This window comes from Aricia agestis, chromosome Z, assembly GCF_905147365.1.
Source record: "Aricia agestis chromosome Z, ilAriAges1.1, whole genome shotgun sequence".
Taxonomy (NCBI): Eukaryota; Metazoa; Arthropoda; class Insecta; order Lepidoptera; family Lycaenidae; genus Aricia; species Aricia agestis.
The window spans coordinates 6,525,650-6,669,828 of record NC_056428.1 but is presented as its reverse complement, the minus strand read 5'-3'; the positions used below and the strand labels follow the sequence as shown (position 1 = coordinate 6,669,828).

General features: G+C 36.8%; 7 protein-coding genes and 1 long non-coding RNA gene across 16 annotated transcripts; 6 read left to right on the top strand and 2 right to left on the bottom strand.

Moving 5' to 3' along the window:
- The first annotated feature begins 839 nt into the window (after positions 1-839).
- LOC121738829 lies at positions 840-20,990 on the top strand. Its single transcript, XR_006037342.1, has 3 exons — positions 840-1,484; positions 5,831-5,892; positions 20,878-20,990. It is a non-coding gene; the product is annotated as an uncharacterized LOC121738829 (long non-coding RNA).
- Positions 20,991-40,254: 19,264 nt separating this feature from the next.
- Positions 40,255-43,232, top strand: LOC121739310 (ribonucleases P/MRP protein subunit POP1). The gene is made up of 4 exons (XM_042131695.1): positions 40,255-41,783; positions 41,900-42,261; positions 42,404-42,682; positions 42,930-43,232. Exons 1-4 carry the CDS (start codon positions 40,400-40,402, stop codon positions 43,227-43,229), a joined length of 2,325 nt encoding a protein of 774 aa, XP_041987629.1. The 5' UTR covers positions 40,255-40,399; the 3' UTR covers positions 43,230-43,232.
- A 445-nt stretch (positions 43,233-43,677) lies between these two features.
- On the bottom strand, positions 43,678-60,847 carry LOC121739309 (zinc finger CCCH domain-containing protein 18-like). Of its 6 annotated transcripts, none has more exons than XM_042131688.1 (16): positions 60,447-60,847; positions 59,311-60,048; positions 59,060-59,208; positions 58,686-58,805; positions 56,102-56,237; positions 55,783-55,933; positions 52,103-52,244; positions 51,656-51,834; positions 51,076-51,229; positions 50,325-50,506; positions 49,212-49,292; positions 45,765-45,924; positions 45,412-45,499; positions 44,893-45,013; positions 44,685-44,755; positions 43,678-44,211 (listed from the first exon to the last, which is right to left on the bottom strand). In XM_042131688.1, exons 2-16 carry the CDS (start codon positions 60,044-60,046, stop codon positions 44,072-44,074), a joined length of 2,610 nt encoding a protein of 869 aa, XP_041987622.1. In that variant the 5' UTR covers positions 60,047-60,048; positions 60,447-60,847; the 3' UTR covers positions 43,678-44,071. The 6 variants fall into 6 exon arrangements, with proteins under 6 accessions (XP_041987622.1, XP_041987621.1, XP_041987626.1 ...); XM_042131687.1 differs by having other exon boundaries at positions 60,718-60,847; XM_042131692.1 differs by having other exon boundaries at positions 49,212-49,277; positions 60,718-60,847.
- A 2,335-nt stretch (positions 60,848-63,182) lies between these two features.
- LOC121739315 (meiotic recombination protein DMC1/LIM15 homolog) lies at positions 63,183-74,984 on the top strand. Its single transcript, XM_042131702.1, has 5 exons — positions 63,183-63,505; positions 63,894-64,061; positions 65,816-65,918; positions 66,655-66,822; positions 74,727-74,984. The coding sequence occupies exons 1-5, from the start codon at positions 63,183-63,185 to the stop codon at positions 74,982-74,984; spliced, it is 1,020 nt and encodes a 339-aa protein (XP_041987636.1).
- A 2,304-nt stretch (positions 74,985-77,288) lies between these two features.
- On the top strand, positions 77,289-79,476 carry LOC121739314 (acyl-CoA Delta-9 desaturase-like). Of its 2 annotated transcripts, XM_042131700.1 has the most exons (7): positions 77,289-77,386; positions 77,792-77,901; positions 78,016-78,178; positions 78,269-78,442; positions 78,585-78,770; positions 78,905-79,065; positions 79,238-79,476. In XM_042131700.1, the coding sequence occupies exons 1-7, from the start codon at positions 77,295-77,297 to the stop codon at positions 79,432-79,434; spliced, it is 1,083 nt and encodes a 360-aa protein (XP_041987634.1). In that variant the 5' UTR covers positions 77,289-77,294; the 3' UTR covers positions 79,435-79,476. The 2 variants fall into 2 exon arrangements, with proteins under 2 accessions (XP_041987634.1, XP_041987635.1); XM_042131701.1 differs by lacking the exon at positions 78,585-78,770.
- A 7,170-nt stretch (positions 79,477-86,646) lies between these two features.
- Positions 86,647-113,297, top strand: LOC121739312 (ethanolamine-phosphate cytidylyltransferase). Of its 2 annotated transcripts, none has more exons than XM_042131699.1 (8): positions 86,647-86,909; positions 87,310-87,560; positions 92,190-92,256; positions 99,871-99,948; positions 101,688-101,844; positions 108,739-108,927; positions 110,358-110,516; positions 112,564-113,297. In XM_042131699.1, the coding sequence occupies exons 1-8, from the start codon at positions 86,848-86,850 to the stop codon at positions 112,744-112,746; spliced, it is 1,146 nt and encodes a 381-aa protein (XP_041987633.1). In that variant the 5' UTR covers positions 86,647-86,847; the 3' UTR covers positions 112,747-113,297. The 2 variants fall into 2 exon arrangements, with proteins under 2 accessions (XP_041987633.1, XP_041987632.1); XM_042131698.1 differs by having other exon boundaries at positions 86,648-86,909; positions 101,685-101,844.
- Positions 113,298-116,423: 3,126 nt separating this feature from the next.
- Positions 116,424-118,103, top strand: LOC121739493 (E3 SUMO-protein ligase ZBED1-like). Its single transcript, XM_042131980.1, has 2 exons — positions 116,424-116,526; positions 116,920-118,103. Exon 2 carries the CDS (start codon positions 116,925-116,927, stop codon positions 118,101-118,103), a length of 1,179 nt encoding a protein of 392 aa, XP_041987914.1. The 5' UTR covers positions 116,424-116,526; positions 116,920-116,924.
- A 2,016-nt stretch (positions 118,104-120,119) lies between these two features.
- LOC121739311 (zinc finger protein 567-like) lies at positions 120,120-128,464 on the bottom strand. Of its 2 annotated transcripts, XM_042131696.1 has the most exons (8): positions 128,291-128,464; positions 127,816-127,920; positions 127,595-127,694; positions 126,830-127,378; positions 126,063-126,198; positions 122,990-123,142; positions 121,510-121,855; positions 120,120-120,450 (listed from the first exon to the last, which is right to left on the bottom strand). In XM_042131696.1, exons 1-8 carry the CDS (start codon positions 128,393-128,395, stop codon positions 120,235-120,237), a joined length of 1,710 nt encoding a protein of 569 aa, XP_041987630.1. In that variant the 5' UTR covers positions 128,396-128,464; the 3' UTR covers positions 120,120-120,234. The 2 variants fall into 2 exon arrangements, with proteins under 2 accessions (XP_041987630.1, XP_041987631.1); XM_042131697.1 differs by lacking the exon at positions 127,816-127,920.
- Positions 128,465-144,179: the final 15,715 nt, after the last annotated feature.

Below are 144,179 nucleotides of genomic sequence, written 5' to 3'. Positions count from 1 at the left end.
TAATTACATGGATGGAATTTTCTAGAGCGGTGCATGAGCTGTTCGTTGGCGCCAGAAATATGAACTTGCTAGCACTGCGTAAGCATAATATTGTGTTTTAGGTTTACGGTTTATTATTTTATTTAAGTACATTTTAAATCATTTTGATCATATTACACATTAGGTAGGTAATAATTGATTTTATTACTTAGTTGTTCGTAGTGTTGAGGTACTTATCAATGTTGTAATTTGTGAACAGTACCAATGCAGATAATGATGAAACAAACGAAAACTTTGTGACTTTTTACTCCTCCTCCTCCTTTTCCTTTACATTAAAGGACGAAGACAAAATATTCAACGGTTTTTTTCCAAAAAAAAATCAAATATTCAAAAGTGGCCTAAATTCAATGACATGGCTAAATTGCTCTATTGGTATCATATTTTACTTTACATAAATTGTGATTTTTTGTAGTGGAAGCTGGAAGTCGGGGTAATAGAAGGGGAGCAGCCACGTGGCGTGGGCGCGACTCGTCCACGACGACGCTGCATGTCAGTTTTCTGGAAAAAATGTCAAAAGTAGCACGACGGCGGCGGCGCTGCGACGAGCGAGCAATTTGCGAGGCGCACGCGCATGTGTGCGCGCGTCCGCACGGGGCGCGCGCGTGTGCGTGCACGTAAAGTGAAGGTCGAATATTTTGTCCCTACTCCTCGGTCTATTGGTGTTCACGAGTCGGCGCTGTGATAATGAAGTATCGTGGTCCCGCTCGGGCGCGCGGGCCGCCGCCGCCCCGGAGAGGGACGGCGGGAGGTGCTCGCGTGCGCCGGAGTCTCCGCCGGCGCCGGCGCGGCCTGCCCTCATCAGTCTCCCCGCGGCGGGGAAGCGGATCGCGTGTGTGCCCGACCGTCCTCACGGCGCTGCAAACGAATATTTTTAGATAACACTCGGGGAGTGCAAATAGTATATTCGCGAGTATAGTGAAAGCGCGCACTTTCGCGAGCGGCGGCGACCGGCCCGGGAGCCGCGTGTTTTTCGCGTTCATATTCGAACGGCGGCCGTCGCGCCGCCAGCTGAGACGTCCCGATAGGTAAGCTGCGCACTTCCTGCTCGCGCCGCCATGTTCGCTGGGGACGTCACTTCCGCCGGCGCCGGAACCGGCGGCCGGCCGCGCGGACCCCGCTGCGCCCGCGCCGGCTCGTCGCCGCTCCGTTCAGGTCAATGAGCGACGGCTCTCGATTCATAAAATGTCGGTCGTTCCATTCACGCCGCGCGCGGCTCCGTCGCCGCTCACTCGTGACCCTCGCGTCTCGGAATATCCATGTCTCCGGCGCGCCCCGGCTGGCCGCGCCGGATGCGCGGGGCCGGACGAGGCCGGCCGGGAGCGCGAGTGCCGCCTGCCGCGCCGCGCACCCTGTGGACGAACTGTGAATGTGTACTAAAGTGAATCGACAATGTGATTATCAGTTGCTAATCATGGAATTTCTCATCTAGGACCGTAAGATTTGAGGTTTACTTTTATATTTTTACACGCACAAAACATTCAGCACTATCTCAAAACTGCCGCATGTATTTTTTTTAACTACAGCTGTCACTATTAAAAATCTTAGTACGGGCACGACTAGAGTCTAGACGTTCGCCAAAAATAAATGCACGGATGACTTCATGCGACTGGTGCTAACTGCTAGACGAGTCTACGATCGTCTTTACGTTTTAAAACTGCGCAAATAGGTATTTTGTGGCCTTCGTACCTTTCGATCGACATTTTAGTGCCTAAAATTTTGCCTATCGAGGGGCCTATCTGGCGGCTATCAGATAAATTCGGACCAATGATAGATTGTGCGGTGATAGTGTATGTAGGTGGGTAGTAGCCAGTAGGTACACACTACCGAAGGCTGTCCGCGGTACGTCACGGCCGGGGCCGTCTGTGACGTTCCGCCACATTCGCTGCGCCTGCGCATCACCGACGTCTTGACAATATTTTATTTACCTAGTTAAGTCAATATTTGCACTATAAAATTGAAACTAATTTAAATTGCTAAGTATTTTAATTGCTAGAAAAATCCAGTTAATAATTGCTTAATTTAATGTACGTAATATGTACCTTAGTATATTAAAAAATTGAATAATAATAATCTTAGAACATTATTATATGGATACTAAGAAAATAAACTGTTTTTCCACCTTTGTTTACTTCAACATTACTATTTTTATAAAAATTCCATTAAAGGTGAACGCACACTTATCGGAGCCGAAAGAATGGAACGAGCCGAAAAAAACGAATTTTATAGAATTCTTTATGAAATCCTATGAAACTTCGCACATTTGCCCGCGTCGAGTCGGTCGAATCTGGCAGGACTCCAGTAAGGCCTTCTGGGAATTCAATTCGTTCGGTTCGTTCAGTTCGGCTAAGTGTGCGTTCACCTTAATACATAGATCGACTTATCATAATTGACGTGTTACATTAACATAAATTCCTAGCAAATGTATTTATGTACTTAGTTAATGAAGTTAAAATTAAAAGTACTTACGATTACATTATCTTTATCGATCATTTCATTCATAATTCGTCGTGTCGTTCCAATAATTAATAATAACTTTATTATATTCATTTGAGTTAATTATTTATATTACTTAATTATTTTAATTTTTTCACAAAAATTAAAATAATTAAGTGATCAATATACACTTATGGGAGATTATACATTTCGTTTAAATATGGACGCGCAATAAATTCCAATTTTTTAATATTATGAGTTACGACTTATGGTTATGAGTGGCAGATCTTTTACTTTTGTCACAATTTAGATGCAATTTAAAATAAAAGTTTTTATTTTAGTATTAGCACATGTGACATGAATCTCTAAGAATAAGTACCTAAATATAAACTGCCACAGAAATATTAGGCACCTGTACAAAAAAGTATAAAAAGGGGACAAAAAGTCTTAAAAAGGTACAAATAAATTAAAAAAATCGGCGAAGTGCGAGTCGGACTCGCGCACAAAGGGCTACCGTTATAGAGCAAGTTTTTTTGTATAGGAACCTTTTTTAACCTTATAAAAAAGTTTTTGGTAACTTACTATTATAGGTACCTGCCGAATCTGACTAGCAGGCAATTTTAAGTATGTTTTTTTTTAATAATTCATATAATTACTCACCAAAAAACTGCACATTTTTAATTAAGTACATAATAATATTACTCTGCGCAAAATGAAGTGTTGAAAACAAAATATATTCTCAGTCAGATTAATGAATGTCAATTTTCATAATTTTTTGTTGCAATATACCAGACCCACCATCTTCTCGAAAAGGGTATGCTGCACATTTTTAATTGTTCACAAATGATAAGTCATTTTTATGTCACTTGAAGTGGAATTTTTGTTAACAGATAAGATACCTAATAGCTAATTGCTAATTAGTTTCTTCATTTTATCATTTAACCTATCAAAATACGATTTATTAATTATTTCAAGCGATGCTAATATTTTGAAAATTTAGATTTTTGTTTCTTTCGTTTTTTTTTTGGCACAATATGAAAAGAGTAAAAAAATTAAAAGTAGATTTTAAATATTTTACTGTTTCATCCAAATGAATCTCAATTAACTTTTCCACGGGTCAGGCAGCAGGCTCATGTCAGGTCATTGTTTTCCAAAATGGTGTGAGTCAGATTGTCAAAATACTTCAGCCCTAGTGAAATAATTGAGAGGAGTGAGTCAGCTGGAGTGACGTCACACGCACGTGGGCTGACTCACATCTGACGTACTCCGCCCTTCGCGAACCACTAACCTTCGCTCTCGTTATCTGTTACTACACATCCTGAATCGCGCCAACGTTGTGCAACACCGGGGTATCATATCCTTAGGGATACTCCCAGGATGCCATGAAAAAGGGAACTACTCAAAATACTCCAATGATTAACTTAACCGAGCATCCATATGCACACACAAAATATTTTTCTACCGACCCATACCCGCATAATCTCCTTTCGGTTTTACCCACACAGTCGATTAGTCCCAACCGTTGCTCATCGGCCGCGATTTTGTCCTCTGACGTGGGAATTGGAATCCAATCCGAAAGGGTGTCGCTTTCGTCATCCATTCATAAAGGGACATAGTATTCCGCCTACGAACGAAACATCGCCTCCGCTTCCTCTGGCGCGGCGTAGGCGCCGCTCTCATTGACGTTTCCTACGTCCTCCCACAGACACATCCTCTGCGATACGGGCCGACCACCTGTTATAGTCCGGCGGAGGACGGATACCCAAAACGGTCCATTCGACCTCAGCGAGTTTCTCACGCTGCCCGAGCTCGTCGCTGCCACGATACCAGAAGCTATAAATATAATAGGAGCCACCGTAATTCTGTAATCGTATTGGAAACGTTGTGTCGTTTCCGTTCACGCATCTGTGATTGTCGATTTCCGTCGATCACCGCAGACGCTGGCGTACCGCAAGGTACTGTTGGATTGGGAACTGCAGCGATCCGAGGAAGCAGAAAAAATGTATCGCATTTTGGAATCTTCCACTCGAATTTGGGAACACAAATCTAATGATCACTTCTGGAAATTCAGACGACACCACAATCCCATGTCTGTTAGATAGCACAAATCGAAGGGACGCTGGGAAGCGATCGCTTCACACGTCACTCGCCCTACGATAAGCCAATAAGGGTCGCACAAAAAGCGATCATTATAAAGGTTGTAAAGACTGCACCGGCGGCGCCGAGCCTTCTCGGAACCGTGGCCATTCTTATTTCGCGCTCCCGCCTTATTCATGGGGGTTTTTTTGTTCGGTTTCGGTCATTTTTTTTCACAGGAGCGGTACTCTTGTGAGGGTTTCAAGGAAACGGCTTATTGGGTTTTTGAATGTGCTATCTCGGGCGAGATCGGCGACCGAGGCTGGGAATGCGGCGGGGACCGTTACGCCACATTCCGCCTGCGCCTCCGCCGCGCTGTAATCGCGCGCTGACGTCACACCTCATAGATAACTCGCGTACACGACATTATTTTCACCCAAAACGTGACGACCATTTTTACTACAAAATGATGTTTTTTTTTTAATTTTGAGAATCTTAAAATTTCCAAAAACATCGTTTTAGTCATTTTTGTGCTTAGGAAAGACCGATAGGTGCACTGCAATTGAGAATTCAAAATAAGCTTTTATCATCTCATAAAAATATAAATGGAACTCCTCCAACTTTTTGGCTAAAGTATTTTTCTATAAGTAAGTAATAGGTACCTAATTGTTAGTTTTATTCATTCCAATTTTTTATTAAAATTAAATCTCAAGTCACTAAATAAGTAAATATATATTTTCGATAAATATATTTTTCAAAAACTTGTAACAAAAACATTTTTTGTACATTTTCATTTGCTCTCAGAAAATGTGTTTAGTGAAGATATAATTTCCAGAAATCTTATCTCAGGACTCGTAACAGTTATTATAAAAACTCCATCAATACCAATATCCTGTCGAATTCTCGGTAAAGAAAAAAACTTTGTATGTGGACCTCTGCCGCGCGTTTTTATACATTTTTGAGAATTGGTCCTAACCAATTCTCAAAAATGTATAAAAACTCTTAGTAAATATTATGTTATAAATAATTGTAAAAGACTGCCATGATATTTATATAAAAGCACTTAAATATTTATGTAAGTTTGGTTTATTAATACTTTTGTCGGGAGTTGCATTAAGCCATACAAAAAAAATCTAAATATGAAAAATTTTATTTTAATTTTTTACTAAGTAGGTAAATGAAGCCACATTTACCTACTTAGTAAAAAATTAAAATAAAATCTAATGAATAAATTTCATAATAAATTATGATTAAAACTAAACTTTGAATAAAAAAATTTCAGGGCTGCAAAGAACTACTGCTGTGAAACATCATTCAAGACTAGCTAAAACAGCAAAAAATGAGGTAAGTTTTTTTATTTTTATTTTTTTGTTCCAAAAGTAAAAAATCACTTTTTAATCTTTTTATCTGCGTGCGAAATGTGTGTTGTGTTAAATGTTATGCGAAGGTCTTGGTACTTACTACTATAGGTACATCGAAAATATTTGTATTTGCCTTGTTTAGAAATAGGTGCAGGTCACGGGCCCTTATTGAGGGCAAAAGGAAGTAATAAATCTGTCGGCGGGAACAATGCAGCGATAGTGCGCACCTTGCGTCGACGGTGGCGCCACCTACTGGCATCACCGATATTTAACCTTTTTTTCTTCAAAATTGACCCTTGACTAGACGAAATAAAAGCCAGGTTAGAAGTAAAATAAGTCTGAATAATAGAAAATTAATTAATTTAGTAACGTTTTGTGAAATTTTATGTTGCTATAAAAAGTTTTTTTATGAAGGTTTTGAGATTCTTTTTTGCAAATTATGTACACTATAAAATTTCTGCCTATTAAAGTAGTAAAAGTAAGACTAGAAATTAATAGCAGCTTAGCAACTTCATAAATAAAATAATGTTTAAAATGTTTAGCGGGTATAAAAATAAAATAAGACATTATTTTTTATTGCTAAAAACTATAAAAAGTATTTGAAAATTATATAAGAAAAGAGAAAGAAAAGATGTTGCCTAATGCCTTATTTTTTATGTTTTAATAATAGATCACGAGAAAAAGCATAAAAAAAGTCTGAAATAAAAAATTTAATAAGTGGAAAAAAATCATCAACACAAAACATCTTAGTTTCCATAGTAGGTAAAGGTTATTCTACAATGGTTTTATTCGAGTTGATTGCCTAATTATTTTATTGGAAACCTAAAAAAGTGAATATTAGGTAATATTTTATATCGAGATAAGCCGCGTGTGATAAGGCGCGAGGGAAGGAGGTCGCGCGGACCTTATCGGTCATTGACCTTCGCACCTAAACTGAGCCCCACATCTCGCGCGCCGCTACACTGTACATGTACACTATATATTTAGAACCCACGAAAATATAAGCGCGAATGAAAATCTTTCGTTACAGTTTTTTAAATTGTAGAATTTTTGTTGTTTTTTTTGCAGCGATGAAAAAGATAATATTAAGTAAGTTAAGGTGTTTATTTAAAAAATTAGGTAGCAAGATATTATGAGTTTATTGCGATTTTTTTGTTATATTTCTTGCTTGAATATTATATTCTCATCGTATTTTACGAGTCTTGTACTTAAACCTGATTTACATATTATTTCGGAATTATTTTAATTTTCTAAAACAAAGGTCAGCATGAATGAAAAGGATAGGTATATCATTCATAAAAAAAAAAAAGTTTTGGAAACTCATAGAATACTAAGCCGGCATAAATATTCAAGACCGTTACCCGAAAGTAGGTGAGAACGAAATTAAAAAGATTCCTAGAGATTACTTTATATGAAGTTTTACGCAACTTGAAATGTATAGCGCAAAGTTATATCGTGGACTTGGCCCACCTAGACTGTACAAGCTAATCTCGGATACCGCTATAAACTGCTCTTTATGCGATCTACGATATCGATACGGGTACATCGACGTGCAACTCTACGTCGGTGTTCTTTGCGCGAAATTTCGAGGCCGCGACGATAAAAAAAAACGTATTCGGAACTCATTTAAAAACGGAGTCAATTGAAAATCGAACAGTGGGTTTTGTTTGTAAACGATTTGGGCGGTGACGTCACGCGAGTGTTTGCGCCTTGATCTACATTCGAGCGCGGCGGAGTGATAACTGGACGTCAGGTAGGCGCCGGGGGGACCTTCACCTCTTTACCGCATACGACACCTCCGCCGCCCGCGCCTAGGGCTGACACAAGCACAAAAAGGTCTACTACTTAGTTATTTAAATTTATTAGAGGAATTTACTAACCAATAACAAGATACGCGGAATAGAATTTGCTGCTGAAATATAGAAACGTGCGTCACCCGCGCCTGTGGCTGACGCAACCGTAAAAATTTATTAACCTGTTACTAAATTGTAAAAAAAGGCTTTCACATACGAACTTACATACAAGATACACGCAAAAATTACGATTTACTTCTAAAAAATATGGAATTCAAGACAGGATGGATTCAGTTACAGTTACAAAAGAAGTTGGATTTAGTAGCAATATTCAGGACCCAAATAGACTTTGAAATTTTGATGTAAGTACCTACTTTTGAATTCTCTTTTTTTGGTTCAGGTTTCAATACAATAATATTGTATTGGAACCTCAACGTAGGTAGGTACATTACGTACTTATACGTACGTAGTGTACCTATCTAAGTATTATATAGCCTACGTTTTACCTGGATTTCTAATATTACTACTAGACTACTGATTGCGTAACTACTAACTAGTTAACTACCCTCGCGACAGCCCTACGGCCTACCGAAACTGCTCCTCATCCAATACAGAACCGAAACAGATTAGCCGATATCTGCTAACCGTGCCACGCGAAACTCGGTCATGCGTCTATATAATAGACGTCCACATTAGCATGCGGCGCCGGGGGTATGTAGGTCCTAGACGCGACCTCTGCCGCCGCGCCGGCCTCAAAACTAACGATGTCATACGCAATTTATTCCGAACATTTTAAAAACAAACACTTTTTGTTCATAGAGCAGCTAACAGAAAGTACATTTGATACGTTTAATAATAGCGTTGATAGGATTGGGACTAAAGTACCTACCTGATAAAAGACCAAAAGGAAATACACTTCAACAACTAATACCGGATTTTATGGGATTGGGACTAAAAGTGATTGAGAGCAAAATATTTTGTTAGCTTCTATCAAATCAAAAAATCTAAGTCTTGAAATGTATACTTTAGTTGGTACTACTAATATATTATATTCTGTGACTTTAGCTAAATAACGCCCGCAACTCCGTTGCGCCAAAATTCGTTTATCGCGCGAGAACCGTACATTTTTCCGGGATAAAAAGTATCCTATATCCTTTCTCGGGTCTCAAAGTATCCCCATACTAAATTTCAGCAATATCGGCTCAGCGGTTTGGGCTTGAAGAGGTAACAGACAGACAGACGGGCGGACGGATTATAAGTATATTATATGTACTTTATACACATTACACGTGTAACATGTATAAGTGTATACTCGTGTATAGTACACACATATAACGGATACTGTTGTCACCGGAGTCGCCGCGTGACGACGCCCGCGCCACTTCCACGAACCAGCATTCTTCAACACATTCCAAACACGATAGTGTTCAACAACGACAGGGTGCTGAGACAAAATGCATTCGCCAGTGCCGTAAGCGAAGTTAGCTTAAATGACCTTCGCTTTCGAAACTGGCGCATGCTTTTTGTCTAGCACTCAGCTATGTGTTCGGTACGTTTATCGGAAAAGTATGAAACTTTTTAAGCTTTAAAACGACCCTTTGTTCTACCCTTTATTTACTAACCCAACAGTTTTATAGCTTTCGCGTTAAGTTTGCTGTGAAATATAGGTGCAAATGTTATAAATTCAAATTCATTTATTTTTGCGTTTGTGTGTTACAATAATTTAGGTCTTATATTTGATATTAGGCCTCTGTGGACAAAATTAACAATAGAAAATTATTACAGTCTAAAACAGGTCATAAAATAATTATACAGTCAACAACAATAATTAATATAATGTAGTAATATTAATTCATTAATATTATTCTAAATTATTATGTATAAAACCTCTAAAATTCTCGCCTGTAAGTTTTGAAGATATAAGAAGATATAATAGACTTGCAAAACTTAGACTTCAGCAGATGTATGCATGCAGCAAAGACGATTTAACTAACGTAATATTACAAATCTGCAAAATTCACGAATGTAAAGAGACTGCCAAATTCTTACTTTTGAGGAAAACACAATAAAAGCGAGAAAAATGACTAATAAATAATAAAATATACTACGGACTTTGGACTTTGAACCTAATATCACAGTTCTATTTTCTTCGAGTAGCCAGGACTCAGACAGGCTTAAAAACCAAATCAATAATAATTAAAATTTGTAATCATAAACAAAAATTCATAAACTCATGCGGGAAATAATTAAATCATGGCTCCGTAGCACCTCGTAGCACTTTCGTAGCGGTCTCGTAGCGGCGCTACGCTCGTAGCTAATGGTAGTTTTCCGATAAAAAATCCAATAAAGTGCCTCTTTATGAAGCAGTCTATAAGCATGTGCGTACTCTGATATATTGAAACAAAAAATCATGAAAATTGATTTTTATTAATCTGACTGCAAAGATATTTTGTTTCCAACACCATTTTGCGCAGAGTAGGTAACACGTTTTTAATTCCCACTTGCCATGAAAATTGACGTTTATTTTATCTTCTAACTGCCCCTACCTAGGTACTCCCATATTTATAAGTTATATTTTTCTCTACGCCTCTACAAAGAAAGAAAATGAAACCCATAGTCTAGTAACTAGTTCGTAAAGTGGCATTTTAATTGAATTTTTGTCGGTCGCAGTACAGTAGTACAGTTAACTACTTACTATAACTAGCGGTTAACTTTTGATAACGATCAGCATTCATTTGTGAATGAAGTTTATATAATGAGTTCTAAACTATAATACTCGTAACTATGTATAATTATTGTTTGAAGTTCAAAATAGACAGAAGTTATTTGTATATTTATTTAGATTATTCGTAGTTATTGTATAAAAATGAATAAAGAACTTCAATAGAGATTTAAAGTACATACTTTTTTTTGATATGCTAAAAACTACATATTTATATTTTTTGGATAAATATAGGATATTTATAAAAATAAAAACAGTGCTATGGAATATTTTTAGTCGCAATAAAAATGACATAAAATGCGAAATTCTAACACTCTAGTTCAGTGACCTTTTTATTTTGCATAGACATAATGACAAATAGATATTATCAGATTTAATAGTACATATACATTCCGAAACAGCTACTTCTCAGAAAAACACTATCTATACGCCGCGATTCAATGAATTTACATTTTGTTTGTCCGTTGTTTGTTACTATTTTAGTACTTTATTTTAGTGTTTCCTTTACCTTATGTGCCTAAATATGTGCGTCTATTATATCCTTATGGCAAATTTGGAACCGTTTTTTTTTGTGACATTTAATTTGAAAATTAAAGGAGATGTGCAGAGATCAGAATATTTTGTACTAGCGTTCTACGTTATGAGGGCGTCTAACCCAAAAAATCAAACATCGTCCTTCTCTCTTCACCCTCACGCCCGTCTTTCATATGCCAGGTGAAAAAGGACGACGCGGAATCTTCGCCAAGTTAGTTTTTTCTTAATATCTGCCAGGTCAGTGTCTCAATGATAGAATTTTATACAATATGTTAAAATATGAACTTAGTTTCATGCACGGTTATGGCAATATTATATAAAAATTAGTGAAAATTAGATGCATCTTTGTGATTTTTTTCTATTAAGAAAATTTTAAGATTTACATGTTTTCACTCAGATCAAATTCTTGGAAATATAATGTAGCATCTATGTTTAGAAAATGAAACAGTTCGGGGCTTATTTTCAAGTATAAAAATTAATTATAAAATCGTAAATTTTTGGTTAGTCGCCCCTTTAATATAAGTTCTATGAGCTAACGTTCTCTCTCTACTGGCCTAAGAGCCAGATGTAGTCAGCCCTTGTTATGTTGTCTCTGTAAGGGGTAAGCACCGAAAAGAACTCAGTTTTTATAAAATGACGAAGATCTGCCTGTCTCTAGCTCTTTGACTCTATTTATAATTCGACGCTCCTACTTGCCAACTGCTTATCAAGATATAAGCAGTTGGCCCTTACGCACCGAGTAATTCTTTCCCTTGCCGCGTACTTATCTTGGTCCGTACTCTGTAATGAGCCCCGTGCTTACCACCGTGACGGTAACTACCGCTACTGACTACTCTGACAACTCTACGATAACTCATTTTAATAATGTTTTTAACCGTTAACTTTTAAATTTGATATTGTATAGTGACAGTTCTGTATTATTTTAATTATATTATGTATAAAATAATTGTAGAATTTGCTCAGAAATCGCACGTTGTGCTCGCATCGCATCGCATGCTCAAATCGCATGCTCTTTTACGGGTCTGTCACCAGGCTGTATCTCAAGAACCGCTTTGGCCTATTTTTGTTCTTTAACGGTACGGAACCCTTCGTGTGCGAGTCCGACTCGCACTTGGCCGATTTTTTTAACTCCTTTTGTCCTGTGATCTGTCCATTGAGCTGGATTTTATGTAATTTTGTTCTTGGCGTGTATGGAACATTTCCAATGATAATATGACCATTTTTTTAGTAGAGCTCTGTTAAAGCATGTCTTGAGGGGCTCGTCTTTTGAACCTTTTCAAGGTTCCACTTGGTTCTTCGCTCATTAGATTCTTAGTCAGGTTGTTGGGATGATTTTCAATTCTTTTATTTTTGTAGGGAGTTTTTTATTTCCTCGTTTAAAGCCCTGGTTCAGTAGTCTAAGCGTGAATATGTAACAGACAGACAGATAATGTTGTTTTCAACATGGGTAAGAAAATGCGACTTCTTTAGGTGTCAATTCGACAATACAATCCCTAATATTGGTTTTCTTCAAGTGTAACAAACCGTCTCTTGAAAAAGTTCGTAACATCTTTTACCTTATGTCAACCACATAAAATTCATTCCGGAACGTCAATCTTCAACCACGTGCATACCATATAGATCGCTGAACGCCAACCAATTATGGTAATGATTCGAATAACAGTCATTGTACTGCGGACTGTACTTCATAAGAGGAACCTTATGTGGACTACATAAGGTTACGTATACTTTTATACAGTTGGTTAACTGTGATAGCTGCTAATATAGCCCTTATGCGAACCACATAAGGTTCATTGTCGTGGTCGGAGTGTAAAGGCGACGTCAGTGGCCGTCGCGGCTCATCGCGCGATACGTCTCAGCGGAGACGCTCTAACACTAATTGACGCAGATGTCGGTAGAATCTCTGGTCAGAATCTTATAATCCTGAAACAAGCTAAACTCTGACCGAATTATGTGGAGTAGTGGAATTACTCGTCTTCTGAAAATTTCGTCTTATTGGGGCGAGTCGATACACACGAAAATTTAAGGCAATTTGCAGAATTTTAGATGAAAGCAGTTTTAGGGCTCGAGCCTCGAAATCACTTGAGACACGACAGTCTAAACTTTAAAGTTTAAGGCAGTCTGAAACACAGCGCGCAGAAGCACACTCGAAAGAAATATTGCAGTAACAGCCTGTCTTATGGATTTCAGTGAGCTCGCTTCAAGCTTTTAAAGAAGTTCGTCGATTACGGATTTCCAATTTTCCCAGTCACTATATCCGGCGCACGAATAGAGCAGTCCCTTGAGACATTTATATAATAATATCTTGTATTGCATTAATCATTGCGTCTTAAGAAGCGTCTCAACTCTCAAGTGAGTTCTAACCATTAGAAGTTTTTGACGAAATTCGTCAATCACAAAATTTCCTACATTTCTCCACTACCGGTACATCCGGCGCGAGTCCCTTAAGGCGGCGCTTCCGGGCTGGAAGCGCGCTTCCGGGCGCGGTCGTTGACGCGGCATTCCCCGCCGTCGCCTTAAATAGGGCTCGTCTGGGCGCATGACTGCGCAAAGTGCAGCGCCCGCCGCGTCACGGGCTATTTGCGAAGCGCCAGCGCTCCCGCTGCCAATTCCATCGAGGAAAGTCACTTGATATGCTTAGATAATGTTTTCGTTGTCGTCTCTAGCGTTTCTAAAGTTCCTTTCTTTAAAGTTTCGACAATTTCAAAGAAAGGAACTATAGAAACGATTAAAGTTTCGATCGTAAAATTCGTTAATTTCCGATCGGGTGTCATTTTTCGTTTCTTTCGATCGGAGAGTCTATTGCGTTACGTAAATCGGAACGTCAACATAATTTCATGATCGAAAAAACTGAAAAATAATAGAAGACGAAATGTAATGAGTAATGACCAATGTCTATTATTTATATCACCAATTTTTTGCTCGAATAGAGCATTACGTTACGTAAACTTTGTGATCGGAATGTTTTCGTAAACTTTTCGACAAGACTTTGTCACATACTTCCAGAAATTAAACAAAACTGGCTGGCAAGTTCTGCCAACTATTCTCATCATTCGTAATTTGTAGTTAACGGTTGACGGAAATATACGATGACGTACCGTTGTCTGTATGTTGGTGTTGAATGTGTAACGCGGTCTAAATGTGGACGTGAATCATGGGGCTTGCATCACAATGACGTCGGCGATGACGATGACGTCCTTCCATACTAATGCGAAAGTGTGTCTGTCTGTTTTCATATATTGCGGACCCGATTTTGCTAAGTTATGGAGATTTTTCCAAGTTTTTACATATTACATATATTTAGTTTAACACCAATTTATTCACTTCGTAGAAAGTGTTGTCAGGAAGCGTCATTCTGTGATTAAGTGAAGTATCAAGACTCGTTAATGGTAGGTTCGGTTGACAGGTGTCGTCACGACTCAAGAAACGGGGGGCGGCTGCTTTTGTTTTGCTGACGTCAGCATTTTTGCGCGTAATGTAGAAAGTATAATGTAGAGTCTGGCCGCCATATTGAAAAAGGTAGCTAGGAGTGGACGTATTTCAGTTCCGCTGTCTTTATCTGTCATGCGCTCTTTCCAATACGTTAGACAAAGACAAGCAGAGCTTGTATTGTAATTAGCTCTACAAAATATTATGTTTGTTGGTAATAGTTTACTTTAAAAATATTTGATAGTTATTACGTCAAAGTGGACGTTGATTTATTTTGACTGGAAGGCCAACTGTAAGGGCCTGTTTCACCACTTTCTGATAAAGTGCCGAATAGGCTATTCACTGCTTTTTTGACAGATTCTCCATACTTGTCTGTCAAGTTAATTGGTGGATAGACTATTGGGCACTTATTAGGGAGTGGTGAAACAGGCAATAAATATCTTAACTAGACGTTAGAAAGCCAATTACAGATTCTTACAATTAGTGCATCAAAAAGAAATATTTTTTAAGTTTAAGACTTAAGTTATTTTTAAGTTTTCTCAAAATCGCCAACCCTAGCCTTTCATCTGTCAGACGTCTAGACGCCGTGTGCGTGTCTACATTTTTTTAAAACTCAATTCTGATAACGTAATGTTTGTTGTTTTTGTTTTTAATAACATATCGACTGATCGTACCGTTAGTGTGCCGTTAGTCGAGTTTGTTTTCTGTCTTAGATGACATCTCTCGAATCTCCCGTATAATCTCGTATCGTACTCTTTACTTTTTTGTAGTTGACCAAAACTTTCTTTATCGCTCTTAGAGCTCGTTAACTCTTCAAATATGCGTAAAGACAATACGTACTTAAAACTGCAAATGCTTATTAGGGGTCTCATCATCTCATAAGCCTTAAAATTAAGATTTAAGATGTTCTAACTTCTAACATACATATTTTTTTAAGTGTGAGTTCTTTTAGAAACAAGTGTCTACGCGTGAATACCGAATCGTAGCTATGTAAGTCGTACGTAACTCGTGTCTAACGGTGCTACGATTCGGAGAAATTCCAAGAAAAACGAAAAACTACAATAAAAAGCTCCATCGGGCGATTCGTTCCACTTTAATATCGTATTTAATCGGCGTTTCACGAGTTCCGTATTCGGTTATTAATTCATAATGCCGGCGGTAATCGTACGTACATCCTCGATGTTATTATTTTTTATGCGCGCTTAGATCGGAGCGCGGCCGGGTCGCGGGCCGCGGCTGAATAAATTCGGAGGGAGGCGCGCTGGAATGCGGGAGGCGGCGCGGCGCGGGCGGGGGGCGCCGTGCGACTGGCGCGCGCGCCGCTGTCCCACGGTCGCGCGCGCCCCCCGCGCCCCGCGCCGCCCTCAACCCGCCCGCGCCCCCCCTTCACCCCCGCGCACTTTCTTTCGCGCCATAAAGGTCGTTTCAAATATTTCGGAATGTCGTTCGGTGACATTTCTCCGGCGGGGCGCGGGGGGCGGCGCGGAATGCAGCCTCCGGGCCGGAGCTGCACGTCCGCTCCCGCACCGCCGCCGCCGCTCTATTTTCCGCCGCGCGCCGAGAACCGCTAGTCGCGGGCGAGCGCGATACGCGCCTATCGGATATCGGGAAACCCCCGTGTGAATTTCACACGCCGAGCGCCGAGCGCATCCTCGCTCCGGCGGCGCGTCGCGTCGAGTCTATTCTATTAGCCGATCGCCGAGTCGCCTCCCTATGGGATGTGCGCGAGTCGGCCGGCCGAAATTCGCAGACGAACTCCCTCGGTCCACTTTCCACGCTCATGTGTGAACCGAGTTTCTCCAATTAATAGATTCGTTCCAATAGCGGCCGGCGGAGAAAGCCGCGCCGGGTCAACGTCCGGCGGAATCCGACCGCCGTGAACTTTACGAGGAAACGTGGCGTAACACTCTAAAATTTCAAAAAGCGCGCTCGTTTAGCCCATTCCGGGAAGGCGAGGCGGGCGCGGGCCGGAGTCGCACGCCGCTATGAATGGAATGCGGCGCGGAGGTTGCGCAAGCGGCGCGGCGCGGAATGCGGCGGGGGGCGGTGCGGGGGGGCGGGCGGCGGGGGCGCTGCAGCCTGCGCGCTGCATCTCCGGCCATTCACGTCCGCCGCTCGCGAAATAACTCACCGTTACGGCCGCGGAATGCCTGCTCTATCTCTATACCCGCGCGCCGCGCCGGGCCACCTACTGGCTACCTACGACCTACCTCCACGAGTGTTCATTAATATTACCATTTTCCTGCTTCTACTTTGACTTGAGTTTTTTGCAGTGATAAATTTTAGAAGGCAGAACTGAACGAAATGCACGTTACAAAACTACATTTTCAATTAAAAAGGCAATAAAAACTGTGGTCTGTGTACCATTAATTACTAAAATATTAACAAATCTTTACAAATCTTCAGTTTTTTTTAAAAAAAAAATGTACTATCAGAGAAGTTGATTTCTAGGCAGATGGCACACCCAAGTAAGTTGGTCGCGTTAAGTTAAACCCATTCGACCGATCACAGCTAACATTGAATTGACATAAGCCGACCACATGACGTAGGTCCGTCAACTGCATAGGAATCAATTTCCTCGATGGTACATAAAATTAATGCGATATTTAGCTCTACGATTTACGATCAGTGCAGGTAGTACACAGTTACACACTACACAGGTGCACACTTTAGTTCAGTCACAAAATATAATATTATAGTTGGTTCAGTCGCTGAAATAAACTTTCTACGGGCGAATGGCAAGAAAGTTCACACATGGGCAATAGATTTACGGATGAATTATTATCCTAATGAGATGTGCAGTGCTTTCACCGCGACAACGAGTGCGGGCCGTGCACTCTCTACGATAGGGCTGCCACGCGGGATGTAACTGTAGTAACTGTATTATGTCAAATATATGCCAATTTCTTCTACTACTGCTACTACTACGCTAAAGCTACTTTCTAAAATATTATGTAATTATAAATAGATTCGCTAAAAAGAATAATAACAAACGAAAGGTTTACGAGTAAGCACATCTGTAAGAGACTTAGATATTTTTAATGATTCCTGTAAGAGTTTAAAAACCAAATTAACCAATTATAATACTCAAACTTCTGCTTTCGAAAATTAAAACTCATATCAAGTAATCATTATTACATTTAAGAAATAATATATCTACTGTTCTAATGAATGCCGTACACGCCTATAATTGGCTTACACATAAGTGCATGTTTTAGTTTAAGTTTTAAGTCTAAATGTATTTCTGTGTTTTGCTGTTGGCGAGTCTAATAAAGAAATAAATAAATAAATAAGCACTAAGCTCTACATACACGGCAGTAGCGAACCTTTTGCAGTGTCGCGTGTATATGATAAGGGTTTTAACTTTTAAGGCTGCAAGCTTACATGCTGAGCATAGCTATTATAATATGAAAGCTTCCATAGTAGAATAAATAATGTGACGGACTGTCAGTTTTACATGTTTTGTCCCTAAAATCTTACACTGCTGCTTTGCATGTCTTATGTTCATTTACCTACATTTGTTGCTTCGTTTTAGTTTTGTTCCGACTATTTCAGCGTTCCCATTATTTATTTTGTCTTCATTTTGTTCCGTTATTTCGTTTTCGGCAGCCCTATCCTGGCTGGGCGCTATCTATAGTCGGCGCGTCACCCGTCCTACATACTTGTCGCCAATTTACAGCTAGCGGTTTCATCATGCATACAACTTTTTATGGCGGTTTTTATGTAATTTGTTTATGTAACGGAGTGACACTTTTTACCGGATGTAGAGGAGCATGTGACATTATGATTAGCATAATATTAACGTCTTTATCACTCCCGTGTGAGCTTTCTAGCTGACAATTTTAGATGCACCATAGTTCGTCTCATGTCGTAGGCCGTAGTTTAATGTAGACAGAAAAAATGTCTTAGATATTTTCCTAGTCCGTATTTAATTTCCTTTTCCTTACATTCCTATAACATACGTATATACAGTAAGTTATACTTTTAGAAAAGTAAGGAAAAGGAAAAATAATCTTCGAAAATAAATAATTTAAGTATTCTCCTTCCCGAAAGCTATCGATCAACTGGATCCTGATCTACTAACACACATTTACTATCACGAGTAAACACACGATAAAGAACACATTTTCGCTATTTCCCATAGTTGTGGGCTATTAGAGCTGTGCGTAGGGATTGCAATCCGGAAAACCGGATCCGGTAATCCGGCGTCACTTTACAGTTACCGGATCCGGTCCCAATATACCGGATCCAGTAATTTGTGGCAAACTGTGGTGATGTTGATGCATGAATAAGGTACTTTAAATGCGTTTGCGTGGTGTTTGAGCTTTTTCTTGCTTTTTTTAAATATGATATCTTCCTGAATTATGTAGTACTTTCACTAGAAGCTGAAAGATTCTTTCGGCGATAAGCAGCTTTATTAGATGTCATTTGCCAGGTTACTCTTTGGAGTTTGGTGGTAGCACATTGGTTGCCTAATGCTTTTACATGATGAGTATCAAATCGTTAATATAAATATTCACTCGTTTTTAACTCCAGCCAAGTCTTAATTATTTTCTCGATTATTCTTTGCATTAATTTGGGTTGGGGGGCTAGAGGGGACTTAGCTAACCACTTTATCGCTCCTTCATAGAATCGCCGATTATTAATGCATTAAATTGACAGAAGCGTTCGGCAAAATAGCGACACGTCATGTCATGTCAATTCTATACGGCGATTCTATAAAAATAATGAAAACTTGTTGGTTAAACCCCCTGAGGGTATTGTGGGTGCCAGTGGGGTGTTGTGGGGGCTAGGGGGGGATGCGTGACACGTGTGGCCCACATAGTGAGCCCATTGAGCGCGGGCCCGGATGTGACGTCACAGCGCACCTGCGAGCCGCAAACGCCTTGTACAATTCGGCTTACTTTATTCGCGTTAAGTTGGTAGTGAATATTGGTTTAAATGTCAATATGGCTTACTTAATTATAAAACGTTTAGGGTTACTTAAAAATATAATTGACGAGGTAGCATCAACAAAGAGTATTAAAATCCATTCTTCTACAGAGTATTATTTATGTTTGTACTAATAAAGCAACTGGTAGAGTAGAGAGTACCTACATAGCTATCTCATATTTCAGTGTCCAAACAGTACTTGTATGTTCTTACGGATGACGTATCAGTTATCCGCCTTTATAAATTGAGACCCACGTGGTCGAACAAAACATTATAAATGTACTCGTAGGTATTATATCTGTATTTTCTTACTTCCTGCCCTTCAGAGCTTATAACTACACCCATTTCCACGCAATTTATTAAGAAACAATATTGTAGAGTCTGTAAAGACAGATACTTGCAGCAATTTTAATATTTTATAGAACACCCCAATTATTAATTTCCAAAACGCGAAGACTGAAGAGCGATATTTTTTTCTTAATTTTAGTAATCACTGTATGCTAAAATGAAGAGTTCGAACACAATAAATTTTAAATCACACGTTCAAAAATGTTTTTCTTTGTTTACACCAGTTTCCGAATCTTACAAGTGTAGGCGCCTGCAGCGGCGGCCTTACCATTTCTGGTGCTGTCTAGTCTTACCTAATTAGCGTGGTTGTGGCCGTTGTGGGTGAACCCACGGTGGGACAAAAACATGGAAGTATACCGAACTGTGAGCTATTTGTTTCATAAATCAGTGGCAATTGACAACAGAGAGCTGTCTTTGCTTGCTGGATTTTTTAAGGTTGTCTCAGTTTGGAGTCCAAGATTATACTATTGCCAGAAATTTGGAAATTAATCTATGATGCAGTAAAATCGTATTTGCAACGTAACTCGTATACTTAGACGTTTAAGTTTTAGCTAATCTCTATGCTTAAGTGCTCAGTCCTTACTCTAAGTAAGATTGGACTCCGAGCAATAACAGAGGACACAACAACCTATTAGAAATTAGACTTTACAGCTCTCTCTATGCTAGTCGTTACTCGAGATGTGGGTGACTCCCCGCTCTTGGTCCGCCTCTCACTTCTATATTAGTGTTGTTGTTGTCTTTTCGCGCATTTTATTGATGACGTCACGATGTTATGTCTGTATGTTGTAGATAAATTGATAGAGTTTCCAAAACTTTTTTTTGTACATTTTTGTATTAAGGCTGACAAATACTTTTTTTTGTTTGTTTGGTTTGCTCATTTCTAATTATTCATTAGCAATACTTTTCGCAATATACCTAACATATTAGGCTCTAGCACAAAATATTAAGCGCTGCAGTTTTTTAACGACGACTACCTCCGAGATCGCCACAGTATTTCATAGAAAAACTGTTTTCATAAAGTTACGAATACGTTGCTGTGCAGTAGATTTAGTCACCCTCTCAGCAAAGATTTATGAATAGGTCAAAACGACGCACAAAATTTAATTTTTACACATTCTACAAGAAATTATTTGCCTCGTGTCGTCGTTTCAACTGTACTAGCCCACACATGACACATGACATGTAGTAAGTAATGTGTATCGTGTTACAGGGGAATGATGTCATGTCGGGAGCGCCGACGTACCCGGGCCATTCATAAACGAGTCTACGCTGTATGTACTCGGGGCGAACGGAAGGGACTGGTTGGATAGCGCACTTGGTCCATCAATGGTATGTATTTTGGACGAATTATAGTTACATACAATATGAGGGAGTTCGAACTATTGAGAACGTACAGTAAAATTACATTTTCTAATTCATTGGACCAGTGGCGGGGCAAGACCTAAATTAGATGTGGGCAAGATAGATTTTGAGAGGCCCCCTGATAGATGACGCAAGAGGATGGATTTTGTTGAGAAAAAGATTTTTTTGCAATCAAATTAATTCTATTTATAAAAAGTTTTGATACTCAAATGTTTGTTGATTAAAAATATCAAAACTATATCAAATATTAAATACATCAAATATAAAATATTAAAACTATCAAAGCTTGTGAATCCTACAAAAACCCTTGTGGTCCATGGGGTGCGAGACCCCTTGGACCGCGAGGCGGTGGGCGGTCGCCCACATCGCCCACCACCTTATGCCGCCTCTAGATTGGACCTAATTTGCTAAGAAAACTGCGAAAATATTATATCTGCCTATAACTTTTTTTTTAACGTATTATGATGAAGTTTGGCCTGAAAATATTTTAATATAGGGAAAGGACAAAAGGATAGTCTGATTACACAAACGACGATTTGCCAGTATAAGAAAAAATGCTATTCCCAAGAGTTTTTAACGTCCTGGCTGATGACCTACTGCAAATTCTATCTATAGTAAGTATATAGACAGTCCTATAGACACTTAGAGACACTACATTTTTTGTCTAAGAGAGATCTCAATGATGATTCTTGTAAATAGTAACTTGGGTATGCTATCCCTTATATTTTCAACTACTTAGGTGCAAATGAAATTGCATTTTTGCTAACTTTTGTTTTTTCTCATTTTCAGATGGTGACCAACCCTGGAGTCAGAACTTTTTCAAATCAAGAGTCCTGTAAAGTCTAGACTCTAGGTAGGTACTAGCAGTTTCTTCGCAAATGAATCAATGAAGACATGAAAACTTCAGATTCAGGCACGGAATAGAAGAAAGAAGAAACAAAGAAGAGAAAGGAATTACGAAACTGGTTTTCATAATGATTTGACAGATTGTTCAGTATTCTGAGATCATTGTGAAAGCTAATTTTGTTCCTATACGTCGTACGAAGTTGGAGAAAGAAGCAACTTATTTGGACGAAGCTCACTTGAGACACGAAAGTCTTAAGAATTAATATTTATTGCAGATTTCGCTGTAAAAAAGCGGTGCTGAATGAATTAACTTTTATATCCTATGTTTTTATTGAAAACGCCCCAACATCAAGAAATTGCTCATACAAAATTGTTTTAAGAAAGTTACTTCTCAAATCTCAGCGCTACTTTTATATTGAACTCTACACAAGTGACATGTATTTACTATTTACCTATGCTAAGTACTCACATACGGTTTTGCTCGATAGTTTTACTCCAAATCGAGTAATAATTACTGTTTTGATCGCAGATTCCAGGAAATGCTATTGTATTCTATTGTTGTCGCGATCACCGGTGCTCTTATGGGGCTTGAAGAATTACTGTGTGGACTTGTGTGGACCGCAAAACACAGCTCGAATGCTCGCATTGAGCCAGCTCGAAGGCTCGCATCGAGCCGGCTCGATGGAATTAAATATATCGATTTCGAATCGAGCAATGCTGAATGTGTGGACGAAAGCCCGAGCCGCGGGTTTTGCTCGACGTTATTGCTCGATCGAGCAAAACCGTATATGAGTACTTAGCATTACACTCCTAAAAATATTATCATTATATCTAGTCATCATCAAATTACTTCAAATTATTTCAAAATATTATGTAAATATAGCGAATGATGAACACCAAAATGAAATAGGAGAATCGAGAACGGTTTTCCGGGGTTTTCGTTAATTTGCTTTTATACCTATGTGAAGTGGTCAGGTCAAAAATTATACTTAAGTACATAATTTATAGCGTACCTAATAATATGTAGCTAGGTATATGTGTAATTTTATTTTTAGTAAATTAATTTTTAATTAATTATTTGTTTTAGCCCAAATAAGAAATATTCAAGCAACGTGGGAGTCATGCTTCGGCACGAATGGACCGGCTCGACCGGAGAAATACCACGCTCTCACAGAAAACCGGCGTGAAACAGCGCTTGCGCTGTGTTTCGCCATGTGAGTGAGTTTACCGGAGGCCCAATTTCCTTCCCTATCATCCCCTATTCCCTTCCCTTCCCATCCCTACCCTCCCCTATTACCCTATTCCCTCTTAAAAGGCCGGCAACGCACCTGCAGCTCTTCTATTGCTGCGAGTGTCCATGGGCGACGGAAGTTGCTTTCCATCAGGTGACCCGTTTGCTCGTTTGACCCCTTCTTTCAATAAAAAAAAATTAATTAACGGTGTTAATACTAGTGAGTTGCGTGGTTAATAAGCTGATTATTTTATATATTTATTTATACTTTTTGTACAATGTTGGTACATAGGAGGCCATAGAAGGTAAGATGCGAAAATGGACCTCACTGGGGGGTGGACTTAGGAGTCCACCCTACGCGCCTAAAGGCTATTTTCAGTGACGGATTAACCCTTAATCAAATTAAGCAATTGCCTAGGGCAATCACGTCTGAGAGGTCACCAAAAGAGCACAAAAAAATTCGTAATAAGGTATAATCACGCCTCACTCTCACGTCACCAAAAACCACACCAAAAAGGTTTCTACTAATACTACTACGATGGCTCAGCGAGCCAAGGTGGATCTTGGCCTCCGACACGAGTTTGCGCCACTTGTCGCGGTCTTGCGCAGTTTCTTGCCACTCTGTGACGTGAAGATCGCGCAGGTCCGACTCCACGACATCTAGCCACCGGTACCGTGGACGGCCGACAGGTCGTCGCCCGATCGGACGCCCAAAAAACGCATTTTTAGTGGCACGATCCTCTCCCATTCTTGCAACATGACCGAGCCATCGGAGTCGCTGGCCTTTTGTTACGTCAATAATATTGGGCTCAGCCATAAGGTCTTCAACTTCGGCGTTGGTTCGGATTCTAGTTCGTCTCCTGTATGCACCGGGCCCAAGATCTTGCGGAGGATTTTTCTCTTAATACACTACGCCGAAGGTACGCGGCGAAAATTCCGCATGATTGCGCCCGCAATGTATTTGAAAATATTACCATAGTAAAAGGAGGGAAAGTAAGTTATCTTCATACAAAGGCACCGCGCGCGGCTTGTATGTGAACGCCATAGTATCAATGCGTCGCCACCATAAACTTATAATATACTGCATTATAAGTTTATGGTCGCCACGTACGGCACACAACAAAATCTCGGCCAGTTTTATAAGGCTAGTACCCCCGAGATTTTGTTGTGTGCCGTACGTGGCGACGCACTGATGTCTGATACTATGGCGCACACATACAAGCCGCGCGCGGTGTCATTGTATGAAGATAACTTACTTCCCTTCCTTTTACTATGATATTACCGATGACACACTATTCCGTCGCGTTCCGTCCGTATATTGTATGCGTTTGACATTGCGGGCGTAATCATGCGGAATTTACGGCGCGTAACTTCGGCCTAGTGTGTTTAGACATTGCCGCTCCATGAAGTGCCGCGCTGCATCGTAAGGTGTTTTGGATGCGGGTGTTTATTTCCTCCTGTCTCGTGTTGGTGTCGGCAATGGTGCAGCCTAAGTATTTAAATTTGTCCGTCCCTTTATAAGAAGTCTCTCTCAGATTCAGGTCTTCTCGTTTTGTGCGCTTGTTTTTATAGCGTTTAATGTGGAGGTATTCTGTTTTCTCGCGGTTTATACTTGCCTACCTTAAGCGCTTCATTTTCTAAGACTTCACCAGCGCTGGCCACTGCCTCTGGAGTTTCACCCAGTAATGCCAGGTCGTCGGCATAACCTATCAACCTATGCTTCCCATTCAGTTGTAGCTCTACGTCTAGACTCTAGTGCAATCACTTCTTTGAGGACATATTCCAGAACAAAATTGAAAAGCACAGGTGACAGCCCAAGTAGCATTTTACTCCATTTAAGAGTTCACATTTAGCTTACGCGTGTACTTTTAGCATTAATGCAGTGTTATTGTAGACTATCCGTGACGTTTATGCTATATTATTGCGATAAATTCACCTAAACCTGTCTAAAGGCCTTATATAAATGTAAATTTGATACATATATACTACTATTGGAAATATAATACGCTTCAAATACTCCATTAGTCAGCTGGCAGATTAAGAGCATTATAGGGGGGGTAGTTATACGGTAATTGATTTTTAGCGTTCCATTTGTTCTAGCATATAGAGCTAGCAGTTTAACTAGACACGAGTGGCCATTTGTAAAGCCAAAAGATATAATGTTTACTTGCTGTAGATAGAAATACAGGTAATGTCTATGATAAGTCCTTTTAAACAGTTTTTTCTGCTAATTAATGTCAATTTGCAGTGCATTAAATTAATATATTTTAATGGCGTGTAAAATTAATTTTGTCCTTTACGTATAGTTATTTCAATTTACGGTCTGTGTTAATTGTGAAAATGGATGATCTTGCTGGAAATTGAGAGCGAGATCCGGTGGAATAAGAAGAAAAATTGCAAAAGAATATTTGAAGATCGTAAAACAAAACAGTGAAGAATAGAGTTCAAAAACTTTTATGGTTCAAGCCTTTGGTTCAGGCTATGTCACAAGCAACATTCCCAACTTACAACACTTAGCTGATGAAGTTGAAATGTTTGGGCATCTGATTACGTTTAACGTATATCCTTTTGAAAATATGCTATTTAAGGTCAAGCATAATATGCTGAGATCAGGAAAGAAACCAAACACACACACAGCCAAACGAATGGTTAAAAAAATAATTGGCCAAGTGCGAGTCGGACTCACGCACGAAGGGTTCCGTACCGTCATAGAGGAAAAATAGGCCAAAATTGATATTTTTTTTTATGAGAGCCCCCCTTAATGTTTTATTTTATTTAAATATTATTATTATTTATTAAAGAAGATATAAAACTAAGGCTTTTATGTAAATTTCAAGTGCCTAGCTCTTGCCATTACTGATTACAAGCAAAAAGGCAAAAAAAAACGTTTGTTGTATGGGAGCCCCCCTTAAATATATTTTGTTATAGCGGCATCGGTAATACACAATCTGTGACAATTTCAGAAGTCTAGCTATAGCGATTATTGAGTTACAGCCTGGAGACAGACAGACAGACGGACAGACATCTAAGTCTCAGTAATAGGCATAGCTGGGCATTAACTCGTTAATCCGTTAATCGTTAATTAACGAAGTGAACATTTTGATTAACGGATTAACTTTCAAGTTAACTTTTAAAAATATTAATGGACTCGTTAACTTCTGTTAATATGCAGAAGTCCGTTAATCGTTAATCCAATGCCTACTATTTACCGCACGGCACCACGGCGCGGCGTGAAAACAGGTTCAGACAGTTAGTATGAAACGACAAGTGCCGGGCGGGCGGGCAGCGCGGCGCCGCGGCACGGCAGCAGCAAAACAAAAACAATACTAGATACATTTTCAGTTAACTTCCAAAACCTTAAAGGTAAACCAACAGGTTTTGTATGTACACTAACGCAATGATATAAGTTACAACAGGGCCATATTACACATATTAACGGATTAACGATTAACGAAGTTAACTATCTGATTAACGGTGCCCAGCTATGGTAATAGGGTCCCATTTTTACCCTTTGGGTACGGAAACCTAAAAACAAATGTGCATTAATTTTCAAATGCATAAAGTCAAAAAAATATCCATTCATAAGCACAATTAAGAATGATAATATATTGAATTTTGAAGATATCAAGCTTTCCATTAAATAAAAAGACAGTTGCTTACAAGAATCAATGAGGTTGTGAAAATTAATCACATAGAATTAGTCAAACACTGTATGCATAATGCTTATAATTAAAGGTAGTTTTACCAACACAGAAGACGTTTATGAATATCCGAATAAATTGTCGTCTTGCAATATTTAAATCAAGATGTCAGTATAATGGTACCCATACTTTAATCACCTTAAAACCCGAAGATATCAAATGTAAATAAGTATGTATTAAGCGTAAAGAATTTCACTACTTTATAGTTTATAGCTTTGTTACACACATTATAAAGAAAATACTGTTTTTTAATTTTTCAAGTTTACTTTATTTCCACAATCTTTGAACCTGTTTATCTGTATGATGTATCACTTTAAATAGTACTAAACATTTTTTCCTACTGCTAAGTTTTTATATCAAAGTATATTTATTATAATATATTATTATATTCTGAATCAAAGCATGCATAAAAAAATACATCATATTTATATAAGGTAAACAACAAAAACAATTTTAGATCCTAGGACTGAATCGCCATACTTAGTTTAAGCAGGGCTATCCGAAACCCTGTACATTAATGCAACAACAAAAATTTATAAATTACTGTTAACAATGTAAAGTTATTTACTAATTGTACTGAAACAACACACTTAGAGCTATAGCCACATCCTATAGGCATAGCTGGGCACCCTTAATGAAATAGTTAACTTCGTTAATCGTTAATCCGTTAAAAAAATGTTAGCTTCGTTAAACGTTAAAGCGTTACATTTCGGACGAATTAACGCAAGTTAACGTTAATCGTTAATCCGTTAATATGTAATAATATGGCCTTGTTGTAACTTTTTTTTTATGAAATAAGGGGGCAAACGAGCAAACGGATCACCTGATGAAAAGCAACTTCCGTCGCCCATCTACACCCGCAGCATCAGAAGAGCTGCAGGTGCGTTGCTGGCCTTTTAGAGGGAATAGGGTAATAGGGGAGGGTAGGACAGGGAATAGGGTAGGGGATTGGGTCTCCGGTAAACTCACTCACTCGGCGAAACACAGCTCAAGCGCTGTTTCACGCCGGTTTTCTGTGAGAACGTGGTATTTCTCCGGTCGAGCCGGCCCATTCGTGCCGAAGCATTTGCGTTAGTGTACATACAAAACCTGTTGATTCAAGGTTTTGGAAGTTAAAATGTTAGGGACAAAACAAAATACTTCTATAATTATTGTATTCTACCTAACTAAATTATACTGCACTCGCCTTTATCAACATGCAAAATATGATTTATAATAACAATAAATAAATCACTCTCTCTATAAGCACCAGCGCTGAGCAATGAAATGATAAAACGAAACAAATCTCTTCTCACTCGCACGCGCTTTAAAATGTATCTAGTATTGTTTTTGTTTCACCTGTCTGAACATGTTGTCTGAACCGCGCCGCGGTGCCGTGCAGCAAAAATAGTAGGCATTGGATTAACGATTAACGGACATCTGCATATTAACGGAAGTTAACGAGTCCGTTAATAGTTTTAAAAGTTAACTTAAAAGTTAATCCGTTAATCAAAATGTTAACTTCGTTAATTAACGATTAACGGATTAACGAGTTAATGCCCAGCTATGCCTATAGGCTGTATATGTTACGCTCAAAGACCAAAATCGCTCAATGAGCGAAAAAATGGCTCACAACGCGTTGTGAGCCATTTTTTCGCTCATTGAGAGATTTCGGTCTTTGAGCGTAACATATACATAAAATATAATAAATCAAAATACTTAAATACTATTTTCTTCTAACTATTATGCTAAAACCTATTTTATCAGTTTTGATATTATTACACATCCTCTAAAGTGTATAAATATGCAATAAGTAAATAATAAAATACAAAAAGGTATTAATTTCTTTGGACTAAAAGAAAATGTCAGCCGGTGGCTACGTTTAATAAAAACTAAGAAAACATAACTCCCATACTTCAACCGGTTTGAATTTGGTTCCTGGCAATAGCAACGACACACTAACACTCAAATTTACGGAATAAAGCCAGTGACATTGATTGTCACTTCTATATTCGCACTGTTTACTGAATACATACATAAAGTATGCACATATTCGGGTCACATTTTGTAGACTCTTGGACAAATTTTTTGACACAGTTACTCTATCTTAGTTTTTATTATTTGTAGGCTGCGCTGCTAATTGCTATTGCAGGAGTGCGCTTAGTTCGACTGCTGTTTCACTGTCAGTGTCTGTATTATTTTCCATCCAATGCATTTCTTCCTCCACTTCACTATAATATGTTCCAAATTCCAATATTATTTATTTCCTTTTAATGTGCACTGAAGAATGTCCTTGGGAACCAATTTTCTTCTCGAATAAGTCGACTTGGAGGCCAAAATAATCTTCCATCGTCCTCCCAAACCAATGGTACAATACTTAGCCTGGGCAGTCCTTTTTCGACAGTTTGGACTATTTTTAAGTGGCATTGTCTGAAAAAAGAACAAGGTCAAAAAAATGCTACATTGAGGTATGTTTTGACATCATTTCAAAATAATGCATGAAAATCGTAGACTACTAAAGGGAAAAAGTACCTAGCGGTTTAATCAACTAATTTGTAATATTAGTAAATACACACTACGTATTTACTAATATTACAAATTAGTTGCTTGAATATAAACGTTAATAAACCATTGAAATGTGCCTATATTGGCCTTTAATGACAGATCACAGATCTCACATATGACCTATGACCTATGTTGCCAACCCCAAAAAACAAAAAAACAGCAATCGTACATACCTTTATTTTCAAAATGGTAGCCAGATATCGTTTTTTTAACGATATCTAGTAACTTAACGTTTAAATATAAGAAGATATTTATAGTTTAGCAAGGTAATATAGTTTAGCAAGGAACCCTTATAGTTTCAGTCTGTAGGTCCGTCTGTCTATCCGCGGTTTTGGTCGGAGACTTTAGGGCCTACAAAGCCCTTATTTGGCATGAATGCACATTATTAGTGACATCTACAACTGAATGTGCAACCTCCTCCTTTTTGGAAGTCGGTTAAAAAGCAAAATAGATACTTCGATTTATACTATTTTTTTTCTTCTTCTGACACTACTTCGTGACAACACTATTTTCGTGATATCTTGGAAACTATAAGTGTACTGTGTATGATTCCCGTGTATAGAGTTTACTGTAAAAGTAGTAGCGCTGAAAGAGAACATAATAATTTTTTAATTTACTTTTGTATGGGGGAAACTTGTTACGCTGGGCCCTGGGGCGTCTGCCCATATAAAAGTGAAAAAAACATTTTGTCACACAAAAAAAATGTCTTTCAGCGCTGCTCCTTTCACAGTGAACTCTATACAACTCTGCACTTATTATTATATTATACTCTAACTAAAGTATTATCACTTAGTTTTGTAACAACCAGTGGGGCTAAAACGGTAACATTTAGCAATTCCTCTCAATCAGTTCAGCAAATGAATTGTCAAAACTGTAAAACTGACAAATGTCAAATTAGTTCGAAATACTAGACATGAATTGCAAGCAGACTTGCATTTTGCGATTTAAGAAAAAATGAATCATATTATGATTCAATATATGATTCTCCAAAGCGACCATTTTAGCCCCGCTGTAGATATAGATACAAGTACAATTCATTTCATCGTTTATTTTTATTTTTAGTTTTCGTACATTTTAGAAGAATGACCTGGGCCTCTATCATGAGCTCTTAAATCCATTCACTTTACGTCCTTATACTTACTGTATAAGGACGTAAAGTGAATGGATTTAAGAGCTCATGATAGAGGCCCTGGAAGAAATCGCTTTTAGCGATTAGACCGCCTTTGCCCACATATTTTTGATAATTGTTTTAATTTGAGCTTGTGTTACGTTTGTGATTTCTTGTAATTGTGAGCAATAAAGTGTTTTATTATTATTATTAACCAACATACAACAGACAGCAGCTACGCGCCGTAATTTAATAAGTTTTTTAACTATATAGATAATATTTATTTTTCATTTGCAAAAAAAAAATGCAAATCCATTTTTTTTTTATTTCTTGAAGAAGGCCGTTTTGATTTGTTTATATTTTTTGTGTAAGTAAATATTTAATATTCTATAAAACATTCCTGCAGCTGTACTTCTATTATAATGAGCCGGGAAGTAGATTAAAAGCTAGACTGAAAATTCTGACGAAAGGTGGCGTCCGGCGTCATAACTCATGCTGCACTATGGCCAAAATTCGCTAATAGTGAAAATAATCGACATTATATTATGGAAACAACACCCTAGAGTCATTTTACCTACAAGTCATAACACATAAATACACAAAAACAATAATTATAATTGCCTAATATTGCATCCGGTCCTTTGAAAACCACTGTCTAATGAAATATAGTCTCAAGTCTGGCTATATTTTAGTCGGACGAGAGTTAAACCCTGTGTGAAAATATGTAAGTATGAAAAATTATATTTGACGCGGACGAAGTCGTGGGTAATGTCTAGTGAGAAATATATATCCAACAGATATATATTTCTCACTAGACATATACCCTTTCTACACCTGTTTGTTAAGGCTAGCTCCATAACGTAACGTTAATTACTATTTATTTTGTGAACATAAGGCGCAACAATAAATATACTAAAATAATCGCAGCTCAGCTCCGATATTACTTAGAACAATTTTTATTACTAATATATGTTTCTCTAATGTAGTGCTACAAAATAATATTGGTTTTATCCCTGGCCGCTGGAAAAAATTATGACGCCACAGGTCCATACAAAGTTACTCAATGCCCTTTAAAAAAGTGATAAAATGTTTTAAAAGGTTCGGTATCGTTCTTTAACTTTGTATAATACATTTTACAAAAAAAAAATACCTTAGGCATCTACAAGGTTGGTCTAACAACCTTGTAGATGCTCTTTTGAGAAGAAAGTCCCTCAATCCCCCAGGATCTCATGAAATTAATTTTCTGCAGATGCAAAGGAAACTGTAAAAGCATGTGTGGCTGCATAAAAGCAGGCCTTAAATGCTTTACAGTATGCCTACTATTATGTAAAGCATTTCAGGCCGTGCTTTTCTGCAGCCACAGTCTACAGTGATGCCTACTATACTATAAAATATATTATAATATACATATATATTACAAAATATATAATATATATGCATACTATATTATAGTATGCCTACTATACTAGTCTGCACATCTGCATAATATGTCTACTATAATACTGTAAAGCATTAATTCAGGTCTGCTTTTCTGCAGCCACACATGGTTCCACAGTTTCCTTTGTATCTGCAGAAAGTTAATTTCATGAGATGGGGGGGAGATCGCGGGCATCTTTTTCTCAAAAGATCATCTACAAGGTTGGTCTGAGGATATTTTTTGTAAAATGTATTAAACAAATATAAAGAGCGATAATTAACCTTTTAAAAAATTTTATCACTTTTTTGCTTATAACTTTTTAAATGATTAATTTAGGGTAAAAATTATAGGAACATATTTGTAGGCAAAATAATTTTCAACAAATTATGTTTTTACAATTTTTTGTAAGACTTATAGTTTCCGAGATATCATGAAAATAGTCATCGATTTTTTCAAGATGGCGGCCGGGGGACAAGAGTGACAGCGGCGACCACACAAACTTGAGGCTAAGCTTCTATTGACCCCCCAAACCCCCCAAAATAACAAAAAACTAAAATTACGTCCTCTTTGCAAAGCAAATGTAACTAAACTTTAATTAAACTATTAATTATTAATTTCAACTTTTAACGTTATTTGTGATGGAAGTGATGATGATGATGATAACAAATGTAATTTACATTGTAGCATATACTTTCAGTTCTTAAAACAACGCCGGAAGCTTCAAAATTGTATCTATAAGGAATCCGGAGTTCTCTTAGTATCTTCGGAACCATAGCATACCTTGGTGCAAACTCTTACTTTTTGACAGCATATAATATGTTTAGGATACTTAAATATCTCTTTAAATCAAAATCACCACATATAAATTTTGAGGAGTTACCTCAATCCATACTAATATTATAAATGCGAAAGTATCTCTGTCTGTCTGTCTCGCTTTCACGCCAAAACTACTGAACCGATTGCAATGAAATTTTGTACACAGTTATTCTAGAGTCTGAGAAAGGACATGGGCTACATTTTGATCTGGGAAAATATCTTATTTCCATGAAAATATCGATGAAAATTAATTCGCATTGCGCGTAGCCAGCGCTCATCTCGGGGGTCCTGGGTTCGAGTCCCGCAGGCGGAACAAAAAGTTTTCAATGTTCCTGGGTCTTGGATGTGTATTAAAATAATATTTCAAAAATCTTAAATATATTTTATGTATAATATTATAAAAAATCCAGAAATATATCGATGCAATGAACATTTTAGTTCTAATACGATTCAACAGATTTAGCCTATGTCCTTTCTCAGGCTTTAGACTATCTGTATACAAAATTTCATTACAATCGGTTCGGTAGTTTTGGCGTTTGGCGTGAAAGCGAGACTGACAGACAGACAGACGGACAGAGAGACTTTCGCATTTATAATATTAGTATAGATTATGTTCACACTGCACAGCTGTTTTTGGGTATTTTGATTAATTAAGGGCCGCGCTACACCGGAATGGCAGTTCTAAAAAGTTTTTAAATTTGACACCAATTTTGTTGACATCGCGCGCTATAAACTGAAGTCCACGCGGAAGAAGTTGCGGGCAACAGCTAGTTACTCATGAATCTCATCACCACTTTTGTGAACATTGCGAAAACCCCCCCTAAATCAAATGACACTCGAAAACCGTTTGTGTAGTGTAGTTTTTAACTTTGTTCTTATAATATCTTGAAATATAACTCCGTGACATCGTTTTGTTTAGAGGAAAATTTTAAGGAGGGGGGGGGCGAGGTTGGGGTGGGCGCAGCCCCCACCCAAGAAACGACTGGTGCCGAAGCTCGCTGCGTATAAATCAAACGACACTCGAAATCTGTATAGATAAGAGAGATAACAGCTCATAGCAAGGCAAGGAGTAGAGATAAATACAAAGTGTAAAGGAAAAATTTGTAGGAAATTTTATGAGCTTTCATTGTATGCCGTTTTTTTCTCTACAACGCACCGTTTAAGCGATTTGAGCAAAAAAACTAAAAATAATGAAACTTGAGCACCTCCCCCCACCCTAGGCGATATCGCAATATAATATAGCGTATGTGGTGACCCTACTTCTGAGTAATATCCGTGCAAAATTTGAAGTTAATCCATCCAGGACATACATACAGACAAACAAACAGACAATCAGACAAACAGACAAAAATTCTAAAAACTATATTTTTGGCTTCCATATCGATTGTAGATCACGTCGCAAGTATTATTTTTCAAAAATATTCAATGTACAGAATTGACTTTCCTACGATTTTATTATATGTATAGATCCAAGACCCAGAAACATTGAAAACGTTTTATTCCGTCGGCGGGTTTCGAACCCGGGACCCCCGGGATGAGCGCTGACTACGCGCTTCGCCAACTGAGCTACGGAGCCATCGCCAAAAACCGCCATCTGTTGTCACATATTAGAACTCCAATGCGAATTTATATTCATCGTTTTTTTTCATGGAAATAAGTTATTTTCCCTTATCAAAATGTATCAGGTTTATTTTCTCTGTACGAATTAATAATAATTTGAATCCCGCGTTGGAAACATGTTATTTCCAAGTTTGGTTAGGACAATGCAGGCTGATCGCCTGATTGTCTGACAAGTAAGATGATCCATGCGTCGGATGGGCATGTAAAAAGTCGGTCCTGCGCCTGATCTCTCGCCGGTTGTGTCGGTCTTCCGTTCCACTGGGTTATGAGAGTAAAGGAATAGAGAGTGCTCTTGTGTACTGCGCACACACTTGGGCACTATAAAATTACTCCTGCGTCCCTGGCCTGGATTCAATGAAACCGGCCACCGTCACCGAAACCGGTGTGGGGAGTATTATTATTATTATTATAATATCTATGGACACTTCACACCACGTCAGGCTGGCTCCGTGCTAAGTGCCTACAGGACAGTTGCAGGTACCAGATAACGGAAATATACATTTTAATACTTTTATATTATACATAATATATTATTTACGATACATGATAATAATATGATACATAATATAATATTTAATACACATCCAAAACCCAGAAACATTGAAAACGTTTTGTTCCTTCGGCGGGATTCGAACCCGGGACCCCCGGGGTGAGCGCTGACCACGCGGAGCTACGGAGCCATCGCCCAATAAACGCCATCTGTTGTTACATATTAGAACTACAATGCGAATTTATTTTCATCGATATTTTCATAGAAATAAGATATTTTTCCCTCATCAAAATGTAGCCTATGTCCTTTCTCAGGCACTAGAATATCTGTGTACAAAATTTCATTGCAATCGGTTCAGTAGTTTTGGCGTGACAGAGAGACAGAGATTCTTTCGCATTTATAATATTAGTAAGGATTTTCATATCGTTATTAATGCCCCTGAAGCAGTACTAACGTTACGAAAAAATAACGATATTTGAAGCCCTGCTTGTCGGTCTATAAAACAGTAGGTTGGCAACACTGGTTCTCACTCTTTCTATTTATTTTTTATTATCTATGCTCTATGCTACATCAAATATCTGTGGTCATTGGCATTATAATAGTATGAAATATAAATGCGAACCTATATACAGTTACTACCTTTATAATGGAGTTACAATGCCTACGTAGGCGTCCTTCCGCCATATTTTTTTCTACATCTTATACTAATTTATAGGTTATAATTTATTTTTATAAAAAAAAAAAACTATAGGCAGATTGCGTTTTTGTTACATTTTACATTGAATTACCCTACTTTTGGTACTATTTACATGCCCAAAAATATAAAAAATGTCAAATTGTTTATCGAGTCTCATATGTATTTGAAATATTTTAGATGAATTTTACGTTTTTACCGAGGCGCGTGAAAATTTTAGTAGTAAATATGTATATATTTCACAGTAAAGTTGCATTCCCCACACATTTACTATCACTTAAGTACTTACTGATCATTACAATACATACAACTAATAAATCCAAAATATTTACAAAACATGTCCGCCCAGAGATTATACGATGACAGCTGTTATAGTAAAAGTATAAATTGGCATAAATTTTAATGACGCAAAATGAACTAAAATTAAGCAGTAATTTATGGTACGCCGGGTACGCGTGATCTATTAGCAAGTTTAAAGGTACTTTTTTAACTATTCGTAACTGCAATGCCTGTACAATGGGCCCCATATACCCCTTTATTACACTCCTTTTGTTTATTAGACTCACTACAGTGCCTCCTGTAATGTTCCTAGTCAGCCTTAAGTCCGGTGTTCCTACTTACAACGCTACTTTAATTCTAATATACTGCTATTGTATGGCCATGGTGAACTTAGAGCTGTCTAATTTGTGCCCAAACTTGTAGTTTAAGAGCATGATATCCGGATATAATGCTATTGTATGGAATGGTTATACCGCTTGTGGAATACACGGGAACCATTTGAACATACGATATACAACTTAAAATGCTACTTGGGAGCATCTCCTTGTTTAAGTTCTGTGACCACTGCGAACTCATCCGTAAGCTCTTTAGCAAACCTCACTCACTCTCATTTTACTTTCCTTATACTCGAGCCACGAGACGCGCCGCGAGCCCTGAGTGTAAACTCGGGCTCGCGGCTCGTCTCGCGGTGCAGCTCGCGGCTCGCAGGGCTCGCGTCGGGAGCAGTATTATAGTATACAGGGTGCAATTTAACCTTCCTGCGAAATTTGGATATATTGATCCTTGTTAAAAATAAAAATACACGTATTTCTTTTTTTATAATCACTCAGTACTAAAATTTTGAGAAATAGCCTCTGAAAGTTATCCTACCAAACACCACAAAATATGAACACATGCGCGACCCGGCCCCGCCCCGCCCTTCCATTGATATTCTTGCAGTGACGGATTAAGACTACTTGATGCCCTAAGCAATCCATGCCTGTGGGCCCCCCTATCCGTATCTCAACTAGAATCGGTCTTGAACCTTTACTCATCTGGTGCCCCCTCAGACGTGATGCCCTAGGCAATGGGGATTGTCCATTTTTTTTTTAATTTTGCTCATTACAAAAACATTTCGAGAAATAAGGTCAGTGATCGTTTTTCTGTATATACAAACGAAAAAAATACCCATTAGTTACTTATATTTTTAAACAAATACGTTTAACCTTTGTTTGACCTTCAATGGCGTTAAATTAGCTATAAATTCGACCAACATTACGTTTCGAACTTTTGGTAAGCTTCTCGTATCAGCTTTTACATAATGAGAACTTGCATTTGACAAACCAGCCATTATAATTAAGATTGAACGGAAATTTAAAACATATGCAGAGGTGAATTGGCGGCCGATCTGCCCGATCCGTCAGAGCGAAACTTTAAAAAATTATTGAGAAAAAACTAGCCAATGAATTTCAAAATTATTTAAGTTATATTCTTAAAATACTCTATTTTAACGAAAAAAAATATAAAAAGTACATGGGATTTTTTTTTTACAATGCCCATTGCTTAATTTGATTAAGGTCTAATCCGTCACTGCATTCTTGTTATTATCTTATGTTGCGAATTTTCCCTTCATACTTTGACGAACTTAGGTATCAAATGTAAAGGACGTAGACAGGTACGTTTAGAATAAAATTAATTGATACACATCAAAAGAATCGAAAATTACAACTTTTTAATTACGAAAAATAACCACTTTAGAAATTTATAATAAATCTAAACCACATCCTTTGCATTTAGGCGTATTTAAATATTCAATTAACTTATGTACACAGTACAACTAATTAAAAAATAAAAATCAAAATAACCCACCTCTAAATCTTATTTACTTCCATCTTCCACTTAGCATAGTTCAAACGAGTTCAAACTGCAATCCGTTTTGCTCTAAGCAGAGTCTAGCGCGTTTTGCACATTGTCTTTATTGGCGGCTCTCGACATAGGCAAACGCGTTGGCCAACGCGTCTGCAGACGCGTTGGCCCAATGTGTAGAACGGGCGTTCGCGCGTTGGCCGTAGGTATTTAGACGTTGGCCAACGCGCGAACGCCCGTTCTACACATTGGGCCAACGCGTCTGCAGACGCGTTGGCCAACGCGTTCGCCTATGTCGAGAGCCGCCATAAGACTTTAAAAGTTTGTTAAGCACAACTTTGTCACTTTTAACCTCGTCAGAGGCATGTAATCGAGGCTGGCTAGGCGTGTGCAGGTGTTGCGAAGTGCGAACTGTCCATAATCTGAGTCTTTGATTGTCTCGCGATTCAGATTCAGGGTACAGCTGCTGCATTCGAGAATCATCAATCAGCTGTTACGAAGACGAGGAACGCTTTCTTGCTCGTACAGTCTCTGGGTTTCGCGTAAACTTTCGCCACTCAAAATGTAGCACCTCCACCTATGCCTCCACATTTCATAACACTCGATCGTGGTTAGGGTACATTGTAACAGACACTAATTAAAGCGCGGGGGTCGGGGGGCCGGTGGGCCGTGACAAACAAAATAATTACGTGGTCGAGTGCCGGCATTAGATGTACAACTACGCGCGTGGTACTAAACGGTCGCCGGCGACCGGCGGGCCTCCCGCCTCCCACCCCGCGCGTCACCAACGAAAATTGGTTTACCCCTACGCATAACCGGTCTCGACTGGATATCTGTGCGGCGCGATGTACTAGCCTCTAGAATTATAGTTTTGATCTACGAACTACGAATAATAAGGTTTCTTAGTTTTTATTATTCGTAGTTCGTAGATTAAAACTATAATTCCGGCTATAAACAGGGTTGTTATACGTCGATTTTTTTTAATTTGCCGCCTTTTTCCAGTCTCATCTTTCGCTAGCCAGACTCTAGTCCAGTAGTGCTAGCACGGCGACCAGCGGAAATACGAAAGTATGGACAAACTGTGGAAATAAACCTAAGGTGACGTTCCGATCTTTTTTCGTTCCGAAAAATTCAATTAAAATGCCACTTTATGACACACTATAGTATATGTCATAATGTAGGATATTATTTGAATTTTTAGAACTATAGTCTGTCATAAAGTGGCATTTTAATTGAATTATTCGGAACTAAAAAAAATCGGAACGGCACCTTAAGTTCATCTCCACAGTTTGTGACTATAGTCTGTCATAAAGTGGCATTTTAATTGAATTTTTCGGAACGAAAAAAGATCGGAACGGCACCTTAGGTTTATTTCCACAGTTTGTCCATACTTTCGCATTTCCGCTGGTCGCCGTGCTAGCAAAACTGTTCGTTTCGTTTTTCAATGTACATTGCGCATGCGCAAAGTTAAAAATTAGTGTCAGTGTAAGTGTCATGTTCTAAAATCTGACAGAAATTGTTAGAATATGACACTCCATTATAAAGTTGACAGTCAGCTGCCAAACTGCGAAAAAATGAAACGAACATGGCTACACGGACGTAAAAAAAGGGCTATTGAAGTTTCAAGCGACAGTATAATATATTATGTCTATGGTTTCAAGTATAATTTTTTTCTAACCTGGTGCCTTACTCACGAAACTGATATCGATTTCGATTTTCGATTTCACCGTTTTTTTGACATTTTTTAGACATATTTTAGATGTCTAAAGTGTCAAAAAACCGTTGAAATCGAAAATCGAAATCGATATCAGTTTCGGGAGTAAGGCACCTGAATAGTTTGCGAGAGAGACTCTTCCAAAGCGGTAAAATTTGTGTCCCCCCCCCCCCTCTAATTTCTAAAGTAGGAGCATGATATGTCTAAAAAAATATATGATGTACATTACTATAAAAACTACCAACGAAAATTGGTTTGAACAAGATCTAGCTAGTAGTTTTTTTTATACGTCATAAATGGTAAATCTTAAATTAACTTGCATTAAATCAACTGAACCATAAAAATAAATCAAAAACCTTTTAATTTTATAAAAAATAAACCTTAGTGTTGCTGCGGAACCATTCATGGGCGAGCCAACTCGCACTTGGCCGGTTTTGTATGATAGAAGCGTTTAGTTCCTTAATCCTTTTCTCTCCACCCTAAAATATATTATTGTCTCAAAACCTGGTATGGTAGGGTAGTATAGGTATAGTAGGTGTGCGCAACTATTAAATTTCAAGGTCAAAAGGTCACAAAATTCGGTATTTTGCACTTTTTTTGTAAATATTTCATTTCCTATGGGTTTTTTGCTGTTTATACTTATCACCATAATATAGAATACGAAATTCTCTAGGTACAACTTTTGTTCAAAAAACATTTTTATACGGTGAACCGTTTCCGATAAAAAGGGCGGAGAGCGCGCGGTCAAAATTATCACAGGTGGTCTTTACGACAGTTTATATTATGTCTATGACTCTAATAATGTCGTGACTTTTTTGACTGTGCATACGACCTTCAAGGGGACGAAGAACAAAATATGACAATTCACCAGTGAACGATGACAATGTCGTTTGATCATTGATGTTTCCTCGTGACTCGTGAGTTGATGTTTACGATTTTCTAACCTATAAACTAAATAATTCCGAGTTCAATTTTATAAATTTTGATCAAAAAGAATTTAATAAAACTGATAGCTTTTAATGTGTAGACTTAATTGATGTAATAGTTGTGTATCGTAAAACAAAAATGGGGACTTCAGCAAAAGAATTCGATGCTTCGTTGGGAGGTAATGAAGTATTACCGACGGCTGCTAATACTTTTAAATTCGCTGCCTCAAGGAGTGTAGAAATAGCAGCGATGACAGAAAGTATCTTACGGCCCAGTAAAACCAAACTCATATTCCAAACATTACCGGTTCATATGCGACGCAGAGTCATGAGTCACAACAGCAAGAGGCTCCCGAGACGGCTGAGGGAAGGACACATGGAGCAACTGAAGAAGAGTGGACTGCCTCCTCAACAAAAAAGACCATCTAGAAAATATAGGCGACGTCCAGCTAACCTACTCGAGGAGTATACAAGACGGCAGAGAAGAAATGTGTGGCTTGAAACTCATATATGGCACGCAAAGAGGTTTCATATGATAGAGAAATGGGGCCATCGCTTGGCCTACAGACCATGTGACAAAGCCTTCAGGGCCTGTTATCGTGCCAGTTCAGCACATTGCCTTATGCAAGACTTATCTTATTACACTTCTATACAAATACGAGGAGACATAGAGGTCATTAGAGATATATTTAGTTCTATTACAAGCAGTGCGTGTGGGCTAGGAATAGCTGCAAAAGCTTATCTTTCAGGGAATCGAGAAGGATCAATTAATATTTTTAAGCCTTATGAGTATCCTTATGGATTTATTTGCTCTGTCAACTTTTTGTGGACTTCCCCTACAGAAATTTGGCTTTTTGTTCACCCAGCTTTTGCAAAAAATGTAGAATCAACATTATCAACTATTACAAACAGCTCAAGTTCTTCAAACTCTGTTGATAATTCAAAGAAACGAAAAATAGAAAATAAATATTCAGGAATACAAATAAAAGTAATTACTGGAATTAATAGGTTTAGATTGACAGGCCCAAAAAGTCATGCAGTGTTAACTAATGCTTTAAAATGTGTCAGCGATATTAAAAATATTGAATCAAAGGAATGGGTAGCACATATTATTAACAAAAAACATGATCTAGCATTAGAAGACAAATTTAACTTCTGGTTAAGTCTTAAATCGCTGAGCTCCCCAGCACAATTACCACCTAGAATTATTATTGGTTTAACAGTCAAAGATCCAAGGCTCTCTCGCCCGGCAAAACGCACTAAAGCACAACTAGAAAAAATAGAAGCGATTAATATTGAAACCTTAACAAGCATACCATCTTTTCTGTCCTCTTCGCCCTTATGGGATGAAAAAGTGAGGGAACACATAAAAAATAAAAAAGTAACCAATGCAGAGTATATTGACCATGTAACCAAAACCCAGATTGTCCCTGGGGAAGTGAATGAAGATGATCTCAAGCTACAACCCATTCCCATTGTTTTAATACAGAGGCCTGGATCACAGGAATGTAGTAAAAAAATTGGTAATTTTGAAACAATATTTAACAATTTGTAGGATAATTTAAATACTTACTTATAATCTTCACCTTAAAATTTTACTTTACATTTTATTTAGCTAATATTAAGCATTTTCTTACAGGATATAACAATGGGTGGGACATTATAATTCCACCAGGGTATGGTCTTCCATTTTGGCTTACTTTTGTTATGTTTGGTGGAAGATCGGGGGGCTTGCGTGAAACAGAGAGCCTGGCTTTTGAGTCAGGGGAAGTTTACATGCCTCCTGACTCATATTCCGGTACTCTTGAAGAAAAAGCTTTAGAAACAAAACTAAAAGATAAGTACTTTAGGAAACCACCAAGTAAAAGAGTAAACTTTATAAAATTGGCACAACCTAGCCCATTTATTTGTCCATGGAAAATTTTAATCAGAGATTGGAGTGGTGTTGAAAATGATAAATTCTTTGTTCTTCGGGATAGAAGATTAATTAATGAGTTGCAGGTAAGATTTTTATAGACAATCAATAATTTCTGTATGCTTCTATTGAGTTATTCAATGAATATAATACAAATAATTATTCACAAGTAAAAAAAGCTTTATGGCAGTGGGAAAGATAAAAATAAATAAGCATTACTTATTTTAGGAATGTATAAAAAGAAAGAAACAAATCCCTGAAGTAGACAACATGGATTCCTGTTTAGTTGCAATTTATATTCAAGTTGTCAGCAGAGGCAGTCTACAGAATCATGCCAATATTTGTTTACCGGATGTTAATGATTTCAAATTAAAATGTATAACTGAGCCCCATCATGAAGATTGCAATGCTAAAGTAAGGAAAGAGAAGAAAATCGAACACAGAAAACTTTTAAAACAACTGCGCAGACAGAGAGTCAAATGTAAAAAGAGAGCTGACAATAAGCAAGTAAGTTTTTTAAATTTTAATAATAGTTCTGATCCAGCATTCTGTCGTACCAATATAACTAAAATGTACTATGTTAACACACAATTCCCTAGGAGATTATTATTATTATTTTACTATTATTATCATGAACAAACTACCTAAGTACGGAGTCTTTTAAGAAACTTTCTTTGTTTACATTACCCTGTACACTTTAATTTGATCTTATGATAAATTTTCGTAATAATAAATAGAGCAATATAATTTTCAGATTACATCATTGAAAAAACTCAAGAAAACCTCCAAAGAACCATCAGAATATGTCCAAAGTATGAGAGAGTTATGGTTGCCTTCAAATGTGGAAACCGTACAGAAGGCTGGAATAAGAGAAACCATGGGTTACATTGTTCATGGGGCCTTCAGTTTCACAGAGGCGAAAAGTTGTGGAGTTGGCTATGTAACGCTTAGGTCATTGCGGACATTACTCAGTAACGGTATAAATCAGGTGCTAGTCCGTAATGTTACCTCGAGGGTGTATAGGTTAGCTAACTTTGAACTGATTAAAAGTTAATACATACTTTAGTTTATCATGTAAACTATGAAAAAAGTAGGTAGTTTATTTTGATATGCGGAGAGAGAAATCCTGAGATATGTGGAGAAAGGGGTAAATAAATAAAAAACATGTAATAAAATAATTACAATTATTTAATGGAAAGTTTATGTCGATTGTTATTACCTAAGTGGTACACAAACTAACGTTAAGTCAAACTCCAGTAATAAAATAAAGTTAAATGCACTCACTCATCAACTCCCTAAATAGGGCTTAAAGTCAATTTCCATTTGATATTTTTCAATGAAAATTATCATCAAAAATGTATGAGATTTTTCATAAGGCATCGCAACTGCCAGGAATATGGACATAACCGCCAAGAATATGGACATAACGATAGTAAAAGGAGGGGAAGAAAGTTATCTTCATATAAAGGCTTCTTATAAGGCTGGTACCGCCGAGATTTTGTTGTGTGCCGTACGTGGCGACGCATTGATACTATGGCGCACACATACAAGCTGCGCGCCGTGCCTTTGTATAGAGATAACTTACTTCCCCTCCTTTTACTATGGACATAACCACCAAGAATATGGACTTTAGGTCTAAAAATAAAGAGATTATTTTAGCGATGCATTATGTCACATCTCATTGTTTGAATACTTTCTTCACACTCCAAACTACCGAACGCAAATTGACTAAAACCCTGTATAGACATTGTAATACTAACTAAACTATGTATCCTTATTCCTTATACATAATATCGAGAATGTTGAAAATACACATCTACCCTGCAATTTGAGGCTTGCAGCTTTTTCACTAGATCGTAGGTAGATTTAATTTCTTTATGTTATAGATCTACTACGTTATATTTTGGACCGCTTCCTCGCAATGGCGTCTTCAACGGCCTTCAATTGTTTGAGTAACTCCTCCCTCCTCGAGACTGATTTCTTTGCGGCGGCTCCGCCCACCGGCGATGTCGCGGTTCGCTTTCGTGACGCTGCTTCTGTAAAAATAAATAAAATTGCCCTGTACTCTCAGAGAATTTGATTTATGGTGATTGGTGGACCTTAGAGATTTGTTCGCGTTAAGTCATACCCAGCCGACACGCTAAAATGCCACGCACTGTGAAACTCTGGAACGAACTGTCACCAGCAGTATTTCGGGACCAATATGACCTGCAAACCTTCAAGAAGAGAATGTATTCCCTCTTAAAAGGCTGGCAACGCACCTGAAGCTCTTCTGATGTTGCGAGTGTAGCGACGGTAGTTGCTTTCCATCAGGTGACCCGTTTGCTAGTTTGCCCCCTTATTTTATTTAAAAAAATAAAATTGACAATGAATTAACTTAATTCAACCAAATGACGTGGGTGCACCATCTGCCTATGAAAATTATTTTATAGGAATAACTTAGGATATTTAGCCGGCTCATTATATCGAAGTTTGTCATTAATCATTATCATAAAATTGGATATTTTACCTTTTTCCATGGACGATTCCTTTTTACTCATCACCCCAGTGGGTGCCCCTAGCGTCGATTTAGAATTCAATCTGAAATAAAAATGAAACTTGTGATTATTTTCTGCAATATCGAAACTGCATTTTTTATAAATATAGTCTTTTCAGAGTTATTTAGGCACAGCCAAAAAATAACTACATGTCCTTTAACAAATTTATGTATGTATTACCTATTAGGTCTCGCTGCGGCGTTCAACAGGCGCGCCTGTCGAGCGCGGCGGGCACCCGAGCTGCCCGAAGATGATGATGATCGCGACTCGCTCTCCGACTCGCTGGACGATGACGACGACTCTGTAACAAATTAAAAAAATACATAATAATTTATTGTCATGGAATACGATAATTTTTTTTGGTGTAGATACTGTCTTGTATAACTAGCGGAAAGTCTTAATACTGATATTAAGAAATTTTGCTATTTTGATAAAAATTGTTATTTTCATGAAAATATTCTTAATGTTAAAGTCTAGTCGGGCACGAAAAATAATATAGAAACTTTTATTATTATGGAAACTTTTTAAGACAATATGTCCCCAACATTTGGTCCGGTAAATGAACAAAAGCTGTGGTTAAATTAAGACATTATTTTACACAATTTATTAACCTAGGTGTATGAGAGTAACTATATGACGTATCGATTTAAAAAAAATGAGTTTCCTGGCTCTTTAAACTATTTGAAACTAAATATTTACCTGATCCCGATGACGAAGACCTCGAGTATTTCTTTCGGTTCCTATTTCTACTTGAAGCTTTGCTACGACCGTAAGGATCCATTTCCTCCTGAAAAAAAGTTATAAATGTAAATAAGTGATATTCGTTCAAAATTGGTTTTACTTCTGAGTTCTGACGTTATTGAATTGAACACTCCAAACAATCCGACCGTCAGCCGAGTCCTATCACCTATAGGTGATAGGACTCGGCTGACGGCCGCAGCTTATAACTAAGTATTTTTCTTTATTCAATAATTTATTGTGCACAAGAATCATTCACAATAGAGGGATGGGCGACTGTCTCGCTCTAGCACGCGCTGTTATCTCGCTCTTACCTTGTGTCTGTAGGCGGCGGCGGAGACGGGCGGGGAGGGGTTGACCGCTAGCTGGCGGGCGGCTGGCGATGGGGCGCGGCGGCGCGGCGCGGGAGGGTTCATGGCGGTCGCGCGCGCGGTCGCCAACCGCCGCTCGCGGACGATCACGGACGGAGACAACCTGCGCATACGACTTACTTAGTAACATATAAACAACATCTATACTAATGTTATAAAGCTGAAGAGTTTGTTTGTTAGTTTGCTTGTTTATACACGCTAATCTCATGAAAAGATAGTTTGATACGTGGAAGGCTTTAGAATATGTTATATCACGCTGCGACCGATTTATTATAGTACTGGAGCAAAATTTGGCACAAATATGTAGACCACTCAAGATGTTTTTTGCGGGACAACGTGCGGTTCCCGCGTAATACCTTATTTAAGGTAAGTATAATAAATTCCTATTATAATCATTACTGGACACATGATTTACATGATTCGACTCTAAAATAATTAAATTAAATGCCTAAGTGACTGTCTCCGTCGCTTAGGCCCACTTGCAAGACGCTCAGATGATCACTGGGTTAAATATGTCTATTGTTTTTAAGCACTAATCAAAGAGATTACACAATATTTATAGTAACTTTATCGCAGATCTGTGGACAAAATGGAATGGAAAACAAAATAATTATGAAATTAAGTGTATTAACAAGATGGCCGACATAACGTCAAAAAAGGAAGTGCGTTTTGTTTCACGCCAATGATATTCTACTTATACAGATATGTTACGTCCATACTATTTTCCGGCTTAAATCTCTACCGAACAATTTTCAAATTCAAAATTGCAGACATTGACAAATTTGACAGATAAGTGAAACAAAAGATACGAAAAACTATTTACATAAAAGAGACAGTTCTATTTTTACACATCGAATCGTATCGCTCTTTCTTCGCCTGAGCTATGACGAAAATTCGATTTTTTCCAGATTGTTCGAAAAAATAATTGAAAATGTAAATAATCGAGGTATTTATTGCAATCAAGACATGTGGTAAGAGATTCCATGTGTTTTGTTTACTTTCGAGTCATAATTGGTACATTTTCGAAACACGAACGACGTCATTTTCAATTGATTTAGGTAAGACAAGACGCGGCACGTTCGTGACTGCGCTCGATGCAGACTAAACAACAGACGGCCCAATTGGGCCGTATTTGAAGCTTCACAACGCGCGCGGTAGTAACATATCTGGTTTGAGTATTTCATCATTGTTTCACGCACATTTTTATCAGCTTAATTAAAAATATTTATCAGTCCCAAAAATCCCGGGATTTATTAAATTACAATCCCGAAATTTTCGGGACTAAAATATGACCGGGATCCCGGGATCGAATCCTTTAATTGTGCTAGTCGACCTTACCCATAGGCCATAAACCCATAGATTGGAAAAGCAACATGTAATTTTTTGCGACCAGAAATTAATCGAGCCGAGTTTTTGTAGATTGTGATACAAATAGTAAATACCACATTAAAAACGAAATATAAACATGAAATATAGATTTAAATCCATCTAAAGATGTTGTAACTAAACAAGAAATTGCAAATATAAATAAATAAATACTTAATAATAAAATAGAAAAACAGTAAAGAAAGTAGAAGTTGTACCTACTACTGGAAGCATTGCTGTCTTCATCTTCAGGAAACTAGATTGAGTAGTAGTAGAGAAATATCGGTTGTGCAAATGTGACATAAATAAATATAAAAAACAGAAATTTTAGTAGATGACGTTTAAAAATATACATTTATAGTTTGTGCGTTTTAAGATGATATGGGTGACACTTCTCATATTCCTTGCTACGGGTTTTTTTTACAAGAAAACAAAAAAAAACAAAATGTAATAAATTATATTCCATCTACAAAAACAAATGTTTCCTATAATTGTAAATGAATAAAAATGAAAAGTTGCTAAATGCTAACTTATTAATATAAAATTATAAATTTTAACTGTGAAAATTATTGTTACGAAAATATTTGACAAATGTCAGATGCATGAAATGGAACTTATGCCAATAGAGATTGACACTGTTGAATCGAAGTCAAATCGATAAAAAGGGCGGCCATTTTAAATCGCCGGCGCCACTCTGAAACGTCAGTACGAAATCGATAATTTCGATTGCAATTCCTTTACGAAGTGATTCGATATTTTTAAATTATCGATTTATTTTCTTAGGTAACTTCCCTACTATTGTCAATTATAATGTGTCACCCATATCATCTTAAAACGCACAAACTATAAATAAAAGTAAATTCTGCCGGTCGAAAATATATCATGTTGTCTTACTCGTTCTATATAGTTTCTTTCTCTTCTAGAAGTATCTTCTGTTTTTAATAAATACTTATGTCACATCAAACAGTGCATGTCAAAACTAAAGAAACACAATCGCTACATAAAAATGTTTTAAAATGATATGTCACTTTAGAGTTTAGACTTTAGACTAAAGCAAAAGATAAAAATGCGATTAGATGATGATAGGTAAATTATCATTACAATATTACCAACAGCGTTCCCTTGTTAATAAAAAATAAACATGCTTATTCAATATTATATAATTTATAAAAAAGTATTAGGTATAAAGTAATTTGAAAATGGTATGAATTGGTTAACTATAAAAAACTACTAGCAGTCAGGTACAAAACTATAACATATCACTTTAAAACAATTATTTAGTGCAAAAAAACATGACTACTTTGTCTTTAGTCTATTCACGTTAAGATGACAGTGCAGTGCTATGAGCACACATCAAAAAAGCTATCTTGAACTTAAGGCTTCGAACAAACCTACGCGACCAAAGCGATTGCGAAGCGGGAACGTCTACCGCGCGGCGGACGCTGCCCATGTAATCTTATGGCGCTGTGCACACCTCCGCGACCGCAATGTGGGATGGTCGCGTCGGCAAAGCGGGGCGTGTGTTTTGTAGCGTACATAATATAGGTACGGTAACTAGACTTCTTTTTTTAAACCTTTTTTATAATATTTTGTACAACTCTTTAGTTTATGATTTTTTGATTTGTCTACGTTTTTATAGATTGTGTCATGACTTATGATATTAAATTAATTCGACTTGACCATTGGACGTGTTTTATTCCTCTGCACCTCCCAAATCAAAAGCAAGCTTAGCAGCTCGCAACCCTCATGTCCATCAGTCCGACTCTGATGTTAAGTACGAGGATGTCATTACCACAACTATTTAGCATTTACAGCAGATAAAGTCACACGTTCAATGACTGTTCATTAACATGAAGTTCACGGTGCGCACCGTAGTCGCACAGGTGTGCACGCCCAGTTCCGCGTTGTAGACAATCCCGCTTCGCGTCCGCGGCCGATGCTTTATGCGATATTAATAACTTTTGACGTTTGTAGTTTGCACAAACCCCTGGATTCCCAACGCGTGTAGACTATACTACAACCCACCTTTGTTTAGAAGCTGGCGAACCCCTCCTCTTGCGCCGACCACCCGGAGATCCGGAACTACGCGAGCTGGAATTTAAAGAGCTGTGGACTCAATAGGACGCCGGGAAAGGGGGAGGTTTTACACGCGCCGCATGCAACGGTGTTACGCGATGTTACACAAACACGCGATTCAAAAACAGTATTACACGATGTTACACCAACCCGTGTTACACGAGCACGCGTTACATAAACCCGCGTTACATGAACACGCGTTACAAACCCGCGTTACACGATGTGACATAAACCCCGTTGAAACATGCAATTATGAACCGATACCGCGACAGTTATGAAACCAGCCGGGGAGGGGTACGGAAGCGAAAAACATTTCAATTAATATCATTATCAATCATAAACTAAATACTAAACTACAATAAACTTATAACAAAAATAAAAACTGCACTACAGATCTACGATTCTACATTTTACTCTATGGCTTTAGCCTTGTCTATGGTGTAATTGGAGTAGCCTTGTCTATAAATAACTCCTTGGTCACGTAAACACATGTCAGTAACGTCAAGATACGATGCGAAAATGTTTGAAAATGCTGTAACAATGTGCATTACATGCAGTTCAACGTGGCGAGATGATGCTCGAAATTTTAAGTTGATTTATCAGCGTCTTTAAGCAGAATCGCGTCACGTCGCTTCTTAGTTTTGTGAGATCCACACACGCACGTTTCTATATCTCTTGCATTCTTAAAAGCTTAACTCTCACAAACACGTCTATAGTCAGAGCTTGCATTTTGCGTATACTATAACTATGAAATCTTAATCTCTATTCCACCTTATCTGTAGCATTTCTATTCCTTACTAACAAAAGTTTACACAGCGGATATCTTACCACAATTCTACTAAACTCGTCGCGTTCCCGTCGAGACTGTCATAGTCACAGTATGACAGTCTCGACGCGAATACTGTTTATAGCTGACTAGATGCTGGACTGAATCGATGTCAAATCAAGACATTGTTGAATTCATAGTATTACTATGAATGCAACGAACTCCGCGCTTAAATCTCAGTTAAAGCAATAACATATCCACCGTGTATCATCACTATATTTAAGGTATACACACACCTGGACGACGAGTAGCTGTCGTCTGACGACGGCGGGCGGCGGCGGCGCGGCTCGGTGCGCATCCACGGGTCCGCCCACTCGTCGCCCCGCCCCCCGCGCTCCCGCTCCCGCCCCTCGCGTCCCTCGCGCCGCTCCACTTCGGCGCGTTGGACGATAACTTCGCGGGACGATCGCACTCGACGCTTCAAATTAAAGATAGGAGATGAGAAAAGATAAAGAAGAAAATCATACAAGAATCATGACACTAAACTAGAATTTTGTCATATTACGACTTATTTATCTCAAGTCTGCCTACCTAGCATACGCCAACGAGATATCTCACTCTCGAGATAAATCTCGACATTATCTCGACCAAACTCTATAAAAATGTGTTATTTCGATAATAGATCTACGCGAGAAAAAATGTTTGTCATGCTAGGGTGAATAGAGATGAAGACACAAACCATCAAACATCGAGAAAACATGTAGAGTGAGATATCTCGTTAGCGTATGCTAGGTAGGCTGATTTCTTTCGAGATGAAAGGGTGACGACATAAGCGCGCACCTAAATTGACCATTTAGATTCTATCAGATAATGTCATGTTGTTCATAATATGGCTGGGCTAAACTTAATCCGACTAAACTACGCAGGTACGCCATCTGTATATCAATCTTTATAATAATATGTCGAGTGCGCTCGACAGCCTACCATATTCCATAGGCCATCTGCCTATGAACCAAGTTCTGTAATACAACTACAGTACTACACTACCTTGTGGTAGGTGACGTCGTCCGGGGGCCCGTGGTCGTCGTAGTAGGGGCGCTCGAAGCCGCGCTCGTAGCCGCGCTCGCGCTCGTAGTACCGCTCGCGCTCGTCCGCCGGCCGCGGGAAGCGACCGCGGTACATCACTCCGCCGTACGGCCTACTATATTAAAGAGAAATACCCTATTAAAATCCGGTTTTTGTTTTTTTAAACCATCGCAGCACTGGCAGTCATTATGCAACACGGTGCTCAATGTTAAATGTTTAAACCATAGGTCAAGCGCTCATCGCGAATCAATTCAAGTTTCAATTAAGCATTAGCATATTTCGGCATCGTGCGCCACCGAGCTGCAAATGAAAATCACACAAGGCCTAAAGACACATTTCACATTCATAAAATAAATAATAACCTTTGTGTGGTGCATATAAAATATATAATCAACTACCACGTCACATATAAAGTTGAGAAATAAATGTAGTGACATGTTCATTCAAGTCTTCATTACAGACCTGCTACAGCCAACAAACTTATAAAGGTACTTTTGTGAGAAAACAAAGTCTACTAGAAATCTCCAAAAACTCGGCTCACCTGAAGACCTCCGGATCTCTGGCTGCTGGCTCAATGGCGGGGGGCGAAGCGCCAACAGCGGCGGCAGCATAGGCCAGCTCCGCGTCGGGGTCGTGAGCGGCGCCGCCGAGTGACAGATGAAGTTTCTTCTCCTCAAAGTCCATATCTTGTTCCTTACGCTTGTTCGCTATGCGAAGCATCTGTATAAAAAAAATATAATTTCTCATTATTTTATATAAAAGTTTGTCAGCCTGTTAACTTTTTAATTAAAAATAAAATAGGAGCAAGCAAACTGGGATTGAATGCAACCCCTCTCACCCCACAACTCTCTCCGCTCCACATTTAGGTATAATTCGTGAGCATTAGCGACCGATCGCTCCTGTAGGGGCGTAACAAGTATCATCAGTTAACAGATATAATAATGTTGGCCATGATGCCTAAAATAAATGATATTAATATTCTCATTACCTCCTTAGCGGTCCTCAGTCCCCGCTCCCAGGCGGACTCTGGCGGGGCGGTGTCGCGCACGTACGCGCCGCTGGCGGGCATGCCGCGGACGACGTCAAACATGTTATAGTTGCCCTTGTCCGTCACGCCCGGGTGAAGGAACCTGATATGTTATCAACATTATGTATATACTAAAACTCACTAGTATAAGTATTTAAGTACTTTATATATAGAAACTAGCTGTCCAGGAAAATGTTGCTTTGCCATATTATTTTATTGAAGTGACTAACAGCCGTTCCCAATATTTGATCTATCTCTGGTTTTGCCCTACTACAGATAGGAATAGCTCACAATTGACATAAAATATATGTCTCTAATGTCTAATGTGAGCTATTCCTATCTCTAGTAGGGCAAAACCAGAGATAGAGCAAATATTGGGAACGGCCATAAATAAGTATGTCACCATGGCAACGTCGATCGCTATCTCGTAGCACTTAAACTTAATGATCGCCGTCAGTCTCAGGTTGTAATAATTTACTATTATTTATTGGCATGTATTTAATTCAATATCTGTATATTCCCTTTTCTCGATCAAAATATTTGAAAGTTTCACCAAAAATACTGACTTGCACACTAATTATGCACCCTAAATAATGCTAATTCAGCATACCATTTAAAGTTATTTGCGAAATTGTTTTACTGAACGAATAACTATTATTAAAATAGTATATCTAACAATTCCTTAGTTCAACAAACATACTACAACTTTTTAAAGGAAAACCATCACCTAAATTACTTTTAAGAACATCATTTATTCTAAATAAAACCCAATTTAATCTGTTATGTTCATATAATTAAGAACACATTAAAAAATCATCAAGTGCTAATTTAACATGGACTAATCTTTGGCATAGTGAATGGTAACTCAGTTTATAAACAATAAAAATAAACAATCAGCAAAGAGCGAGTCGGATTCGCGCACGAGGGTTCCTTACCGATATATTGCAAAAGAATTAAGCCTCCGGCTTAGGAATTGCACTCTAGGGGTTGACAAGCTACTAAAGAAAAAAAAGAAAAAAACAACTGGCTTCAATTATGATTGTGAGTGGTTCACAAAAAATAACCACGATGGCTAAGGCGGGAGCTACGCTACCGCCTTAGCCATCTAACCTAACCCAATCAAGTCGTATTGGGCCAACATTGCTATTAATTATTTAAGAATCATTAATAAATTTATTAACCCATACGATTACAATACAATAGTGAATTTTGATAATTTTTAATTTTTGTCAAGAAACCTTGAATTATATAGTTTTGGAATGATAAAATCTTAACCATATCTCATCATAATTACCCAAAATCTTTGTCGCTAACTCAGAAATAGATCAAGATATATCTGTGGTCGCTAAAGACTAAAGAGCGAGCGCAAAGGAGTGAGTGCGGCGTTAGATGAGGAGGCCCCAACATGTTTTCCAGTAAAACAGAGAAACAAAAAGAAAATAAAGTTAGGTTAAAAATATTTTAGTTGCACGATTTGTCAATTTGTAGACTTGTTTTGATAATAGAAATTGATTTTATTGTGGTGCACCTTTCGATATCGTTTTTAGAAAGTCCGTTGTAAGATTGTCCAATTTAGAGTGCAAGTTAGTATTTTGATAAACAATTTAAATTTTAGTTTTACAAATAATATATCCGATGTATGAACCATATTTTTGGTGTGAATTCGGTTATAAAGGTCGTCTCGTTTTGTATGATGTTTAAGTTTTTTTTGAAGGACATGTTCAGTTAATCAATTGTTTTTTTGATCAGCATTAGTTTTTCTGGTATGTGAATGCGGATGTTAATTAGCGGAGTTAAGGTAGTGTGCTGAAAAATTATTCTGATGTACATTTAATAATACCCCTTTTTATTAAACAAATGCACTTATCAATATATAAAGTACCCAGTAGCCGATTCTCAGACCTACTGAATATACATATAAAATTTGGTAAAAATCAGTAAAGCCGTTTCGGAGGAGTTCGCTATCTAACATAGTGACATGACAATTTTATATATTAGATACTACATGACAAAGAGGGGGTCTTTGTCTGTCGTGTGATTTTTCTAATTTACCAGACTAAGATAAGTAGATCCTATTTCAGTTTTAGATTTTGACTCTGTTAGTATTTTATTCATAAAGGGGTTGATGTCGCCTGCGACTTCATGAGCGCAACTGTCTCAAAATGCTGGTTTACATCTTTTTTGCTTTTAACCCATATAGACCCGCCGTGCCCAAACTTTTAAAATTACTTAAATTTTTTGTCTTTCAAGTTTATACTTATTTTTATTGCAAGTTTCAATTTGCTAAAAGTGTATTTTTTTATTCCTAGAAGGTACAAATAATATTATAATAGTTCACAGTGTTTTATAATGATTTTTCTGAACCTGTTTCTAACATCCGAAATGACGCAAGTTAGTATTTTTTATTTTCAAGTTTTTCTTTTAAGCATTTTTTTTTATACTTGAAAGAGCTCATTACACTATAACCAATAAAAAATATACATATTACTGTGAAAATCTTTAGTCTTTATAAGATTAGGAGTAGTTTTATACAAGTGTCCCTATTTGGGGCCAATGGGCACATTGGATATAAATTCATCAATAAAGTGAAGGGTATTCAATAGCTATGATAAATACTATGGACTTCAGGAAGTTGCTATGATTGAAGATGATTGAAGATGACAGTGGAAAGATATATTTAGTCGTATTTCCTTCGCAATCATGCGTCTCTTTACCAGTTTTTCACTACTCCAAGAGGTAGCTGGCTATTATGCAACTGATACTGTTGGCCAAGGCAGTACAGAAAAGTGTCCTCTCGTATCCGTCAAGGATATGAAAAAAAAAGAAAACGACGAGTTTGACTACCGTTTCGACCAACTAAATCAGAATTTGTTTTACATCGGCTGGATTATAATGTCTATGCGATCGGGGGAAGCCATTACAGCGTTTTTCTTCTGGGAAAACTAAACAGATGTATTACTGTTGAAAGAATGTCGACGTTAGCTTCCTACATTTTTATCAAAGCTGTAACAAGGATACACGTGGGGTCAAGTCAACTGGTCAATCGATTTTCTCGCACTGTTATACGAAACAAAAATTGGTGGTAACTGGTAGGTACTGTTTACGCACATGCTAGATGTAGCAGTGGCAAACGCATGGCGGCTGCATCATCAATGCAATAAAAACAAGAATTGAATCAGGTCCAATATCGGTAGCATTTGGTCGTCATTACTTGAGACATACAAGCTGTAGAATCCTGCAACCAGCAATACATATATGTACTGGCAAACCTGCAGCATGAAGGGTCACTTTCCCGAAAAACTGTCTAACAATCGCGTTGTTCTGGTTTGCTAGTATTACGTCATAAAAAAGGTCAAAGGCAATTTGAGAAATGTGTGAAAACACGGTACATTCATAAAATATGTATCGAAAATTTTCACACCGTATATACCATTGGCCCCATTTGAGGACGGCAATTTTTTTAATATAAGAATTTAAAAAAAAATAAGTTTTTTTGTGTTTTCCTAATAATTTTATTGGTTTCTATAAATGAATAAAGAAATTTCATATTTTCCATGGCTCAGTTTCATTTGGGTCTAAATGGGTTAATAATAATTATCTCAGTTCTGATAATTTGCTACATCAGTTTTTTAATAGAATACCTGCAACTGATTCCCCAGGTACACGCTCCCCTTGAGAAGAATCTGCAGACGGGTCGGGGCTCGCTTTCCTCTGGCCTCCGTTCTGCCTCATCCGATACCTCGCCCTCCTCTAACGATGAACCTCTAGATCTCCGTCCTGGTTTTGTCTCCTCTGAAAATGACAAACCAATTTTTTATTATAGTTCTGCTGGAACTGAAACTGCCGCGCTTGAAGACGTTTAGTGATTACTTTAGTTATTTAATGGTGATTTGACAAAGCACGTGTGGCACTCGGGGGCTGTCGCGGTAAAGCTATTGCATGCTTTTTCTCACAACTTACCATTTTCTCCCGCTTGTGTGTCAATTTCTCCATTGGAGTGGTCTTTTTGTTTGGTTTCTATGCATTCCCCTTCTTCTGCTTCAAAATCTAACTGTTCCTCGCCATCCTCTGTGTTACTTGTCTTTTCTTGTGGCAACTAAAATATACAGTATTTAAGAAACATTTTGTTACACAAGGGACAGAAGTATGGTACAGGAAAAGAGTTGAGTTACACAATAAGTACCATCAGAGAAATTAATTCATCAAGTCAAGTCAACGTTGGTCATGTTCTGTTGGCTGGGTTTGACATAACCGGACCAAGTTATGTAGGTGTCTAATCATGTCATGTCTAACTGCCGATCCACACTCGCGCGCGACAGCGCGCCGCGGTTCGCGGCGCGGATCGCGCATTCTGTCAAATTTACTGATCCACACTCGCAAAGTTCGCGACATGTTCGCAATGTTGTCACTTTTTAATTTCTTCACTTTCTTGACGCCAGACGCACTATAGTTTGCGCTCTTGAGCCGTATTTATCTTACTTTATATTATAAACTAGATGTCCCGCGCGGCTTCGGTCGCGTAAATTATTAGGAATTTTACGGAAATCGTATATTTTTTCGCAACAAAATAGCTTATCTCTCTTCACGTAGTCTACTCTATATCTGTGCCAAGTAACATACAAAATGGGGATTGTCCATTTTTTTTTAATTTTGCTCATTACAAAAACATTTCGAGGAATAAGGTCAGTGATCGTTTTTCTGTATATAAACGAAAAAAATACCCATTAGTTACTTATATTTTTGAACAAATATGTTTAACCTTTGTTTGACCTTCAATGGCGTTAAATTAGCAATAAATTCGACCAACATTACGTTTCAAACTTTTGGGAAGCTTCTCGTATCAGCTTTCACATAATGAGAACTTGCATTTGACGAACCAGCCATTATAAATAAGATTGAAAGGAAAAAACATACTGCAGAGGTCAATTATTGGCCGCCGATGATGACGTCAGAGCGAAACTTTAAAAATTTATTGAGAAAAAACTAGCCAATGAATTTCAAAATTATTTAATTTATATTCTTAAAATACCCTATTTTAACGAAAAAAAATATAAAAAGTAAGTACATGTGTTTTTTTTTGGACAATGGCCATTGCTTTAGTAGTTCGTGAGATAAACCCTTGCTAATAATTTTCCGTTTTAACCACATTTCCTCTGTTTCTTCGGTCCTATTAGTTTGCGTGATAAAATAGCCTATAGCCTTCTTTGATAAATGAGCTATCTAACACTAAAATATTTTTTATCGGACCGATAGTTCCTGAATCCTGTGATTAACGTGTTCAATCAAACAAATAAATATTTTTTAAATCGCTTGACAAAATCGAATCTTGATCTAAATGACTATGAAAAGTACCAATGGGTCATAATAGGCTCATAATTATGGGATGCATATAACTTTATAAGGTATAATATGGTAGTGATGATGAATGTAATTTGCATAGTAGCATATGCTTTCCGTTCTTAAAGCAATGCAAAGGAGTTCTCTCAGCACCTTCTCAATCTAATCATGGTATACCTTGGTGCAAAATCTTACTTGTTGATTGCATATGCTTAGACTACTTCCCACGAAACCGAAGTCACCACATGTTTCCATATAAATTTTAAGGAGTTCCCTCGATTAGTCATGGCTCCCAGCATTAGATCACCACTTTTGTGAGTATAGTACCAAATTGGGATGACACTCTGTACGCCAAAAGAAAAATTTTGAAAATCGGTTCACAAACGGCGGAATAATCGTTGAATATAAAAAAACGAACATAACACCTCCCCCATTTTGAAAGTCAGTTAAAATTGTAGCCTATGTGTTATTCTGATGTATAAGCTATATTATTGTAAAGTTTCATTAAGATACATTCAGTATTTTTTGCGTGAAAGAGTAACAAAAATCCATACATCCATACATCCAAACAAACTTTCGCCTTTATAATATTATAAAGTAAATAAAATATATAAAGTATAAAGTAATAAAGTATATAAAGTAATAAAGAATAATTTTATTTCTCACAATAATAATAGATGTTAAGAATAATAGGATAGAAATCTAAACACTAAAATACAATCAAAAATATACAGATATATTATATAATGTACAAACTTTAAATATTAAACTATAAAGTAGGATTAATTATAGTATAAAGTATACTAGCTATTTGACCGAGCTTAGCTCGGTATTCGATAAAACAAGAGTAAAATGACATTTTCTAAAAATGATTCCTAGCTAGATCGATTTATCGCCCTCGAAACCTCCTATATACTAAATTTCATGAAAATCGTTGGAGCCGTTTCCGACATTCCAATTATATATATATATATATGATATATATATATAAAGATTTAAAAAAATCTCTTTGTCGCGGGACAGATGCGGTCGGGGAACTAGCCGCGAAGTCCGAAAAATATGCGAACCGGATCCACACTCACGTTTCGCGGAAATTCCGCGGCGTCGCGCGCGCGAGTGGGGATGGGGGCTAATCTATGCAAAAATGTTTCTGATAGTACACAGTATTATTTTGTTTTAAAATAAGATAAATTAATATAATACTCACTTTCTCGAGTTTTGAGTTTTCTGTCCTGGTATCACTTTTTGGAGATGTCCTTGGGTTGGAGTCAACATTGCCATTCACACTTTCATGGTTCAATGGAGGTGACTTAGGTTTAGACTTTGTCTAAAAAATGTTACATAAGCTGAATTAGAAAGAAAATCTTGATTCTGATTTCAAAAACATTACATTACTCACTAAAATTATTGTGACAAATGTTAGTTAAAATTATTGTATTCTCATTAACAATAATATTAAAGGTAGGTTTTTTGAGCACTACACAGAATTTTTATGTCCAGCAGGTAGAAGCAACTTTTTTCTTATTAAAGCTAAAGATATGAGGCATAAAACAATTTTAATTATATAAGCAAAGAACAAACCTTTTTTTCCATGTCCCCATTTTCTGAGTCTAAGTCTGAGACATCAGATAGATCTTCATGACTAATGTTATTGTCTTTTTCCTGCTTTTTGTCACTTGCTACTGACTTACTTCTAGATTTGTGATCTTCTTGATCAGACTCCATTTCCCCTGAAAAAAAAATAGATTTGCAAAAATTGTGCCAAAACATACATTAGAAAAAAATATTTTTAGGCATTATTCAGTTCTATTATTCAAAGACAAAAAAATTACCATCTGATATTTCTTCTGTGACTGGATCTTTAGTACTCCTCTTATTGTATGATGAGCTTCTGCTAGACTGGCTAGATTCCGATCGACTCCTAGCTCGTGACGTGGCCACCATTTTTTGTTCAGCTTTAGTGTGCCTTCTCCACTTCTCTTTGGGACTCCAGTCATTCTTTTTGACTGGGGACCTACGGGGGGAGGACTGAGATGATCCCCGATCGGGGGAAGGGCTGGAAGTTTGTGACCTTGGCTCGGCATCACGGGGAGGTGATGCAATCTGTGAACCTGAATCTGGCGAGACAGGCTGAGACCTGGACACAGGGGACTTGATAGAACTGCTGGGTGATTGTGGTGTCCGGGGCCCACTGTGAGGAGGTGGGGACGATGGAGGCTCCGGAGAGCGAGCATTGAAGACAGCTTCATTTGGCGATTTTGGTGCATCAGGTGACTTTGGCCCAAGTGGGGAACCCGGTAATGAGTTCTCAGGTGAGTTAATATCTGAATGAGCTCCGCTCATGTTATCCGGAGATTGGGGCTTTTTGCCTGATCTATGACTGGACTGGGAATGACTTTCTGGTGAAGGTGATCTAGGGCCGTGGCCGTTGGATCTAGGTGACTGCGGAGATTTTGGTCCTTTCTTTGAACTCTCTGAAGAGGAACTTCTTCGGCTCCTAGAACTGGAGCTACTACTTGATGAAGAATGTCCATCACCAGAAGCATCTCGAGAATCTTCAGAGTCCATATCTGAAAACAGCAGCCAGGTCTATGTACCACTTGGGCTTATTTTTTTTTACTAACCACACCCAAAACAAGCTCTTTAAAATACACAAATTAAATGTCACATAATATTACTTTAGAGATATCACAATGTATAATTTTTCAAGTTTGCATATTACAGTCACAAAATTTGTCTTTACAAAAATGTAAACAATACACGAACAGCAAATAAGTACGTGTACAATATATGTGTATGTTAATACAAAGCTAAAGTTTTAACGGTTTTTTGTCCAATGTACCTAACAATGGACTCTCATCAAATGCACTTTGTAACGAAATATCGACCCATATTTCGTGAAATTGAAATGTTATATTAGTTAGAGATATTACGATGTGAGGTATATTGTAGACACGTCCAGCCTTACCTTGGTGACGACGCCTCGAAGCCAGAATTGGTGGCACTTTACAACACTTCCCATTTTGTAATGACTTTTCAACTTTTATAATCACAACACAAACTAAACTTAGGTCTGTCACAGATACTTGTGAACTTTAACTGTATTATAAACTATTATATTGACGAAAACTTAGAAAAATCAACACTACTTCAACATGGCTGTGATACGGAGGAATATATAATAACATAATAAATAAATCACTTTTCAAGAGCTCCTTTGGGTGAACTTACGCCCTTACCTTAACTGAGGTGATTAAGACGGTTTATTCTTGATGTTAAAAAATAAATATTCTTTATTTCTTCAATATGCGTCGCATGAAGAATCATCGAAGAATCGAAAAAAATTTAATAATTTTACAAAAAAATTGCTGGCTTTGCATGGCATCATGTCAAAACTCAAACTGACATTTCTTCTTCTACATCTTTGTTTTATTTTTCTTATTATGGCACTTTGGCTATATAACCATGGCCAGTGTCGAGTAAAAATATGGCGGGAAAACAATAATATTTTTTATACAATTTTCAGCATCGTTTTTTTATATTGTCAGGTCTAAATTCTAGTCAAAGTCTAAGTATAAGTCAATACATATAGTCAAGAAGTCAAGTCAGACGATTCAGTAAAGTGGTAGACGCTTTAATGAAACTTTCGATGGAGTTTTGGAGGGAACACAAAATAGCACGTTTCTGGATATTGCATCATTTTCCTACACTAATTGTGTACGATAATATGTGATCTAATGGTTAATATCCTATTAATGATACACATTAAAAACCCACCTAACACAATTTTAGGAAAATAATACAAAAACACAACATCACTCTTTCACATTCCCAGCAAAAACTCTACTTCTTTGTTTTCAATTTGAGTGAAATGGACGTCCACCTTTATTTTGCCACAAGTCGTTGTCATTGGTCAATGTCACTGGTAATAATAATTCTTTTGTACTCAAAAATCTAGTGATTCAACTCAAGTCACTAAAAGGGCCCATTCTCGGCAGGCCGCCTTGCCGTCCGCCGCGCCGGCTTATGTAGGATAGTGATTGGTGTCGCAGGCCTGCATGGCGGCCGGCCTGCGACACCCATAGATAAAGTATTATAGTATAAATGTAGTCTTAGCCCGTCATCGCGTGGGCATTTTGTGCTTATTTTCATACAAGTAGTGTGCGTTTATTTTCTTGAATATTTCTATTTGTCGATTATTTCGAAGCTCATTATGATACAGGAAAGAAAGTCAATTAGCTCATGATATCGATTAACTATAGTTCAAGTGATGAGAATCCGTAGGCACACGTAAAAAGCTATGCAATTTTTATAACCAAATTATTAATTTATGTGACATTTTTAGCACTAATGCTAAGGCATATAAGTATAGCACGAATAAAGGATCAATAAACATATTATAAATTATCTTTTTAGCTTACGAAAATACCGATTGAAAAGCCCAAAAAACGTTGTTCAAAACTTACTTATTTACTGTTAAATCCACGTGTTTGAGGCATTCTTTGGCCATTCTTATGGTTTATTATTTAGCGGAACCACAAAACTCAACAATATCTAGCATTAAATGTTCACTAAAAAACCGTTATTAGCACTTTTATTACATGAAATATGCAGACCAACTCCTTTGTTATGTCCTAGTAAGTAGGATATAATATTAAGTACACGCTTTTCACGCTTATACACCGATAAAAAGCGCTTATTCCACTTGTCCTATTTAGAAGTCCTAGCTAGGATCCTACATAGGAGACTAATTAGTTCGCTTCTTATTCCACTTGTCCTAATTTAGTGACTAAATCAGTTGTCATTTTGGTCAGCCGTCTTCTTAATGGCTCCAGTTCTATCAAAGCAACAAAAAATTGGTCTTCTCATAGGCTTAGCTGTTGGCTCAATGAAAATAAAAATAAATGAAAGGCGAAAAAGATGGTTGAAAGAATTTTTGCTCCACGTAAAATTATGAATTATGAACTTTCTGAACTACTTGGAACCAACAGACTTAAGAAATTACCTACGAATGGATTCCAGATCTTATAACATAATATAAATTGACTTTAATACAGATTTAGCAGTTCCCACTACAGATAAAAGGTTGAAACCATCTGGCAACACTGATTTAGTCATCCAGGAGCCACATTTTTTTCTGATTTAGGATCCTAGCAAGGATCCTTGCTTTCTAAATGTTATTCCACTTGACTAAATTATTTAGGATAATAGCTAGGACATCCTAAATAGGACAAGTTGAATAAGCGCTTAAGGCTCTCTCCAGTCTATAGTATCTCAATGGCGACACCATTCACAATCCTGCATAAGCCGGCGGACGGCACGGCGGAGGCGGACTGCAATACAGGATAGTGAATGGGGCACTTAACTCGAGTTAACTCGAGTTGGGCGTAATGTCGGCACTACATATTAACGCGCGAACGCCTGTTCTACACATTGGGCCAGCGCCAGCGGGCCAATGCGTCGGCTAACGCGTTCGGCCCGCTGGCGCTGGCCCAATGTGTAGAACAGGCGTTCGCGCGTTGGCGGTAGGTATTTCGCCTTTATTTTTTTATTAACTGTGTAATACAAATAGCAACGTATAGTTTTTGGCATTCAGAATAAAAATTAAAAAAAAAAAAAACGGAAAAGAGCGGCAAAAATTCTAAATCAGATAACAATACCGTACCGTAATTAAAATTTTTGTAACAAGTAAAAATAAATTACAATGATTGAGCAAGCTTTAGATGATAACATCTCTGAAAATGACGACGAGGAGAGTTTTTTCCAAGATGTAGATATATTGCAAAAACACGGTATAAACGTAGCTGACATAAAAAAATTAAAAGGCGCTGGAATATGTACCATCAAAGGAGTGCAAATGTCCACCAAGAAAAAACTAAACAATATCAAAGGATTTTCAGAAACCAAAGTCGATAAAATTAAAGAGGCTTGTCTAAAAGTAATATCATCAGGCTTCATGACTGCTTTAGAAGTAAGCGACAAAAGAAAATTAGTTTTTAAAATTTCTACTGGAAGTAATGAATTGGAGTAAGTATTTAGAGTATAATTTAAATACTTTAGGATGCAGTTTCAAAAATTTTAATATGTTAATAGTATACAGTGTGTAACAAAAATAAGTGATAATACTTTAGGGTGTGTACGTGTTACTTGTAGAGAGTTCACTGTGAAAGTAGCAGCGCTAAAAGACGAAAATTTTTTTTCACTTTTGTATGTGCAAGGGCCCGAGCGTCACGAGTTTCCCCATACAAAAGTGAAAAAAATTTTTGGTCTTTCAGCGCTGCTACTTTCACAGTGAACGCTCTACAAGGAACACATACACACCCTAAAGTATTATCACTTATTTTTGTTACACCCTGTATATATATACTAATTACGGTACTTATTTAAATCTTATAAACGCTTTTTTAATCTTTAGCAAGCTTCTCGCTGGCGGTATAGAATCTATGGCTATCACAGAGGTTTTCGGTGAATTCCGGACGGGCAAAACTCAGCTGTCCCACACTTTGTGCGTAACCACACAAATTCCAAACTCCACCGGCTACAGCGGGGGGAAAGTCATGTTCCTTGATACGGAACATACGTTGTATCCTTTTAAATAATCGGCCAAGTGCGAGTTGGATTCGCGCACGAAGGGTTCCGTACCGTGTTATAGATATAGAGAAGAAATAGACCAAAAATTGTGTTTTTTTAAGGGAGCCCCCCTTAATTATTTATTTTATTTAAATATTATTATTAATTATTAAAGTACACATAATATATTTAAAGCCTTCGTGAAAATTTCAAGTGCCGGTCTTATCATTATTGATTACGAGCAAAAATGGCCAAAAAATCACGTTTGTTGTATGGGAGCCTCCCTTATTAATATTATTTTGTTTTTAGTATTTGTTGTTATAGCGGCAACAGATATTATACACATTCTGTAAAAATATATAAGATGTATAGCGTATAGCTAATAGCGGTTCTTGAGATACAGACAGACAGACGGACAGACATCGAAGTCTCAGTAACAGGGTCCCGTTTTTACCCTTTGGGTACGGAACCCTAAAAATAAATTTATGAATAATAATAGTATTTTAAAAAGACAAAACCGACTTCAAATTGTACGTAATTTGGAATTAAAATTCCCCATCTCAAAAACTACTGAACCGATTTCGGTGAAACTCGTAGTATTCCCTAAGTTGAACAATACCGGGTACAACAAAAAAAGAACCACTTAAATCGGACTTGTAGTTCAGGAAATATGCGTGCACAAACATAAAAACATACATACATACATACACTTTTGAAAGGCACATTAACATAATATACAAAAACTGGACAGATCTGGAAATATTACATACATACGCGTCGAATTGATAACGTCCGTTTTTGAAGTCGGTTAAAAAAAGGTTGAGTACTGCTGCAATTATCGTACGCGGCGCGCAAGCGAGACAACTTGAGAATCAAACCAAGTTTCGACATTCGAAGCATGAGAGTTGGTCCCGGGTGTCTTAATGGTACACCTCAGTCCTCAGCGTTGCCAGATTTTTTTTATGCCAAGTCGGGACTTTGGAACTTTTTGAGTGAAAAAGCGGGATTCTCCAGTCCAAAGCGGGACAAAGTAAAAAAAGGTATAAAATCGAAAGTTTTTTTTTTTTATTTTTATCATTTTATTTGCGTTCAATAACGTTTACGGGACAATAGATAGCAAAAGTAGCCAAAGAAAATCCACCCCCCTACCTCCCACACTCTTATCTTTATTACGCTCCTTTCTTTCTCAGCACGCTGCACGTACGTTCGGGCTCTCCCTGAAAAGCGGGATTGAGCCTGTCCCGCGCGGGACATTTAGTTTTGATGAAAAAATCGGGACGTCCCGCCAAAATCGGGACGTCTGGCAGCGCTGGTACACCTGCACTTTTGACAGTGCCAGCCTATCTGACTTAATTTTACAAGAAAACTAGCTGTCCCGGCTTACGTTTCTTTGCCATATAAAGTATTTCGCCCATATTTTATTGAAGTGACTAAATAATGTATGTCACCATGGCAACGTCCATCGCTATCCCGTCGCACAAACAATGGTCGTCGTCAGTCTGGAGTTATAATAATATAAGTACTATTATTTATTCAACAAATGCACTTATCAATATAAGAAGTACCCAGTAGCCGATTCTCAGACCCACTGAATATGCGTATAAAATTTGGTTAAAATCAGTGAAGCCGTTTCGGAGGAGTACGCGGCCTAACTTTGTGACACGAGAATTTTATATATAAGATGTTTAGGTAGTATTTCTTTCTGCTCTTCTCTCTTCTGTAGTTTTTGGTTTTCTCTCTTGCCCTCTAGTTTCCTTAAATTGCCAGTCGTCCAGATAGGCTAAGGCCTATAGCAGATAGATTCAACCTGGAACAAAATGCTGTACTTGACAATGTGTTGTACGCCAGAGCTTACACGTCCGAACATCAAGTAAGTTTAAGTATAATATTAACTTATAAGGCAATTACCTACCTTGTCGCCAAAATTTATAATCGCAAAAGCCCCTTATTGGCAGTACGAGTTACGACTGCCGTTGCACATATTATTGTGATTTGTGATGTACTTACAGTCACACTGATGAAATACATCCGAACACAGAGCTTCCTCCTTTATGGAAATCACTCTTTGTAGGCATGTTCTTTGGCCCACCACATAATATTGGAAATATGTATACTATCTCCTGTGCGCTGGATCGACAGCGGTATCTGTGGCGGTATCCAAGTCCAACCACGAAAACCCTTTGATGTGATATCAGGGAGCCCGAGGGACATGCATAACGTGATTATACGTCCCGTTTTAAATGGGACTGTCCCTTTATCCGGTACTCCGTCCCGGTGTCCCCGCAGACAACGTCGAGACCACTGTCTGTGGTCGAGACACTAAATTGTCTCGTTTTCGCGTTGAAACCAAGACACCAGGGCCGGATCTCCCATATTATGGCTATTTGGGCTTAAGTCCAGGGCCCCATGAGTTCAAGGGCCTCCGCCCCCCAGATAAGTCAAGTCAAAAATAGACGATTTAAAGAATTCATAATTTCATTAAATTTTTTTGGTAGGTATCCCTAAGAATCCTATGATCAAGGTTTATTATACAATGTTGTGGCCGTAAGTAGTTTCAGCTCAGTAAAGTTTCAGCTTCAGGAAGTATAAGTAATATCTCTTTGTAGGCAGAACTTCTGGACTTCGTAGCAGCGAAGTTTCACGAGGAGGGTGGAGTTTTCAAGCTGCTGATCATTGACTCCATCATGGCGTTGTTCCGAGTGGACTTCTCCGGGAGAGGAGAGCTGGCCGATAGACAACAGAAGCTGGCACAAGTGTTGTCCAAATTGCAAAAGGTAAAACTAATATTAAATATTAACTTTACTTTGTTTTTAGTATTGGTTGTTATATTAGTTGCACCTGAGTCCAGAAATACATAATCTGTGAAAATTTCAGAAGTCTAGCTTATGGAGTGTAAGATGGAGGAGAACTATCTCTGTATGTAAAAAGTGTCCGCTGAAATGCGTTAAATTAGGGTGGTGCTACAGTAGCAACAGGGTAAATTTTAAATCATTTAGCACCTTTTATTTCAGCTATTTTTTGTTATATTTTTCAAAATACATATATTGGTACTAACCCAGTAATTCTGTGACTTGGCTATTTGGCTAACTTCAATTTATATTTTGTCACCAACGGCTATATTCATTTTATTACTCTATGGTAATAGGGTCCCGTTTTTACCCTTTGGATACGGAACCCTAACAACAAGAAGCTACGTAGCTGTAATATAAAACGAACAATAAGTTCTCTCAGCACTGCTATTTTCAGCTTTTTATAACTTTACCTACAGAGGCTACAGACTACGGCCGCCGTGTTCAAACCAAACTGAACGTTACGTAGTTTATTGTATTTTCATACATATTCACTTTTTCGTTCACATCTATTACGGACAATACGTTATTACTCATTAGTTAGGTATTAGGTACTTATTACGCTGTGCGTAGGCGCTGACATTCGGTGGCCGATTAAGGCCGTGTTCAAACTTCAAACCACACTGACTGTCAGCCGCCGAATGTGAGCGAACGTTACGCAGTTTATTGTATTTTAATATTATTCACTTTTTCGTTCACACTAACCGACAATACGTTATTACGCATAGAACAAACATTATTTTTTTGGTATTTTTGGCTCAACATTAACATATACACTAGAAATTTTCACAAAATCCTCGATTAAGTATATGTGTACTTTAATATTAAAATATAATAAAATTAAAATATAAACAATATTTAAGGGGGGCTCCCATACAAAAAAACTCAATTTTTTCCTTATTTTCGCTCTGTAACGGTACGGAACCCTTCGTGCGCGAGTCCGACTCTCACTTGGCCGATTTTTAGTATTTTATCTTATAGTAGGGGAGGTAGTGCTATCGTTTGCTAAGTCATTTCATACCGACCAAATTTTTGTCCAGCGGTAGCTTAATATTTATCAATCAACATAATCAGCGTCAGTCGCCGCACCCGTGGTGGAATGTTAACTGAGAGTATTTCAAAGTTGTAAAAAAAAATTGCGAAAAGTGATTTTATACCGAATGAAAATTTTATGGATGGATGGATTGAGGTCATGCTTAACCAAAAATGCACCGTCAGCCGTATCGCAGACGAGGGATTCAACGTCAGTCGCGTTACTGAACTATGTTAAAAAAGTTAAAATATAAAGTCATTTCATACCGTACAAAATTTATACAAGTGAATGTTGATACCTTTTTAATAATAAAGACCACCGTAAGTCGTTAATATGCGGGTGGAAAGCCCGTCAGCCAGCGATATAAGTTATAATTATAACCAATATAGCCCTATTTCGCGCTCAATGTATCCTAGGGCGTCGCGTAGACGACATTTCCACCTGCAAATATTCAGCTGACGGCGATTTTCGTTTGAATTAACCATTAAATTGTCCCACATAGCAATTTTAAGTAATTAATTCGATAGTCAATATTTGTGAAGAAGAATTATTTACATTTTACTTTAAAAGCGCCATCTGTTGTTATATACTAAAACTAAAATAACACCTACCGAACCTGAACGTGTATAATCTAGATATGAAGCTTTATTGGGTGCGAATTGGGATCTTTTTAATGTCAATTCAATACGATTTCCAACAACAACTTTGAGATACTCTCAATTTTTATTCCACCCATACTGGAGTAGCTGACGATCAAAACTCTTATGTATTAATAGAATAGTACTTATTATTGTTACGATTTTCGCTCGGTATGAAATTACTTTTTATATAAAATGAGCGCGACCTCCCCTACTATTATCAGCTGTAGTATTCCACCCGGATACGTACATCGCCACGCATTCCGTAGTAAAATAAACAATGTAGTGTGAAAGATAACACAGATGATTATTAATATTAAGAACGTATTACTCTCACCCCCTTATCTAGACACGAGTGTGTGTCAAGCCAAGTTCTAGCATAACAGCAGGGCTAAAATGGTCGCTTTGGAGAATCATATATTGAATCATAATAATATGATTAATTTTTAAACTCCACTTTGCGTGCAATTCATATAGTGATTCGCTTAGATTAATGATTGGTCGCCGCGCGCGAGAGACCAATCATTGATGTAAGCGAATCACTATAATATGAATTGCACGCAAAGTGGAGTTTAAAAGTGATTCGCTTCGATTAATGATTGGTCTCCGCGCGCGAGCGCCGCTCAAGGCGCCGAAATTCAAGTTCTTATGTCTATGATACTCGATTTTCGATCCACTGTGCACCGCGCGTCCGTCGGCGGAAAGTGCTCGCGGCGCCTCGCGACGACGAGCGCGGTCGCGGGAAGCCGCGAGCACTTTCCGCCGACGGACGCGCGCGGCCGCCCGCGGCGCCTCCAGCCCTTTTGTAGTTTTCAAGCGATACTAGTAGTTATAAGTATGTAAATAAAGTTTAAAATTATTTCACACTAAAAGTGCTCTTCGCGCCGCTGCCGGCCGCTGCCGATCCGGTGTGAATTGGGCCTAAGGCACCTGGCCGCAGCGGCCCAGGTCGCGGCGGCCATCGAAAGTATGGTGTGGCCGCTTGACAGCGTACGGCGTGCGCATGGTCTATGGCGGTTTCATACTATCTAAGTGTTTATAAAATAATTTATTTTAGTCCATAATTGTTGTCACGGTGTGTCGGGGGACCGCCAAGTAAACTACGACAACAGCGACTTTTGCTTTTGTATCGCCAAGTCGCTGATTGTCTCGATTCGGTTCGTTGTGAACTGACCCTTAAAGTTTAAACTACAATGTTACGTGAAATCAAACACGTACATTAGCGGTCCCCCGACCTTCGATCACTAATCGAAGCCCCCGACACACCTTGATAACAATTATTATGGACACTGACATAGTATGTAGGTACTACGTAGTTACTACCTCACTACTTACTACCTCAGTGATTATGGACTAAAATATTACTTTACACTTAGGAATTATTTAAACTTAAAGTCAGTAAATATTATTTTATGTATGTGTAAGTATCATAATTTAATTTAATTTTATGCTTTTTAAACATCATGGGGCCCGAGCAGAAACTAAGATTTTCGTTACAAGCGCCCGCGCGGGTCGCGGTGTTGGACGCGGTGTCCGACACCCCCCGTGCCTTTACAACCTTCACAAAACTTCCTTAAACTTCTTTTATTCTCTTACTGTGCAAAATAAAATAAATATTTAAGGGTTGTATGGGAGCCCCCCATATAACAAACGTGTTTTTTGTGTAATAAACACTGTACTTATATGGGGAATTTAAAGAAGTTCTCCCAAAAATATCCTCTAAAAAATTTTATGTCCTGACTCCTGCCGTTAGTCGAAAACCAAGTAAAACCCAGTAGTCCAGAGGGCTACGCGAGTCTCATCGTATTGACAAAAGCAAAGTTTGCATGTTCGTTGCCCTGCCAGAAGGGTTTGAAGTCGACACTACATCGCGGCCATATGGTGGACACCATATATACCCACTGGCCACTGCCCGAACGGAACATTCTAGTGTCGCTCAAATTGTGATTATGGCCTAAACGGAAAGTCGTAGAATTTCGGTCGGTGTTAACGTGTTAAGGGTAGTACGTTGATCACTTTACTAAAAGAAACGGAGGGACGAGAGTCAATAAATTCTTTGAATGCGATTTAGACTGCCACATCAGAGTCGAATTTTTTTCTTGTAGGAAGTTATCCAAATTCGGAAAAAAATGGTAATCTGTTGGAGCAAGGTCCGGGTAGTACGGTGGATGTCGCAGACATTCCAATTGCAGCTCGTCCAGTTTTGCGGCCGTCTGTTGTGCAGTGTGTGGTCTAGCGTTGCCCTGAAGCAGCAGTGGCCTAGAGTGATTGACGAGCCTTGGTTGTTTAGCAGCTAGTTATTCCATCATGGTTTGCAGTTGCTGACAATAGATATCTGCCGTAACCGTTTGGCCAGATTTTAGAAAGCTGTAGTGAACGACACCGGCACTAGTCCACCAAACACTTGAACAAGTAACTTTTGTCTTTTTATGAGTCAATTTTCGCTTATTGCAGGATTTGGCTGATTCTCCAGGGGACAACCATTGCGAGTTGCGACGAACGCTTCCGATTATCGTATAGGATCCATTTTCCATCACAATTCACAAGTAATGAACCGATTTAAAATCCCTTCATTATTGTGTCGGTTGAGCAATGTAACGCAGCAGTCGAAATTTTTTTCTATACATACAAATGTAAAATGTAAAATGTAAAACTTTGTGAGTGCCTTTATTGCGATGGGTCCGACAAACTTTTCTATGCGAAAAGTTTCGGCGCTGCTGCGTTTTCGAATGCCTGATTCCTGAAATTGTCGACATGACGTCATTATGACTCTCAGTCTCCATACATATAAGGTGCATTGGGGTAACTTCGGAAGAAAAAAAAAATGGGGATATTCCGAAAATTTCTTAATTTAAGTAATTTTATTTCAAACTTTTTAAACTTGTGTTGGTTATAGTGCAGAATAATTCCTATCAACATAATCATAATTATATTCTCATGATTACCATCTATCGTCCTTTTCGATGGAAGTTAATATGAGCCCAAACATGAAACCTCCACTTTGTGTTAATACGAAGCTCGGTTCCTATAGAATCCAGGTGATGCTGCAGCAGCAGCATGTAAATATTTACTGTCTATCTACTTCTCACTGGTTGTCGCAATAGAATGAGCCCAAACACGAAACCTCTGCTCTAAGTTGGCGAGGAGTTGGATATCCTATTGATTACCAGGTGATGAAAATCGGTCTATCCGTTTGGTTGCTACGATGCCACAAACAGACAGACAGACAGACAGACACGTCAAACTTATAACACCCCTCTTTTTTGTCGGGGGTTAAAAAAACATAGGGCCACAACATTCTAACTGTCAGTTCGTAGTAAGTACCAAAACCTAAATTCACTAAATTGTATAATATAAAATTGAATTAAGAAATTAAAAAAAAAACCCCGCCATACAACTTTAGAAAGTAATGAAATAATATATTTTACTGATTTTAAGTTTAAATAATTCCTAAGTGTAAAGTGATATTTTAGTCCACAATTGTTGTCACGGTGTGTCGGGGGACCGCCAACAGTGTCTTTTGCATTTTGTATCGCCATGTCACTGATTGTCTCGATTCGGTTCGCTGTGAACTGACCCTTAAACTATAATGTTATGCGAAATCAAACATCTACATAAGCGGTCGACACACCGTGACAACAATTATGGACTAAAGTATCACTTTACACTTAGGAATTATTTAAACTTAAAATCAGTAAAATATATTATTTCATTACTTTCTAAAGTTGTTTGGCGGGGTTTTTTTTTTAATTTCTTAATTTAATTTTATTTCATGCTTTTTAAACTTGTGTTGGTTATAGTGCAGAATAATTCCTATCAACAGAATCATATTATATCCCAATGAATACCATCTACGAATGTCCTTTTGGATGAGGTCGTCAATATGAGTCCAAACATGAAACCTCCACTTTGGGTTCATATGGAGCTCGGCTCTTTTAGAATCCAGGTGATGCTGCAGCAGCAGCATGCAAAAATTTATTGGTTATCTACGTCTTACTAGCTGTCGCAATTCAAATGAGCCCAAACACGAAACCCTTGCTCTAAGTTGGTGAGGAGTTGGGTATCCTATTGATTACCAGGTGATGCTGCAGCACCAGGTCAACTTTCCATTAATGTGTAAATATTCATAAATGTCACGAACTAGAATGCAATAAAGCCCACCAAACAACTGCAAGTTGCTAATCGGCCCTTCACGAACCAGATGAACCGCGATTTTTCAGCACGAAGCAGGCTGATGATGATGAACTATGGCTAAGAACACTCTCAGTTAAGTCAGCTTTCAAACAAAAAAAACTAGATCAAAATCGGTCCACCCGTTTGGATGCTACGATGCCACAGACAGACAGACCGACAGACAGACACGTCAAACTTATAACACCCCTCTTTTTTGTCGGGGGTTAAAAACTTAATCGTAGGATTCTCAGGGATACCAACAAAAATTTAATAAAATTATGAATTCTTTCGCATTGTCTTCTATTTTTGACTTGACTAAGCCTGTCTTTCCACTAGAGTCTAGAGCTGAGCGGAGCTGTGTTGCGAGGAATGTGTTTTTGAGAACCATCGCATCGCCGCGCTGAGCGATGTCATGTTAAAGTCACGTCAATGAAGCAATTCTATTGGTTTTCAAAAACACATTCCTCGCAATACAGTTCCGCTCAGCTCTGGTGGAAAGGCAGCCTTAACTGGGGGGCGGATGCCCGTCAACTCATGCAGCCCTGGGCTTAAGCTCAAATAGCCATATGGTAGATCCGGCCCTGGTCTACTTGTCCGACAAAAATCATGTTTCGTATGGGCTTTCCACCACCCCAAAAATGTCAATATGACGTCACTATGACCCTTCGTCGTCGTACCATGAAAACGAAACGAAAACGAAACCGTTTTGAGACTATCGAACGAATCGGAATGCCATGCCGCGTCCTACTCGTAGTTCTTTATGCGGGCTCCACACTAGCGGCGCGAAAGCCCGCGTAGGCCGCGGGCGCGAGTGTGGGTTGCGCGGCTTCGCGTTCGCATTTCGCGGCTTTTCCCCGTCCGGTGTCGGTTTGTTGGCCCGCGACATTTTGATAAGCACACTATGTAAGAGCAGCAGCAAGCCAGCAACAATGACTTCAACGTCTATTTTACTCAAATGCCCGAAAATAAAAGCGAAGATTGAGAGTGTAGAGGGCCGTATAAATTATCCGCGTCGTGTTCATGGCGGCGCGCGTAGCGCCCATGAATTGCGGCCCCAATTCGCGCCGCGATTGTGGAGCTCGCTTTACTCTAACAAACGAGAAAATATGACGTTGTTATGGTCGGGCCACACTAACGTTTAACGTCAATGCCCAACAACGCGACAATTATTGCGATAATTTTAACGCGTTAAAGTGGGTGGCTACACTTGAACGGTCAACGTTTAATGCCCAACGGCGTTGTAAACGGCGTTGATTTTACTTAACCGACTTTATAAAAAGGAGGTTATCAATTCGACGCGTATGTATGTAACATTCCAGAACTGCCTAATTTTCGTATATCTGCGTCTGAACAAATGTGCCAAAACATTTCAAAAGTGTAGGTATTTATGTATGTAAGTAGGTATGTATGTATGTTTTTATGTTTGTGTTCGCATATCTCTGGAACTACCAATGCGATTTCAGTAAATCATTTTTTTGTTGTACTAGATATAATTATACTAGATATAACTTAGGGAATAGTGCAAGTTGCATCAAAATATATTATGCAAAGGCCTAGTTAGCTTGTCGCACCCAATGCACAGAATATTTTCGAAGAAACAGAACTTTTATATGTTACTATTATTAATTATTAAAATTATAAATTATCATGTAACTTTAAAAAATATATTTATAGCTTTATAAAAAGCCAAAACCTTTGTTCAACCATGTTCAACAAAATTTCAATGATTTAAATAAATGCCTTTCTCGATCAGCGACATCTCTGGGTTATTTCGTAGCTTGCAAGGAGTTTTAAAAAGAATCTACTAGATGGCACATGTATTTTTATCCGTTAAAGGCATGTTAAGGCCAATTTGATACATCCAACGCCATCTATCATTCAGATGAGAACTAAAATTGCAATCACGCTGGTTTATATGGGCTTTGATTGATACTCTTGTATATTTATTACTCTATGGCAAAACTTACCTGTTCCCCTTTTTGTAGATTTCTGAAGAATACAACGTAGCGGTTTTCATAACGAATCAAATGACAGCCGATCCAGGCGCTACCATGTCCTTTCAAGTGGATCCCAAGAAACCTATAGGGGGTAACATTCTAGCGCACGCGTCAACCACAAGAATTTACCTCAGGAAGGGCCGCGGTGAGAATAGAATAGCCAAAATATACGATTCACCAGATTTGCCGGAAAGTGAAGCTACGTTCGCTATCACAAACGGAGGTGTCGCTGATGCCAAGGACTAAGAACATTGCTCGTATAATAAATTATTTTTAAGCAGTTATTCAGTATTATTTAATATCAATAAAATTCAATTCAATTCAATTTCTTTATATGCAAAATGTGAGTTAGTACTTAAAGATGTTAGTAGATTTTACAATGGTTTCATCACATTTGCCCAACTGGGCATGCAAATATTTCTACTCGTAATATTATACATTTAATAGATCTCGAAATAAATTTAAAAAAAAATTGCTCAGGCATCGTTCTAAGCTTCGACCACCGTCGGCCAAAATATGTAATAATTATGTCGGCCAAAGGTTAATTGGTTTAGAAATTAGACTACCATAAAATTAAATTAAGAAATTAAAAAAAAAACCCGTCAAACAACTTAAAAAAGTAATGCAATAATATTTACTGACTTGAAGTTTAAATAATTCCTAAGCATATTATAGTAATATAATAAGTCCATAATAATTGTTGTCACGATATGTTGGGGGACCGCCAAGTAAAGTAGGTACGACAACAGCGTCTTTTGCATTTTGTATCGCCACCATACCCCTTGTAGGTTGTAGGCACGTTGTAGGTAGGTAATCGCTGATTGTCTTATAATGTTATGTGGAATCAAACATCTGCATTAGCGGTCCCCCGAGTCCCGGAACACCTTGACTACAATTATGGACTATATTATGCTTAGGAATTATTTAAACTTAAAGTCAGTAAATATTACAGTTTAATAAGTATTTCATTTTTACAAGAAAACAAAAAAAATCAAAATGTAATAAATTATATTCCATCTACAAAAACAAATGTTTCCTATAAGTACTTAATTGTAAATGAATAAAAATGAAAAGATGCTAAATGCTAACTTATTAATAAAAATTATAATATTTTTAGTTATATTTTATGGTTGCCTGGTAGAGACTGCTTCCAGCAGTAAGGCCGCCAATTCAAACTATTTCTGTTTTTGTAACGTGTGTAAATTGATCTGTTTTGTTTGTTTGAATAAAGAGTTTTTTATTTTTTTATTTTTTATTTTTACTTAAATATTAACTGTGAAGTAGGAGTATAAAATTATAGTTACGAAAACATTTGAAAAATGTCATATTATGCATGAAACGGAACTTATGTCAATAGAGATTGACTCTGTTGAATCGAAATCAAATCGATAAAAAAGGGCGGCCATCTTAAATCGCCGGCACCATTGAAATGTCAGTACGAAATCGATAACTTCGATTGCAATTCCTTTACGAAGTGATACGATATTTTTTTAAACTATTGATTAATTTTTATATTCATGACTCATAACTTTTCGTATTGTCTGTCGTACATATATTACGTAAAACTTTTTAATAACAATATATAATTACAGGCGTCAAACGACTTATTTCAAGCTAGAGTTCAAATAACAGGTAATGGAACACATCTATCACAAATATTTGTAATCTGCGAAGATTATCAGCACCTAAAACCTGTCTAGGGTTCGGATAACATCAATGATGACATAGATGTAACAGAAGAACTTAAGAAAGTTACCTACTCTTATTTAAACACATAGGTGTGTAGGTACTTACTGAAAATAAATAAAATTTAAGTTGGCAAAAACCTGGAACAAAAGACCTTTCGAAAGATTAATAAAACAATTTAATTTAGAAGGTCACATTTTAATTAATGAATATGGATCAAAATAAATCGTGGCTCTTCTATTTTTTATGGAATTATCAGTGTGCTTTTACAGATAAAAGCACACTGAAAAAGCGACGGCACATAGGGGCCTATTAACATTCCCTTTTCATTTTCCTCTTCATGCCGGTTTAACAACAAAACGATATTGGAAGAAATTGAGGTGATTAAAATCTACACTAATAAAGAATATTACAAACATACAATATACGCGCTAAACACATAACCCTCCCGGCAGTCGGGTAAAAAAGAGCAAATTTGAATCAGGATTAAGGCCAGTACCACGTCATAACAAAAATTACTGAATTATTAACCTAAATACACATTACTTACACACTTATAAATACATAAAATTATGTTTTATTGCTTAAACTCTTCACGAATTTATTTACAATTTAGGTACGATAATTTGCCTCACGTTATAATTGCTTCTTTTTGTTGTCCTCGTGTGAAGCTATATATAATAAAAGCTTTAATTGAGAAACTGCCATTGTTTGCACCGTAAAAAGTCGCATACGTCAAGTAATTTACGTGTAGTTGTTACTTCGTTGAATGAAAACAATGACAATATAACAAAAAATGTGTACTTAGATAATAGTTTTTAAGAGAACATTTCTTAGTTGTCTTAGTTAGCTGGTGGTAACAAAACAACAATGAAGAGTTCTGTGGTAACAAGCTCCTCTGTGCAACTAATGGATGTTCCTCTGATAAAAAAGAGTGCAACCAAAAGTAAAGTTAATAATGAGTAAGTCAATTTGTCTTCACTATGTTATAATAATATAATATATACTTATATATAGTAACTTGGAGTTTAGTAATAATTTATAACTAGCTATTCGATAAAACACGAATAAAATGACATTTTCTAAAAATGATTCCTAGCTATATAGATCGATTTATCGCCCTCGAAACTCCCTATATACTAAATTTCACGAAAATCGTTGAAGCCGATTCCGAGATTCCAATTACATATATACATACTTATACAAGAATTGCTCGTTTAAATATATAAGATATAAGATAACTCCTAGATAAAATACATCACTAATTCACTAACTCTAAAATCGCCAAAGATCGTATCCAACATGAGGTTCGAGCTTCGACTACTTATACAAGATAATTTATTCATATTAATTTTTCCTTGTTTTAGGACTCAGATTGTCTGGAGAAATGTAATTGCATTTATTTACTTACACGTCGCAGTGGCATATGCAATATATTTGGCATTTACTAAGGCCAAAGTCCAAACAGTAATATTTAGTACGTAGACAATATTTTAACACTTTCATTTTCTTTTTCAATTATTATTTAAAGTATTAAGTACGTATTTAGGAAACTAAAGATATTATGTATAAAATATTACGCCTTTTTTAGGTTTTATTTTAAGTAACGTGAGTGGATTAGGAATTACTGCAGGCGCACACAGGCTTTGGGCTCATAAGGCTTATAAAGCAAGATGGCCTCTCCGACTTTTTTTAGCCTGTTTACAAACCATCGCTTTCCAGAATCATATCTATGAGTGGGTTAGAGACCACAGGTAAGCGCCTAATATTTTATCAGGAGTCAGAATAATTACTTGTAAGTAAATGGGATAAGGTTACTGAAAATTTGAACTATAATATTATAGGGCACACCACAAGTTCTCAGAAACTGACGCGGATCCTCACAACGCTAAAAGAGGGTTCTTCTTCTCCCACATAGGGTGGTTGATGGTGCGAAAACACAGAGATGTCATCGAGAAAGGAGCCTCTGTTGATATGTCTGATCTAAAAAAGGATCCTATTGTCATGTTCCAGAAAAAGTAAGTCGAAAATGTCCATAATTCTTTGAATGAGACACAGATAGACCGTACTAAATATTGGAACTTAATATAATATTATTTTTTATTTATTTACGATTATGGATCTATCGATCTCCTGGATTCATCTAAGGCTTTTTTTCAGATATTACTTTCTGATCATGCCGATGATCAGTTTTGTTATACCTACTTTGATCCCGATGGCACTATGGAACGAGAGTTTATCTGTGTCCTGGCATATTGCATCCATCTTGCGATACACCTATTCGCTTCACTGCACTTGGCTAGTCAATTCTGCGGCTCATATCTTTGGGAACAAGCCTTATGATAGGTGGGTAATTGTTTACCGCAATTATGTTATGTTTATGCGATAACTCATAGTTCGAATTAATATGCTGTATTTTATTGTCTTTTCCGTTTTTCCCGGGACAAATAAAATATCTCGTCCAATGGCAACTTTAACAGGCACATCGGACCTACAGAGAATAAATTGGTCGCGATTCTGGCGGTGGGTGAAGGCTGGCACAACTACCACCACGTGTTCCCGTGGGACTACAAAGCGGCCGAGCTGGGAAACTACAGGACCAACATTAGCACCGCTCTTATAGATCTGGCATATAAATGCGGTACCTATGCGATTACTGTTTGTTTTGATTTTTGATGTGATCACATATTTAGGCTCTCCTTTCGAAGCGATTATTTTTAAGCCTATTAATAATGGTAAAATCTTAAATGTTAATGTAGGTATTTATGTGTATCAAATTCACATATTACTCTACCTCGATTTATAAATTTCAGGTTTGGCATACGATTTAAAAACCGTACCAAGTCATTTAATCGAGGCAAGGGTATCAAGAACTGGAGATGGTACGCATCCATCAGAAATGAAGAAATTGGAGCATCAGGAGGATCATCACCACCTTAATCCAATTTGGGGTTGGGATGACAAGGACATGACCGAGGAACACAAGAAACTTGCCAAAATAATAGAGTAAGCCAGGAACACGTACAACGAAATATTGTGCTACAACACAGAATCAAACAAAAATAATGCAAACTTAAAGTGATTTAGAAGGAAAAATCTATTCAATAAATAAAATTGTTTAAGTTGCTGAATTTTATTTCTACCATCTGCAATTGTAACATAATATTATACACGGTATACCTAAACCTCACGTAACCGTTTCGAAAAAACAGAATAATATAAAAAATACCTAACTTCTATTATTATTATTCTTTGGATATTTATACAAAACTCTTAATTCATCGATACTTTACTATGCTATAAAGTTTTTTCTGACTGAGCAATTACTTCGGGGTTCACTTGGTTCGTTTCCTATACTAGAAGGAAAATGTTCAAGAAAGAAAAAAGCTTCCTATACTTAGGCACGTGTCTAAATACACTAGGCCGAAGTTAGGCCGGCCTTAAATTCCGCATGATTACGCCCGCAATGTATTTTAAATAACCCATGCATGACACACTATTCCGTCGCGTTCCGTCCGTATATTGTATGCGTTTGACATTGCAGGCGTAATTTACGCCGCGTAACTTCGGCCTAGTGTGTTTAGACACTAACAATATCCTGGATTTTATATGTATTGTAATTTGTACTACTGTGACTTAGGTACTCTCTCGTTCCATTGGGACCAACTATATTATTACTAGCTGTCCCGGCAAATGTTTCTTTGCCATATTATATAAAGTATTTCGCCCCACGTGACTCGCGTCGCACAAACAATGGTCGCCGTCAGTCTCGAGTTGTAATAATTTACTATTATTTATTCAACAAATACACTTATCAATATAAAAAGTACTTACCCAGTAGCCGATTCTCAGACCCACTGAGTATGCATATAAAAGGTTAAAAAGAAAAGCCGTTTCGGAGGAGTACGCGGCCTAACATTGTGAGACGAGAATTTTATACATAAATATAAGTAAGTATAAATAAGATAATTGTTTTCCTGTAAGTAGGTTTAAAATAGTAGATACCTTCTCTTACGGCATCTCTTTTTTAAGAAATAAGGGGGAAAACGAGCAAACGAGTCACCTGATGGAAAGCAACTACCATCGCCCATGGAAAGCAACTACCGTCGCAGCATCAGAGAACTGCTGGTGCGTTGCCGGCGTTTTAAGAGGGAATAAGGTAATAAGGGACTGGGGAGGGTAGGGTAGGGAAGGGAAGGGAAAAGGGTAGGGGATTGGGCCTCCGGTAAACTCACTCACTCGGCGAAACACAGCGTAAGCGCTGTTTCTTAATAATTTTGAGAGATTTTAAGTAAATTAAAAAAAATTGTGCAATTTTTTTATCTGGTGATCTATACAGTGTGTACCAAAAATAAGTGATAATATTTTAGGGTGTGTACGTGTTCCTTGTAGAGAGTTTACTGTGAAAGTAGCAGCTCTGAAAGACGAAAATTTTTTTCACTTTTGTATGGGCAAAGGCCCGAGCGTCACGAGTTTCCCCATACAAAAGTGAAAAAAATTTTGGTCTTTCAGCGCTGCTACTTTCACAGTGAACTCTCTACAAGGAACACGTACACACCCTAAAGTATTATCACTTGTTTTTGTTACACCCTGTATATTATAGATCTATAGAGTCTTGGTCTTTACGACCAAGTCTCGCTTTTTTGCTTTTTGAGGACCCCAAAAGATATTACAGATTAACAGATGGAGGCAGAAATTATAATATGATTTATGCCGTGCGGAGATTGTCAAGCAAACGCAAAATTATTTTGCTGTCCCACCGATGCTATTTCAACAAAAAATATCGATCCATTTGCTAATATGGGGGTGTTCTTAACTTAACCGAAGTTTCGAGCTGGGACTGCTGGTTTCGAAGCGGAACTTACAAGAGGCATTGGCCTCATAACAGATAACACTGCGACCCGCCTTCAAACGTTGCCGGGCGAGACACGATTCCAAAGTCGAAATCCGTCAACTCGTCATAGTGGCGTGACTGCAGTGGGCCAATGATACGCCAGGCGCTTAGATTAGATAATACATGTACATACAAGTGTTAATTAATTTATCTTATTATTAATGTATCTATTGCTCACATAATATGATATAATTTCGATAGTCATATCACATCACACCTTACCACTACCAGATATAAATTAGTAAGCATAATATTAAAGTTTTTTATACCTTTCTACTGAGACGCGTTTAGGGAGGGGGGGGGGGGGGGGGGGGGGAAGTGGGCGGAAGCTTGGCTACCAGTTACCACCCAGGGTTTAGTAGTGTAGCTGGCTGCAGCAGCACCTTGGACGCCGAAAAAATCTCGCCTAGGACGCTGGTATTTTTTTTTTATAAAATAAGGGGCAAACTAGCAAACGGGTCACCTGATAGGAAGTAACTAATTTCCGTCGCCCATAGGCACTCGCAATATCACAAGAGCTGCAGGTGCGTTGCCGGCCTTTTAAGGCCCTGTATTCCCAGAAACGGACGATTTTCAAGATTTAAAAGTGACAGGAGACATAAAAATATAGTAATTTACATTCTGAAAAAAATATGTGTTAGTTAAGGATCTAACACAGTGGAATTTACATTCCATTACACGATATAATTATGAATTTCACTCGATAGAAAAAAATCCCCAAGTTACTTACCTCTTCTTTTAACGAAATTGCCATACTATGTCCAAATTATTTGGAATTTTCAGATATTTTTTTTTTTATTAATAACAAAGAATATATTATCTAAGGCGTTTCGTTTTTTTTTACTCGATTTAGTTGATGTATAAAAAAACGAGGATCAAAAAACAGTACAAAAAAAACAATTCGGGGCTTATTTTCAAGTATTAAAAATAAAAATGAATTATAAAATCGTCACTTTAGGGTTAGTCGCTCCCTTAATGTCCATACATTATTTTGAAGTCGTTACCAGCTAATTTTATTGTAAGTTCAGTCATTGCACTGACCTCCATTAAACAAGTTAATGGAGATCAGTGAGTCAATGTCAGAATATCTGAAACTTTTGGGACTGGTACCAACTTCAAAGTAATAAAGACTGTAATATGTACAGAAATAGTTGAGATTTAGACGAATTCTAAAAAAGGCACTATTATAGAGTACATAACAGTTATTTAATACTTTTTAGTTCATAATTATAGCTCATATCTAAATATATAGGTACGATAATATACGAAAAATGGGGAAACGTAGGTGAATGAAATTTTGCACAGTTATAGTTCATATGCCTGCCTAGCAAACGCCAACGAGATATCTCACTCTACATGTTTTCTCGATGTTTGATGGTTTGTCTCTTCATCTCTATATTGACCCTGATGACAAACATTTTTTCTCGCGTAGATCTATCACCGAAATAACACATTTTATAGAGTTTTGTCAAGACAATGTCAAGATTTTGACATTAAGAGACGAGTAGTTTTTAATTATCTTGAGAGTGAGATATCTCGTTGGCGTATGCTAGGCAGGCATGGTGAAGGAGTGCATCGAGCTAATATTATTTTGAAATTATCCTTTTATCATACATTTTCTTAACAAATAAATCATTACACACACTACAACACGCACACTCAAGAAGATGACAGATTTTTGAGTGACAAAGCTATACATACGAATTGTACTCTTTTATTTATGGTTGAAGTCTGTTGACAACATAAACCTATACGACAGTATATATTATGTCTATGGTTGACAATGTTGACAACGAGTTGAAAAATTGAAAATGAATTATTGTTTTTTTTTTATTGAATTTTAGATACTATTAGGTATATTAGTAGTTATGTCTATTGTGACAATGCTTACACGGCCAGTCTGAGATCAGCTGAGTCCTAAAAAAGAGTTGAAAAAAAAAATTATGATAAAGTCAATATCAATGATATTCTATGTTACTAACGTAACTAGATTGGAAGTTTACGGTAGCAACGCGTTGCCACTTCGAAGATGCCTGCAGGCATATCTCACATACATAATGACATAACGAATATATGACTTGACATTGTCTTTTGAACAAAAAAGTGGTTACGCATTTCTGAGAATCTTTTGTAAGACATTGCTACTCTAGTATTTTAGAAACTCATTGGTCAATATTTTTTACAAAATATAGGTACCTACATACCTAACTTAGTCCTAATGTCGTTGAAACTAAGGTCGAATTTCGACCATTGGGCCGATCTCTAGTTATTATTATTGTTTTAAGTCGGTTTTAATTTTTTGTTAAAAATAATAATTTCACTCTTTTTAGTTATCTACAAGATAGGCTTTATGCGTAAATAACTACTAAGAATGTTAACTATTCACATTATGTTACTGTAAGCGAAATTGTGGTAAATGCTTGCAGTTATCTAAGCGATGCTGCAATTTAAAAACTTTCATCTTTAAAGGTTCAGAAGTTCTGGTGGCTTACTCCCGAAACTGATATCGATTTCGATTTGCGATTTCAACGGTTTTTTGACACTTTAGCCATCTAAAATATGTCTAAAAATGTCAAAAAACCGTTGAAATCATAGACATAATATATACTGTCGTAGGTTTATGGTTGAAATCGAAAATCTAAATCGATATCAGTTTCGGGAGTAAGGCACCTGTTCAGTGCCTTTGGACCAAGAGACACCTTCGTATGAACTTTCTCTTATTCGTAACATATGTTTAAGTTACTTACTGGAAACAACATTTTAACCACTATGAGTCTTTTGATAAATTTCAAGGATTTCCCTCGATTGCTCATAGATCCCATCATCAACTCACCACTTTGTTAATTATTATACAAAATCAAGATTATATCCTATACAACATAATCATCAAAAACATCTGCTTCGATGCAAAATATCACGAAAAGCATCAATAATTGGGTCATAATGTGATGACCCATGGCATAATTATGATTTTGATGATGATGATCAATTAAATTGATGTGTTGGCTTATGCTTTCAGTTGTTTAAACAACGCCGAAATCCCCAAACCTGTATCTATAAGGATTCAAAAGTTCTGTTGGGTACCTTCGGATCCAAGGTATAACCTGGTGCGAAATCTTACTTTTTGGTAGCATTTACCTAGAATGCTTCAGAAAAAATTGAAATCACTATATATTTTATACTAACAAATTTCAAGGAGTCCCCTCGATTCCTCCAAGATCCCATCATCAGATCACTTTTCACTTTTGTGAACATGGTACCAAATTAGAGTTAAACCCTATACAACATAAAAAGAATTTTGAAAATCGGATCACAAACGGATAAGTTATCGTTGAATATACAAAAAAAAGGTACTATCAGAGAAGTTGATTCCTATGCAAATCGGGGACCTAAGTAGTTTGGTTGCGTTACGTCAAACCCAGCTGACAGATCACAATTAACACTGAATTGACATATTCGACCAAATAACGTTGGTCTGTCAATTGCATAGTAATCAACTTCCTCGATGGTACATACAGCCGAACGTATTACCTCCTCCTTTTTGGAAGTCGGTAAAAATAACTCTTTTGTGAAACACTTGTTACAAGTATTTCCACTCACAAAAACATACTTTAGAGAACTCGATCTTGACCTCATTCGTGTTGACCCAAGAAGGTGACAAAGTTCAAGCTCTTTTTTATCTCCAGGTTTTTTAGACCACTGCACAGTCAATGCCTAATTAGGTAATAACCATAAATTAAAATAATACATCGGGTACTAGTAATTACTATGGTTGCTATAGTGAGCGATTCCCTTAGTCCCCTGCGTCGTGTCATGGTCATGGAATTTTTGTTACGTGGGAGATCCATGCTTCGGCACGAATGGGCCAGCTCGAACGGAGAAATACCACGTTCTCACAGAAAACCGGCGTGAAACAGCGCTTGCGCTGTGTTTCGCCGAGTGAGTGAGTTTACCGGAGGCCCAATTCCCTTCCCTATCCTCCCTAATTCCCTTCCCTTCCCATCCCCACCCTCCCCTATTACCCTATTCCCTCTTAAAAGGCCGGCAACGCACCTGCAGCTCTTCTGATGCTGCGAGTGTCCATGGGCGACGGAAGTTGCTTTCCATCAGGTGACCCGTTTGCTCGTTTGCCCCCTTCTTTCATAAAAAAAAATAACTTAATTTAGTAATTAGTAACCAGAAGAAACGATTACCTACCGTATTATAAAATTTAGTAATCGATGTTATAGACCGTACTAATTTATGACTATGATTAAAATATGATTTATTACTAATGGGGCGACTAACTTAAAGATGACTAACCCAAAATTTACGATTTTATAATTCATTTTTATACTTACTTGAAAATCTTATCTTACATCTTTAAACGAGCAATTATTGTATATCTCGGACTCGGCTCGGAAAATTTTGTATAAAGGGGTTTCGGGGGCGATAAATCGATCTAGCTAGGAATCATTTTTAGAAAATGTATTTTTATTCGTGTTTTATCCATTATCGATAAATTAAAAAATATGACTCTTCCTGACATCTATTGGCGGATAATAATACTATTTTGCGAGCAACTAGTTGTTTTAACGACCAGCAGATGGCCTTATTAAGTAACACGACGTCAATGAGTGCAAAGCTCGGTCATCCAGGTACTCTTATATCTTTAAACGAGCAATTCTTGTATACATATATGTATATAATTATATAATTGGAATTTTGGAATTGGCTCCAACGATTTTCATGAAATTTAGTATATAGGGGATTTCGGGGGCGATAAATCGACCTAACTGGGAATCATTTTTAGAAAATGTCATTTTATTCGTGTTTTATTGAATACCGAGCAAAGCTCGGTCAAATAGCTAGTTATTATTAAATATAGTTATTAGATAGATGACTTAAATCATGATTATATTAATGTAATGATCATTAAAATTGCAAACCGTAAAGGTAGATAATAATTTGGTTAGAGATCTTCTTGGGTTAAAAATTTCATTTAGGTAAAATGTAAAATTTAATGTAAGCAATTGAGCTTTTTTCAATCGTTTCTAAAAATTAATTACCGGTATAAATCAGTAACAAGCTGGCTAGCGGCTCTCTCTCTTACAGCTACTTGAGATGTGGCTGGTTTATTTGGTTAAACTGCTACGTGCTTACATGTCAAGATGCAGTTAACCTGCTGCTCTCACGAGAAGATCTTGCGAACTTGAATCAATCCTTATTAGTAAATAGTAAGTCGTAGTTAATTTATGACTCATTGATCATATAACAAATTATTAACGGATCAGTCACGAATCACGATGTAATATCGACAATCGAGATATCATACTACAGTCAGCACGTTTCCCGTCTCTCTTACTCAGTAATTCATTGACTGAACTACGGTGAACTTGTGTAGTCTGTACCGGCTAGAACTGTCAAATAGTCAAATCAATTCGGCTGTCAAAAAAAAGATTTTCATGTTTCAGTAAATGAAAATATTATTTTCCTGTAAATAATAATTGTAAAAAGGGTTCTTAGTGCTATTTATTTTATTTATTAAAGATGAGTGACGGTGTGAATAAAAGTAATAATAAAAAGGAGGTTCGCGTCTGGTGCGACGGATGGTAAGTAATTAATTATTCGCAAATAAAAAACTTCGCCTTTTTCGTTAAAATATTGTTTATTTCCAGATTTTCTAAATGTGGGAAATTATAATATAATTTCCGGAACAATATTAAAGCAGCCCAGCCTAATTTACGTCGTCATATGACTCAGAAAAATTCCAAAATAATGATAACATTTTTTGTGAACTTTATTTTGTTTTGCATTAATAGCAACTGAAATCAAAATAAATACCTTTTTAAATATTCGGCATACAATTAGTAAATCCTATATCATTAATTATGCATAAGAAATGCAAGAAAATGTTTTATGTGAGGTTATAAAAGATATGAAATGAAAATTATAATTCTGTGTTGATATTATTGATTTTCAAAGAAAAAACTTCTTTTTATTCCTTTACAGCTACGATATGGTACACTTCGGTCATGCAAATTCTTTGAGACAAGCGAAAGCTCTGGGAGACATGCTCATTGTAGGAGTTCACACAGACGAAGAGATAACTAAACATAAGGGGCCGCCAGTATTCACCCAGGAAGAGCGGTACAAAATGGTGCGTGCAATCAAATGGGTTGACCAGGTGGTGGAGGGAGCACCGTATGTGACTACGCTAGAGACGTTAGACAAGTACCAATGTGATTTTTGTGTGCATGGAGGTGGGATATGACTAATTTTAGAATTATCTTCGATATGAATGCTACACACACAATATTTATCATGTGAGATTGGTCCATAGTCGTTAGCCAATATGATTTGGCTTTTAGTTAGGAATTTTAATCATAGGGAAATTTATTAAGGTTTAGCTTCACAAAATTCATGCCATTGAGCAATGCCTTAAGTCAGTCATACATTTTTATTTCGTCTTCCAACAGTGAATTTAACAGGAGTCTAGGCTAAGGACCCAGAATTTTGAATGCATGTTAAATTTAATGTACATGAATTATTGTAGTGCTATAAATTGTCAGAAAGATAGTATTCTAAAAGATAAATATTGAGTGTTTAGTATTCAGCTTAGTGTATATTGTTTAATTTAAAACTGAAACCACAGAACGGCAGCAACAAAAAATAATAGAACTAAACTGCCACCTCCTATATACTATTGTTAGTGTAACATAGTATATTTTTTACTTCTTTTGTGCATATTATATTGTAAATATATTACAATAATTTGCTGAAGACACTAAGGCAAGTAATGATAACTATGACTTATGAGTTTGTAAGGATGGATGGGTATTTGTTAGTGTTGATGCAACCATTTCTTAATTTAAAAAAGACTGTCTACAAAAGAAACCACTCAAGCTCAAATCAGAATAACTGCCTGACCATTATTCTGATTTAACCCTAATAGTCTAAGCGATAAGTTGAGAATGGCGGAATATAGAGATAAGGGTCATAAAAATATGTGCGATAGCTCATTAGATTCCGGAAGACGTCTAGAAAAATGTATCGGAAGTGTGTATTAGCACACAAAAAATTGCAAAAGCTATAAGCAAATTAGGTTGTTAAAAAAAAGGTATTACGTTTTTTGTTAAAAACTCCGAAACTATTAACATTTAAGAAGTTTAAAAAAATATTCTTAAAGAGGAGGAAATTTCCATAAGAAAACTCCCAACTCCCGGAATTCTATCTCTATTATTTATAATTCTAATTTAACGCTGAAAGTAAGCCTCCGCGCGGCATTTTTAGGTAGCGCGCGCGCCTCAAAACCAAGCACATCACACTGATTATTTTTTTAAAGGTATTAATTATTAATTTAAAAATTTCCAAAACTTATGGTGTATTCCGAACACTTCAAAAAATTTGCTCCCGTTGGAAATTTAACTTTAAGTTAATTTTTCAACAAATTAGACAAATGTTAACTAACGAATTTTTTTCGAACTTCCGTCCTTATTGTACTTTAAAAAAATCTTAAATAATTTTCGTAAAAATTTTTCACTTCGTGGAGCCCTTGATATGAACATACTTAACAAGATCACGCCATAAAAGTTAAAAAAAATTTAATACTTTGTTTATAATAATTTTTTAACTTGAACAAAAAACTAGAAATCCAACTAATATTGTCAAAAAAAAGTGGTTTCATTTATTATCACTTAATGAGGGATTTTCATTTATATTTTTAAATTTTATTTTTAACAATCATAACTAGATGGCGTATGGATAAACACTTCTAGATTTTCTATTGGTTCCTCACCGATCTGAAATTATCTGCAGGTTGGCACCACTGTCTACATATGGGTTGTGTTTCCAAAAAATATCAGTGTACTGTCAAGTGTGACATAAATCTAAATACCCTAAGCCTAAGCGTTCATTGGCCTAAGCTATTAGGCCAGTATACTGGTAACAGTTTAGGAACACGCTGACACGTCAAACTGAAAACTGACAACTGAAAGAGTTTTGGCGGGCATGTCACTTTCAAACTTCTTCTACTTTTTATTGTTGGTGTGGTTTTTATTATTTTTTCCCAAATTGTATTATTTGGGTTTTTGATGTTAAAATATTAGCCATTAAATATCCGTTATCTTGCACAAGTGCAGGTAAGATGTTGTCAAAACCAAAATGTATAATTCCTGTAACATTTGGTGTAAATATCGGTAAATAGGGCTATTTCTTCCGTGAGTTTTAGCTAAAACATCGTTATAATAACTTTATTATCCTATTCATTGAAATATTATTGCGTCTTTTTCAAATTGAAATGTATCAAGTTTTACATTCTTTTGCCCAGTTTTGTAGCAATTATTGATGGTATTCCCTGGTATTACCGATAGTTGTCTACCCATACGCCATCTAGTTACTGAAATAGAAACTGTTTGACAATCAAATTAAAAATACAGGAAAATCCCTCATTCAATGAAGGACATGTATTAACTAAAAAAAAATTGCTAATAAAAATTTTATAAACCAATGTACTATTTCGATGCTTTTTTTAACAAAAAATTCTTACCTTTATTCTCTTGTAAATATTATGATTTTAAGAAACAATTTTTTTTCTTAAAAACAATATTTTATTGTTTATAATCGTTTTTTTAATATTTCTATTGTTTAAATTATTATTTTAGAAAAAAAAATCCTCTTAAAAATCATGATTGATCGTCCTCAATATGGTTATAAAAACAAAAAAAAATATCAACAAATTGTTTATTAACTTAACAATTTGTTAAAAAAAATCTGAACTTTTTTATATTCTTTTTCTGGAACTCCTAAAAAATACAAAAACAACAATGTACAACAAAGTGCAGATTTTTTTTAAAAGGTGCAACAAAAAATCGAAAAAAAAATTTTTTATACATTTTATTTAAAGTACAATGAGGACGGAAGTTCGAAAAAATTTCGTTAGTTAACATTTGTCTAATTTGTTGAAAAATTAACTTGAAGTTAAATTTCCAACGGTTCGAAGTGTTCGGAATACACCATAAGTTTTTGAAAATTTTAAATTAACATTTAATACCTTTAAAAAAATAATCAGTGTGACGTGCTCGTTTTTGAAATGCCGCGCGGAGGCTTACTTTCAGCGTTAAATTAAAATTATAAATAATAGAGATAGAATTCCGGGAGTTGGGTTTTTTATGGAAATATCCTCTTCTTTAAGAATCTCTTTTTTAAATTTCTTAAATGTTAATAGTTTCGAAGTTTTTAACAAAAAACATAATACCTTTTTAATTTCCATTCAATGAAGGACATGTATTAACTAAAAAAAAATTGCTAATAAAAATTTTATAAACCAATGTACTATTTCGATGCTTTTTTAACAAAAAATTCTTACCTTTATTCTCTTGTAAATATTATGATTTTAAGAAACAATTTTTTTTCTTAAAAACAATATTTTATTGTTTATAATCGTTTTTTTAATATTTCTATTGTTTAAATTATTATTTTAGAAAAAAAAATCCTCTTAAAAATCATGATTGATCGTCCTCAATATGGTTATAAAAACAAAAAAAAATATCAACAAATTGTTTATTAACTTAACAATTTGTTAAAAAAAATCTGAACTTTTTTATATTCTTTTTCTGGAACTCCTAAAAAATACAAAAACAACAATGTACAACAAAGTGCAGATTTTTTTTAAAAGGTGCAACAAAAAATCGAAAAAAAAATTTTTTATACATTTTATTTAAAGTACAATGAGGACGGAAGTTCGAAAAAATTTCGTTAGTTAACATTTGTCTAATTTGTTGAAAAATTAACTTGAAGTTAAATTTCCAACGGTTCGAAGTGTTCGGAATACACCATAAGTTTTTGAAAATTTTAAATTAACATTTAATACCTTTAAAAAAATAATCAGTGTGACGTGCTCGTTTTTGAAATGCCGCGCGGAGGCTTACTTTCAGCGTTAAATTAAAATTATAAATAATAGAGATAGAATTCCGGGAGTTGGGTTTTTTATGGAAATATCCTCTTCTTTAAGAATCTCTTTTTTAAATTTCTTAAATGTTAATAGTTTCGAAGTTTTTAACAAAAAACATAATACCTTTTTTTTTGCAACCTAATTTGCTTATAACTCTTGCAATTTTTTGTGTGCTATATACACGCTTCCGATACATTTTTCTAGACGTCTTCCCGAATCTAATGAGCTATCGCACGTATTTTTATGACCCTTATCTCTATATTTCGCCATTCTCAACTTATCGCTTAGACTATGAAGCATACTAATGCAATAAATATATTATTTGAATAGCAATCCTCTTGGACCTTGGTGCAGTTCAATGATAACTGTTCTGATTTTTATGAAATTTTCTTGGGTTTAAGACTTAGGGTTAATTTATTGTGAAAAAATATTGTTCTTATATGATATACATAATATATAGGCAGATCCCAAAATAAAGCTACTATTAAACAACATAATGTCAGTCCCTCGCAGTTTTAGATTAAACAATATTTTCTGAATTCCAATAATTATAGAATAGAAAATATGCAGTTGTTCTCATTTAATTTTACTATTAACAGCAAATATAACAATTTTGACCTAGGCTGCCAGTTTATTCCTAGCCCTGTTGCCAAGTATCAAAGTCTGTAGTACCTATAAGGCCTTATATAACAATACTAATCAATTAGTTTATTTTTATAACTAAATATCACAAGTAATAATACAACAGTAGAAATAATATATTATCATGTTATTAATGATATTATAATATCAGAATGTATCAGAAACACAAAACAATATATTTTTTTTATAAATCAATGTTATTTTTCAAATGGTTTTAATTTTAAACTATTTCTTAGTAGTTTGCTTGTCTGAAATATGTTAAGTTTCCAATGCTTACATACAAATATTTTTCTTACAGATGACATCACAGTTACAGCAGACGGAATTGATACATATCATTTAGTTAAAGAAGCTGGTCGATATAGGTATGCATATATATATATATTTTTTTATGGTCCTGAAAATGGCGATCGAGCTTAACACCTGGCTCGGTCGGAAGATCTTCCTTTCCGGCCCCCACGTTTATCCCACTTATCCCACAGTACATTTGCATAGAAAAGGGTCATGTTTGTATTTCATTACTGTACGAAGTCTAGTAAGTCGTCGTTTTTTCAATACAAACCATAATGATAATAGATTACTGATTAGTGATTAACTGATTACCATGGACATATCAGAGGAGTTTCAAGTTGTTAAAATAGACGGTCCAGTACACAAAAGCACTCTCTATTCCTTTACTCTCTTAACCCAGTAGTCTAAGCGATAAGTTGAGAATGCCGAAATATAGAGATAAGGGTCATAAAAATACGTGCGATAGCTCATTAGATTCGGGAAGACGTCTATAAAAATGTATCGGAAGCATGTATTAGCACTCAAAAAATTGCAAAAGTTATAAGCAAATTAGGTTGCCAAAAAAAAAGGTATTACGTTTTTTGTTAAAAACTCCGAAACTATTAAAATTTAAGAAGTTTAAAAAAAAAGATTCTTAAAGAGGAGAAAGTTTCCATACGATAACTCCCAACTCCCGGAATTCTATCTCTATTATTTATTATTCTAATTTAACGCTGAAAGTAAGCCTCCGCGCGGCATTTTTTGGGAGCGCGCGCGGCTTCAAAACCGAGCACGTCACAGTGATTATTTTTTCAAAGGTATTAATACCTTTGAAAAAATAATCACTGTGACGTGCTTAATATTTAAATATTAATTTAAAAATTTCACTTCAAAGAATTTGCTCCCGTTGGAAATTTAACTTCAAATTAATTTTTCAACAAATAAGACAAATGTTAACTAACGAAATTTTTTCGAACTTCCGTCCTCATTGTACTTTAAATAAAATCTTAAATAAGTTTCGTAAAAATTTTTCACTTCGTGGAGCCCTTGATATAAACATACTTAACAAGATCACGCCATATTTTTTCTTTTAAATTAATACTTTGTTTATAATATTTTTTTAACTTGAACAAAAAACTAGAAATTCAAGTAATATTGTCAAAAAAAATTTGTTTCATTTATTATCACGTAAATGTTTTCATATCAATGAAGGACATGTCGCACTGCTGTATTAAATATGTGTATGATATAATAAAAAATCTTAAATATATGTATAGTATAGAAGTATTAAATATATATATCCGTTGTCTGGTACCTGTAACACAAGTCCTTTAGGTACTTAGCACGGGGCCAGACTGACGTGGTGTGAAGCGTCCATAGATATTATTATTATTATTATTATTATTATAGTAAACACAGTCTTCCAGTCTTCTTATACAGGCGAAATCTAAACATGATTGTTAAAACAAATACCATGAAACACTCCTTGAGATTTAAACTTCTTGACCTTATCACATGGCACTTACAAAATCAAGTCAAGATCATAGATCAAAATCTAAAGAAAAATAAAAATATCAAAAGAGTCATAATCAAATCAAAATTCAAAAGAACATGTAGAAGATAGAGGTGCCTGTTCGCTCGCCGTCTCGTTCTCTTTATCTGACTGCACAATAGATGCTGACTTCTTTGCCATCATTACCAATAATCGAGCTCGCTGCATGATTCATCTAAAAAAAAAACAATTGGATTTTTTACTTTTGAGTAGAAAGTAAACTAAATAAAAAATTACCTATAACGTATTAACTGAAAAAATAATAATTTATGCAAGAAGTCGTTGATTATTTTGCTATTACTGTAAATTTATCTAACCATAATATTCAACTAAGGAAGCTATGAACACGAAATACCTATATATTACAGATTATACACCAAAAAACTTCAAAAAAGTTATGATCCACCAACAATGTATTATGTCAAAAACTACTAAACAAACCCACAAGAATGTTCTAATTTTAATTAATGATCTAAATTTAAGACAGTATGAATCAGTTATAGTGAAGTAACTTAAAATAACACGTGCGTTTTGATTTATTCTTCACATACCTGAGTCAGCAATACCGCAATAAGTCGAATTAGTGCGTTCCAACGGTAGCTGCGACACGTCCGTGCTTTCCAAGTCAGGGATGCAACTAAAAATGGCGCGGTGTTGCAGACGCTGATATCCCCCCCGGTCCATCCATCCATCCAACCATCTATAGTGACTTACAATGCAGTCTCGGAGTCGTTTCTTGCACTATTTTTACGACGGTCTTATTGACGCATAGAGGAAGAAATTATCTATCTTTTAATGATCGAATATCAAATTCGACACATTTTGAGTTACGACACTATTGTAATAGCAGTGCGAAGTATTAACTAAAAAAAAATTTCAGCCATTTGCTAATAAAAAAATTATAAACCAATGGACTATTTCGATGCTTTTAAAAAATTTTTTTTCTTACCTTTATTCTCTTGAAAATATTATGATTTTTAGAAACAATTTTTTTTCTTAATAACAATATTTTTTTGTTTGTAATCGTTTTTTTTTATATTTCAATTGTTTAAATTTTTAGTTTAGAAAAAAAAATCCTCTCAAAAATCATGATTGATCGTCCTCAATATGGTTACAAAAACATTTTTTTTTTAATCAACAATAACTGTTTATTAACTTAACAATTTGTTATAAAAAAATCTGAACTTTTTTATATTCTTTTTCTGAAACTCCTAAAAAATACAAAAACAACGGTGTACAACAAAGTGCAGAAATTTTTTTTTGAATAAGGTGCAATTAAAAATCGATTTTTTTTTCTAAACTAATAATTTTAACAATTGAGATATTAAAAAAACGATTATAAACAATAAAATATTGTTATTAAGAAAAAATTGTTTCTAAAAATCATAACATTTTCAAGAGAATAAAGGTAAGAAAAATTTTTTTTTAAATCATCGAAATAGTCCATTGGTTTATAAATTTTTTAGTAGCAAAAGGCGGAAAAAATTTTTTTTAGTTAATACATTGATATGAAAACAATTACGTGATAATAAATGAAACAAATTTTTTTTGACAATATTACTTGGATTTCTAGTTTTTTGTTCAAGTTAAAAAATTATTATAAACAAAGTATATTTTTTTTTTTTACTTTTATGGCGTGATCTTGTTAAGTATGTCTATATCAAGGGCTCCACGAAGTGAAAAATTTTTGCGAAAATTATTTAAGATTTTATTTAAAGTACAATGAGTACGGAAGTTCGAAAAAATTTCGTTAGTTAACATTTGTCTAATTTGTTAAAAATTAACTTGTAGTTAAATTTCCAACGGGAGTAAATTCTTTGAAGTGTTCGGAATACACCATAAGTTTTTGAAATTTTGAAATTAATATTTAATACCTTAAAAAAAATAATCAGTGTGATTTGCTCGGTTTTGAAGCCGCGCGCGCTACCTAAAAATGCCGCGCGGAGGCTTACTTTCAGCGTTAAATTAGAATTATAAATAATAGAGATAGAATTCCGGGAGTTGGGAAATTTCTTATGAAAATTTCCTCCTCTTTAAGAATCTTTTTTTTAAACTTCTTAAATGTTAATAGTATCGGAGTTTTTAACAAAAAACGTAATACCTTTTTTTGGCAACCTAATTTGCTTATAACTTTTGCAATTTTTTGTGCGCTTCCGATACATTTTTCTAGACGTCTTCCCGAATCTAATGAGCTACCGCACGTATTTTTATGACCCTTATCCTTAAATTTCGCCATTCTCAACTTATAGCTTAGACTACAGTGGAACGGACGACCTACACGACTGGCGAGAGACAGGACCTACTTTTTACAATCCCATCCGACGACGACTTGTCATACAGTGATCTGGCGGTGTTGTCATAATGTACCAAGTGTGAGTTTTTTTGTTTGACATTCGATCGTGAACGCGTTTGGCGTTTACAAATATTTTGTATGGGAGCTGGGCTCACTCCCGTGACCATCGCTAGGTGGAGCTGTACAAATCCCATACAAAATCTTAGTAAACGCCAAACGCGTTTACGATCGAATGTGAAACAAAAACTCACACTCGGACCTCAGACTTCGATATAACTCGTTTCCAACGCGGGAATCGAATCCACGACTCCAATCAATAGCCGCGCACTAAACCACTGGACCACGGAGACGTTATTATTAGGCTTATAAGTACATAATATATGCGTAGTTGGCTCACTTTCCATTGTTTATGCAGGATATATTATGTACTTGAAACATCAAACACTTTATTTATTGCTAAATTACAACAAATAAAGTTTCGTATTGTGATAACGGTGGCTATTGACTATATTTAGTATCGTGCTAATTTTAATTACTTCATGCATTTCATTGTTATCGCAGTGGAAAATGTATGGTGTATAATGCCACCAATTACGAGGTAAACATGGCTATTGTAAGTGCGACTTTTAAAAACAGATAACGACCAGTAGAAAATACATTTATACAACGTTTCGTCAGTCACTATAAAGACCCTAAGACTTTTTACAGACGAACAGCACTTGTCGACGGCAGCCGTCGACAGTTGACTGCTGCCGTCGACTACCGTCGGCGCGTACCGTCGACAAGTGTCGTTACTCGTTCGTCTGTCTAACTGCGTTAAAAGATCCACTCTGTGTAACGTTATATTTACTCAGTTTTTTCACCACTAGCTAGCCACACTACAATTTCAGACAAGGCCAAAAAATATTAAAAAAATCGGCCAAGTACGAGTTGGACTCGCGCACGAAGGGTTCCGTGCACGGAGCTCATACAAAGAGGAGCTGGCCTAAGCAACTGTGCACTGTGATTTTCAACTAGGTCCTGACGTCATCATTGTGGGCGGGGCTTAAGTCAGTACACTTTCAGCGTTTGTCAGGTGCACACGTAACGAGACTCCCAATAAATTGGTGTTTTCTGCGTATTTAACAAGAAAAGGATGAAGTATTTTACAATGTCGAAAACACTCAGACAGACATTCTGATAATATAAATACCATCACATTTCATTTGGAAATAATTTTAAATGTAATTTAAATATAAAAGTTCAAGAACATTTCAGCTTTCAGCGTTAATTATACTACTTGACACTAGGTGGCCAAACCTGTGAAAGATAATACAGACGTAAATGCGTATAATTTTGCATAAGTTTATTACAATAATCATACTTGAATACTAAAAACCGTTATACCGTTATACACATTTAATAGCTAAAACCGTGATTATATAGCTTTTATTCTGATATTACTTATAAACCGCCATCTGTCGTCACCTATGATAACTATTTGAAACGTAAAAAATATCCAGGGCCGTAGTACGTCCCATAATATTCAAGACAAAATGACATCTAGTGTAAGATAGTTGAACTACGTAGTAACATCAACATCGACCTAAGCTACGAGGGCTGCTATTTATGTATCCGGAACTGGCCACTTACAAGAACAATATTTAAAAAGTAATTACAACATTTGAAAATAGAACTCTTTGGTTGAAGAATACATTTTGTTTCATGTGACTGTCAATTATTTTTCCATTGTGGCGTCATTTTGAAAATTGCGTGTCTTCATTTGCCATGGATTTAACACGTGAACATTTTCGTGCAATGATTTACTACGATTTTCGGCGTGGGCTAAATCAACAACAGTGCTTTATTCAACTCACCGCAACTTTTGGAGATGAAGCACCATCGAAAACCACTGTTTATCACTGGTACAGTGAGTTTAATCGTGGGCGGTCTATGCTCACGGATGAAAATAAAGAAGATCGCCCAAAAACAGCTGTTGTCCCACAAAATATAGATGCTGTGCGGGAACTAATAATGCGTGATCGTCATGTTACATATCGCGAGATAGAGGCGTCCTTAGGCATAAGTATGACGAGCATACATAAGATATTACACGAACATTTGGCTGTAAAAAAAATATGTTCGCGTTGGATTCCGCACAACTTGACAATCGATCAAAAACGGGCTCGTGTCGATTGGTGCAAAAAAATGATAAAAAAATACAACCGTGGTACGTCAAAAGCCGTTTATAATATCTACACAGGTGATGAATCTTGGATCTATGCATATGACCCCGAAACTAAACAACAGTCAACGGTGTGGGTGTTCCAAGATGAGCCGAAACCAACAAAAGTTACTCGTGCAAAAAGTACTTTGAAGCAAATGGTCGCCTGTTTTTTTGGAATTAATGGACATGTGGCTACAGTGCCATTAGAGAATCGTAAAACGGTTAATTCTGAATGGTATACGACCATTTGTTTACCAGAAGTCTTTGAAGAAAGGACAACCGACAACGCAGAATCATATTACATCACGACAATGCTAGCTGTCACACCTCAGCTGAAACAACTCAGTTTTTGGAGGGTCAAAAGATCGAATTGACTGGTCATCCGCCGTACAGCCCTGATTTGGCACCTTACGATTTCTTTTTATTTCCATACGCGAAGAACAAATTACGTGGTCAACGTTTTTCGAGCCGTGAAGAGGCTGTTGATGCGTTCAAAATGCACGTTTTGGAGATACCTCAATCAGAATGGAAAAAGTGCTATGAAAATTGGTTCCAGCGTATGCAAAAGTGTGTCGATCATCGCGGCGAATATTTTGAAAAGCAATAAAACCATATGATATATGGTTTTATTGCTTTTGATATATGTTTGTTTCTTTTTTTAATTCCGGATACATAAATAGCAGCCCTCGTAGTAGTTTGGCTTTTAGCCGATAGATGAAATATTGAGAAGTGGGCGAAGCTTGACACCCCCTCACCCCGCAAATTGTCACGCGTCGTTTCATATTAAGGAAACTTGATTACAACACCTCCACTTAGTATTAGCTCCGTGGTTCCGTGCCACAACAGAGCAAAAATATGGCTGAAAATTGTGTTTTTTGTATGGAACCCCCCTTAATTTATTTAAATTTTATTATAAATTATTAAAGTACAAATAAACCTGAGTATTTCCTGAATATTTCAAGTGCCTATGTATTGCCGTTATTGATATCGAGAAAAATATAGCAAAAAATCAAGTTTGTTGTATTAAATAGCTCTCCTTAAATATTTAATTTATTTTGTTTCTAGTAGTTATTTGTTGTTATAGCTAATAGCGGCAACAGACATACACAATATTCAGTGAAAATTTCAAAAGTATCTATAGCAGTTCTTGAGTTACAGCCTGGAGACACACAGACAGACAGACGGACAGACATCGAAGTCTTAGTAATAGGGTTCCGTTTTCAAATTCAAATACTTTATTTGCAAACCAAGTATACAAACAAATTTAATGTAAGTACAAACTTAGTGCCTTGTGCAGGCGCTTGCTTAAAGAATAATTTTAAATAGTTATATTTATATAATATTGTATAACTTATACATTTTGTAATATATTATATCTTATTTACATATATAACTATATTATTTATTAATTGTACTTATTTTTTTCTTTTTGTGTACGGGACCCTAAAAACTATAACGTCTAACTGCCGTACTCAGAGACGAAAATTAATTACTTAATAATTGTATTATTTTCTGTTTTTATTATCTGTCAAACTCTTCATTAAATTAAAGCTTAATCATCATTAAATGTCTCTGAGTGCGGCCGTAAGAACCTAAAAATATCGCGTGGCACGTAGATTTTTAGTAAAAAAAAATCTCATACTTTCCTTTTCTTTCAGGGAAGTAAAAAGAACTGCTGGTGTGTCCACAACAGATTTAGTTGGAAGGATGTTGCTGCTAACCAGAGAACATTTTAAGTAATATTTTTTTGCATTTACACTAATACTGAATTTCATTAATTTGAAAGTGTCTCTGTATGTCTTTCTACCCGCCCTGTGTGTTACCTTTTTACCGACTTCCAAAAAGGAGGAGGTTATACGTTCGGCTGTATGTATCTTTTTTTTTGTATGTTCAACGATAACTCAGCCGTTTGTCATCCGATTTTCAAAATTATTTTTGTGTTGTATAGGGTTTAACTCGAATTTGGTACCATGTTCACAAAAGTGGTGATCTGATGATGGGATCCTGGAGAAATCGAGGAGACTACTTGAAATTTGTATAGAAACATATAATGATTTAAATTTTTTCTGAAGCATTCGAGGTAAATGCTACCAAAAAGTAAGGTTTCGGCCCAGGTTATACCCTGGATCCGAAGGTACCCAACAGAACTTTTGAATCCTTATAGATACAGGTTCGGGGATTTCGGCGTTGTTGAAACAACTGAAAGCATAAGCCAACACAAATTTATTTGATCATCATCATCAAAATCATAATTATGCCGTCATCACATTATGACCCAATTATTGATGCTTTTCGTGATATTTTGCATCGAAGCAGATGTTTTTGATGATTATTTCGCTGTTTGTGGACCGATTTTCAAAATTCTTGTGTTGTTGTATAGGATATAATCTTGATTTTGTATAAATATAATTGCGAAAATGGTGAGCTGATGATGGGATCTATGAGCAATCGAGGGAAATCCTTGAAATTTATCAAAAGACTCATAGTGGTTAAAATGTTGTTTCTAGTAACTTAAACATATGTTACGAATAAGAGAAAGTTCATACGAAGGTGTCTCTTGGTCCAAAGGCACTGAACAGAACTCCTGAATTTACCACAATTTCGCTTACAGAAACAATGTGAATAGTTAACATGTGAATAGTTAACATTCGTAGTGGTTATTTACGCATAAAACCTTATCTTGTAGTTAACTAAAAAGAGTGAAATTATTATTTTTAACAAAAAATTAAAACCGACTTCCAAGGTAAAATCATAGAGTTATAATGGCTGGTCTCTGGTAAAATCAATAATAATATGAACTAAAAAGTATTAAATAACTCTATAATAGTGCCTTTTTCAGAATTCGTCTAAATCTCATCTATTTCTGTACATACTACAGTCTTCATTACTTTGAAGTCGGTACCAGCTAATTTCCTGTCAATCTTATTTATACTGGCTGGTTCGTCAAATGCAAGTTCTCATTATGTGAAAGCTGATACGAGAAGCTTACCAAAAGTTCGAAACGTAACGTTCGAACGCCATTGAAGGTCAAACAAAGGGTAAACATATTTGTTTAAAAATATAAGTAACTAATGGGTAATTTTTTCGTTTATATACAGAAAAACGATCACTGACCTTATTCCTTGAAATGTTTTTGTAATGAGCAAAGTTGAAAAAAATGGACAATCCCCATTTGTAAAATTGGCTTTGTAAATCCTGAGAATAACTCCTAAAACGTGCAAGGTCACAAACTCATATATTATACCTTACCTTTTTATAATATTACCTATAAGTAATATCACTTACTCTCTTTGCCATGTTTGTATAGATGTTTTTTATTTCTCTTTTTATTTAGGGATTTTAGCACACACAGTGGCTATGTCAATCCCATCTTGCTAGTAAATTAACTTTAAACTGTTTTCCTAAAACAAAGAAATACAAGACTGTAAGTATAGATAGTGCATACACTTGTCTAAGGTAACATAACTTTCAGGAGAGGTGACAAGGAGTATACGGTGGCGTTGGAACACTCGTCCAACCTCGGCACGGACTCCACGGCGCGGTCACCGTACACCGGCTGCTCCCAGTTCCTGCCCACCACGCAGAAGATCATACAGTTCAGCAGCGGCCTGTCACCCAAACCTACTGATAGAGTGAGTACAAGGGGGAGTACCCTTAAAAATTCCCCTAGGGCCAACCACATTATGTCATACATAATTTCGATTTTTTTAGGGTTCCGTGTATTTCCCCTAGGGCCAACCACATTACGTCATACATAGTTTCGATTTTTGTCACGCTTTTTAAGGGTTCCGTACCCAAAAAGTAAAAACGGAACCTTGTTACTAAGACTTCGATGTCTGTCCGTCTGTCTGTCTCCAGGATGTATCTCAAGAACCGCTTCTGAAATTTCACAAATTGTGTATTTCTGTTGCCGCTACATATACTAAAAACAAAATTAAAATAAATTTTAACATAATACCGTATATATATTTTTTGCTTACGCCAAAACTTAATTAACCTTTGGTTTAAGACTTCATTATAAGTGAATCATTAACCATTATCATTAATTAGAATGTATTTATAGCGATGCAGACAATTTCTGTATTTAACATTAACGTCAAAAATTTTAAATGACGTATTAAATTAAGTAAAATTTAAGCAACTAAAGTTTATAACTACTATGGGAGATCGCAGACGACAGACTTTTTGTGCGATCGAGTCTGCGGCGCAGGAGTGAGCCCATTGAGATGGGCCGTACCGGAGCTCAGCGTGCCGGGGCTCATCGCAAAAATCCGTCTCCATACAATTTGTATGGAAGCGGATGCGCGTATCGCACACTGTGTCGGGGCGCAGCGGATTTCCGTCAATGCGACAAGGCCCGGCAAGGCCCGACAAACCCGCTGCGCCCCGGCAACAGTGTGACCACACTTCACATAGATTTCCACTTTTGGTACGTTTGAGGTCAAATGAATGATGATTTAGTAGTCCAAATTTTTTTGTAAATTTTAATACAAGATCGATATTATACAGGTTGCAATTAAACCTACCTGCCAAATTCTTTTTTGGGCTTAGGTATCATTAGGTGAGTCCATTAAACAAAAAAAATAGGGTGTTAATTTTTTTACAATAACATATTTTATCCCAAAAAAAAATCGATGCACAATGGTCATAATAATTACGATATTGCGACCGCTAGTCCATCGCACCGCACAGATATGCAGTCGGAAGACCCGTTATGCGTAGGGGTAAAGCGGGGGTGACGCGCGGGGTGGGAGGCGGGAGGCCCGCCGGTCGCCGGCGACCGTTTAGTACCACGCGCGTAGTTGTATAGCTAACACGTAATTATTTTGTTTGTCACGGCCCCCCCCGGCCCCCGCGCTTTAATTAGTGTCTGTTACAATACAATGTACCCTAACCCACGATCGAGTGTTATGAAATGTGGAGGTGCTACATTTTGAGTGGCGAAAGTTTAAACCCAGAGACTGTACGAGCAAGAAAGCCTTCCTCGTCTTCGTAACAGCTGATTGATGATTCGCGAATGCAGCAGCTGTACCCTGAATCTGAATCGCGAGACAATCAAAAACTCGGATTATGGACAGTTCGCACTTCGCAACGGCTGCACACGCCTAGCCAGCCTCGACGACATGCCTCTGACGAGCTTAAAAGTGACAAAGCTGTGCTTAACAAACTTTTAAAGTCTTAAAGACAATGTGCAAAACGCGCTAGACTCTGCTTAGAGCAAAACGGATTGCAGTTTGAACTATGTTAAGTGTAGACAAGATGGAAGTATATAAGATTTAGAGGTGGGTTGTTTTGATTTCTAATTAGTTGTACAGTGTAGATAAGTTAATCAAATTTTATAAATACGCCTAAATGCAAAGGATGTGGTTTAGATTTAAGTATTATACATTTCTAAAGTGCTTATTTTTCGTAATTAAAAAGTTGTACTTTTCCATTCTTTTGATGTGTATCAATTAATTTTATTCTAAACATACTTGTCTACGTCCTTTACATTTGACGGTCCTAAGTCCGTCAAAGTATGAAGGGAAAATTCGCAACTTATGATAATAACAAGAATCAAGAATGTCAATGGAAAGGCGGGGCGGGGCCGGGCCGCGCATGTGTCCATATTTTGTGGTGATTGGTAGGATAATATTTTATTTTTAACAAGGATCAATATATTCAAATTTGGCAGGAAGGTTAAATTAAAAGGAAAAAAAAACAAATAATATAAAAAATTAAAACGCATAATGAAGACCGTCCATATAAACATTTTAGTTTTATTTTAGTTTCAACCACGTAGAATACATTGATTAATAATGGTAGATTTTCGGTAGAATCTAAAACACGGTCTAGTAGATTTTAGTAGAATATGGCAACATTTTTGATATATCGAGTCACGAGTGATTTAAGAGTGGCCATAGTGGAGCTATCCAAAGTACTCAAAATCCGTCAATGCGATGCGGCCTGGCCCGGCAATAGTGTGCTATAGCGCATTTTGCGCTGCGCTGAGCCCCGATCCGCCCCGGCACGCGCCGACAAAGTGAGCGCGAATTTTATGGGCGCCGCAGACTCGATCGCACAAAAAGTCTGTCGTCTGCGATCTCCCTATTACTCATAAAATTAATACAGATATAGTACCTTTTGTGGTAATTATCCCGTTTAATGGGAGGAAACATGGCTAAAGTGTGAAAAATATTAAGTTTAATTTAAATTTGGAGTTTCCAAGTAATGTAAGATCGCTGGACCGATTTAGATAATATTTGAATCAAATACAATATATTAATAATAATACTCCCCACACCGGTTTCGGTGACAGTGGCCGGTTTCATTGAAACCAGACCAGGTACGCAGGAGTAATTTTATAGTGCCCAAGTGTGTGCGCAGTACACAAGAGCACTCTCTATTCCTTTACTCTCATAACCCAGTGGGACGGAAGACCGACACGACTGGCGAGAGATCAGGCGCAGGACCGACTTTTTACATGCCCATCCGACGCATGGATCATCTTACTTGTCAGACAATCAGGTGATCAGCCTGCATTGTCCTAACCAAACTTGGAAATAACATGTTTGCAACGCGGGATTCGAACCCACGACCTCCGGAGTCGAGAGCGACGCTCTAACCACTAGACCACGGAGGCGTTGACAAGACAATATATTATGACTGTGTATTAGAGTTATAGAAACTACGGAGCGTCATAAATCAGAAAACATATCTGTACCGCTTCAAGTGCAAAGAGAGCCCATCGTGCAGGTGTGATACTAGTAAAATAGAAAATGTGCCTCATCTTCTAACAGAATGCCCAATATACTCGAGGCCAAAATATGATCTGGAGGTGAAAATAGGACTAGAAATAAATGTTAATAGCATGACGGAAATTGTGAAAGATAAGAAAAATAGGGGAGAATTTTTGCCATATTGTGTTAAAATAATAAAAGAAGTAAATAGTATTAACAGAATAGAATATATAAGTGGAAGATAATAAATTGTGTAGACATAGGACGATATAAATTGTATTAAGAACATAAATCCCTCGAATAAAAATCAGGGACAAGAGCATTGTTAAAAAAATAATCAGAATACATATAATACTAGATGATGTCTGTGTGGATCATGAAGCTAATATAGAGAGGAGCTGGCCTAAGCAACTGTTCACTGTGATTTTCAACTAGGTCCTGACGTCATCATTGTGGGCGGGGCTTAAGTCAGTACACTTTTAGCGTTTGTCAGGTGCACACGTAACGAGACTCCCAATAAATTGGTGTTTTTTGCGTTTTTAACAACGAAAGGATGAAGTATTGTGTTTTACAATGTCGAAAACACTCAGACAGACGTTCTGATAATATAAATACCATCACATTTCATTTGTAAATAATTTTAAATGTAATTTAAATATAAAAGTTCTAGAACATTTTAGCTTTCATCGTTAATTATACTACTTGACACGAGATGGCCAGACCTTTGAAAGATAACACAGACGTAAATGCTTATAATTTTGAATAAGTTTATTGCAATAATCATACTTGAATACTTAAAACTGTTATACCGTTATACACATTTAATAGCTAAAACCGTGATTATATAGCTTTTATTATGATATTACTTATAAACCACCATCTGTCATCATCTTGGATAACTATTTTGAACGTAACAAATATCCTGGACCGTATTTAGAATTACATTATTAACCGACTTCCAAAAAACGAGGAGGTTGTATTTTTATTAAGTATCGCAATGACAGTTTGTTTGCTAATGTTGATTGTTGACGCGCGGCTGAGATTTGGCCAAACAAAAACGTTTTTGTTTGCGGACATTTCTTTTAAGTTTTTGTTTTAATTTTTTTGTGATATTAATGGGTAATATGTGATATTATTATAGTAATCGATTAATAAAATACTAGCTGAATCACATTCATTGATAAAATATTACCACAAATTTTGGATTCGCTCAAAAATAAAAAAATAACTGAAAGAGTTGAAGCTGCCACGGGGTTGACCAAAAACAAGGTAATACCTTTAATGTACAGAATTGATCGATTACCTATAAATTAATGTTATCAGAATATTTTTGCTAACGCTACTTTTTGAGCAAACAAAACTCATTGCGATCCCATTTTGATCGCGCATGGATTATCATCTTTCATGTACTTACCATCGAAGAAATTGCTTCATAGCCCATAGGCCCGAGGCCGCCTCCCCCCTTCCCTATTACCTCTTAAAAGGCCGGCAATGCACCTGCAGCTCTTCAGATGTTGCGAGTGTCCATGGGCGACGGAAGTTGCTTTCCATCAGGTGACCCGTTTCCTCGTTTGTCCTCTTATTTTACATAAAAAATCGGTGAAAATACTAATCCTAATTTTATTCACTGAACTTATTATAATTAATAATATACATTTTTTAAAGTTCTCAGTACGTCCCATAATATTCAAGAATATTCAAGAATTTTGACATCTAGTGTAAGATAGCTGAACTACGTAGTAACATTAACATCGACCTATTTATAATATATCTATCTATAAATTATCACGCGTCGCTTCTTAAGGAAATTTGATTACGACACCTCCTCTCTATATTAGCTTCATGGTGTGGATATATAGTTTGTGCGTTTTAAGATGATATGGGTGACACATTATAATTGACAGTAGTAGGGAAGTTAATCGATACTTTAAAAATATCGAATCACTTCGTAAAGGACAAGGGTACAAGGGTATGAAGACGGATTTTTTTGAGTTCCCAGCATAATTGTTCTCATAGAAAAAGTTGTTAATTTTGACGGGCTCATTTGATGGTTTCAAGGATAACGGTGTTAACACTAACATCTTGTATAATGTAATACAATAATTAAGAATACAAGTATTTTTTGCGTCGTAGGCTCGGACTAACCTGTATAGTTATGTTCATATTATTGTAGTAATGTTACAAATATTCGAATATCGAATCGGTAGATCAGAAGCCGGAAACTCGAGCGCGGTCCGACCTTGTGTAATATGTATTTGATGCGTAAAAACGATAAGTATTTTGTACGGCTTTAGTTTAAATGCGATTATGGGTGCCGAAATATATCTTGTAGGTACTAGATGACACCCGCAACTCCGTTGCGTTAAAGTTCGTATGTCGCGCGGGAACCGTACATTTTTTCGGGATAAAAGGTATTGTACGTCCTTTCCCGAGACTCAAATCATCTTCATACCAAATTCCAGCAACATCGGTTCAGCGGTTTGGGCGTGAAAAGGTAACACCGACACACAGTCAGTATTGATTATGAAAGTGTAGAAGGGATATAATTATTACCTATGTATTAAATATGTGTATCATAATATTATAAAAATCTTAAATATATTATGATATTATCTTATATCTTTAAACGAGCAATGCAATTCTTGTATATATATATATATATATATATATATATATATACTTATATAATTGGAATCTCGGAATCGGCTCCAACGATTTTCATGAAATTTAGTTTATAGGGGGTTTCGGGCGCGATAAATCGATCTAGCTAGGAATCATTTTCAGAAAATGTATTTTTATTCGTGTTTTATCAATAGTCGATAAACTGAAAAATATGACTCTTCCTAACATCAAGTCCTTCAGCACGGGGCCAGACTGACGTGGTGTGAAGTGCCCATAGATATTATATTCGTCTAAGGTTGCCCATGTTCGACGTCGATTGTGCAGCTGCGCTGTCATGGTATTAATCATTTCGTCATGAGGGATCATGTGGTCCACCAATATGGAGAAGGACCAATTAAAACTAAAGACTAAACTCTAAACTTTAGAGTCTAAAGTATTGGTCCATCATGAGTAATTTTAATTCGGCAACGGCAATTGCGACTCCTCTAGTGTTACGGATGCGGTAGTCGCCTCGTGTTGAATGTCAAAATAATCTCAATATTTTGAGAAAATAATTATAATTTAAATTGTTAATTGCCTTAGCATTCTTAACATTAAAATAACTTACAAGTATTTATAGCTTTAACTAATGGCCTTTTGTTTGTTTTGTCAATCAACACGTGTTTTTCTCGAAGGTCCCTTGTTTCTAAAATAAGTTCCTTTATTATTAGTTAGTACGCACATCTTATATTATTATGCGCATTTAGTTGTTTACCATGTAACATGCGAGTATGCAGTATGCAAGATAGGTACATAATGCAAAAGAAATAACTGTACATAGGATATACATATTACCTACTTAACAACTCTTCCTTACTAAACATGGTAAAGCTGACAAGAAGTAGATAATATACAAAAAAAAACTTTAAAGTCAAACATTAAAATTAGATAATGCAGGCAGTTTAGGCATTACGTTGGAAAAGATATAAGTACATAAAATAGATAACGTCCGGAACTCCGTTGCGCCAAAATCGTTTATCACCCGAAATTGCCCGGGACCCGTACATATATATCGGAATTTTACCAAATTTCCACAAAATCTATTTAGCGGTTTGGGCGTAAAGAGGTAACAAATAGACAGACACACTTTCGCGTTTATAATATTTGGTTAGATTAGTGATACTTAAACTTGCAATATTTTTTCAGGTGGTATACGTAGCGGGCGCTTTCGACCTCTTCCACGTCGGTCATCTTGATTTCCTGGAGGCTGCGCACGCGCAGGGCGACTTCCTCATAGTAGGGTTACACACCGACCTCGAGGTCAACCGGTACAAGGGCTCCAACTACCCCATAATGAACCTCCACGAGCGAGTGCTGTCCGTGCTCGCGTGTAAGGTGAGTGATGATTAGAATGTTTAGTGTATTATGTTATATGTATACGCTATCGGCTATAATAAAGTTAACCAGAATTTGTATGCTACAATTATAACATTAAGTATAACAATAATTAATAAAGTGTACACGACGAATCGAAGCGGCAACGGTTATTGATCCCCTGTCAAAAAATTTGTCCTATTTCATCGTCTTCTACATAAACCGCGATTAATAATGAAGCGACAGATGTTTCTAGTCTCAGGGCGATAATATCGTAATTTGCATACTGGATTAGACCTGAGTATGAAGTAGGTAAATAGTTTTGAACTCAAAACGTTGGAGGTTTTATTGTAAGAGTAACGTAACGTTGTGGTAACCAAACAACTCTAAACTGACCCTGTGATAACCTAACGGCGTCACAGTAACACGCAGATCGCGAGATAAACTGTCTAATTCTTCAATAAATAAAATATTGGCACCATTTATTGTGTAAGTGCCAATATTTTTGCGTTGCAATTGTTAAAATAACTAAAGCAAAATTTACTTTCACATTTGTAGCTTTTGTTTGTTTCTTGGTCAGGATAATTAAATCGACAGTTTGTGCTCGATATGGGGGCCCAATACTTATTCTTCGAATGTCGTTACTCGTTTCGATCGCAAAGTGTCTGCTTTTGCGTACCCACATGACCACCGACGACGTATGAAAAGCGCCCATTCTAAAAGTTTGTTTTTGTACTTTGTACAGACTTTTAGAACGGGCGCTTCTCATACGTCGCCACCGTACGCCACCTAATTACGGACTAAAAGACAAAATTATTTAACATGGCCAATGAAACTGCCCGCCAACTGCATATGAACTTTTCAGCCGAGTCTCTACTCGGCAGCTCGGTAGGTGTGATTAGGCCCTGTGACTTAACATAACCCACCGCATTGGGTAGGTTCATAATCTGTCTATTCGCGATTCTTCGCGAGACAGTGCTCTCGGTTAATTTCATTGGGAGAAATCAGGAACATACAAACAGATCTCGATCAACACTGACATAACTCACTAAATAGCATACGACCGCCAACTGCTTACAAACTATCTCTGTAGCCCTAGCACGGCCACCAGTAGAAATGCGAAAGTATGGACAAACTGTGGAGATAAACTTAAGGTAGCGTTCCGATCTTTTTTCGTTCACAAAAATTCAATTAAAATGCCACTTTATGACAGAATATAGTCCTAAAAATTCAAATAATATTCTACTTTATGACATATACTATAGTCTGTCATAAAGTGGCATTTTAATTGAATTTTTGTCGGTCGCGATTGGCCGCGGTAAAGATCGGAACGGCACCTTAAGTTTATGTCCACAGTTTGTCTATAGTTTTGCATTTCTACTGGTGGCCGTGCTAGGGCTACTGGTGACATTGCGGTTGGTTCTATAACAACTGGTTACATAATATTCCAGTACGTGCACGAGGTAGTGATCGGCGCGCCGTACGAGGTGACCGCGGAGCTGATGGAACACTTCAGGGTGGGCGTGGTCTGCCACGGCCGCACCCACATCGCTGCCGGCGCCGACCACCGCGACCCCTACATCGTGCCCAAGCAGCGGGGCTGCTTCAAGGTCAGTTCACATAATTAAAAAGTCAAAAGTTGTGCAGTGTTCGATGTTCAGGCCATTTAGCCGAAACTTTTTCGTTTTCGCTTCATTATAGAATCTCCGATCAAGACGTGGGAGAGCCATGCTTCGGCACGAATGGGCCGGCTCGCCCGGATAAATACCACGGGCTCACAGAAAACCGGCGTGAAACAGCGCTTGCGCTGTGTTTCGCCGAGTGAGTGAGTTTACCGGAGGCCCAATCCCCTACCCTATTCCCTTCCCTACCCTCCCCTATTCCCTTCCCTTCCCATCCCTACCCTCCCCTATTACCCTATCCCCTCTTAAAAGGCCGGCAACGCACCTGCAGCTCTTCTGATGCTGCAAGTGTCCATGGGCGACGGAAGTTGCTTTCCATCAGGTGACCCGTTTGCTCGTTTATTTCATTTAAAAAAAATGTATGGAATGACATAAGACGAGTCGAACGTCAGCGTCATATTAACGAACGCTTATGTCAATTCCATACATTTTACGATATAACGAAGCGTAAATGAAAAGATTTTGGCTCACCCCCCAGGTCTCTGTGCCTGCCCGTTGCATGCGCCTTTGCCCTCCGCTACTGAGCGAGGAAGCGGAGGATATAGGCGCATGTGTACAGCAACTACCAAGAACGTGTCATTTGAACGTTCTACATAACGACTGTACTGATAAATAATAATTTACCTACAGCGTGACGTTGTGCCCGTACACTCCTCTCGTCACCACAGAAACCAAAATATCGAACACCACATCTTCCGCTTTCGTGTTTGCCAGAAATATTAAGGGCCTGTTTCACCACTTTATGATAAAGTTCCTAATAGGCTATTCATAATTCACACACCTGGAATAAATACTGGAGTCTCAAAGAGATTTTCAAAAGTAACTTACCAGTTAGCATAAAAACAAAAACCATGACGAGCTGCCTGCTACCGTGTCTAACTTACGGTTGCCAGACATGGAAATACACAGCTAAAGTAAAGAGAAAAATTATTACATGCCAACGAGGCATGGAAAGAAGCATGTTAAAGATAAGAAGAATTGAAAAAATTAGACATACAAAAATAAGAGAGGAAACAAAAGCAACGGATGCTTTGTGCTACGCTCATAAATTAAAATGGAAGTGGGCCGGCCATGTAGCCAGATTGTCGGATGAACGTTGGACCATAAGAGTGACACGATGGAATGGCCCGCTCGGTAAGCGTAACAGAGGCAGACCGCTTAAAAGATGGGCAGACGATATTAAATCTATAGCCGGGCCACGATGGACAAACATAGCCCAAGATAGAGAAAAGTGGGCATCTCTGGAGGAGGCCTTCACCCGCGGAGGGGTTCTGGATGATTAATAATTAGTTTAATTCCTACATATTTAGTTTTTTTTATTCTTAGTGTAATAATCGTCTATTGGCGGCTCTCGACATAGGCGAACGCGTTGGCCAACGCGTCTGCAGACGCGTTGGCCCAATGTGTAGAACGGGCGTTCGCGCGTTGGCCAACGTCTAAATACCTACGGCCAACGCGCGAACGCCCGTTCTACACATTGGGCCAACGCGTCTGCAGACGCGTTGGCCAACGCGTTCGCCTATGTCGAGAGCCGCCATATGAAATAAAGGCTTTTTTTATTTTTTATTTTTATTTTAATTCACAACTTTTTTGACAGATTCTCCATACTTGATCTGTCAAGTTAATTGGTGGATAGCCTTATCAGGAAGTGGTGAAAGAGGCCCTAATACTAAATGTACTGCAAACTGCGGGCAAGACGGAAGATGTTGCCCGCAGCGCCGTTGGAGCGCGCACGTTCGATGCTGTAACAAACTATGGACGGACGGCGCTGCTCAAGCGCGCGACTTTAAAAAGCAACTACTACCCCCATACATCTTCAAACGCGCGGCGCTCCAACGGCGCTGCCGAAACGCGTAACGATAAAACCAGCCTAAAAGGACTAGATTCTAGAAGATAAAGTCGTCGGAGTGATACGTGGCGATAAGATAATATTCTAGCGCCAAACTAAGCCTCAGTAACAATATTGACTTTTCAGATCCTTGACTCCGGCAACAATATGACAACTGAGGACATAGTGCAGCGAATAATACGCCATCGCCTTGAATTTGAAGAGAGAAACAATAAGAAGGAGCAAAAAGAAATATCTATCATGAAGTCCGCACAGAAGAATCATCTGAAACAGAACGGCAACTGCGACGTCAAAGTGTTTCCAGGATAATTTTAGTCTTTATTAATATAAAAATATTAATCTAAATTAGCCATAGAAAATGTTTAGCCAAATTACGTGTAATTCTCGTAGTCATTTCTGTGTTTTTGCAGGAGTGCAAAGCGCCCTTAATGGAAAACATTAGCAACTAATTTCCCATACAAATTGGGCCTTAGAAAAATAAAAATAGTGAATAACTATACAGTTATACACGTTTTATATGAAACGTCACATCACAGACAAAAAAGGAGGATTGTCGTTAACATGCTCAGGGTGAGAATTGACAAAAATCATGCTGTCTCACTCGCTCGCGATCGAGCACACAATTATTCTGCGGATTGAACAAAAATAATTACGAGAATTGCCCCTCTGTTACAGTTAAATGATTATAATTGATGTAGTGTAATTTAAATTTAATTATTATGTAAATGTTATAATATAAAGGCACAAGCTATATCTCCAACAACATTCACTCCTGTACCAGATCAAATCGTAAGTCTTCAAGTAGTTTGATCGTAGCAAACATTGTTAAAGCATCTTGCGCCAAAATACCATTGTAGTTTTTAGATTAAAAAAAATATACTATTTACTAACCATCTACTGCCTAATTCTCGTACTTTGGACTCGCACTTTGGAGTTCGTGGTACGAAAATTAGGCCCCAGGGGATTGACAATGCGTAATTCGACTCAGTTTTGAAATTTGGCCGGTAAAGTCAGTAATAAACGGCCGTTCCCAAAATTTGATCTATCTCTGGTTTTGCCCTACTAGAGATAGGAATAGCTCACTTTAGAATGTCAATTGTGAGCTATTCCTATCTCTAGTAGGGCAAAACCAGAGATAGATCAGATATTGGGAACGGCCGTTAGTGGCCATTATCGCGTGATAAGCTTACGAATTCTAGTCGAACGGAAATTTATTACTGCAATGTTTTCACGCATTAGCATGGCCATAGAAATGCGAAAATATAGAAAAACTCTGGAGATAAACTGAAGGTACAGCTCCGATATTTACTGCGGCTAACCGCGACCGACAAAAAGTCGAATAAAATGACACTTTATGACATAGATCATAGACTATAGTCTACTCTATGTCTATGTCATATAGTAAGATTTTATTTGAATTTTTAGCCTTCCTAACCTAACCTTCAGTTTACCTCTGCAGTTTCTATACTTTCGGATTTCTATTGTGGACATGCAAGGGCTACAGCATAGACAGTAAACAGAAAGTTTTGCTAGAAACTATATTTTGTCAATAATATAATATGACGTATGCAACATGTCGGATTTTGGTCGGATTGTTTACTGTATATGCTAGTAGCGCCCTCTGCCCGAATATTTACGTAATATTCCCACGTTATTTATTGTAAATACCCCACTCAAAACGCACAGTTTTAACTAAATGTTCTTGTATCTATTATTTTCATTAAACTGTAATCATGTTTAACCTACTAGGTAGGTTTAAATGCATTTGAATTGTGTATATTTTGCTGTATTTACTGTATATTACTATTATCGTTATTCTTAGCAAATTATGTCAGTGTCATATACATTTTAAGAACATTTCAAAGTAAGGAACTTATTTTCGAGCTTGGCAAAATTTTTAAATTTATTTATGCATCTATATTCTATATAAACATTGTAAAAACATGACAATATTTATTTTTATAAACCATATTATATTTTGTGTTTTTATATTTGGGTTTTAGCAATATTATGTTACTTTACAAAATAATTGTTTGACAAATTGACTCCTGATATGATAAATGTTCCGGCTTTTGTAGCCCGCTCACCGATCACGTAGAAATACGGGCATTGATTTTGATTTTTTAATTATTATTTACATGTCAAAATATCACTATCTGCTTCATAATAAACATATGTTTTGGAAACGAGACAGCGTTCGTTTGCGAACGAAAGAGACAAGACAGCTCAATGCCTGATATTTCACATCTATCGTGAAACCAGACTTATTTTGTATTATAATTTTTTTAATCCTTTTTCTATGAAATCATATATGCAGAAATTATTATATATGTAAGCATCGTCGCATCGAGTGTTGTGGCTTACCCCATACGATTTCAAAAGTAGTGTTGGTAAAAAAAAAGCATTACTCATAATAACTAATTGTTAAATGCCCATTAGCAATAATTCAATTAATCGTACATGCTAAACATACTATTGCTAATATCGTGTGCCACAATAGTCTGCGATCATGAAAAACCACGTCCGCGCTATTTCGCACCGCGGCGCTAACTGTACATGAATCGATGCGAAATAATTCTCGACACGGTGCGATGCGAACCGACAATTCACGATGCCGCGTTTTAAGCAAATAGCAAAGCGATAGCACGTAGAATGCTGTGACTTCTAAATTAGCATATTGTTAATGAAATTAATAGAATAATATAGCATTAATTCCAATTACTAATACAAAGAATATTTGGTCGTGACGTGTAGCGTCGCTCCGTTGCAGCGTAGTGTCGCTATAGTGCAGTCTCGCCTTAACAGTAAAAACTCAACATTCCAATAATAGTTTCAGCTTTGATTTTACAAATGTATCGTGTATTAGGAGTCAATTTAATAATAATTTGAGCTTAACCCACCAGAAATGTAATTTTATAAATTATTATCAATATAATTATATTATTGTTTTACGATTAAAAAAAAAACAAAATTATAACAAAATTTGTTTTATTTTATTAGTATGTACAAAGTATATTTACACTACATGTTGCATTGTGTTCCATTTTATAAATACATACAGTGCTCCCAAAGTGATACTTAAAGCGCATAGAAATTTTCGTAATTTTTCGGCATCGGTCCTATATTTCCCGAGCGTCGGAAGACTTCGCTGCAAGCGCTGTTTTAAACTTAACTTAAGGAAAACAGCGCTCTGCAGCGCTGACAGCGCAGCGCTTTCACGTTGGTGAAAACAATACTTGCGATAGGTGCCCCTTAGAGATGGACGATATACATCGATTTATTTAAAACACTCGATGTATAGTAACGATGCATCGTATAAACCGATGTATTGTTAATACTTCAACATCGAATATATATCGATGTTTTTCATTCGATACATCGACCAAGCAAATTAGGAATGAGTATACTATGAGTGAAACGAAACGTTATAATCAGTGCTGCCAATATAACAAACGCGCCTATCAGTTATTATAGGCTGAATTGGCTATGTTTCCATTGCCGCGGAGCCGGTATAGCAAAATTAAAAGTATTTAAATTAAACCAACAAAACAAAACAACAATATGGCCGAGTTTTTGGAAGAACGTGAAAGAGTGATGTTGTGTTTTTATATTATTTTCCTAAAATTGTGTTATCTGGGTTTTTAATGTGTAATATTGGTAGGACATTAACCATTAAATATTCATTATCGTGCACAAGTGTGGGAAAGTGATGTAATAACCAGAAACGTGCTTTTTTGTGTTCCCTCCAAAACTCCATCAAAAGTTTCAGTAAAGCGTCCTACCACTTTACTGAATCGACCGACTTGACTTCTTGACTGTATTGACTTTATACTTAGACTTTGACTAGACTTTAGACCTGACTGACCTGACGATAATATAGAAAAAATTGTATAAAGAATATTGTTTTCCCGCCATAATATTATACTCGACACTGGCCATGGTTATAGCCGAAGTGCCATTATATGAAAAAAAAAAAAAAAAAACAATATGGCCGACCGAGTCTCTGCTGTGGAAACGTGTGTTGTGTTTTAATACGATACAAGTGTTTGCTTTGTTTGAAACTAAAAAGAAACTTTGATTTATCAACAGGTATGTGTATTAATAAACAGAATAATGTATTTAGTGATAATGGGTTCGAAATTTTACTGGTAATATCACATTGTTTTGTTGTCAAAAAGTAGAAAGTAATTACTTATGTTGAAAATATTTTACGTTTTACTGCGCGTGCATATAACTAATTAACATATAAAAGAGAAGATTACGTTACGAAGTTTGCATTAATTTCGCAATGTAATACGATTTGATTGGAAGGTTATATTTTTACCCTGAAATACTACCTACCGTAGTGATTCCAAGTTATCGATACTATATTATCGATTATGATGCGGCATAAACATATTTGTATTTTACTAGGCAGTTAATAGGTATTATTATAAATACCCCGTAAACCGTGCTATAAAGTATTATTTTTTTAACTTTCAGTTATAATGGGACCCAAGAAAAAAAGTTCAGTTTGGCAGTTCTTTAACAAAATTGATGATAAGAAAACGAAATGCAAACTATGTCAAAAGGAAATTAAGTCTGCTGGAAATACTACGAACTTAATTGGGCACGTTCGTAATGTTCATAAGGCTGCTTATCTTGAAATTCAGCCAAAACAAAATACATTAAATGCAGAAGAAATATCGAATCCTCTAAATACCAAGGTAACGCCTAACGATAACATTGATGATGGTTTACTTCAATCTGAACCGATTCCTAGTACAAGTGGCAGTGGCAATAAAAGATCCTGTGAGCCGTTACCGAAAACCGTAAATGAAACTATTGATTTAGACTTAGAAGAAAACGTTACCCCTTTAAAACGCCAAAAAACAATACAGGCCGCCTTTAAAGATATTTCTTCTTACTCAGAATCTGGACAGAAGACAAGGAAACTGAACAACTGTTTATTATTCATGATTTGCAAAGACCATCAGCCTTTCTCAATTGTTGAAAACGAAGGCTTCAGAACTCTAATGAAAACAGTTGCTCCTCAATATAAACTCCCGAGTAGAACAACTCTAAGACGCTGGCTGGACGATAAATATGAAGTAATTTCAGAGACAATTAAAAAAATGCTATCCTCTATAGAAGATATAACCCTAACAACGGATATTTGGTCGGATACCTTAAATATGAAAAGTTTTTTGGGCATCACAGCGCATTTCGGAATAGACATTGAACTATACTCAATCACTTTAGGCGTGTACGAATTGGATGAAAGACATACATCAGATTATCTTTCTGAAATTCTCTTAAAGGTATGCCAAGACTGGAAAATAGACCAAGAGAATGTAACGGCTGTTGTTACTGACAACGCAGCCAATATAGTAAAGGCGATCGAATTAGCGTTCGGTAGAAGGAAACATATCCCATGTTTTGCCCATACTTTGAATTTGGTAGCTGAAGGCACAATGATGTGTACTGAGTGGAGAAACATTGTTTCTAAAGTAAAAACAATAGTGACTTGGTTTAAACAGAGTTGCGTAGCTAGTGACGAGTTACGTAAAGCCTGCGGCTATGGAGTCTCCTGCTGGGGTAAAATTAATACAAAGCGTGGATACTCGTTGGAACAGTACATACTATATGTTACAAAGATTTCTAGAACTCCGCAGTGTCATAAATGATATTCTCTTCCGCCACCCCAGAGCACCTGCAATGCTCAGTGCATCGGATATATCTACTGTATCGTCTGTCATCGTGGTGTTGCGACCCTTGGAAGCGGCTACAAAAGAAATTTCGGGTGATAAATACTGCACAAGTAGTAAAATTATTCCCTTAGTTCGTTGCATGCTCTCTAAAATAACTTCAGCTGTTATAGAAGATCCCGTAGCGAAGGAGGTGCAAAAACTTGCTATTAATGAAATAAATAAAAGAATGGGTTCTATAGAACATGTGAGTGCTCTTGCTATCGCAAGTATTCTAGATCCACGGTTCAAAAGAATACATTTCAATGATGCAATAGCTTGTTCGAATGCTGTTTCGAAAATTAAGGATATAATGAAGAAGAATTTGCAAAGCAATGAAGAACCTGAGTCAGATTCTGATAAATCTGATAAAAATGAAGAGGTCTTTTCATTATGGACTGATCACCATAAGTTAGTGCATCGTAACTGGAAAATTAACAAATCTGAAGATGTTTTGTCTGACGAACTTTCAGTTTATCTCAGAAGTCCTGTTGGAAGACTGAACGAAAATCCGTTAGAAATCTGGAGGGATTATAAAATACAATTCCCGAAGCTGTACAAAATAGCTTTCAAGTATTTGACAATAGTTGGCACGTCAGTACCTTCAGAAAGACTTTTTTCACAGGCAGGGCTAGTTTTGACTGAACGAAGGAACCGATTGAAGGGGAAAAGATTAAGTAAACTTTTATTTTTACATAGCATTGACAAAAAATATTGGAATATGTAAAAAAAAATGTGTTGGCTGTGTGATTTTGAATTTGAATAAATATATTTCCTGCTTTTATTAATACATATTTTTGTTTTAATTAAGGCCTAACCTAACCTAAAATACGTCATGGCGAAAACAATCGATGTTTAAGAAACATCGATGTATTTCTCAATACATCGTATTACCATCGATGTGACCGGTCGATGCATTACATCGAAAAAAACATCGATGTATATTTTAAATGTCCATCCCTAGTGCCCCTTTAGGTGTTGGTGAAAACGGGCAGTAGTCTACTATAATACATTTGTGCCAAATAACATAAAAATTGCTCCATAAATAATTTTCCGCTTTTTTTCAAATTTTCCTCTGTATCTTCGCTCCTTTTGGTCTTAGCATGACGAGATATAGCCTCTAGCCTTCCTCGATAAATGGCATATCAATCAGATTAGCGCGTTCAAACAATCTAACAAACTCTTCAGCTTTATAGTATTATTATAGATAAATATTGCATTATCACCATACTCGCTGACACAGCTTATCAGGACCATAAAGTTAATATACCTAGTGGAGTAGTGCAACAATCTCGAGCTGTCACACGAAACCCAAATTGATTTACGTCTACGTCTGTGTGTACAAATATGTTTACGTGTGCGTGTTAGTAATGTATTACAATCATCTTTCTAAGAGCTTAAGAGCGGCCGCAGACTTACAATTTCAAGTTGCCCAATACACCTACCACCTACCAAATACACCTTTTTAATTGTAGGTAATAAAGGAATCGCGGTTCTTATACGATCGGTGTCCAATTATTTAGTTGTACAATTTAGTTGGATGCAATGTGCCTGCTCTCATAAGTCGCTATAAAAAATAAAATAAAAAAAAGTCTTTATTCAAACCAACAAAACAGATCAATTTAAACAAGTTACAAAAACAGATATAATTTGAAATGGCGGCCTTACTGCTGGAAGCAGTCTCTTCCAGGCAACCATAAAATATAACTAAAAATATTTAAAATAAAAAAAATATAAGATAAGATACTATTAGAATGTAAATAAATAAATATAATACTAATATTGGTATACTATGCAATTTAGTTGGCCAATTAGTCCGGCCGGTTAGGCTAAATTGTCAGCATGCCGATAAGTGCCGACTGGATGTCAAACAGATGAGAAAAAAGAGTTTTGCTGTCATGTATCACACGTCTCTTTTTACCACGCAGTGTTATTGATGCTAATAATTGATGGTGACATCACGCTTGCTCGCCTTTGTTTCTCTATTCCGCTAGGTATACTAACTTTATGATCCGGACTCACCCTGTCCTCCTCAGCTGTCCACATAATACGCTTAGGTACTAGCCTTACGTTAAATAGTATTGGCGTGAAATATACCGATGTGGCGTTTCATATCCCTGGAGTTGACGAAGGTAACGTTGCAGGTCTGGCAGGAATCGCTGTCGGGGTGGTAGTCCAGGTGGATCACCAAGTGGTCCAGGCTGGTGCAGGTCTCGCAGCAGACGGGGCACGGGAACTGGCCCACTTCGAACATCAGGTGCACACGCATGTGGCTGCGGAGACGGCACTATAATAATAAAAAAACTTGAGAGGTGTCAAAGGACACGCGGATGGAACGAAGTTCCAGTTTATTATTTGTTATACAAAAAACCTTTATACACTCAAAAAATAGACAGAGAGAGAAACACGCGCTACCGCACGGCTATAGTTAGCAAAAATTCTATAGTTGTGAGCCGTGCGACACAACTTTTCGCCTTATTTTTTTCTGTCTAGCTCCCTTTCGCAACGCGCGATAAGGAACTTCGTTACAATAATAATAACTCCTACACCGGTTTCGGTGACGGTCGCCGGTTTCATTGAAATCAAGATCAGTTTTATAGCATCCAATTGTGTGCGCAGTACACAAGAGTACTCTCTATTCCTTTTACTCTCATAGCCCAATGGGACGGAAGACCGACATGGCTGGCGAGAGATCAGGCGCAGGACCGACTTTTTACATGCCCATCCGACGCATGGATCATCTCACTTGTCAGACAATCAGGTGATCAGCCTGCATTATCCTAACCAAACTTGGAAATAACATGTTTCCAACGCCGGAATCGAATCCACGACCTCCGAGGCAACAGCCGAGCTCTGAACAACTGGGCCACGGAGGCGTTACTGTGGATACAAGTTAAGGTCTTGTTACACCTAGTAGAGTGGCGAAACATTGCTCCCAAAGCTGAGTCGAGAGCACTGTCTCGGTCTACTCGGTACTCGGTAGGTGTAATCAAGACAATTCAATGTTGAATAGAATAAAGTATCTACCTAACTAACTTCTTGCCACGTTACAAGTGTCTCTAGCGCAAACTATCCAGTTAAGAGAGACATGATATTAGAAATCTCAATATCATTTCTGGAAACCTATCTATAGATATATTATGGCCACATATTATGGCTTTCATGAAAACCCTAATGCGGCTGATCGATTACACCTACTTACTACGTTTTACTTGAATAGGTCTTATAGTTTCGGAGAAAAGTGGCTGTGACATACGAATTAGCAGACAGACATGAATCTATAAGTGTTCCCTTTTCTTGCTTTTTGGCTACGGAACCCTAAAAAAGTTTAATGCTCAGCTTTTACCTTATCACCACACGTCGCCCCGCAAAAGGGGCAGTGCAGACGCTCCTCCGGATGTTTGGTCTTCGGGCGAGTGGTCAACGTGGGCGTGGTCTCCTTTTGCGTGGTCTCCTTGGGCGTGGTCACTGAGGGCGTAGTGTCCGTGGGCGTAGTGTCCGTGGGCGTGGTCTCTGTGAGCGTGGTCTCCCTGAGCGTGGTTTCCGTGAGCGTGGTCCCCGTGGGCGAGGCCACCGTGGGCGTGGTCTCCGTGGTCCCGGCCGTGCAGCTGGCCGACTTGGGCCAGCGATCGTACCTCGCCAGCCCCTTCGTTACTTTATTTAGTACATCTGGTACGGAGACACAAGGAATCCTGAGAATCAACATAAGAAACTTTTATCTCGAAAAATGTACGGTTCTCGCGCGATAAACGAACTTTGGCGCAACGGGAGAGCATGGCTCTCCCAATACGTGGGAGAGCCATGCTTCGGCACGAACGTGCCGGCTCGACCGGAGAAATACCACGTTCTCACAGAAAACCGGCGTGAAACAGCGCTGTGTTTCGCCGAGTGAGTGAGTTTACCGGAGGCCCAATCCCCTACCCTATTCCCTTCCCTACCCTCCCCTAATTCCTTGCCATCCCTACCCTCCCCTATTACCCTATTCCCTCTTAAAAGGCCGGCAACGCACCTGCACCTCTTCTGATGCTGCGAGTGTCCATGGGCGACGGAAGTTGATTTCCATCAGGTGATCCGTTTGCTCGTTTGCCCCCCTATATCATAAAAAAAACGGAGTTGCGGGCGTCAGAACTCAGAGGACAGAGCGCATATACTCTATATATTTAAAGTTGATCGCACATTTGCCAGCACTTGTACGCGCCGAACGTACTGCACAGTTCAGGAAATGCGGCGCGTACGGTGCGGATGTTAACGCAAGTATCCGATCGCAAGTTTGCCACAGCGAGTATCCAAACGTCGAGCGCCCCTTAAAGGGCCCATTCACGCCAAGACTGCCGTGCAGTCTTGCCGTGAATGGGCCTCTTTACGTCTCCCGCGCATCTCTTTTCCTTTGCAGTGGAAGGCCGGCGCCGGCGTGCGGCACCGCCATTACATCTCTACACATTAACTATCGAACATTATATTATCACTGCGCTTTAACTTAATAAATGTTAAGGAAGATTGATGTTCTTCTTCTAACAAAGTCTGAAGACTAACAAGGTGCAGTCACCTCACCAGCGGACCCCCTTAAATATTTAATCTATTTTGTTTTTAGTATTTGTTATAGCGCGAGCGGCAAGATATACACAATCTGTGAAAATTTCAGAAGTCTAGCTATAGTGGTTCTTGAGTTACAGCCTGGAGACACACAGACAGACAGTCTGGACAGACATCGAAGTCTTAGTAAAAGGATCCCGTTTTAATCCTTTGGGAACGGAACAATAAAAATTAATTATAAAATCGTCAATTTTGCTTTAGTCGCCTTCTTGAGAATACTTTGTAAATCTTACCTTTCATTACGATGTAAAAAATATAAACGCCTGTGGTGCGCGCCGCTGCGGAAGTGCAGATGGAAGGTCCTGATATTAGCAAAGCTGACGCCGCAGTGGCACGCGTACGGCTTCTCGCCCGTGTGCGTGCGCTCGTGGACGCGCAGAGGGGCCCTTGAGGAAAGGGTTAACGTTAGTTGGGGAGTCCAGAATGCTATTTGAACTCGTGACTGGATGAACACGATAACTAACAGTAGAAAATGCCTTTTTTGCATAAATGGAGGCTTTAGGGCCAGAAAAATTATTTGAAATAAAAAAACACTGTACATTTTATGGTAGACAGATATATTAGCCAGGTGATAAAGTACAAGGTTTGCTCAAATTGTAAGGGAAAAAATGAGTAATTGTTGTATGTTACAAATGTTAGTTACAGACTACAGTCAGAGTAGACAGAATTATAGAGTATGCCGAACATAGAACTGATGTTGAAATTTTTAATTTTGACGTATTATGACGAAAATCGTCGCTAGGGTTGTTAACTTGTTACCTACGAATTTAAAACTATGACATATTCGTTGGACGTGTTCCTCTTTGGTCGTATTGTGGTTTGTTTTGGCACATGCGATTAAAATTGACAGAATCCAATTTTGAAATCTTTATTTTAAATATTTAACCCTTTAGCCGCCAAGGTCGGAATAATCCGACAAATATTTTCGGGCCCATTTCGCCAAGGTCGGATATTTACGACCAGTACCACTACTCGGTTAATCTGCCTTTTTTGTTTGATAGCACTGTATTATATTGAAATAATGTTTATACTTGGTAAATAGTTAACGAAGTAATAATTTACAATTGATTACACTTTAGTTTCTTAATTAGAAGACCTAAAAATAATGTCTAAAGTTAAATAAATTAACGAAAATATTCTTAGAAAAGTATATTGATGTCCAACGCCCGAGTAGGAAAAATCCGACAGTAGGGACGGGACATAAGCAATGATTTACTGATACAAAAATCCACATAAATGAAAACATTTCTGTTTTTACTAACTAATTTATTATAAAGCAATGGTTACTGAACAAATAAACTTATTTTACCTAATTTATAATAAATATAGTATAAAAATTTCAGTGATTGAATTGACGATTCCCATCCCTATCCTGCATGTTGTCAGCACACCCTGCGCCACGGTCGGAAAAAGACGACCGCTTCTGACGTCATAAGCGAGTACCCCTTCTAGAATTTTCCACTAGTGTTGTGGTTATAATGATGCTATCGATAAATGTGATTGTAGTGGATACTTAAATTAGAAATAAAATTACAATAAATTACGAAGTAACGCTTTCCTATCTGTCTGTCTGCTACGACATTTAGATGAAATAGTATGCGTGTAAAGGGGATGGGATATGGATCTATTGAAAATCTATATATTTTGTAGTAGGTTATATATTTTAACAACTCAATTATTTAATCCGTGGAAACTATGAAATTAATATTATTTGAAATGTAATAACAAATATCGGGAATTATGTCACTTCACTATTCAAGCTGTTTTTATCTAATGTTTTTGCCAGCGTTGTATATCTACTTACAACATTATGGATTCAAATAATTTTAGATATCAGTTTATACTTTATATAAATTATAAATTATCGACATCCAAAAAGATAAGTTTGCACATCACTATTACATATTTCGAGCTGGCGCTAGAAGCACGACAATTGATTTTAAGCTCGGCGGTTAAAGGGTTAAAAATAAATTATATCAGCCAGCGCGAGGCACATTCCCTTCATAATCCTAGTGAAACCCGACGAATTTGACAGATATTGAAACCTGTCCGTTTCTTTGCAGTCGAAGTACTGGTAGTTATGTCTATTGTGCTACAGTCATGCTCGTCAACTCACGTCTTCATTTGTGTAAGTTACTCGAGCGTCGCGGAGATAGAACTTTTTAGATTGGGTCAAACTTAGGAAAAAATAATATGAGCGTATTTGTCCGGCGCCCTAGGCGGTCGTCTAGCGTTGGATATTACATTCTAATATTATAAATGCGAAAGTACGTTTGTTACCTTTTCACGCCCAAACAGCTGAACCGATTTTGCTGAAATATGGTATGGCGATACTGTAAGTTCCGGGAAAAGACATAGCATACTTTTTATCCCGAAAAAATGTACGGTTTACGCGCAATAAACGAATTTTGGCGCAGCTTCGTTGCGGGCGTCATGTCATCTAGTATTTTTTACATGTATCTTATATCTTTAAACGAGCAATTCTTGTATATATATATAATTGGAATCTCGGAATAGGCTCGAACGATTTTCATGAGTATATGGGGGGATTCGGTGGCGATAAATCGATCTAGCTAGGAATCATTTTTAAAAAATGTCATTTTCATCGAATACCGAGCAAAGCTCGGTCAAATAGCTAGTGTACACTAATACAGGGTGCAATTAAACCTACCGGCCAAATTTTTAGGGCATTTGGCATCGTTAGGAGAGTCCCTTTACCCAAAAATAGGGTGTTAATTTTTTACAATAACATATTATTTTATTCCAATCGAAATCGTTGCAGGATAGTCACTTCGTAAGAATTACGATATGACGCCGGTCGGTCTGTCGCCACTCGCCATACACGCACGTAGGGGTAGAGCGGGGGTGGCGCGGGGCGCCAGAGGGGCGCGAAAGGCACGCACCGGCGTTAAAACGGGATGGCGGCGGCGTAGGCGCGTAGTGGCCATAATTGTGGTGTTTTTTAGGAAAACTTTCGGAAGCTATTTTTAAAAATTGTAGTACCTACTGAGTGGAGTGATTTTTAACAAGGATCAATACTTACATCAAAATTTGGCCGGAAGGTTTAATTGCACCCTGTATAATAGAGAGGTAAAATTTGTTTTTTTGTTTGTAGGTAGTAGAGGTAATCTCTGAAACTACTGGTCCGATGGCAAACATTTTAACACCGATGGAAAGCTGGTATGTTCCTGAGGCTATATTAATTTAGGTACCAAAAGTTGTTTTTTTCTGAAATTATGTCATTCTCAGAATTCCAAGCGAGCGAAGCTTCCAAAAGCTTATATATTATATTATAATAATACTGACTTCTCCGGAAACGCCTTGCCGCAGGTCTGGCAGACGTACGGTTTGTGTTTGCGGTGGGTGACCAGGATGTGCCTCGTGAGGGTCTGCTTCGATATGAAGCACCCCCCGCACTCCGCGCACTCGTATGGTTTCTCGCCTGCAACATGCAGATGTAAGTTGATGATGTATTGATATAAGATTTGTGATTATATTTTATTGATTATAGAGTTCGCTGTGAAAGAAGCAGCACTGAAAGTAATTCTTTTTCACATTTGTATGGAAAATTTCATGACGCCCATACAAATCACAAAAAAATTTGCTCTTTCAGAGCTGCAAAGTGACAAAGATGAATAACTTTCCCAGTTTTCCACATTTTCCAATCACGCTTTGCTCTTATTAGACGCAGCGTGATACTTTCTATGCATCATAAATATGTGTTGTTTTTTTGTTTTTCCCTAAGTGTCTAAACACACTAGGCCGAAAAAATGCGGCCGAAGTTCCGCATGATTACGCCTGCTATGTATTTTATACCGATGACACACCATGCCGAAATTAGCCGCGTATTGTATGCGTTTGACCTCATCGTTTGACATTGCTGACGAGTGACGTAATCTTACCGAACTTCGGCCGCGTAAACAAAAGCTCGAGCCTCGATGAGAATAATGTGTGTTACAAATTATTGTAACATGCATAAAAATGACAATTTTTTACAGAAATATCAATATTTCAGTCTAGATACACAAAAATATTATCATTTCTGACATAAAGTAATATACATAACAAATCACCTGTATGTACCCTTGTGTGTGATATCAAATTTTGCTTGGATTGACAATTCTTCCCACAGAACTTGCAATTATATGTTTTCCGTACACGGGGATGACAATGAGCATTATGCCACTGCAGTCTACTTTTATAAATAAACTCCATTGCACATTTCTTACATGGGTAAATATTGCCTGACTGCATGATTTTCTTTTTTGGAGGTTCACTTTTTATATTCGACGATTCTAAAAGTGAATTTTTGAAGCTAGATGAGTTTACATTAGGAGTTGAAATTATATCATTCGGAAGAGGAATTTCCGAATCTGAGGGAGTAGAGGTTTCAAGCGGCACGGTGGTGGTTAATAGTGGGTCTACTTCAGTATAATGCATCACTTGTGAAAATAGATTTTTAATTTTTTTTCTTGGTTTGTCTACAATGTATAGGCATCTCCTTAACACCACATTTTCGTCACTATTAGTATCTGGGCTAGGAAGTTGGTTCTCTAATGATTTTGAATTAATTTTCCTTTGATAGGTTTTTTCTGATGTTCCAGGTACTGGTCCTATTGAATCTGTAAATAATATTTCATATTAATACTAAAAATAATACATTTTATTTTGAAGACATGCTTTATGTAGATTGTGGGCAAGTATATTAGATTTTTTTAAGAAAAAGAAACTTTTTAGAGAAATTAATTTGCATTGGAATATTTTTTATTTTAAATGCATAAAAACTGCCTAAAAATTCTTGCACACGGCAACTATTTAGACATAATTCCACAATTTACCTTTTGACTCCTCATTTATTTGATCAGCATAATATTTTGGCACAGAATAATTCACCAAATCAGACTGCTTCATTACGGCTAATTCTACTTTTTCTTCAATCTGTAACAGAAAATGAGTTTTTTTTTGGCTACTTATGTTACTAGGTACACAGGTTTAAAAATAATTTTAAAAATGTTCCTACAAATTATTTATGTGCAGTAAGCACTTGTAAAACAGTAACCTCATTGGAGTTCTGAAGATGTGTCCTCCTAGCTAGCACAAACAGTTGCTGAGCCTGCCGCAAACGCGTGCGACACAAGGAACATATTCTAGGCGGGTTTTCCAACTGTAAAATTCAAATTGACATTTTTTTATTACATTATGCCTGCTAGTTGCAGGCAACAGTCCATAGGCCTTAGGAATCTGTAATACAATACAAAAATTATTGTTTCAATGATTCTATTCTTGAGCATTGCAGGGCTGTAGCTAGAGTCAATGCTGAGGTAGGACAGCATTGGTTACAGGCAGGACGGAAGTAAAAAATTATCATAATATTAATTATTATTGATCTGTCCTCGGAGCATGGGTTCCTAAATCAATCACCATGTTTACAAATATTTGCTTGCTACAATTTTTTTTTATCACAAACTATGAACAAACAATTTAATAATAAAAATATATCTCTATTATATTTCTCTGTACTAAATTAAACAAACCTTTATCTCTGCTAACTGCTCACAGACATTCCATAAATTGTTATTTACAATATCGCTAACATTTTTTGAAGGATGAAAACATACTAAACAAGAGGCTTGTTCCATTTTTCAGTCGAAAACAGAGTAACTACGAGTCACAACTAAAAACGTGCGATACGATTTAATGTAAGATAAATTTACAACAATTTATTTATTTATTTATGATCACCATTGATTCTGAACACATTTACAATTAACAAAAGTCAATCAAAGTCACTGTCTCACAATTTTTTTTTTCCTAATATGGCACTTCGGTCTTTGGCTATAAAACCATGGCCAGTGTTGAGTAAATGGCGGAAAACAATATTCTTCAGAAAGTGCGCGTCAGTAGCGCCATAATATTACAAAATAAGTTAAGGGGCATATTATGTGAAAAAGTAAACAAGGGCTTATTTATTTTGTATATTATAGTAAATAAAATCCCACCAAAAACATGAAATATAAAAGGAGCCAAGCAAAATATTGCGTAAAAAGTCTCCCATACAAATTTACAGCACTGAACCCTTTATACGCCAGTCCGACTCGCAAGTGCGGCCAAGTGGCCGGTTTCATAATTTTCCCTTTTATTGTGAATAAAGGATAGGCCTTTATAGATAGGCCGGGTACCAAATTTCAAGGTCTGCTAGAAGTACCTTAGAATTCTGATGATCTGTCAGTCAGTGAGTGACAAAATGGCAACAAAATGTAGTAAATTTGACCATCCGTAACTATCACCAGAGTAGACAGAATGATAGAGTATACCATAGACATAATATATCAGTATATATTATGTCTATGGAGTATACCGACTTAGAACTGAGGTTGAAATTTTTAAGTTTGACGTATTATGACAAAAATCGTCGCTAGGGTTGTTACCTACGAATTTAAAACTAATGACAATATTGCAGGCATAAGCTTTTCTGTATTTCTCTGGGATGTATAAATAAAACACGTTAATTTTAAATTATTTATATGTGCACACTTAGTTATTACAAAAAAACAAGTAGGTACCTAGTATATATTATACTTACCTATGTTAAAAAAATAAAACCAACTTCAAATTGTATAGAGTAATAATTATATATAAAACTGCCTTTATCAAACTACTCTGTCCGCCTGTCTGTCTGTCTCCAGGCTGTACCTATCTCAAGAACCGGTATAGCTAGACTTCTGAAATTTTCACAGATTCTGTATATTTTCTGTTGCCGCTATAACAACAAATACTAAAAACAAAATAAATTAATTAATATTTAAGGGTTTAGGCTCCCATACAACAAACGTGTTTTTTTTTCCTTTTTTGCTCGATATTAATAATGGTAACAGGTGGGGACTTAAAATTTTCACAAAGTCCTTAATTATATATATTATACTATAATAATTAATAATAATATTTACAATAAACTAATTAAGGGTGGCTCCCATACAAAAAACACAATTATTGGCCTATGTTTGCTCTATAACGGTACGGAACCCATCGTCCGCGAGTCCGACTCAAATGCGAGTCGGACTCGCGGACGATGGGCCGATTATTATTTTTAAGTTAAACGCACAAAAAAATATATTTACAAATTTGTTACTGAAAAATATTTGCGTCTATTGCGACCAGTTCTAAAAGCTTTGTTATTATTTTTCACGATATAAAAAATCCTCATTCGGATAAATAGCTTCAAAAAATATTTTTTGGACAAAATGGACAAATAACATTTGACATCTTTATGTCCTTTATTTTGTTAAAAATTGTTAGCAATATTTTATTATTGATGTGATCTTTAAAAGTCGACTGCAAAGTTTTCTCTAATTTAGCTACATAGTTTACGAAATCTTCGGGAGGTATGATTAGGAGCTGTGAGTTTGTATTTTTGCTATAATCCTTGTGATGCAAATAATGAGTCTCGGCACTGAAATTTTGGATAGTCTTATCTAATGGTGGATTTATATAAGATTCAAAAATAAGGCAATCCTTATGAATTTCTTTAAATTTTTTTAGAAGATAACCGCAAACATAAAAAAAAGATTTTTTCTCAGGCAGGTTCATGTCATTGTAATCTGAACTCAAAATTATAGTGTTTTTGATACCATCTTCTTCTTGAACTATTGAAACATTAGGTGGAATATTCTCTTTGTTACGTGAACTTTACACAAATTTTTCTTACTAAAGAATCACATTCAATTAAAACTTTTCCCAAATCGTCTGCACAGTTTCCTCCTTTCGGAGGTTTTATTATATTACAAAAAAACAATTTTCGGAAAGCTGAAATAAATTGTCTGCTTCTTGGTTCTATAGACATTCCATTTTTTGTCCTTATTTGCCCAAAAAGATTTTCGAGCACGTCTTGATTAAGACGTCTAGTAAATAAGAAACTATAACCTTCCAATTTTAAGGTCCTCAAGTAGCAATAATATGGATTTTATAGTTATTTGAAATCCTTGTATAAATTTCATGTTTGACGTAACATCATGCCCGTTCTTGGAGTTTATTAATTTCAAGTTTTTAAAAAACAAAAGCATTTCCTCTAAAAATGAAACTTGTGATTTCTCGACACACAGAATGCTCTTCTGTATTCATAGTCAGCTTTCAGAGTGGAAGAGTTTAAGATATCAAATAAATTATTAATTAATTTAACCAACTCAACAGTATCCCTCCCCTTTTCCTCAATCAATTTAAAATCAATATATGTAGCTACTCCAGAGGCGACAGAGTTGCTTAATAGCTGCGTGGCTTAACATACTTTCATTTTTTCAAAGTTTGATGGATAAATGTGACTATTCGTTAATTTCCGTGCAAATTTGAACTCCTTTTTTTATCCTGATTATAAAATTTTAGAATATGCTCGTATTTGGCTACTTTACCATTAAAGTGAAAGTCGTAATAATTCATAAAGTTATTGCGGACTGATTTAAAAAGATGTTTCGTATCATTTCGTCATCGAAAATATAGTATATTTTTCTGTGATTAATAAAAAAATATGGCTTATCAATAGTAACTGACCTCTTCGACGCTTTCAACGAATCAGATCCCATATCAGATACAAATGTTCTGATATTAAGGCCAGTCTCCAACAAATTTTTCAGAAGGCCGTCTATCCATTTAGCTATCTCATCGTAATTGCGACATTCTGAGAGTAGTGCGAATGCTATGGGTTGTTTCCAATTAATAAATATGCCGCGAATTATCACAACTAAAGCGTTTTTGGCCGGCTCTGCTGTTTGAACCCCTTCGATTTCATGAAATCCTATTATTTTTAAGTTTTTAAGCTCATGGCGTCAACTATTACTGAACAATATTTTTCCTGCTCTGTCATATTTTCTACTTTAATTTTAAGTGCTAACATTACTTTGTCATTGATCTCGGTAGTGATTGGAATGTAGTGTTTGCTTAGTGTACTTGCACAGGGCATGCATAATGCACTTTGCAGAAAACGGTAAGCTTGTGGGCTATTAAAATGTAAATTCAAACAAAATATAATAAAGTCCTGGTTATATCTATTTCCTTTATGATGGAATTTTAAATCGGTCTGGGCCTTTACTAACATAGCTAGTTCTTTCGTTAAAAATTGATCATGATAGTTTATGGAACATATTTTTTTTTTCTGAGATTGACAGTCTATATTTTCATATAATTTAATTTTTTTTTGTGGCTTCTGAAAGATCAGGTATTAGTTTTCTCTTACGTGGAATAGTGGTCTGAGTAGAATTATCGGTCAAAATAATATTCTCCGTTGTTACAGTCTGTGTTTCCTGCTCTTTTTTATGTAAAATTGGTAAATTTAAACTAGGTATTGCATTTTTTTTTAATTGTTTTCGACGTGAGTTTGTTAGAATATTGTGCTCAGCAAAATGATATTCGCAAACTAAGTAGCTCTTATGTGGCTTATGTAGTAAATCTTCCCGACATATTAAATGAAGCCACTCGGAACGTCTGTAAAAAAAACATCCATACTAATATTATAAATGCGAAAGTGTGTCTGTCTGTCTGATACCTCTTCACGTCCAAACCGCTGAACCGATTTTGCTAAAATTTGGCATGGAGATACTTTGAGTCCCGGGAAAGGACATAGGATACTTTTTACCCGAAAAAATGTACGGTTCCAGCGCGATAAACGAAATTTGGCGCAACGGAGTTATTAATGTAAAATATAAAATCGCTCTTTTAATATAATATCCATACTACCTGTTATTATAAATGCAAAAGTGTGTCTGTCTGTTCTTCCATACCTCTTCAACCAAACTCTTCACGCCCAAACCGCTGAACCAATTTTGCTGTAATTTGGTATGGAGATAGGTTCTCTAAGGAAAAATGTACAGTTCCCGCGCGATAAACAAATTTTGGCGCAATGTGGAGCCCTAGTGTATCCCATAACCTAAGCACTTTTGTAGCACACTTTACAGTCCACTAACTTTATCTAATAAAGGAAAAACAAAGCCTTCATTATTTTTTTTACGTCCGTGGCCTTCATATTCGAACTAGTACAATAAACAAACACTTATTATAGATATTCACCTTTCAGCATTAGCAGGAAGAGTAAACAATACCAATGTCGGTTTCAACAAGGATGAATTAAGGCACCCGTAGACGCTGCAGTATACTCCCGGCATTATTTAAATATAAGTAGTTAATTAAAAACTCGACGGGAAAGAATACGTGGATCGCTCGACGTGTTCTTACTTCTTCGTATGGATGTTGTTTATGTTTTGGCACATGCCATTAAAATTGTCAGAATCCAATTTTGAAATCCATATTTTAAAATATATTTTAAAAATAAATTATATCGGCCAGTTCGAGGCACATTCCGTTCATAATCCTAGTGAAACTCGACAAATTTGACGGATATTAAAACCGGTCCGTCTCTTTGCAGTCGAACTATAGTTATGTCTATTGTCAATGATATTCTATGTTACTATAGAAACTACGTACGTACTTGCATAATGGAGGTCAGTGGTAAGTGGTAACTATTGAAGTATTTATCGAAATTTCATGTAATTTGGAACGCTATTTTTAATACTTGCTCCTAGTGACCGAAATTCTAAATCCCTAGCTTTGTTAACATCGAAGATAAAAGGGGTGTGAAAATATAGCCGCGAAAAGGCCGTGCCTTTGCTAAAAAGCTTGGCTATGGCACTGCCGTTCCCCCAGCTCTCACTCATGCTTCGCAGGAATTTCGCGGCGCCGCGGCGTCGCGCACGGTTCTCGCGCGAGTGGGGATGCGGTCGGGGAACCAGCCGCGAAGTGCGAAAAATATGCGAATCGGATCCACAATTCCACACTCACGTTTCGCGGAAATTCCGTGGCGTCGCGCGCGGTTCTCACGCGAGTGGGGATGGGGCCTTAGGGCCGGGACACAAAAACACGGCACGACGTCGTACGACGTCGTACGGCGCCGTGTCGTGGGAATCCACGACGCGCGTCGTAAAAAACTGCGGCACGGCGCCGTACGGCGTCGTACGACGTCGCGTCTTAGAAACTCATCTTGAATTTCTACGTGAGTTTCTACGGCACGACGTCGTACGACGCCGTGCCGTGGTTTTTTAGGCTTATGTTTTTATGTTTAGTTTTTATTATTTTAATCATGTATAAACAATTAATACGTTGTTTACGACTTGACCAGCAACTTGTTATGGCGTTACCATGACATCTTTTGGACATGCGTAATAAACGGTTTGTCCAAAAATACGCCGACGAACACGGCCAGTATGCGCGATCCACGGCGCGATGCACATCGATCCGCGCCGCGCTGCGCGGCGCGCTCTCGCGCGCGAGTGTGGATCGGCAGTTAGATAGCTCATTTATCAAAGAAGGCTTTAGGCTATTATCACGCTAAAAACTAATAGGACCAAAGAAACAGAGGAAATGTGGTTAAAACGGAAAATTATTAGGAAGGGTTTATCTCACGAACTACTAAAGCAATTTTGTATGTTATTTGGCACAGATATAGAGTAGACTACGTGAAGAGAGATGAGCTATTTTGTTGCGAAAAAAATGTACGTTTACCGTAAAATTCCTACTAATTTACGCGAGTGAAGCCGCGTGGGACATCTAGTTTATAATATAAAGTAAGATAAATACGGCTCAAAAGCGCAAACTATAGTGCGTCAAGAAAGTGAAGAAAATGAATTGTTTTAAATGAAAGATCAAATGATTTCTTATAAAATATAATAATTTATACTACTTACTCGTACTTGACTAAGCATTTATGCGGTATTGTTACCTAACGTTTATATTATATTGTGACAATAGTCAATATTCAAAGTATGTGGGTTTGTTATTAAAATATGATTCAATGTGAAAACTCAAATATAATAAAAGTTTAACTATATTAAAATATGATTACTTAAGTAAAAAAATGTAATACTTATTAAAAACGAAACAAATATAATATTATGTATTTTATGTGTAAAATAAATGTAACTATAAACAATAAAATTACTTTTATTTACGACTTGAAGAAAAGGATAATTTCCAAGTTCGGTTCAATTTACCTATTTATAAAAAAAAATATAGTTCTCTTTTTAAACTTTTCTCAAAACGCTCAAAACGATCCATAATCCGTTCCACTTGGGTTTGTATCACTGACGCTCACATGCTAGTGGAACGGGAACAACTACGGTCTTGAGCGTGAGCGTTTCTAACGTCATCTGGAACGCGGGGAATATATACTGTCGTAATTGAAAGTGTAATGCGAAGACTCAGCTAAACATGAAGAATGTTTGCAGTGTTTTAGTAAATTTTATAGACTTAAATCTTCTTCAAGAGTATTAATGTTGTAAAATTTAAATAAAAACAAGATTTTCAAAAACATTACATTTTATTGTTATAAAGTAAAAAGTATTACTACTTGTACTATTGTCTATTCTGTGGTATTGCACATTTACTGCCGATCCACACTCGCGCGCAACAGCGCGGCGCGGATCGCGCATACTGCCAAATTTACTGATCCACACGCGCAAGGTTCGCGACATGTCCGCAATGTTGCCACTTTTTAATTTCTTCACTTTCTTGACGCACTATAGTTTGCGCTTTTGAGCCGTATTTATCTTACTTTATATTATAAACTAGATGTCCCACGCGGCTTCACTCGCGTAAATTAGTAGGAATTTTACGGTAAACGTACATTTTTTTCGCAACAAAATAGCTCATCTCTCTTCACGTAGTCTACTCTATATCTGTGCCAAATAACATACAAAATTGCTTTAGTAGTTCGTGAGATAAACCCTTCCTAATAATTTTCCGTTTTAACCACATTTCCTCTGTTTCTTTGGTCCTATTAGTTTTTAGCGTGATAATAGCCTAAAGCCTTCTTTGATAAATGAGCTATCTAACTGCCGATCCACACTCGCGCGCGAGAGCGCGCCGCGCAGCGCGGCGCGGATCGATGTGCATCGCGCCGTGGATCGCGCATACTGGCCGTGTTCGTCGGCGTATTTTTGGACAAACCGTTTATTACGCATGTCCAAAAGATGTCATGGTAACGCCATAACAAGTTGCTGGTCAAGTCGTAAACAACGTATTAATTGTTTATACATGATTAAAATAATAAAAACTAAACATAAAAACATAAGCCTAAAAAACCACGGCACGGCGCCGTACGGCGTCGTACGACGTCGCGTCTTAGAAACTCATCTTGAATTTCTACGTGAGTTTCTACGGCACGACGTCGTACGACGCCGTGCCGTGGTTTTTTAGGCTTATGTTTTTATGTTTAGTTTTTATTATTTTAATCATGTATAAACAATTAATACGTTGTTTACGACTTGACCAGCAACTTGTTATGGCGTTACCATGACATCTTTTGGACATGCGTAATAAACGGTTTGTCCAAAAATACGCCGACGAACACGGCCAGTATGCGCGATCCACGGCGCGATGCACATCGATCCGCGCCGCGCTGCGCGGCGCGCTCTCGCGCGCGAGTGTGGATCGGCAGTTAGATAGCTCATTTATCAAAGAAGGCTTTAGGCTATTATCACGCTAAAAACTAATAGGACCAAAGAAACAGAGGAAATGTGGTTAAAACGGAAAATTATTAGGAAGGGTTTATCTCACGAACTACTAAAGCAATTTTGTATGTTATTTGGCACAGATATAGAGTAGACTACGTGAAGAGAGATGAGCTATTTTGTTGCGAAAAAAATGTACGTTTACCGTAAAATTCCTACTAATTTACGCGAGTGAAGCCGCGTGGGACATCTAGTTTATAATATAAAGTAAGATAAATACGGCTCAAAAGCGCAAACTATAGTGCGTCAAGAAAGTGAAGAAATTAAAAAGTGGCAACATTGCGGACATGTCGCGAACCTTGCGCGTGTGGATCAGTAAATTTGGCAGTATGCGCGATCCGCGCCGCGCTGTTGCGCGCGAGTGTGGATCGGCAGTAAATGTGCAATACCACAGAATAGACAATAGTACAAGTAGTAATACTTTTTTACTTTATAACAATAAAATGTAATGTTTTTGAAAATCTTGTTTTTATTTAAATTTTACAACATTAATACTCTTGAAGAAGATTTAAGTCTATAAAATTTACTAAAACACTGCAAACATTCTTCATGTTTAGCTGAGTCTTCGGTTTACACTTTCAATTACGACAGTATATATTCCCCGCGTTCCAGATGACGTTAGAAACGCTCACGCTCAAGACCGTAGTTGTTCCCGTTCCACTAGCATGTGAGCGTCAGTGATACAAACCCAAGTGGAACGGATTATGGATCGTTTTGAGCGTTTTGAGAAAAGTTTAAAAAGAGAACTATATTTTTTTTTATAAATAGGTAAATTGAACCGAACTTGGAAATTATCCTTTTCTTCAAGTCGTAAATAAAAGTAATTTTATTGTTTATAGTTACATTTATTTTACACATAAAATACATAATATTATATTTGTTTCGTTTTTAATAAGTATTACATTTTTTTACTTAAGTAATCATATTTTAATATAGTTAAACTTTTATTATATTTGAGTTTTCACATTGAATCATATTTTAATAACAAACCCACATACTTTGAATATTGACTATTGTCACAATATAATATAAACGTTAGGTAACAATACCGCATAAATGCTTAGTCAAGTACGAGTAAGTAGTATAAATTATTATATTTTATAAGAAATCATTTGATCTTTCATTTAAAACAATTCATTTTCCAATCAAAATATTTCATTAAATGTTATTTAGTTTATTTAAGTAATTTAAATATTACATATTTGTAATGAAACAATAATATAAAGTTTTTTTGTCTCTACTCTCTCCTGAAAACTTTCGGAACATGGCTTTCGCGATATAGTTACGTTAAAATTAAAAAAAAAACTAGAACGCCCACTTTGACCCATCTTCGTCAAGGGTCGTTTTGAGCGAAAATGATGACGTCATGAGTGACGTCATAGCCGCTATCAAAACGACCCCGGTCGCCAAAGGGAACGGCAGAAGGGGACGTTTTGAGCGTTTTGGTCAAAATTAACGTCATCTGGAACGCAGCCATTAAGTCTATGCTTTCAATATACTTACTTAGATAGATTCTTACTTGAGCAATATCATAAGGACGCTATAATCACATTTTTTCACAAATATCAGCGATTTTCAGGTACCATTAGGAGTCACACTGCGAGGATATTTAATATTTTGGTTTCAAATGAAAGGTAATATATTCATCTCCACGTCTATAACTCCACACTCACGTTTCGCGGAAATTTCGCGGCGTCGCGCGCGAGTGGGGATGGGGCTTATACTGTCATTTTTTATATCTGGCAATAAAATAGTTCAAACGTTAAATATTTTTTACCGCTGGTAGCATTTTGAATTAATATGGCCAGTGTTGCCAATTTAGCATATTTTATGCTAAATTTGGCATATTTTTACGTTGTTTAGCATATTTATTTGTTGTTTAGCATATAGCATATTTTTTAGCATATGATTATTTAATAAAAAAATTACCATAACAGGGTAATAATTACTCTGAAAAGAGTGAAAGTATTACGCATTATTACCACTACCACATTCTAACGCCGAAATTGAACGCGTTTTCAGCCAAATGAATGTGATAGGTAAAGACTTCGCAACCGTTTGTCAGTAAAAAAACTTTAAATGCTATTTTATACATCAAATTCGGCCTAAAGAGGATAAGGAAATGCTGTTATTCGTGCTCAGTTCCGGATAACGGAACGGATAACGTATTGCGGTCTATAGATAGGTACCAACTACCAAGGACAGCTATAGTTTGGACAATGAATCTTCTATTAAGTATACGTTTACATGTACATCAGCAGCATCAGCCATCGATGAAGACCAAGATAATATTTTGTTCGATAATGTAATTGATTAAAACATAAAATAAATCGAGATTTTGTTGATTATTGGAACGAAGTTCCTTATCCCACGTTGCGCCTTGGGCTAGACTGAAAAAGTTGTAACGACACTTTTTTATTAATACCTGCATGGACTGCATGGTAGAGGCAGAGGGCGTTGATAGTTTAGTTTTTTTATTGAATCGTAAATACTGTTATACAAATAATACATGGCCAGTCTGTCATCATTTGACTTAATTAATCTGTGACTCTCGCAGGAATGTCTAAAAAATAATAGAGTCAATATTTTGACTAAGATAGAAAAGCGTTTGAAACTTATATTTTTTTATTTAAGGTCGAATTTTGACCATTGGGCGACCTCTAGTATTGAGAAATACATACCCGATGTATGTTTTTCTCTATAGAAATAGACTCCTATTTAAAACTTCGTTCCATCCGGGTATCCCTTGACACCTCTCAAGTTTTTTTATTAAAGATTTAAATTTAAATAACGTTTTATTAGACTATGAAAAGTTTTAGCATAATTTTATAACAATTGGCATAATTTTGGCAAAATTTTAACACCAGTTTAGCAAATTTTGTATGAGTCGTGTTGGCAACACTGAATATGGCAGAACTGTACATATTGAATCAGTATTCTTGTTTTGAGTTTTTGTCGCCGTACCGCCGTAAATTGATAGTGTGACGTGGTTTAGCGCAGATTTAGTGTTTATTGACGATCGTTTTGAGCGTTTTGAGAAAAGTTTAAAAAGAGAACTATATTTTTTTTTATAAATAGGTAAATTGAACCGAACTTGGAAATTATCCTTTTCTTCAAGTCGTAAATAAAAGTAATTTTATTGTTTATAGTTACATTTATTTTACACATAAAATACATAATATTATATTTGTTTCGTTTTTAATAAGTATTACATTTTTTTACTTAAGTAATCATATTTTAATATAGTTAAACTTTTATTATATTTGAGTTTTCACATTGAATCATATTTTAATAACAAACCCACATACTTTGAATATTGACTATTGTCACAATATAATATAAACGTTAGGTAACAATACCGCATAAATGCTTAGTCAAGTACGAGTAAGTAGTATAAATTATTATATTTTATAAGAAATCATTTGATCTTTCATTTAAAACAATTCATTTTCCAATCAAAATATTTCATTAAATGTTATTTAGTTTATTTAAGTAATTTAAATATTACATATTTGTAATGAAACAATAATATAAAGTTTTTTTGTCTCTACTCTCTCCTGAAAACTTTCGGAACATGGCTTTCGCGATATCGTTACGTTAAAATTAAAAAAAAAACTAGAACGCCCACTTTGACCCATCTTCGTCAAGGGTCGTTTTGAGCGAAAATGATGACGTCATGAGTGACGTCATAGCCGCTATCAAAACGACCCCGGTCGCCAAAGGGAACGGCAGAAGGGGACGTTTTGAGCGTTTTGGTCAAAATTAACGTCATCTGGAACGCAGCCATTAAGTCTATGCTTTCAATATACTTACTTAGATAGATTCTTACTTGAGCAATATCATAAGGACGCTATAATCACATTTTTTCACAAATATCAGCGATTTTCAGGTACCATTAGGAGTCACACTGCGAGGATATTTAATATTTTGGTTTCAAATGAAAGGTAATATATTCATCTCCACGTCTATAACTCCACACTCACGTTTCGCGGAAATTTCGCGGCGTCGCGCGCGAGTGGGGATGGGGCTTATACTGTCATTTTTTATATCTGGCAATAAAATAGTTCAAACGTTAAATATTTTTTACCGCTGGTAGCATTTTGAATTAATATGGCCAGTGTTGCCAATTTAGCATATTTTATGCTAAATTTGGCATATTTTTACGTTGTTTAGCATATTTATTTGTTGTTTAGCATATAGCATATTTTTTAGCATATGATTATTTAATAAAAAAATTACCATAACAGGGTAATAATTACTCTGAAAAGAGTGAAAGTATTACGCATTATTACCACTACCACATTCTAACGCCGAAATTGAACGCGTTTTCAGCCAAATGAATGTGATAGGTAAAGACTTCGCAACCGTTTGTCAGTAAAAAAACTTTAAATGCTATTTTATACATCAAATTCGGCCTAAAGAGGATAAGGAAATGCTGTTATTCGTGCTCAGTTCCGGATAACGGAACGGATAACGTATTGCGGTCTATAGATAGGTACCAACTACCAAGGACAGCTATAGTTTGGACAATGAATCTTCTATTAAGTATACGTTTACATGTACATCAGCAGCATCAGCCATCGATGAAGACCAAGATAATATTTTGTTCGATAATGTAATTGATTAAAACATAAAATAAATCGAGATTTTGTTGATTATTGGAACGAAGTTCCTTATCCCACGTTGCGCCTTGGGCTAGACTGAAAAAGTTGTAACGACACTTTTTTATTAATACCTGCATGGACTGCATGGTAGAGGCAGAGGGCGTTGATAGTTTAGTTTTTTTATTGAATCGTAAATACTGTTATACAAATAATACATGGCCAGTCTGTCATCATTTGACTTAATTAATCTGTGACTCTCGCAGGAATGTCTAAAAAATAATAGAGTCAATATTTTGACTAAGATAGAAAAGCGTTTGAAACTTATATTTTTTTATTTAAGGTCGAATTTTGACCATTGGGCGACCTCTAGTATTGAGAAATACATACCCGATGTATGTTTTTCTCTATAGAAATAGACTCCTATTTAAAACTTCGTTCCATCCGGGTATCCCTTGACACCTCTCAAGTTTTTTTATTAAAGATTTAAATTTAAATAACGTTTTATTAGACTATGAAAAGTTTTAGCATAATTTTATAACAATTGGCATAATTTTGGCAAAATTTTAACACCAGTTTAGCAAATTTTGTATGAGTCGTGTTGGCAACACTGAATATGGCAGAACTGTACATATTGAATCAGTATTCTTGTTTTGAGTTTTTGTCGCCGTACCGCCGTAAATTGATAGTGTGACGTGGTTTAGCGCAGATTTAGTGTTTATTGACGAACTGTGAAGTTTTTGATGTTTATACCAAGGTGCAGAAAAAAGAAATCGAGATTTTGTTCCCAGGTAAGTTCTATGATCTATCGCTTCACTGATCGCCCACTTTATCAACAACAGCAACTGTTAGATCAGAGAATATTTTCGTCATTCTCACATTAGTTATTCAGTAATATGCTCAATACATTAGAACGCTTAATAACGAATATGTCTCGTTGTTTCACTCGTTGCACGGTTAATCATTCGTCACATTTTTGCAGAAGGCACTACGCACTACTATGTTGTATTTAATTTTATCCCAAATTAATAAAGAAGGCAAATTTGGCAAATACTACGTGTTTTAACCATTCATGGCGGCATCTAGAATAAAGTACAACTTTAAAGTTGTGTCCAACGCATAAACGCCGGCTTTTGCGACGGACAAAATTTTCTACGAATATGTCTAGATTTTTCAATTTTTAATGCTATTTAAAGCTGGATGTAATGTTAACATCATGTTAAACCATAAAGTTAATATACTAGGTATATTAACTTTGTGTTATACATAGTTTTGTAAGCATAAAGCAAGTAAATGATACAAGCATTCTAAAGTAGCCTCCTTTAGAATGCTTGTATCCTAAAGTAGCTTTTCAATATAAGTATACTAGCGACCCGCCCCGCCGTCGCATGGGCATAAAATATATAGCCACTGAAAAAATGATTAAAATCTATAGCCTATGATCCTTCACATGGTCTACTTCTTATCTGTGCAGCCTATGATCCTTCACATGGTCTACTTCTTATCTGTGCCAAATAACATAAAAATTGCTCCAGTAGTTTGCGAGACAAACCCTTTCAAATAATTTCCCCCTTTTTTTTCCCACATTCTCCCATTAGTTTTAGCGTGATAAAATATAGCCTATAGCCTTCCTCAATAAATGTAACACTGAAAGAATTTTTCAAATCGGACCAGTAGTTCCTGAGATTAGCGCGTTCAAGTTAGCCCTTTCAAATAATATACGTGGGAGAGCCATGCTTCGGCACGAATGGGCCGGCTCGACCGGAGAAATACCACGTTCTCACAGAAAACCGGCGTGAAACAGCGCTTGCGCTGTGTTTTGCCGAGTGAGTGAGTTTACCGGAGGTCCAATCCCCTAACCTTTTTTTTCCCTACCCTCCCCTATTCCCTTCCCTTCCCATCCCTACTATTTCTGGGTGGTTCACAAAAAAATTACCACGATGGCTAAGGCTTCGCTGCGCTACGCTCCCGCCTTAGCCATCTAACCTAACCCAACCAAGTCGTATTGGGCCAGCACGAAGGGATACATTGCTGTAATTAATTACCTAAGAATTGTATACTGTTCTTATATTTATGACACGTTCCGTCACACGTAACTTCAAACACGTATTTAAAAAAACCTATGCATCCTCTAGACACAAATCAGGTGTCATTTGTCACTAACCCCTATAAAATTCCACCGTTCCCTCCTCTCTACCTATAATGCGTGATTCAAATGCCAACCCAACATTGTGACACGAGAATTTTATATATAAGATTATACAACCAAAATTACTAATTGCTGTCATTTAATAAAATATATGAAGCTTCACTTGATATAAATAACATGTTACATGAGGGAGAAGAAAAAATTAGGAAGGAATCAAATACTTTGCTACCAGTTATAACAATCTTGAATCATAATGCTTACTACAAGTGGAAAATAAACTAAACAATACTTTTTACAAATTATTTTAAATAAATTAACGATCAGCGTTAGCTTTATTAATAATTTTTAAAGGTTACATAAATAAAACCAGCAAATTCTAGTTGGACTGGCGTTGCAAAAGGAATTGACTCCACTCCAATCAGCTAACAAACATGTTTGTTACCTGATTGGAGCATATTCTATAGGAGCCACTTAATATTATGTATTATCTGTGTATTGTTGTCATAATGTCAACTTAAAGTATGAAAGAGCCTTTAGATAAATTAATTTGCTACTTCATGATTAAGGAGATACAGAAGATTGACAGGTTGGTAAACATGACAGACAGGCAAAACAGACTATCAATAAATAGGGTCCAATTTTTACCTTTTGGGTATGGAACCCAAATATACTTAAAACTCAAATAAGCTCCCTCGTGTCGTGAGTCAGGGATCAGTAAACTGAGTCCAATTTTATAGAACCCACATCCAAAAGTGGTGGTTACGTGAGCATCTGGAGCTGTAATTCAGAAGGGCGGCATATATTATAAGATTTATAAGGCTAATATATTGGGTCTAATTTTTGGAACCCAAATTCTAGATTGATAAACTCTTTGGAAGTCAAAGAGGATGTTTACGCGGGCATCTGGAGCTGTAGGTCAGTATGGTGGCATATAAAAAGCTAGTAAATTGGGTAAAATTTTTGGAACCCAAATTACAAATTGTGGTTAAAAGGGAATGTTTACGCGGGCATTTGTAGCTGTTGTTTGGGAGGGTGGAATATATTATAACTAATACAGAATTATAAGATCTAGTAGGTTGCGTTTTTTGGAATCCATTTCTCCCAATGGTAACCTTTCTTCGTAAGT

Bases quoted from the DNA above. Each gene is read 5' to 3' on its own strand.
- LOC121739310 (XM_042131695.1), top strand. From the start codon at position 40,400: ATGGGGACTTCAGCAAAAGAATTCGATGCTTCGTTGGGAGGTAATGAA. The intron at 42,262-42,403 runs GTAAGATTTTTA...TACTTATTTTAG, and splicing joins GATTAATTAATGAGTTGCAG to GAATGTATAAAAAGAAAGAA. The intron at 42,683-42,929 runs GTAAGTTTTTTA...TATAATTTTCAG, and splicing joins AGAGAGCTGACAATAAGCAA to ATTACATCATTGAAAAAACT.
- LOC121739309 (XM_042131688.1), bottom strand. From the start codon at position 60,046: ATGGACTCTGAAGATTCTCGAGATGCTTCTGGTGATGGACATTCTTCA. The intron at 49,293-50,324 runs GTGTGTGTATAC...TTGAGTCCACAG, and splicing joins GACAGCTACTCGTCGTCCAG to CTCTTTAAATTCCAGCTCGC. The intron at 45,014-45,411 runs GTAAATATTTAG...AATTTGTTACAG, and splicing joins GTCTTCGTCATCGGGATCAG to AGTCGTCGTCATCGTCCAGC.
- LOC121739315 (XM_042131702.1), top strand. From the start codon at position 63,183: ATGATTGAGCAAGCTTTAGATGATAACATCTCTGAAAATGACGACGAG. The intron at 63,506-63,893 runs GTAAGTATTTAG...TTTAATCTTTAG, and splicing joins ACTGGAAGTAATGAATTGGA to CAAGCTTCTCGCTGGCGGTA. The intron at 65,919-66,654 runs GTAAGTTTAAGT...ATCTCTTTGTAG, and splicing joins CTTACACGTCCGAACATCAA to GCAGAACTTCTGGACTTCGT.
- LOC121739314 (XM_042131700.1), top strand. From the start codon at position 77,295: ATGAAGAGTTCTGTGGTAACAAGCTCCTCTGTGCAACTAATGGATGTT. The intron at 77,902-78,015 runs GTACGTAGACAA...CGCCTTTTTTAG, and splicing joins AGTCCAAACAGTAATATTTA to GTTTTATTTTAAGTAACGTG. The intron at 78,179-78,268 runs GTAAGCGCCTAA...ATAATATTATAG, and splicing joins GAGTGGGTTAGAGACCACAG to GGCACACCACAAGTTCTCAG.
- LOC121739312 (XM_042131698.1), top strand. From the start codon at position 86,848: ATGAGTGACGGTGTGAATAAAAGTAATAATAAAAAGGAGGTTCGCGTC. The intron at 87,561-92,189 runs GTGGGATATGAC...TTTTTCTTACAG, and splicing joins TGATTTTTGTGTGCATGGAG to ATGACATCACAGTTACAGCA. The intron at 99,949-101,684 runs GTAATATTTTTT...CATAACTTTCAG, and splicing joins CTAACCAGAGAACATTTTAA to GAGAGGTGACAAGGAGTATA.
- LOC121739493 (XM_042131980.1), top strand. From the start codon at position 116,925: ATGGGACCCAAGAAAAAAAGTTCAGTTTGGCAGTTCTTTAACAAAATT.
- LOC121739311 (XM_042131696.1), bottom strand. From the start codon at position 128,395: ATGGAACAAGCCTCTTGTTTAGTATGTTTTCATCCTTCAAAAAATGTT. The intron at 126,199-126,829 runs GTGATTTGTTAT...TGCATGTTGCAG, and splicing joins ACACACAAGGGTACATACAG to GCGAGAAACCATACGAGTGC. The intron at 121,856-122,989 runs GTAAGATTTACA...GTTGATTCTCAG, and splicing joins TTTTTACATCGTAATGAAAG to GATTCCTTGTGTCTCCGTAC.